The following is a 144,179-nucleotide window of genomic DNA, read 5'->3' on the forward strand; positions in this document are numbered from 1 at the left end:
CTTGATTGATCACCACTAATTGAACATAGACAACTAATATCGATATCCTGCTACACTCACTATTAGTTAGTTTTGTGTTTCATTGATCATTTGCTCGAATAATCATAATGATGTGGAACTCGTCATTTTATACTCAAATCGCAAATTAATTTGTAAATATGACTACATACTAACTATTTAAAGGCTTTTTTTTTTAAAAAAAAGAGCTACAGATCTGAGTCGGTAATTCCTACCCACCACCTTCTACACATTACAATACTAGAAATTATTCTACGAAACAGACGCAGTTGTCAAGAAAAAAATTTCGAGGTTGTTTTCAAATTTTGCTGTGCTGCCTGTTCAAAATGGCTCTGAGCACTATGGGACTTAACATCTGAGGTCGTCAGTCCCCTAGAACTTAGAACTACTTAAACATAACTAACCTAATGACATCATACACATCTAAGCCGGAGGCAGAGTTCGAGCCAGCGACAGTAGTGGTCGCGCGGTTCCAGACTTAAGCGCCTAGAACAGCTCGGCCACACCAGCCGGCGATATGCTGCCTGTCAGACATTTTATACCACTGAACTAAGTTGTTTCAGCAGCTCCAAAATGTGTTTTTTCCAGTTTAAATTCTCACCATTATGGACATCTAAAAATTTAGAAGTTTCCACTCCATTTATTAGCTCCTCACCATGTGTTACATTCATCATTCATATGGTACCTCTAGATGTACTGAACTGAATATGTTATGTCTTTTTGAAAGTTATAATGATATTATTCGCAGAAAACCAGTTAATGATACTTTTCAGAACGTTGTTTATCGTTTCTTCTGTGGCGTATATAAGCTTGGATCGATTACACACCTAGTGTCATCCACAAAAAGAAAACCTAATTCTCCTTGGTGTGTTTTAGACTGACGAGCGTTTACGTATATGAGGCACAATAAAGTATGATATGCATTTAGACAGTACGTGTTGAATTCCGTTTGTAAGGCGGACATATGACGTTATTTGACAATTGGCGTTGAGACGAGAGGTTGGGTCTTATATCTCCATCCCACGACATTTCCAAAATAATTGACATTCTTCTAGGGACCATATAACAAAGATGCGTTTCGAAATTGGATTGACGACTATTTAAGCCTTAAAAACAAATTGCCTTCTTCACACTTGCTATAGAGAAAAGAAGATGCTTTCAGATCTTTATCCAGCACCTTTCGAGGGACCCTCAAACAACAAAGATAGTTTTCAAACTCAGCTTGATGGCTGCTTAAACCTTAAAAACTAATTGATTCCTTCACACTTTATTGAGAAAAGATCGCACCATAAGAAACCACAGATTGTATATGATAATGGAGGATATATTAAAGATTAATTCCTGTATGGTGCTCGTCTCAAATGAAACTCTTACAACTGTTTAAAATAACCTACAAGAACTTTGGCGCATGAATAGTAAAAGCTGCAGGGCAGCAATTACTGTTTATACTCACTCTTTGAATCCTTCTCTTTTCATTTTTTATCTTTACAGCAAATATCTCCTTGATTGGTGAAGACAGAATTCTTTCATAGAACTAAGCACTACACAGCTGATATGTACAACAAACTGCCCTACCTGGAATCAGCAGATACAGCGAATGCTGTCATCTTCATGTTGTCCCAACATCCGAGAGTACAGGTAAAGATTATTTTGTTCTATGAAACCCGCAGACGTGCACTAGTTCACAAAAGCTCACGTATTTCGCAAACTATCTTTTATCAAGTGACTGTTTTTTTTTTCAATATGTCGTGGCTACTGTGCACTGAAAATTTTAATTTTTTCTGTATTTCTTCCACACTTCACCTTCCGCTTCGTTTTATCTCGCCAATTCAACAGTGCAAACGAAGAGACCGATGATTTTTTGTTCCAGGTTCATGATATTCTAATGCACCCGACCGGTGATGCGATGTAGAAGGGATTCGCCGTGGCAAAGTGCGGATAAATGCTCTGCATTTTCGTTTCAGAGAAATTACTTTCTGTTGTGCAGTTACGTTATTTGGGTATGGAATACGTGACTCTTAATAATCTTGCTTGAAAATGCAGTGCTAACAAATTATGAAATAGTATTTAAAAATAAATTATTTTACAGTTTCCTGTTTTTATTTATTAGATGATAATTTATTCACTTAATTACCCTTGCCACAAGGCGAGCCCAAGAGCGCTCACACATCATAGTACAGTGAACTTATTTTTTGGTGACCATAAGAGATAAGTATTCTTCTTAATTAATATGTCGGTGTAGTAATGACAACTTGATTACAGTTTATTTAATATTCACTTTTAACGACATAAATACGACTTCACAACTTTATGCAGACGATCAAGGGATAATTAACCAAAGCGAAAGTGATTTAAAAAATGTCATTTTGATGAATGAAATAGTTGAAGATTACAGACTGAATATTTCTGGTGCTAAGACGAAAACTGTTGATTTTTCTGACCCTAGAGCAGCGAGTGAAAATCGAAATAAGTAATGATACCACTGTATAAGTTAACCATTTCTACTAATTAGGCTATAGCATCACGTATGGCGCCACTGTTGATGCATCTTGGTCGATACGAGAACAAACGTAGCCTCTGGGAGGCGTAGCAACGAGCGCGTCCCTGGGCTCCAATAACATACTGAATAATTTCTTTTACCTCACCATATATTTTTCATTTTTCAACCTTTTCGTCATTTGCAGTGTTTGTAGGCATATATACACTTATTATTGTGGTCGACTGTAGCTTCGTGTGTTTATTCTGCTCATAGAGCTGTTCATAGTGCTCGTAGTTTTCACGCATTCGTATTGTGTTGTTCGTTATTAGACCTACTCCTGCAGTACGCCTATTTTGTTTTTTTGTTGAATATCCTGTACTCACCTAGCCAGGCATCCTGTCCTTCCTGCCACTGTTCTTCTCTAATACTCACTATGTCTAACTTCTAGCTATCAATTAATCTTTTAAAGTTCCCAAACTTACCAACCGGAATAGAGACTGGATTAGAGGATCTGACATTCCACAATCTGGCCCTTAGAAGATCAAATTTTTTTTTTAATTTGTGACGATAACATCCCGATTAGTAGTCTTTGGCTGAAGATTCGAATGGGGGACTATTTTCCTCCGGGAAATTAAAAATTAAAGTGGTTTGCTCCATCTGTCATTCATTCGTATGACTATATTGTCCCCAACACTTCCATTTCGTTCAAACAATTGAGTCTTGCACTCTATTTTATACACTCTAGGTATGTGATAAAACAGTTTTATATATGTTCCAGTAGTGCAGTTTTTTTGAAGTTAGTCTATTGTTAGTACGGTTAACAACAACTTTTTGTTGCGCAAGCTACAGTTTGCCGTCCTTCTTTCATTACGTATGTTCCGCAAGACCACAACTTCAATTACCCTATGTAGTTCAGAATGACCTATTATCGGACACTTACGCAAGCAGTTCAAAATTTCCACTTCACGTTTTCACCATCGAGTCTTTTAAAAATGTGCTTACTGGCTGAACTGTGTGCTTTTGAAGTCTTCTTTTTTCTGTGGTGGTGACCAGATGTAGTTCAGGCTTCGTTAGCTTATAGTGTGTCTGTGTCTGCACTTGGTAGTCGGCAGCAGTGGAAGACGATGGGGTATATGGCGAGGGTAACCATGTGCGTGTGGTCGTCCGCAGAGATATTTATTTCAATCACAATGGAATGTTGGTAGTGGTCAGGGAAGTAAGTGAGTTATTGCTTATAATGGATATGTTCTATTTACCAGTTCGTTATTACTTCACTGGCAAATCTGATCAATGAATTAATACTTACATATACTCGATCATTCATTACTTTCTTACTCACTGCAAGATTTATTTCTTTCCTGAGTGGTCTATACAGAAATTCCTCAACTTATCGTTGCCATACCACTTCTTGAATAAGAAACACGACAGCGGTGTGTGTGAGAGAGTTTTACTTTCTCATTAGCGCCCGCGGAGGAGTACGATGATGGAGAAGTTGTAGACCAAAGCTCAGGGAAACGCTATGGCCGTGCCGTTGTTAACTTTCGGAACTCGACATCGATTTACGATTCTAAGCGGATAAATACTTTTTTATTTTTCTTTATTGTTGACCCCTCATATCATGACCACAGAGCCATCCGTAATTTATATACATTAACAATATTAAGTTACACAAAATCGTACGTAAGCTCCTGCAACAGTGATGTGGCTTTTCGGATTGAGTACCCACTCCGTAGGCTCTCCGCAGTCCAATCTTCTGCTGGGCATTTAAGTTCTGTTGCGCACGGTGGGCCCATGCTATAGCCACAGTCTTCAAGAGAACCAGTTCTATTTTTTTGTGTAAAGTTCTTACGCTGATTTGAATGAATGGTTGTGTAGAAATCAGTAGAAGAATTTCCTGAATCGCCTATTTGGTTATCAATATAAATCTCATCCGGAGTATTTCATGATGATACCTCTACATAGGGTTTCCAGTTGGCAGGATGATGATGTCATGAACCTGGAACAGAAATGTAAGGATGTCATTACCTTTATGTTTTCTTTCGGACAATAATTCATTGAAAACTTAACAAAATTCCAAAAGAGACGAAAATTAATGTTAAGTATCTATCACTATAAGCAGACACCATTATTCGACCGGCAAGTTCGCATATACTCTTCACTTTGCTGGCCTTAACTCCGAATCTTCACAGGGTTGGCTTCTTAATTTTTGGAACTGGCAGTATTAGTGGATGCTTCCCCTGGGATCTAAACGTTAGAACACCATACACTATTGTTCCCTGTTCATCAACGAATCTTCTCTTAAAAACTTACAATTTCCTAAGACAGACTTCATTTTCCTTTACAGCTTTACGTTTGTAACCTATCGTACTTTTTGGAACTGAATATTTCTCGCGTCCTTTCCCTTCTGACATTTCAAAAGGTCTGATTTTTTCTAAGACCTCCTTCACGTTATTTTCACCCTACTTGAATTCTTACTTTGCATCTTTACATGTAAAAGAAAAGAACCGAAAAAATCGTCTTAGTTATGCGGCTGGATTCGTAATTTTCTATCAGAGAGACCACAGTTCGTAGTAATTGACGGGAAGTCGTCGAGTAAAACAGAAGTGATTTCTTACGTTCACCAAGGAATTATTGTAGGCCATCCGCTGTTCCTGATCTATATCAACGATTTACGAGACAAGCTGACCATCCGTTTTAGGTTGTTTGCAGAAGATACTGTCGTTTATAGTGTAGTAAAATCATTAGAAGATCGAAACAAATTGCAAAACGATTTAGAAATGATATCAGTACGGTTAAAAAAAGTCGTGTGACTAGGGCCTCCCGTCGGGTAGACCGTTCCCCGGGTGCAAGTCTTTCGATTTGACGCCACTTCGGCGACTTGCGCGTCGATGAGTATGAAATGCTGATGATTAGGACAACACAACACCCAGTCCCTGAGCGGAGAAAATCGAACCTGGGCCCTTAGAACTGACATTATGTCGCGCTGACCACTCACCTACCGAGGGTGGACACCTGTATGGTGTGAAAATTGGGAATTGACCATAAATAATGAAAAGTGTGAGGTCATCCACTGAGTGGTAAACGGTATCCATTAAATTTCGGTTACTGGACAAATCAATCAAGTCTAAAGGCCGTAAATTCAACTAAATACCTAGGAATTACAATTACGAACAACTTAAATTGGAAAGAACGCATAGGAAATGTTGTGGGGAAGGCGAGCCAGAGATTGCGATTTATTGGCGCAACACTTAGAAGATGCAACAGATCTGCTAAAGGGACTGCTGCCTACGCTATACTTGTCCGTCCTCTTATGGAGAACTGCTGCGCGGTGTGGAATCCTTACCAGATAGGACTAACGGAGTACGTCGAGAAAGTTAAAAGAAAAGCAGCACGTTTTGTATTATCGAGAAATAGGGAAGTGAGTGTCACGGTCTTGGAATGGATATCATTAAAACAAAGGCGTTTATCGTTGTGGTGGGACCACCAACTTCCTCCTCCTAATGCGAAAATATTTTGTTGACGCCGACCTACACAGGGACAAACGATCATCATAATGGATACCAGACGTGTCACTACGGTAGTTTAACATTCCTATTGTTATTACCTGGGCTAGACATTATCGCAGCCTACAATATAAAGAATAATATCCGTTGTATCTAAAGATACAATCAAAACGTAATATTGCTTATTTGCAAACAAAGCACAGCAATTCAAAGTTACGTTTGTGAATCGAAAATCTCACTAGGAACAGATGATCTGTTGGCACTCCGATACGGGCTGTTTCTTTCATCTCACTGGCCTCCTGAGAACAGTACAAAGTATCCTGTCCTGATACAAGGTGTGCCAACCCTTATGGGGTCTAGGAGAGGCTCAGGTAATACCAGACAGCGGACGGTATCGGACAAAAACTGTGTCTATACTCTAGCGACAGTACGGCTCTGTACTGTGGAGGATCAAGACCACTCACGCAATTTTGAATCAAAGTTTCAGACAACCATCCACAAGAATAAGTGTGGAAAGAAGTGGGATACTGAATATCTACCTGGACACGTGGATGCTGGGACAACATGTAGATTGCAGCTTCCGCGACGTCTTCCGGCTCCATGTAATTCATCTTATCGAACAATTCTGGTGTCCATTTGTTGGTATTGGAAAGAATATCAGTCTTCACCAGTCCCGGAGATATTTCCTGTGCAGAAAGCATCAATGAGTTTAAACGAATATTTTTGATAAGGAATTTCTAATTTGCTACATATAATCTACAAATTGAGGGAGGGAACGCACTACTTATTACCAAAGAAAGATACTCATTTTATGAAATGTGTTATAATAAATTTAAGGGAGACCAGTTTTATTGTTTCATTATTTAGAGAGTGTACTGATTCACTGAGTGGCATTTACTAAAACCTGCGAAGTATTCGACAGAGGGAACCTTAGTACCAGGACGATCTGTTACAGGGTGGTTGGGATGTTTCTATGCAAATAGGGTTTATAGTCTTTGTAAACTACAATTTATATTTGTCGGTATTCAGTTTGTTTCCAAACATAAAAACAGAGGCCTAGGGGCAAAACAGGGGTAGCTTCTGTGACTGGCAATCACAATGTTTTCAGCCACTGTTTGAATTTTAAATAAAAATAATCAATCATGGCAGTTAAATACTTCCGGTATGATGAGAGTTTCGCTCTGTCAACGGCCTAGTCAAAGAGGGCGTAAGAGCAGAGGTTGGAGGCATCTTTGTGTTCTAAGAAGCAGAAGAATCACCGATGAGCGACGGCTTGAAGAGACAGAAGGCAGTGGAAACCACCGCATTAAAGAGACAAAGTGGGAGGTGTAATGGTGATCTCTCCATTATAAAAAGATTTTGGGCTAGTCCCCCATTCGGATCTACAGGAAGGGACTGACAAGGAAGAGGTGACTATGAAAAGAAAACTAATGAATAACAAATGGGTAACATTTTAGGAATCGGAGAGTAAAATATCAGAAGTCTGAATGCGACAGAGAAGCTAAAAAATCTCAAAATAAAATTGTTAATGTTCAGTTTAGTTGTAGTACGGGTCAGTAAAGTCGAATGGAAAGACGATAATATCACCAGGAGCAGAAAATGGTGTAACGGGAGGATAATTTGTCATGAAGCTAGAGCAGAGAGTTAGCTACTGTGAACAGTTTAGTAATGTTATTGTCCTCATCAGAATTGACAGCAAACTAATGCCAAAGACAACAGCACAGATAAGCATGCCGACGTCACACGTAGGTGGAGAGACACAGAATCCGTATGAGGACAGTGGACGAGTAATTCAGTAAATAAATGGATATGAAAGTCTAATTCTCTTTACATTATAACGCTGGAGTAAGCAAACGGAGATGAAAATCTGATAGTCATGAAGGATTGGAACGCGGTTGTAGGAGAAGGAGTAGAAGAAAGGTTTATGAATATGGGAGAATAAGGGCTTCGTAGTAGGAACGAGAGAATAACACTGAGTTCTTCAATAAATTTCAGCTAGTAATAGCGAATACCCTGTTTAAGAATCACAAGAGGAGGAGACATACTATGAAAAAGGACGGGTGACACGGAAAGATTTCAGTTAGCTTACATCATGGTCGGACAGAGATTCCGAAATCAGATACTGGGCTGTAACGCGTACCCAGGAGCAGATAAAGACTCAAATCACAATGTATTAGTGATGAAGAGCATGCTAAAGTTAAAGAGACTAGTCAGAATCAATGCGCAAAGAAGTGGGATATGGAAATACTTAGGAATGAAGCGAGACGTGTAAAGCTTGACGTATACTAAGGCTATAGACCCTGCGATAAGCAATAGCTCAATGGGAAGTTTAGTTGAAGAGCAATGGACACATCTAAAAAGAGCAATCACAAAAGTTTGAAAGAAAAACATAGATACAAGGAAGGCAACTGCAAAGAAACCATGGGTAACAGAAGAAATATTTCAGTTGATCGTCGGAAGAAGGAAGTAAAAAAATGTTGAGGTAAATTCAGGAGCACAGAAACCCAAGTTCGCAAAGGCGAACTGACTGCTTGAAATATGTGAAGAAATCGAAAAAGAAATGACTGGCGGAAGGACTAACTCAGTGTAAAGCAAAGTCTGAACAGCCATCGGTGAAATTAAAAGCAGGGGTGGTAGCATTAAGTGTGCAATGAGAATTCCGTTGTTAAATGCAGAGGAGAGAGGGGATGGAAAGAGTACACTGAAGGTTTCTATGAAGGACTTGCCTCAGGACATGATAGAAGAAGAAACAGGAGTCTAAAAGGAAGAGATAGGGGATCCAGCATTAGAATTTACAAGAGCTTTGCACTAATCAACATCAATAAGGCAGAAGTTTCCAGAATGATATTTTCACTCTGCAGCGGAGTGTACGCTGATATGAAACTTCCTGGCAGATTAAAACTGTGTGCTCGACCGAGACTCGAACTCGGGACACAGTTTTAATCTGCCAGGAAGATTCATGTCAGCGCACACTCCGTTGCAGAGTGAAAATCTCATTCAGGAAACATCCCCCAAGCTGTGGCTAAGCCACGTCTCCGCAATATCCTTTCTTCCAGGAGTGCTAGTTCTGCAAGTTTCGCAGAAGAGCTTCTGTGAGGTTTGGAAGGTAGCAGACGAGGTACTGGCAAAATTGAAGCTGTGAGGACGGGTCGTGAGTCGTTCTTGGGTAGCTCAGTTGGTAAAGCACTTGCTCGCGAAAGGCAAAGTTCCCGAGCTCGACTCTCGGTTCGGCATACAGTTTAAATCTGCCAGGAAGTTTCAAGGCAGAAGTTATAGATAACATTCCACCAATATTTTTAAATTGATAAGGGGAATTGGCAAAGGAACGACTGTTCACGTTGACATGTGGAACGTATGAGACTGTAGATATACCATCAGATTTTCGGAAAAGCATCATTCAAACAGTTCCGAAAACAGCAAGAGCCGACAAGTGTGAGAATAACCGCACAATCAGCTTAGCAGCTGATGCATCCAAGTTGCTGATAAGAATAATATACAGAAGAATGGAAAAGAAAATTTAGGATGTGTTACATGAGTATCAGATTGGCTTGTAAAGGACCAGCGAAGCGGTTCTGACATTGCGTTTGATAATGGAGGCAAGATAAGAAAAATCAAGACACGTTCATTGGACCTGTCGAACTGGAAAAAGTGTCCAACTCTATAAAATAGGGCAACTGTTCGAAATTCTGAGAGAAATAAGGGTAAACTACAGGGAAAGACAGGTAATATATAATATTTACAAGAACTAAGAGGGAACAACAAGAGCGGAAGATCAAGAACTAAGTACTCGGATTAAGAAGGGTGTACGACAGGGATGTGCCAACGGCCTTGCCGCAGTGGTAACGCCGGTTCCCGTCAGATCACCGAAGTTAAGAGCTGTCGGGCTGAGCTAGCACTTGGATGGGTGACCATCCGGTCTGCCGAGCGCTGTTGGCAAGCGAGGTGCACTCAGCCCTCATGAGGCAAACTGAGGAGCTACTTGATTGAGAAGCAGTGGCTCCGGTTTCGGAAGATGACATACGGCCGGGAGAGCGGTGTGCTGACCACATGCCCCTCCATATCCGCATCCTGTGACACCTGTGAGTTGTGGATGACACGGTGGCCGGTCGGTACCCCTGGGCCCGCCACGGCCTGTGGACAGAGTTTACGTTTTACGTTTACATGCGACAGTGATGTAATCTTTCGCCCCTCCAGTTCAATTTACACGTCGAAGAAACGATGACGGAAATAAAAGATAGGTTCAAGAGTAGGATTAAAATTCAGGGTGAAAGGATATCAGTAATATGATTCGCTGATGACGTTGCCATTCTGAGTCAAATTGAACAATAGTTACAGGATCTGTTGAATGGAATGGGCAGTCTAATGGGTACAGTATACGGACAGAGAGTAAATCGATGAAAGACGAAAGTAATGAGAAGTAGAGAAATGAGAACAGCGGCAAGCTTTACATCAGAATTTGGGAACTTGAGGTAAAGAAAATTAAGCAATTCTGCTACCTAAAGAACAAACGTATCCCTGTTGTACGGAGAAAGGACGACATAAAAAGCAGAGGAAAGCAGAAATTGGATTGTTGTTGTTGTGGTCTACAGTCCTGAGACTGGTTTGATGCAGCTCTCCATGCTACTCCATCCTGTGCAAGTTTCTTCATCTCCCAGTACCTACTGCAACCTACATCCTTCTGAATCTGCTTAGTGTATTCATCTCTTGGTCTCCCTCTGCGATTTTTACCCTCCACGCTCCCCTCCAGTACAAAATTGGTGATCCCTTGATGCCTCAGAACATATCCTACCAACAGGTCCCTTCTTCTAGTCAAGTCGTGCCACAAACTCCTCCCCAATTCTATTGAATACCTCCTCATTAGTTATGTGATCTACCCATCTAATCTTCAGCATACTTCTGTAGCACGACATTTCGAAAGCTTCTACTCTCTTCTTGTCCAAACTATTTATCGTCCATGTTTCACTTCCATACATGGCTACACTCCATACAAATACTTTCAGAAACGACTTCCTGACGCTATACTCGATGTTAACAAATTTCTCTTCTTCAGAAACCCTTTCCTTGGCATAGCCAGTCTACATTTCATATCCCCTCTACTTCGACCATCATCAGTTATTTTGCTCCCCAAATAGCAAAACTCCTTTAGTACTTTAAGTGTCTCATTTCCTAACCTAATTCCCTCAGCATCACCCGACTTAATTCGACTACATTCCATTATCCTCGTTTTGCTTTTGTTAATGTTCATCTTATATCCTCCTTTCAAGACACTGTCCATTCCGTTCAACTGCTCTTCCAAGTCCTTTGCTGTCTCTGACAGAATTCCATTGTCATCGGCGAACCTCAACGTTTTTATTTCTTCTCCATGGACTTTAATACCTACTCGGAATTTTTCTTTTGTTTCCTTCACTGCTTGCTCAATATACAGATTGAATAACATCGGGGACAGGCTGCAACCCTGTCTCACTCCCTTCCCAACCACTGCTTCCCTTTCATGTCCCTCGACTCTTATAACTGCCATCCGCTTTCTGCACAAATTGTAAATAGCCTTTCGCTACCTGTATCTTATCCCTGCCACCTTCAGAATTTGAAAGAGAGTATTCCAGTCAACATTGTGAAAAGCTGTCTCTAAGTCTACAAATGCTATAAACGGAGGTTTGCCTTTCCTTAATCCTTCTTCTAAGATAAGTCGTAGGGTCAGTATTGCCTCATGTGTTCCAAGATTTCTACGGAATCCAAACTGATCTTCCCCGAGATCGGCTTCTACCAGTTTTTCCATTCGTCTGTAAAGAACTCGCGTTAGTATTTTGCCGCTGTGACTAATTAAACTGATTGTTCGGTAATTTTCACATCTGTCAACACCAATTTTCTTTGGGATTGGAATTATAATATTCTTCTTGAAGTCTGTGGGAATATCGCCTGTCTCATACATCTTGCTCACCAGATGGTAGAGTTTTGTCAGGCCTGGCTTTCCCAAGGCTCTCAGTAGTTCTAATGGAATGTTGTCTAATCTGGGGGCCTTGTTTCGACTTAGGTCTTTCAGTGCTCTGTCAAACTCTTCGCGCAGTATCATATCTCCCATTTCATCTTCATCTACATCCTCTTCCATTTCCATAATACTGTCCTCAAGAACATCGCCCCTGTATAGATCCTCTACATACTCCTTCCACCTTTCTGCTTTCCCTTCTTTGCTTAGAACTGGGTTTCCATGTGAGCTCTTGATATTCATGCAAGTGGTTCTCTTTTCCCCAAAGGTCTCTTTAATTTTCCTGTAGCCAGTATCTATCTTACCCCTCGTGGGATAAGCCTCTGCATCCTTACATTTGTCCTCTAGCCATCCCTGCTTAGCCATTTTGCACTTCCTGCCGATCTCATTTTTGAGACGTTTGGTATTCCTTTTTGCCTGCTTCCCTTACTGCATTTTTGTACTTTCTTCTTTCATCAATTAAATTCAGTATCTCTTCTGTTACCCAAGGATTTCTAGTAGCCCTCGTCTTTTCACCTACTTGATCCTCTGCTGCCTTCACTACTTCGTCCCTCAGAGCTACCCATTCTTCTTCTACTGTATTTCTTTCCCCCATTCCTGCAAATTGTTCCCTTATGCTCTCCCTGAAACTCTGTATAACCTCTGTTTCTTTCAGTTTATCCAGGTCCCATCTCCTTAAAATCCCACCTTTTTGCAGTTTCTTCAGTTTTAATCTACAGTTCATAACCAATAGATTGTGGTCAGAGTCCACATCTGCCCCTGGAAATGTCTTACAATTTAAAATCTGGTTCCTAAATCTCTGTCTTACCATTATATAATCTATCTTAAACCTTCTAGTATCTCCAGAGTTCTTCCATGTATACAACCTTCTTTCATGATTCTTGAACCAAGTGTTAGCTATGATTAAGTTATGCTCTGTGCAAAATTCTACCAGGCGGCTTCCTCTTGCATTTCGTAGCCCCAGTCCATATTCACCTACTACGTATCCTTCACTTCCTTTTCCAGTCACCCATGACTATTAAATTTTCGTCTCCCTTGACTACCTGAATAATTTCTTTTATCTCATCACACATTTCATCAATTTCTTCATCATCTACAGAGCTAGTTGGCATATACACTTGTACTACTGCAGTAGGCGTGGGCTTCGTGTCTATCTTGGCCACAATAATGCGTTCACTATGCTGTTCGTAGTATCTTACCCGAACTCCTATTTTTTTATTCATTATTAAACATACTCCTGCATTACTCCTATTTGATTTTGTATTTATAACCCTATATTCACCTGACCAAAAGTCTTGTTCCTCCTGCCACCGAACTTCGCTAATTCCCACTATATCTAACTTTAACCTATACATTTCCCTTTTTAAATTTTCTAACCTACCTGCCCAATTAAGGGATCTGACATTCCACGCTCCGATCCGTAGAACGCCAGTTTTCTTTCTCCTGATAACGACGTGTTCTTGAGTAGTCCCCACCCGGAGGTCCGAATGGGGGACTATTTTACCTCCGGAATATTTTACCCAAGAGGACGCCATCATCATTTAACCATGCAGTAAAGCTGCATGCTCTCGGGAAAAATTACGGCCGTAGTTTCCCCTTGCTTTCAGCCGTTCGCAGTACCAGCCCAGCAAGGTCGTTTTGGTTAGTGTTACAAGGCCAGGTCGGTCAATGATCCGGACTGTTGCCCTTGCAACAACTGAAAAGGCTGCTGCCCCTCTTCACGAACCACACGTTTGTCTGGCCTCTCAACAGAAACCCCTCCGTTGTGGTTCATGGGTCGCGGATGGTGCAGGGGGGGGGGGATTGGATTACATGCAGTAAATAATTGAGGCTGTATGTTGCAATTGCTACTCTGAGATGAAAATGTTGGCAAAGAGAGGTATTCGTTGCGGGCTGCATCAAACATGTCAGAATCCGATGATTAAAAAAATAAAATAAAAAAAGAAAATAAAAATAACCGTAGAATATGGTCTCCGTAGTAGGAGTGAGAGAGGAGAAACATTGAGTTCGGTAGTAAATTTTAGCTGACAATGTGGAAAATAGTGTTTAAACATCGCAACAGCTTAAGGTACACTTGGAAATGGCTTTGAGAGACGGAATGATTCCAGCTGGATGGTGAGACAGAACATTCGAAATCAGAGACTGTCGTTGTCTGAGAGCGTATACAGATTCAAATCAGGTGGTTAGTATTGAAGTGTAGACTTAAATTTAAGAGAATCGTTCGGAGGACTTCATACGGATTTAATGGTATGTATCTCGGGTACTAATCATCATTTAACCGAGCACTTAGGCTTAACTTTCTTGGTCCACCAGCGTGCTTGCGACTCCGTGTACCATATTAATTGTTGTGGGGTTTGGCTTTCAGATGTTTGACGCTGTACACGCAGAAAACGTGATTCATCTTAAAGAAGCCACCTGTCGCCATTCAGCGGAAGTCCAGCTGTGGTACTGGTGTGCAAATTGCAGCCTCGGTCGCCCATGAACAGCAGTCAGCATGTGTGCATGTACCAGGCACCTGCTGCAGAGGCCCATATATTGCAACGTTCGATGCACGGTCGTTGAGGAGACGCTGTTGGGAGCTCCTTGGTTTATCTGGGCGGTATCATATTAATGAGTTATGAATAATTTAAATAATCTCCTTTGTACTCGTGAAACACGTTCTGATGTCGATCTGTGGCGACAGAGTACAGGGAGACGAGTATACAAAATAGGAGTCTATGGCGGCAGGTACTGCTGGCCCATGGGGGCTTGGGTGGTAGGAGTGGTCGGTGGTTCAGTTTGCCGAAAGTGGCGGTTTGGTTCCGTATGATAGACATCACGTGTTGAACTGCTGAACAGTTGCTTGAGCGGTAGATCGGCCGCGCTAGTGAGTCGCATTGAGATATTTATTATCATTGATGTTGCGATTTGTGTTAAGGTGCCCAACAGGTTCGGTAGTGAACTTGGACAGTGAAACTGTTATGTATGAGACGGAAATACGGGCCTCGTGGAAAAATGGTGACCCGGCTGAGTCACGCAATTTGACTCTTAGTCTGATGACGAGGTGTGGCCATTAACTGCACGCGTTGATAACGTAGGCTGACGTGAGGATCAACGAACTTGACGCGATGTATCTAGAACATGCTAGGTGATTAGAAAGTTAGTGGACAGGAATACAATATACTTAGCTTTAATTCAGCATCAGCGGTGAATGTCGATCTTGACTTTGTACAATAATATTTACAAGTGCAGTTATAGACTGAACTGCGAATACTTCTTTACAATTCTGATTGCTTCACAAATATAGATCAACTGTCAATGCATAAACTGTATGTGGTGCCTGGCTAGGTCGTAGCTACTGACTTAGCTGAAGGCTATGCTAACTAGTGTCTCTGCAAATGACATCTCTGAAACTATAACGAGTGAACCATTCCTATTAAAGTCGGCTGTAGAACTGGGCAGTGCGCTAGCTTGTCTCGTAAGACCAGCCGAGTGGTGGCGCTCGGTCTGCTAGCGTCGACAGTGGCGACTCGCGGGTCCGATGTGTACTGACGGACAGCGGCCGATTTGAAGCCTACAACCTAGCAAGTGTGGTGCGTTGCGGTGACACCACAGAAACTATAGATCTTATTAGCGGTTCAGTGAGTATGTTTGACGGGCATGTGAACTGGTTTCAGTCTATCAAAGAATGTTTCATGCCTGTTTTGCTGTGTACCTGCTCTGATATAGCTCAAATTCCTTAGTTTCAAATGAGCACATAATTAGGCTTAACTTGTACTGAAACACAGATGGACCATTGCGTTGGCTAAATCAATTTTCGTGCATGGGTCACATCTATTGAAACATCAGAGACTTTCAGCAAGACGCTTTAGACCTACACATAATGGGAACAGGTAATCACGGTAGTGTAACCAGCGCAGCGCACTTCACTGGTCTGGCGGAAATGGAAAGTTTCGTAATCCTGCTGCTCGATCCGGTGCGTCACCTGATAATCATGGAAAAGAGCAATCACAGAACTCGGACAGACAAATATAGGTACAAGGACTGTAGCTGTGAAAAAACTGTTCGTAATACACACATCAAAAATAGTTTTGCATCATCTCGGTTCGGGAACCAGGACAGAAAATTGGAATAGAGACCAATATAAACATCATTTCCGCCCTTTTTATTGCTCATGAAAACCACACATTGCATGTTGTACCACTATACAGCGAGACCTTCAGAGGTGGTCCAGACTGCTGTACACGCCAGTACCGCTAATACCCAGTAGCAAACGTCCTCTTGCATTTATGCATGCCTCTATTCGTCGTGGCATACTATCCACAAGTTGATCAAGGCACTGTTAATCCAGATTGTCCCTCTCCTCAACAGCGATTCGGAGTAGATCCCTAAGAGTGGTTGGTGGGTCACGTCGGCCATGAACAGCCCTTTCCCACATAACCCAGGCATGTTCGACAGGGTTCATGTCTGGAGAATTTGCTGGCCACTCTAGTCAAGCGATATCGTTATCCTGAAGGAAGCCATTCACAATGTGTGCACGATGGGGGCGCGAATTGTCATCCAAGAAGACGAATGCCTCGCCAATATGCTGCCGATATTGCTGCACTATCGGTCGGAGGATGGCATTCACGTATCGTACAGCCGTTACGGCGCCTTCCATGACCACCAGCGGCGTACGTCAGCCCCACATAATGTCACCCCGAAACAGCAGGGAACCTTCACCTTGCTGCACTCGCTGGACAGTGTGTCTAAGGCGTTCAGCCTGACCGGATTGCCTCCAAACAGGTCTCCGACGATTGTCTGGTTGAAGGCATATGCGACACTCATCGGTGAAGATAACGTGATGCCAATCCTGAGCGGTCCATTCGGCATCTTGTTGTGCCCATCTGTACCGCGATGCATGGTGTCGTGGTTGCAAAGATCGACCTCGCCATGGACGTCAGGAGTGAAGTTGCGCATCATGCAGCCTATTGCGCACAGTTTGAGTTGTAAAACGACGTCCTGTGGCTGCACGAAAAGCATCATTCAACATGGTGGCGCTGCTGTCAGGGTCCCTCCAATCCATAATCCGCAGGTAACGGTCATAGAATGCAATAGTAGCCCTTGGGCGACCTGAGCGAGGCATGTCATCGACAGTTCCTGTCTCTCTGTATCTCCTGCATGTTCGAGCAACATTGCTTTGGTTCACTCAGAGACGCCTGATCACTTACCTTGTTGCCGCGCGGGATTAGCCGAGCGCTCTGAGGCGCTGCAGTCATGAACTGTACGGCTGGTCCCGGCTGAGGTTCGGAGTCTTCCCTTGGGCATGGGTGTGTGTGTTTGTCCTTAGGATAATTTAGGTTAAGTAGTGTGTAAGCTTAGGGACTGATGACCTTAACAGTTAAGTCCCATCAGATTTCACACACATTTGAACATTTTTGAACTTGCCTTGTTGAGAGCCCTTCCAGGCACAAAACAACGCGCACGCAATCGAAACGCGGTATTGACCGTCTGTGCGCGGTTGAAGTACAGACAACACGAGCCTCGTGCCTCCTTTCTGGTGGAATGACTGGAACTGATCTGCTGTCGGACCCTCTCCGTCTAAAAGGCGCTGCTCATGCATACTTGTTTACATCTTTAGGTGGATTTAGTGACATCTCTGTGGTTGTGATACAATATCCACTGACAACGTCTATCTTCAGGAGTTCTGGGAGCTTTTTTGATGTGTGTAGAAGCAATACTAAATTGATTGACGAATGAAGCAAACACAAAAAATCCTAGGAATAGAAAGGAGTATAGCAGTAGAAATCGCTTACGAATAAAATGAATGTAAGTGCAGCGAAGACAAAACGAAATGGTTGCTGGAAACGTTTGAAGAAACCGAGAAAGTAATGGTCGTCGGAAGGTCAGATTCAACAGTACATAAAAATCAAAACAATCTTCCGTGAAATTAAGAGCACAACGGGAATATTACTGTCAAGCGAAGGTCGGATAGATGGAAACCAATTAAGGCGTCTACGATGGGAGTAGATATGGAAGACATAGGTGATCCAATATTAGGCTCAGGTTTTAGTACAGCTTTTGGAGTCTACCAATCAAATAAAGCGGAAGGCATGGATAACATTTATATGAATGCGTGATGTCTTTTCATTCGGACAAGTCCTAAAGAACAGACACCACGCGGAATTCACAGCTGTGATACGTATTATGTGAATTGAAGCTCGAGTGGAGACAAAGGAAAGGGAAGGGAAGGAACTCATGATGTCAGCTGCATCGGGGCTTTATGCGGAGTCAGCGGCGCCATGTGTGCAAGATCGGGATTCGAACCCGGGATCTGCTACTTATTAGGCACTTGCGTTAACCACTGCGCCACCCTCCTCGATGGGCAACAAATCCACCACCTTCAGTGCGAACGTGAAGGAAGGATGGAAGATTGATTTAATGTCCCGTCGACATCGAGGTCATTAGAGACGGAGCACAAGCTCGGGCTGTGTAAAGGATGGGGAAGGAAATCAGCCGTGCCTTTCAGAGGAACCATCCCGGCATCTGCTTGGAGCGAGTAAGGGAAATCACGGAGAATCTAAAGCTGGTTGGCCAGACGCGGGTTTGAACCGTCGTCCTCCCGAACGCGAGTCCAGTATTCCAGCCACTGCACCACCTCGCTCGGTGCCCCGAAGGAGTCTCACAGTAGCGAGCGTGCAGGACATGGACGGAGACTGTGGATAGGTGTCGCTGGGTGGGAATTTGGGTCGTCCGAGGGATGCACCGGGGTAGTCCGCGCAGTTATAACAACCACTGTGTGCGGATATCACAATGGTTAACGCAACTTCCCAGTAGGCAGCAGATCCCCGTTCGAATCCCGGTCTCACAAATATTTCCACTCGACGCCGCTGCCCGCATTAAGTCACGATGCAGCTGACATCATGGGTGGCTTCCCTTTCGCTTCCTTTCCCTCCACTCCACTTTCAGTTTACGTACCATGGATACCATTTATGAGGAGTATTTTAAATCTATGAATTCTTTTTTTAATTTGAAAAATTTGTAAAGCCTGGATCGCAATTTTTTCTTCCCTTATACAATTAAAGCACTATTTTCGGTTGCCTTCTAGAATCACCTTCACATCATCCAAACAGAAAAAATTCGGTATTTGCAGTGAAAACTAACAGTGTGTAACGTCTCATAGCAAAAGTCATATTATGTAATAAAGAGAAAACATTGTGTGTCATGTTTTGTTCTTGTATAAAATTATGTACTGTTTTTTTTTATTTATTTTAGATAATATCTGTGTCGGCGAGTACTGAAACCGCCACAGACGATACCTATTAAATATCAAACAAAGATGAGAATATGTGACTAGTATAAATAATACAGAACGAACATTAATTTCTCTGTCGTCTTCTTGGAGTTAAGGGAGTAGGATAGCCTGTGACGTGATAGTGTACGCTAGGGCAGCATTCTTTTGTCAAGATCGAGAGATGTACGCCATCACGTACTCATTATAAAGGTGTGTAATAATTAATATATTTAAATGTTTTGAATAGAGTTACTTAGTGAAACCTTGCATTATGATTTATGATAAGCTTGCCTGGTATTTTATCCCATTCCCTTAAGACATTTTCAGTTAGTTAAATATTATTCGTGGTGCAGAGCTGCGCTACGAACGAACGAGCCGTTGCAGCGGCGCATTCAAATTTCATTAAATGAAATCTATCATACCGCAAAGAAGCGGGCAGGTAATAGTGAAGTAAAAATTATTTCTTTCAGCTTTCGAAGTTGCAGAGCAGAGCAGCAGATTTTATGATGTGTTTTACAGGTTGACGCGGGCTGGTGATAATATATTACTAACAGTGCAAAAAGATAATTTACTTTCATCACGTAAAAGAAATCTTGCTGTGCGTAGTTCTGGTCTGGCAACCTTATAGTAAAAACATCTTTTTCCTCCGATAATAGTCTCATGTTCTTGTGTTAGTCGTGGTACTTATTGTTGTTTTACTGTTAACAAAAATCCACTGCAAAATTATGATGTTGAACAATCATTGCGTACTGTAACATCAGTATTGATAACGAAGTAATTTTCATTAACCTTTTCAATAACTATAAAGTAAGGAAGATAGGTTGAACTTTATGGCGAGTTACAGTAACGAAAAAATGTTCCTTTAATAGAAAGCCAGATCCAGAACAATAAGAACATAATATATTTTGTTTTGTTGAAAATTAATGATCCAAAGAAAGGCATAGCACAGCATCACTAAAAGGTATTTCGTGTCTCTTTTCGTAGTAACATACTTTATCTCATACATTAGCTGTTACGCGAATAATAATAATAAAACAAAACAAATAAGAAAAGAGACGAAGAGAAAAGTGTTAGCTTTAGTCATGAAATTACATGCACTGGTTTTGTGAGCCAACAAGATTACGTAGTTTGTAACTCCATAATGTCATAGCCTTGTTGGCCCACAATAGGAATGTCACAGTCTTGCTGGTCATAGTCTCGCTGACCCACAGTACGAATGTCATGGTCTCGTTGGCCGACCATATGAATGTTTGCAACTGCATGACTACAGCTAATGGTAGTTTTTACTGCATATTCACCGCTTTTTTTTTCGATCTGGACGATCTGAAGATGGTTGTAGAAAGCAACCGAAACTAGTTATCTTGCTTTAATTGTGTAAGGAAAGAAAAATTTTGCGGTATGGGAGTTAAAAATTTTTGAAATAAAAATAGAATTGTTTCATAAATTACGTTAAGATTTCCCGTCTGCTGCCTACACATCAGGCTTCGCATAAGTTTTAAATCACTGGACGAACTGGTAACCAAACGACTATTTAAATGATGGACTGTGCTTCTGGTCCCGGCGGAGGTTCGAGTCCTCCCTCGTGTCCGCGGCTCGTGGTCGTGCGGTAGCGTTCTCGCTTCCCGCGCCCGGGTTCCCGGGTTCGATTCCCGGCGGGGTCAGGGATTTGCTCTGCCTCGTGATGACTGGGTGTTGTGTGATGTCCTTAGGTTAGTTAGGTTTAAGTAGTTCTAAGTTCTGGGGGACTGATGACCATAGATGTTAAGTCCCATAGCGATCAGAGCCATTTGAACCTTTTTTTCCTCCCTCGGGCATTAAGTCCCATAAGATTTCACACACAATTTTTTGGCTATTTAAATCGGTATATAGAATCAACGGTACCCACAACTTGTCTATTTCCAGCACTTATTTCCTGTTGAGGTTGTTTTCTTTACCTTTTTTTTTCCTTTTTTTAATTTCTGTTTCTTCTCTGTCCTCCTAGCACAGTAATGAGTCTACCTTGATAACACCAAAGCAAATAAGAATCGAATATGATGGTCTTTCGGTGTCATTTGTGGGCCTTAGTGCTAAACAAAGGAGACAGTACCAACTCTCCTGCAGTTCTAAACACCTTAACACCCAACACAGAGACAATCCGCCACCTGCGGCAGCTGTGGAACGACGTCACTGCCCGACGACAGTTGCACCGTTACGTGTAAACAGCTCGGCTTGATGAGCCTGTCTGATTTCGAAATGCGTCTGACCACGTCCGTGTAACCTCTGGGGAAATTTCCAGCTTTAGGAGTCGAAACGTTAGCGGATGAATCTGAAGAGCATGAATCCAAGACGCGGCATGGTGCACTTTTTCATGGCCCATGGCCCGTATCCCGTGTATCTCCACAGGTTTGGCCCAAAACAGTCTCATACTTGTTCCTGTGGTGAGAGTCACACACCTGAACATACAGTGCTCATCTTCGATGCCCTAGGACACATAAGGCCGAATTTAGGAAACCAGGGACTTAGGACAGTTAATACGCAGAAAAGATGACTGGAACTCTATAAATGAAATCGTAGACGAAGTAGCATTAGCGCTATATGCGCCATACGAACAGTAGACAGACCATACGTCAGAACAAGACAGGTTCCACATCGGACATGCCGACCGGAGTGGCCGTTCGGTTCTAAGCGCTACAGTGTGGAAACGAGCGACCGCTACGGTCGCAGGTTCGAATCCTGCCTCGGCATGGATGTGTGTGATGGCCTTAGGTTAGTTAGGTTCAATTAGTTCTACGTTCTAGGCGGCTGATGACCTCAGAAGTTAAGTCGCATAGTGCTCAGAGCCATTTGAACCATTTGAACTGTATATCAAAACAGATCAGCAGTACACAGAAAGCGACACAGACACGAACGTAGACACTGAATAGAATACTGTATCACACGCAGGAAGTGAAGACAAGATAAACATACAGACATTGCAAAAGTAAGCGAAGGTTCTGCACCACTAAATCGAATCATTGAAAATGTAACTCTCTATGTAACTCTTTGTTATACCATTTCATATCCTGTAACACTAGCTGAAGTTGCGACATTTCTTCTTCTTTCGCTTCAGATTTGACTGGTTCGAAGTTTTTTTCCGAGCCCTCGCACATGATGCAGCTGAGTGACATTGAAATAAACTCTCAATCTCCACTGTTACCTTAAGTTCGGACACACATTATAACCTAACTAATCAATACATTAAATTAAGTATTATCACTGTCAAAACAGCATATGTACACTACTGGCCATTAAAATTGCTACACTACGAAGATGACGTGCTACAGACGCGAAATTTAACCGAAAGGAAGAAGATGCTATGATACGCAAATGATTAGCTTTTCAGAGCATTCACACAAGGTTGGCGCCGGTGGCGACATCTACAACGTGCTAACATGAGGAAATTTTCCAACCGATTTCTCATACACAACCAGCAGTTGACCGATGTTGCCTGGTGAAACGTTGTTGCGGTGCCTCGTGTAAGGAGGAGAAATGCACACCATCACGTTTCCGACTTTGATAAAGGTCGGATTGTAGCCTATCGCGATTGCGGTTTATCGTATCGCGACATTGCTGCTCGCGTTGGTCGAGATCCAATGACTGTTAGCAGAATATGGAATCGGTGGGTTCAGGAGGGTAATACGGAACGAAGTGCTGGATCCGAACGGCCCCGAATCACTAGCAGTCGAGAATACAGGCATTTATCCGCATGGCTGTAACGGATCGTGCAACCACGTCTCGATCCCTGAGACAACCGATGGGTACGTTTGCAAGACAATTACCATCTGTACGAACAGTTCGATGACGTTTACAGCACCATCGACTATCAGCTCGGAGACCGTGGCTGTGGTTACCCTTGACGCTGCATCACAGACAGGAGCGCCTGAGATGGTGTACTCAACGACGAACCTGAGTGAACGAATGGCAAAAAGTCATTTTTTCGGATGAATCCAGGTTCTGTTTACAGCATCATGATGGTAGCATCCGTGTTTCGTGACATCACGGTGAACGCACATTGGAAGCGTTTATTCGTCATCGCCACACTGGCGTATCACCCGACGTGATGGTATCGGGTGCCACTGGTTACACGTCTCGGTCACCTCTTGTTCCCATTGACGGCACTTTGAACAGTGGACGTTACATTTCAGATGTGTTACGACCCGTGGCTCTACCCTTCATCCGATCCCTGCGAAACCCTACATTTCAACAGGATAATGCACGACCGCATGTTGCAGGTCCTGTACGGGCCTTTCTGGATACAGAAAATGTTCAACTGCTGCCCTGGCCAGCGCATTCTCCAGATCTCTCACCAACTGAAAACGTCTGGTCAATGGTGGCCGAGCAACTGGCTCGTCACAATACCCCAGTCACTACTCTTGATGAACTGTGGTATCGTGTTGCAGCTGCATGTGCAGCTGTACCTGTAGACGTCATCCAAGCTCTGTTTGACTCAATGCCCAGGCGTATTAAGGCCGTTATTACGGCCAGAGGCGCTTGTTCTGGGTACTGATTTCTCAGGATCTGTTCACCCAAATTGCCCGAAAATGTAATCACATGTCAGTTCTAGTATAATATATTTGTCCAGTGAATACCCGTTTGTCATCTGCATTTCTATGTATCTTTAATTTATTATCATTATCTAAGCAACAAGTTTAAACTGAATTGTGTACATCGGGGCGGTTAATAGATCCGCCTCCCATGTGGCGGATAGGGGAATGCCTCCTAGATATAGGTGGTACCGAGGAAATGAAATACTCGGGGTGGACCACAACTGCTAGTAGTGCCTGTACCCACAGTGGGCGGCTACAAAAGGCGTCTGCTCCACATGTCAGTGGCGGCCTGAACCAACCTCCTGATCTGGAATGTCAGGTTGTACTCGGAAGCATGCCATATACCCAACTACTAAACATCGTGGTGGTAGGCTACAACGAGAAAAATCTCATTTCTCCGGGCGCCAATCAATAGACTGGGATCGTCGTGAGCATCGGATTCCGGGGGCTCACGGACATCATGAGAAGAATCGCAGCTTCTCAAACTCTCTCAAGACCAAGCGCAAACACCACATCGGCACACTCAACGTGAGCACATTGATGAAGACAGGAAACATGACACAACTCACAGACACTCTCGAAAAATTTCAAATCAAAATATGTGCAATGCAAGAAACACGATACAAAGGAAAACCATCGAGCCAACTGAAAAACTTACGGCTTTTTGGCACAGGATTTGCAGTACACAGGTCCATCAAGGACAGCATAATCGACTTTTCGTTACCAAACGAAAGAATCAGCACCATCACAGTGAAATCAGCCAACGAATCCTACACAATAATCAAAGCCCATGCACCGACTAATGACTACAACCGGAAAAACCCGGAAGAATTCCATGACTTCTGGACGACAATAGAAGAAATTATCAGAAAAATTCCTGCACAAACAGTCAAAATAATACTGGGAAACTTCAACGCCAAACTCGGAAAAGAAATGGAATGCAGACATACCACAGGAAAACATACTCCACACAAGGACACAAACAAAAATGGAAAACACCTGATAGACTTTTGCCAAAGCCACGACCTCGCCATTATGTCAACAAAATTCAAGAAGCCAACGAGGAAACTTACCACATGATAATTCCCCAGCGGAAAGCAAGAACTACAGATCTACCACGTAACAGTCCAGAAAGACTCACAAAAAGAAATTTTGAACATAGACACACGTAAAGGCTACTTCGACTCAGACCACCACCTACTACAGATCAGGATTCGTCTTTGAACAAGAAAAAGCTCCATAAGAACAAAATTGTTACACCAGATACAGAATACCTTACGTTAGACCAGACACAAATATTAGACAAAATTAAAATGGAGAAAACGACAGACTGGACACAACTTTCAGGAAGAATCCGAAAGGCCATGAAACTAGCACAAGCACCACGCATGAGGAAACACCGTTGGTGGAATCACACATGTGACCAACCTATTGACCAATGAATCAGTGCATGGAAAAACTTTAGAGCCATAAATCCCCAGAGAATTGGATGAACTTCCTGAAAACACAGAAACAATCAAGCAAAATCATTCGTAGTGAGAAACGACAGTATGATAAACGGCGACTGACGGAGATCGAATCGGACTTCACGAAGAACAATACAAGAAACTTCTACAGAACGTTCAGAGAAAATACGACTGAATATAAACCACCCAACTTGTGCTTCAGAGAACCAGATGGAACCCTAGAAACCAATACCAAAAACAACTCTGACATTCTGGCAAGGTACTTTGAAAAACTCCTCAACACGGACAGACCCCCCCCCCCCTTCCCCCTATGGAAGAACTGATGACAGAAACGAATACGTACAATCCAGGTAGTGAGCCTCCAACTGTAGAAGAAGTTAAACAAATAATCAAGTCACTCAAGAATAGTAGAGCACCAGGAGAAGACGGCATCATCACGAAAATCTGGAAGTTACAAGACCCAAAAGTTAAGTCCCATAGTGCTCAGAGCCATTTGAACCATTTTTTACAAGACCCAGAAATCACCAAAGACATCCACAGAACTTGGAAGATATCTGGGAGACCATGAAAATTCCTGTCGACTGGAAAACAGCCCTGATACACCCACTACACAAAAAAGGTGACAAGACTGACCCGAACAACTGCAGAGGAATATCCCTACTACCGGTCACATACAAGATCCTCTCTAAAGCTTTACTAAACAGATTAGAATGCCAGACCGACCAGTTGATTGCGGAATACCAAGCAGGCTTCCGTAAAGGGCGGTCTTGTGCTGAACAAATTTGAAACCTGAAAATAATTTTACAACACAAACAGGACCTGATCATTACCTTTCTCGACTTCCAAAAGGCGTACGATTCTATCGACCGGAAAACTCTAGCTGAATACAAAGTAGACAACAAAAAACTATCATAGAGCAAATCTTGACTAACACGACCTCCAAAGTAAAGTTCTGTGCGGAACTATCACAGCCCTTTGAAATTCGCATAGGTGTCCGGCAAGGCGATGGCCTCTCACCTCTCCTTTTCAGTCAAGTGTTAGATAAGGTAATAAAAGAATGGAAAATATCACAACAGGGGATAACTTTAGGAAACATACAGATTAAATGCCTGGCTTATGCAGACGATTTGGCGATTGTCACGAAAGATATAAACGAAACAAATGAATCTATTGAAAAACTACACGAAATCGCTTCCAAAACTGGACTACAGATCTCTTACGAAAAGACACAGTTCATGAGCACAAAGAAACTCTCATCCCTGAACTCAAAGTACGGCACGATTTACAAAGCGGCAAACTTCAAATACCTCGGTGAAACACTACAAATGAGCGGACATAACAGAGACTCAAACGGAGAAAGAAAAACTAAACTGGACAAGGCATACAAAGTAGAGTGGAATGATTACAACAAGAAGTCTATCTCACAAAAAGCCAAATTACGCCACTACGACACGGTGGTGCTCCCCGAAGCACTGTATGCAGCAGAGATCACACTAATCCTAGGGCATACACGTATCAGACAACTAGAAAAAGTAGAACGTAAAATACTTAGGAAAATATTTGGCGCAAATAACAGCAATGGAATATGGATCAAGAAACCTTCAGAGGAACTATACAAACATACGGAGACAACCACAGAAAAGATTTGAAAAGGCAGACAACAATTCTATGGACATCTATTCAGAATGCCGTCACACAGACTGACCAAACAGATCTTTGACTGGGTAACCACTAGAAACAACACACCAGACAGAATAAACGACAGAATAAAATTCAGAAACATCATTAAGAAAAGTAAACTACATGAGATACACTGTGACAAACAAACCGAAGAACGCAAACAAGATCATAGCCGGAAGATGAAAGAAATATGGGCAACCAAAAAGGCAACCAAGGTGAAGCCGACAACAGCAGGAAGTCGACAAGAAGCATGGACAGAGGACCGGAAACAGAAACACGGCGAGTGAATGAGGGAAGTTGGGGCAGCAAGGAAGGCAGCAAAAGGAATTGGCAATATAGTTTAGTCCAACTGCGCTCTTTAAGGGCAAAAGTGTGTGTGTGTGTGTGTGTGTGTGTGTGTGTGTGTATGGTAATCCTTCTGTAATATTTTCAAAAAAAATGTTCTAGTAATGAAATTGTATTTGTATGATATAACATGTAAAATCACACAATGTACAACCGGCTTTATAATATCAGGTACCAGGACTTTACTTGAGAAATAAATAAACAAACAGCCACACAAACATACAAATATGCCTTGCACCACGGCCTAATGCCCACATCACTAAAATCACAACGTCGTAATGGTAGTACAACGATACTGCGGGTCAAAAATCAGATCTTAGACGATGTGTAAGGACTGCACAGTGATCAGTGTTACACACGACACGGCTCCAGCTCCAGAGAGCATTGGGCAACGCTGCTGGCACTTGCGGTACACCTCAGCTTACCCCGACGCGGATGTTGCTCTTCCTGGCCACCAGGTCCTTCCGCAAGCCTTCCAGCAGAACCCGCACCGCGTGCTTGGTGGACGCGTACATGGCAAGCTCACCGCCCGCCACCGGTGAGTGTCCCCAGATGCTGCAAGAGAGAGGCAGGGTCTTGTAAAACAGGCTTGCGCGGACACCAGGCGTCACGTACATTCACACTTATCTGCTTACGTCACACCCGCTCACACACACACACACACACACACACACACAAGCCGGCCGTAATGGCCATACGGTTCTAGGCGCTCCAGTCTGGAACCGAGCGACCGCTACGGTCGCAGGTTCGAATCCTGCCTCGGGCATGGATGTGTGTGATGTCCTTAGGTTAGTTAGGTTTAATTAGTTCTAAGCTCTAGGCGACTGATGACCTCAGAAGTTAAGTCGCATAGTGCTCAGAGCCATTTTTGAACACACACACACAAATGCGCGTAATCGTGCACCCAAACATACACACGTTTATACTTATACACTGAAAAGAAAGTGGTTCGCAGTACTTTCTGATGTTGTCGTCTTTGTTGTCATTGTTGTTTTTCTAGCCTTCAAAAAAATGGTTCAAATGGCTGTGAGCACTATGGGACTTAACAGCTGTGGTCATCAGTCCCCTAGAACTTAGAACTACTTAAACCTAACTAACCTAAGGACATCACACACATCCATGCCCGAGGCAGGATTCGAACCTGTGACCGTAGCAGTCGTGCGGTTCCGGACTGCGCGCCTAGAACCGCGAGACCACCGCGGCCGGCTTCTAGCCTTCAGTCTCTCCTGTACAAGTTACTAAATCTCTACTTAACTACCGCTGCCTATATCCATTTCTACTTTCTCACTCTACACAAAACTTGGTCTCGCTCTACCGTTGCTACTCTGACATGCTGAAAGGGAGAGACATATTGTAGCATCGCGCCGATATTGAGCGTCACACAAATTCACATTCACTTCCTTATATCACACTTACTCACTCAGACGTATTGTAATGCAACTACTCAGTGCACCACCTTGCTTCACAAATGGTAGAATACCACATACTAAATTTACAACACGATTCGAGAGTATGCAGGGCGTCTGACTGAAGCAGGTGTTAGTGGGTCCACAACCGATTATACTGAGGTAGGGAACCAGTGGTCGGAAATGCATATTTATTGTTTTATGGGCGTACACACAGAAGAACAACGTAGCTCATAGTAACTGTTCCAATTGACGATCGCCATTCTCAGTTCATACGTGGCAACAGTGCATGCTGTTCTTGTCCATGAAAGGATGTGTGGCATCATGACGACACTGCACCAGCCCACTTCGATGTTAATTTCAACGTGCACCTGAACAACACGTAGCCTCTTCGTTGGACTGGAAGAGGAGGTTCTGTCCTATGACCAACGCGATCGCCGGAATTCACAAACCCGGACTTTTACCTCTGTGGTTACGTCAAGACATTGGTGAACAAAAACCCCGTGGGAAAGAATGAAGACCCGCTTGCTGGGGTCACAGCTGCCTGTCTTCTAGAACAACAGTCACCAGCGATCTTTGAGAGAGTGCGGTCACGCATGCATTGAGACTGGCGGTCGTCACAAATGGCTCAAATGGCTCTAAGCACTATGGGACTTAACATCTTATGTCATCAGTCCCCTAGACTTAGAACTACTTAAACCTAACTAACCTAAGGACATCATATACATCCATGCCCGAGGCAGGAATCGAACCTACGACCGTAGCAGCACCGCGGTCGGTCGTCATATTGAACAGTTATTATAAGCTACCTTGTTGTTTTGCGGTGTATGCTGCATGTGTCCGTATTACAATAAATATGCATTTCCGACCATTGGTTCCCTATCTCAGCGTCACTATCACCCGTTTCAGTTTGACCCAAAATGGTTTGAGATACCATGTATAAAATGGAATTATACATTTAGTGTAATTTTGGCACTAGTGTAAGAAAAAAGAAGGAAATACCCGAATGAGACGGAGGTAGGTAGAAGTGACGTACGCGTACAGGCAAACAAATGATTACAGTTTCAGAACTGAATGGTTTATTCAAGAAAAAGAGCTGCACAGATTGAACAAATGAGTAAAGCGCTGGTCCATCTCTGGTGCTTATGCAAGCAGTTATTCGGCTTGACACTGATTGAAGAGTTCTTACATGTCGGCTTGAGAATATCATGCTAAATTCTGCCAACTTGACGTGTTAGATTGTCTAAATCCTGAGCTGGTTGTAGGGCCCTGCCCATAATGCTCAAACTTCCTCAATTGGGAAGAGATCTGGCGATCTTGCTGGCCAAGGCAGGGTTTGGAAAGCACGAATACAGGCAGTAGAAAAAATCTTGCTGAAATGTAAGACCAGAATGGCTTGCCACGAAGAGCAACAAAACAGGTGTAGAATGTCGTCGATGTAGGTAGGGACTCCTTCAATGAAATGAAATAGCACCCTTGACCATCACTCCTGTTTGTCGAGCCGTATAGCGAAGACAGCCAGGTTGATATCCCATCGCTGTGTGCGGTGTCTCTAGATGTGTCTTACCTAGCCATGGAGGTTCAGTTCGAAAAGGAAGACAATCGTCTTCCATTCGATGACATTCCAGGCCGAATATGCCCGACACAACTGCAATCGGCTTGTTGGTATAGAGAGGTCAATGGTTGTCAGCGCAAGAGGCGTCGTAAGGTCACCCCCTCTCTGTGAGCCGCCCATTAATGGTCCATGTGGTCACCGAAGCACCAACTGCACTTGAGATCCATGATGAGGGTGAATCCGGGCTCTCATACCCCTCTCACGACTGCTCAGTCCTCACGTCCTGTGGTGTCTGCAGGTCGACCGCTTTTTTCTTCAAGCTGTGTTCGACCCTAATTCACCCATTCCTGCCAACATCGTCGAAGAGTGGTTTCGCTCCTATTCAAACATCGAGCGATTCACCGATTACTCCAACCGGATTCTTCATGCCCAACTACACGTCGTCTCTCAAATGCTGACATCTGTGTGTAATGTTCAAGCGTCTATCTGCGAAGCATAGTTACTGTCAAACTGAGTACACGGAGTGAAATTCGCAAAGACATTATGTCCTTGTATCGACGTGTCCCCTATTTTTCTATCCTAGCCAGCTGCGAGGCGAAACTTCGCTCCAGCGTGACACATTCTACCATCGACCGCCAAAGTTCACCGTTCTGCATTTTGTGTCGATAGCTGTATGAACATCAGTTTGTGGCCGATTTGCATAATTCCTTAGTGATGCGTAGTTTTTTGTCTTTAAGTGTATATTTATAAACAGAATACATGTATCGTTCTTTAAAACATTGTAACTTTTATAGTTTCGTTGTAGTTCAAAACTGTAATTCCATCTGAAGTTATTTACATTTAAAGTTATTACGATTATATTTAAAGTTTGCTGTAACTATTTTCAGAAATAACTAAAAAGATATTTCTTTACATCAACAGTTAATCATGTGTAAGTTCCTCTGGATGTAAAACACTTAATTACAGCGTCTGTAAGATGTTATGCTAGCTGTTGTACGGCTGGTCAACATTGTTGTGAGGTGCTTAGTTGAGTTGTTTGTGTGCTATGGCGCTAAGAACTGGTCAGTTTTGGACTTGTTGAAACATGTTAAATTGCGCTGACTGGAAGAAGTGTAATTTATGATGGTTATTAAAAATTAATGGGAAAATATAGTTTCCTGCACTATCTATATTACTTTGTCGCACATATTACAAAATTAAAACCTTACCTCCTCCCGAAAGAGGAAGAACTAAATCACTATACAGAGAGCCAAAGAATAATTTATCAATCTGCAGACGAGTTCTGCATGTTAAGTACAAACCAGTAACACTGTTATTCTATCTGCATCTGATCGTACAAATATGCATCTTTTAAGGATATTAAGATTTTTTGAAGCTTGTGAAGTTTAGACATCTAATATATACTATGCCAATCGATATGAAGGAAGTAGTTAAATGTGCTTTCTGTTGTTGGTGGTGGTGTTTTCCTTGTCGTTCTGGTCCCCAATATAATGAAACCTTCCCGCCTCCTCTATATCTCTTTTGTTAACCAACCTTCCCTTCTACAGTAACCTATGAAACCTTCCCTTACGATTTCTATCTCTTGCTTAATAATAACAAATGAAATGTTCCATTTGAAATTAATTCTCTTTCTCAATAATAATAAGTGCGATCTTCGCATACAAATTTAAATACTGCTTATTAAAAGTGATTTGCTGATTATTTCGACGAAACATATAATGTGTCGTCGTCGTGGCCCTCAGTCGTAACCTGCAATAACCCAAAATTTACCTTTTTTTACTGTTACTGGGTCGCCATCTGACTGCTACATCGAACTGCGACATAAATATACTTACTCTGTTTTACTATTCTCTATTAGCTGCTGGTGGGCTGTCATAATAAGTGGCTGTATTTATTACCAAAGCTGACATTATTCTTTAATAGCAAAGCTGACGTTATTCTTTAATTAATTTGACTGAAGTTACGTAATTCGTAGCTACACTTTTTCTTGACAACAATAAAATTTTGCAAAGTTTTACGTTGATGGTTTTTGGAATGGATTACAATAAGTAATGCAATATTGCTGGCAAAATTTAATTATATTCTGAAAAACGATTCTTCAGCTATTTACTGTTGGTAATGAAATGATTTTACAAACGTTCAAATGGGACTTACGTTTCACAATGATCTGACAACTAGCATTGCGCAAACATACCTTCAGTAGTCTTGAGTTTCTCAAAAAATAATAATAATAATTCAATACTATTAGTTCCTCTTATGATAATAGTTAGCTGATGTCTCTGTACATCCGTTTATAATCTCTTGTAAATAATAGCTGGTGGCTGACAGGCACACCGCTCCTCTCAACCTCTCGCTTCAGACCTGCTACTGACTCGCTTCACATCTCGCTTACTACTGACTTCCTACGAACGCTAAATTGCGGTCTCTCCCGCCAACAATGCTTTCTGGTGCAGATAGTCCCTGATACCATTACAAAATGTATAAATGCGTGGTCTTTCCCGCTCTTTTCTTAAAATGTATCCATACGTGGTCTCTCCCGCCCTTTTTAAAATTATATCAATGTGCGGTCTCCCTCGCCGACAATACTTTGGTGCAGACATTCCCTGCTACCACAATTATTTCCAAAATGACAGATATTAATTATTCCTACTTAATCCTATTAATAAAATATAACCGGCCGGAGTGGCCGAGCGGTTCTAGGCACTACACTCTGGAACCGCGCGACCGCTACGGTCGCAGGTTCGAATGCTGCCTCGGGCATGGATGTGCTAAGTTCTAGGGGACTGATGGCGTCAGAAGTTAAGTCACATAGTGCTCAGAGGCATTTGAACCACTTAAATAAAATATAAACATCTTTCATAAATTGTGGTTTGACAATAGACAATAGAAATATACACAACAAGGGTCGCTTTGATTCAGCTCTCCAGTTTAGGCTATTGTGTGAAATTCTCTTAATTTCTGTATAGCTGCAGCAACCTACAACATTTTGAATCTGCTTACACTATTCAAGCCGTCCTTTCTCTACAATTGTTACCCATTCACTTCTCCGTTGACGATTCCTCGGTGCCTCTGCATGTATTCTATCCCTTCTGTTACACATTTCTTTTTTCTCGACCTCGATTCAGTACCTGCTCATTAGTTATTCGATCTAATCATCCAATCTTCAAAATTTTTCTGTGGTACCACATTTTAAATGCTTCTATTCTCTTCTCGTCCAAACTGTTTAATCGTCCACGTTTCTCTTCCTATATGGCAACATATGAGAAAAACACTTTCAGAAAAGGCTTCCCAACGCTTAAATTTATATTTGTTGTTAATAAATCACTCTTTTTCAGAAACGATTTTCTTGATACAGCCAGTATACATTTCATATTCTCCCTAGTTCGGCCATCATCATTTACTTTGCTGCTCAAACAGCAAAACTCATCTACTACCTTCTTTGTCTCATTTCCTAATGTTTTTGCCTCAGTATCGCCTGATTTAATTCTACTGCATTCAATTATCCTTCTTTTCCTGATACTCGTCTTGTGGTCTCTTTTCAAACCCTTTACCATGTGTTGACAAATTACGGTGTCGCTGCCAAACCTCACAGTTTTTATTTCTCTTCCATCAACATTCTCTCTTCAAATTGCCGGCCGCGGTGGTCTAGCGGTTCTAGGCGCGCAGTCGGGAACCGCGCGACTGCTACGGTCGCAGGTTCGAATCCTGCCTCGGGCATGGATGTGTGTGACGTCCTTAGGTTAGTTAGGTTTAAGTAGTTCTAAGTTCTAGGGGACTGATGACCTCAGATGTTAAGTCCCATAGTGCTCAGAGCCATTTGAACCATTTTTTTTCTCTTCAAATGCCTGCTTTGTTAATTTCACCACTCTTTCAATACAAATTCAATAGCATCATGAATAGGCTACAACACTGTCTCACTCTCTTCTCAAAAACTGCTTCGACTCTTATAACTGCAGATTGCTTTCTGTACAAGTTTTAAAAAAGCTTTCGTTCCCTGTATTTTATCCCTACTAGCTTCAGAATTCCAAAAAAGTGTAGTCCAGTCAATATTGTCTAAAGCTTTCTCTAAATCTACAGAAATTTTTCTTCAGCCTAAGAGGCCTTCAACCTAAGATACGTCTTAGTATCATTATTGCTTGCGTGTTCCAATATTCTCTGTAATCCAAACCGATCTCCCTGCAAGTCGGCTTCTACCAATTAATCCATTCTTCTCCAAATAATAAATAATTCGTGTCAATGTTTTGCAACTATATCTCATTAGCAGAGGTTGAAAATACCGCTTCAGTTGTAAGTTACTTTATTTTCACCCAAGTGGTTTTGGACTGCTAGCCCATCCTCAGGTGTCTCAGCTGTGCTGTGGTCCCCGAGCGCCGCGTGTACCCCCGCGCGTCGTGCTGCCTATGAGCGCAGAACAGGAAGTCTTATTAACCTGATGGTTCGGCAGTGTGCACACCTGTCAACATCTACCTTTTATGTACAATTTTAGTATCAGTTATTATATTCTTCTTGAATGAGGGTATTTCGTCTGTTCCATATGTCTAGCAAAATAGGTGGAAAAGTTGTCATGGCTGGTTGGCTCTCCAAAGGGAGTAGGAATGTCGTCTTCTGTAAGGACCTTTTTCCCGATTACATCTTTCAGTGCTCTATCAAATTATTCTCGCAGTATCTTATCTTCCATTTTATCTTCATTTACGTCTCCTTCCCTTTCTATATGTTTGCGATCAAACCCATTTCCCTTTTAAGACCCTTTTACATATTCGTTCTATTTTTAGCTTTCAATTCTTCGCCTAGTACAGGCTTGCGATATGAGCTCTTAAATCTCATACAAATTCTTCTCTTTCCTACAAAGATCTCTTTGATTTTCCTGTATCTACTTCTCCCCATAGTCACCCACGTGTCTACGACCTTGCATTTTTCTAATCAAACCTGCCTAGCTATTTAACACTTTCTGTCAGTCTCATAGTCTTAGACGTTTCTCTTCCACTTATATTCTCTTCCATTTAAATTCGATAACTCGTGTATCATCTATTGTGCCTTGTCGTTTTTCCTGTTTGATATTCTTCTGTCTTCACTATTTCGTCTCCGTTGGTGCTTGTTATCCCACCATAATTAAAGTTTCTTCCCGTTCCGTTTCACATGTAGTGGAAATGCTAAATTACTGCTTGCACGCTTCCCCGAGAGCCTAATTTCATTTACTCGATCTATAAGGCACTGATACGGAGGAAACCGAAGAATATTTTTAGTTTCCCAAGAAGTTCACGAGATATTTACAAATTATTTCATTGAATGTCAGACATTTACAATTTTTCAACACTTCTGTTATACTCACTCGCCATCAAACAAACGTGTGACGATTCGGACATCCCTTTTTGGTGTATGGGAGACCAGGGTTAGTTGTTACATGGGGCAACACGTTCCAAGCGACTTTCGAGCTAAGTGATGATACCAAAGCACTTTCTTTCCGGTAGAGGAAAGCATCTGGTAGTACAGTCCTCATGTCTGTATTAGAAAGACAGAGAGAGGGGACGTTGTTTCTGTTTCTGGAAATCTTTCTTCTCTGTATATCAGTTCAAATGTTGTATCATGTGAAAGTTCTAACTTCCAGTGAGTGATAAGACGTTTAAAATTTCTCTACAATAGAAAAGTGATGCTCATACGTAATTGCATATGAAGTGGCAATGTATGAGACAGTGTATTACAACTCACTGAGCCCAGTTATTACGATGTAACAACCTGCCCTATGTCACATGCAGTATTTTATCGTGCATTTTCATTTCGAAGGCAATATGAGATATTACAAAAAGAAGACCAACCGAGATACAACACCAAAGGAAACATATACTAAAGCAGCAAAAGAAGTAATGCCAGATCGCCAGTAATTTGTACAAATGAAACCCTTTTTCTACAATAGTGATAACGAATTACATGTAAGAGAAGAGGAGCAACGTGTAATGCAAAACTATAACATTTTTATAGATGTTTTATAAGATACGCTACGTGTAACAACTTTCCCCACCTACTGTAACAACGTGTAACATTGTGGGGCGCATTGTTACAATGAGCGTGAGTGACATTTTTGATAGCTGGCTTAAGGAAAAAATATACAGGGAGTCTATAACAACGGCAACATTGTAAGGTATTTCGCATCAAAATAGCCCTATAACCATCTTGTACAAAAGTTATTGAAAACATTTTAAGAACCATCCGCAGACTATTCTACTTCCAGCGCCCACTGATAGTATGGCCTGATATGCAGGGTGATTCACGAAGATACGCAAATATTTTAATAAGTTATTCCACTAGTAAAACTACACAAAAAATTCATATAAACATAGGTCCGCAAATGTTTAGTTACGGCTACTAAAAGATTTTGCTTGAATTTAGCAAACTTCGCTAATATGAAGCCATCGCAAAACTACGAGGTTAAAGTAACGCACGATTTCGATTTATTTTTGTTGTTATTGCTCTGGTGAATGTAATAGAACATGTCCCAGACGTGTATCTGCAGTAGTTTTCCAGTACATCCAGAGTAGCAAAGATTATTATACAAGTAAATTTGCTTACTTTCCTTTAAGACTGTTGAAACGTTCATAATATCATATTAAAATATTTGCATATCTTCGTGAATCAACTTGTATGTACCATACATACACTTGAGGAGCGCTCAGCTGTGTGCTGTACAAGTGTTTTGCATAGAGTTTCTTTTGTAGAAAAATTTCCCCAGTACTTTGGCATAAACCAACATCTATCATTTGCTTTACATACAAGTAAGCCTATGAGACTGTTCCACTTCGTATCCCCATATCCTATCCTCATATTTTTACTGTGAAATACATGACTGGCTCATCATTCCAGAAGTCATGCGACACTACACTTTTACACCCCGTGAAATCTTGTAACTTTGTATCCCTCTACATCAAGAGCTAGTTGCCAGCTTTGCACCAGACATGTACACGGTGTTTCAAAAATGACCGGTATATTTGAAACGGCAATAAAAACTAAACGAGCAGCGATAGAAATACACCGTTTGTTGCAATATGCTTGGGACAACAGTACATTTTCAGGCAGACAAACTTTCGAAATTACAGTAGTTACAATTTTCAACAACAGATGGCGCTGCGGTCTGGGAAACTCTATAGTACGATATTTTCCACATATCCACCATGCGTAGCAATAATATGGCGTAGTCTCTGAATGAAATTACCCGAAACCTTTGAAAACGTGTCTGGCGGAATGGCTTCACATGCAGATGAGGTGTACTGCTTCAGCTGTTCAATTGTTTCTGGATTCTGGCGGTACACCTGGTCTTTCAAGTGTCCCCACAGAAAGAAGTCACAGGGGTTCATGTCTGGCGAATAGGGAGGCCAATCCACGCCGCCTCCTGTATGTTTCGGATAGCCCAAAGCAATCACACGATCATCGAAATATTCATTCAGGAAATTAAAGACGTCGGCCGTGCGATGTGGCCGGGCACCATCTTGCATAAACCACGAGGTGTTCGCAGTGTCATCTAAGGCAGTTTGTACCGCCACAAATTGACGAAGAATGTCCAGATAGCGTGATGCAGTAATCGTTTCGGATCTGAAAAATGGGCCAATGATTCCTTTGGAAGAAATGGCGGCCCAGACCAGTACTTTTTGAGGATGCAGGGACGATGGGACTGCAACATGGGGCTTTTCGGTTCCCCATATGCGCCAGTTCTGTTTATTGACGAAGCCGTCCAGGTAAAAATAAGCTTCGTCAGTAAACCAAATGCTGCCCACATGCATATAGCCGTCATCAATCCTGTGCACTATATCGTTAGCGAATGTCTCTCGTGCAGCAATGGTAGTGGCGCTGAGGGGTTGCCGCGTTTGAATTTTGTATGGATAGAGGTGTAAACTCTGGCGCATGAGACGATACGTGGACTTTGCCGTCATATGGACCGCAGCTGCAACACGGCGAACGGAAACCCGAGGCCGCTGTTGGATCACCTGCTGCACTAGCTGCACGTTGCCCTCTGTGGTTGCCGTACGTGGTCGCTCTACCTTTCCAGCACGTTCAACCGTCACGTTCCCAGTCCGTTGAAATTTTTCAAACAGATCCTTTATTGTATCGCTTTTCGGTCCTTTGGTTACATTAAACCTCCGTTGAAAACTTCGTCTTGTTGCAACAACACTGTGTTCTAGGCGGTGGAATTCCAACACCAGAAAAATCCTCTGTTCTAAGGAATAAACCATGTTGTCTACAGCACACTTGCACGTTGTGAACAGCACACGCTTACAGCAGAAAGACGACGTACAGAATGGAGCACCCACAGACTGCGTTGTCTTCTATATCTTTCACATCACTTGCAGCGCCATCTGTTGTTGAAAATTGTAACTATTGTAATTTCGAAAGTTTGTCCGCCTGAAAATGTACTGTTGTCCCAAGCATATTGCAACAAATGGTGTATTTCTATCGCTGCTCGTTTAGTTTTTATTGCCGTTTCAAATATACCGGTCATTTTTGAAACACCCTGTATTTGCTCGCTATCTAACTCGATATTGCTGCAATTTTTACCTGACCGAAACTTCACGTATAAAACTGCGTCAGCAGCGAGAAGCCTCATATTGTGAGAATTATTATCCGCCAAAGTCACTAATCTTGTAAGGAATTTATTTCTAGCACACTCGAGCAGATATAATTTCGATGGATTGCTCTCGCACTGACTGCTATATGTAAGCTATAAGAGAATCTCAGACCAGAGAGCAGTGTTGGCTGCAGTAAGGGCAGTGTCAGTAGGAGTAAGTAGTAGCCAGCAGTCTGGTGTATGGAGTTGGCTGGGCCGGTCGTGGGGAGCGATGGCGGTGCCTGAGCGATGTAATAAAAGGTAAAAGCAGACGCGCGCATATGTAGCTTGTCACAATAAAATTTGTGCTATGGTTATATCAAGTCCCATGTAAATGTTTCAAAAAATGTTTTAATAATAATCCATTTTATAAAATTAACTTTTTGACAATCATTCATCTGAATTTAAAGAATTTATTAATTTCTGCAATCCATGGTCATCCCGATTATCGTAAAGCAACATCAGTCGTTTCCTTTTATACATGACAAATCTGGCGGCCAGCACTGCACTGGGCTGTGCCAGAAAAATTTCTTACAGGAGCAGATACATACGCGTTATCCGGCGACTTCATTGAGGTAAGAATTTTCAATTTATTTAGAATGATCTTTCAGGGCCATGACGCAGCACTGCTGACGTCCAAAATTTAGCACTTTAGATTCACAGTCAGTTAATTCAAAAAATGTTCAAATGTGTGTGAAATCTTATGGGACTTAACTGCCAAGGTCATCAGTCCCTAAGATTACACACTACTTAACCTAAATTATCCGAAGGACAAACACACACACCCGTGTCCGAGGGAGGACTCGAATCTCTGCCGGGACCAGCCGCACAGTCCATGACTACAGCGCCTTAGACCGCTCGGCTAATCCCGCGCGGCAGTCAGTTAATTATTGAAATGTTATATATGAGTCACATTCTTTATTAGGAAGTTAGTAGGTTAGTCACATTGTATTATTGTTAGGTTACGGAATTTATCTGTGGGGAGGCTATACAAAAATGTGAATATTATACATATTTTTACTGTAGGGAGGTTACAGTGTGAGCGGGTGACTCTGAAAGTAAGACATCGTTATTCATGGTAGTGAGAGGAAACTTATTTTACAACATATTTTGACAGGAAAACTAGACACCCAATACAATGAGACCATGGAATGGTTCCATTTAAAAGTAATCAACATGCAAGTTAAGACATTCACACCACTGGGAGACGATCATTTCCTGTTTCGTGGAACGCAGTCGGCCGGCGACGTATCCACAACCACACCCAAATTTACACGTGCTCGTCCGACTGAAATCGAGTCCACGCACGTCATTCTTCAGGTCGCCAAAGACGTGAAAATCAAACGATGAAAAATCTCGGCTGTACCGTGGTGCTCCCCAACCACATCGCTGAAGCGTAGCCAACGCCCGATTGCAGTATGGGGGTGAGCGATTCACGATTCGCCCAAACCGGTGATTCACAATTTCAACTTCAGCGCAGTTTCAACTGTATCAATGGAATTTATGTGGGACAAACAGCTTTGCACAACTTCAATAAAATTCTTCAGGGTATCAGACCGCATCGTCATAATTTAAAATGCGCCAACGTTTCGGCCAGCGTTGCAGCTAGCCTTCATCAGAGCCTTACTAAAGGCTGAAACTGCTGAATGACCTTGCTTTTTTTGAAGAGATGCAGAGACACGAGTGTTGTGCCGTATTCTTTGCGGTTGACGTCTCACATAAAAACGAACAAGGCGAGGAATATCTGTGCTAAAGCCAGTAAAGCATTGCTACGGGAAAGGATCCGCCACATCCGCGTAAGTCTCGATGCTCACAACAGGAATTTGTGTGATCTGCACCTATTTCTGGCCGGAAACCTTCAGATGGAAGACTGGGATAAAGTCGACAGGTTAACCTTTCAGCAAGCATCAAGGACCAGCAATAGTATTACTAAACGCCAGATGAGAAAGTACGACAAACTTCAACAGAAAGCCACGGACGAAACATTGACGCTGGACAGGCGACGGACAGTGGTCAACCTCTCCAGCCACACCTTGAGCGAAGCAACCACAGCAATTCTGGCCAAGGGGATGAATTTCGCAGTCGCACCTAAGCGAGTTCCAAAAGAAGATATCATAGAATCCGTAGAGGCTTCGGTACGTCATCTGCCACAGGCCGAGGCGGAGAAGATCCGGCAGGAAACGGTCAGAGTTCTGAATAAAGCAAAGCCACCGAAGCAAAACATCAACGCTGAGGAATACCGTGCCATCAAGGAACTCAGGGACAACCCCCACTTAGTAGTGGTACAGGCAGATAAGGGCAACGCCACTGTAGTCTTGGACACAACTGATTACAACAAACGAATGGAAGATATTCTCGCAGAACCTATCTACAAGAAACTTCAGGGAGATCCGACGGCCAAGGTAATCAAAACGACGCAGGCACTGCTCAAGCACTCTAGAATCAACTTCGATAAGGCCAGAAGATTCATCCCGCAAGTGACACAGGCACCAAGGATATATGGTGTACCGAAGGTACACAAAACCGACTTCCCCTTAAGGCCCATAGTAAACAGTATAAATTCGCCGACCTACTACCTAGCGAAAGAACTGGCACCTAGGCTCCGACACCTAGTGCATCAAACCGAGTCCTACGTTAAGGATTTCACTCACTTCGTGTCTCTCCTAAAGGAAATGCGTGCTACGGAACAAGATCTGATGGTTAGTTTCGACGTCAAATCCCTATTCACGAATGTCCCAGTGTCAGATACTGTGAACATCCTAGAAGAACGCGTGGCACCTGATATATGTGAGCTTGTGCGCCACTGTCTGACTACCACCTATTTCAAGTGGAGAGGTCAATTTTATGAACAAATTGACGGTGTAGCTATGGGCTCACCCCTATCGCCTATCGCAGCAGAAATCTTCATGGAGGCATTTGAGGAAACAGCCCTCCAGTCCGCACCATTACGTCCAAATTGTTGGCTTCGCTATGTCGATGATACTTTCGTCATTTGGCCCCACGGAGAAGAGGAGTTACAGGACTTCCACAAGCACCTTAACCAACAGCATAGGAAAATTCAGTTTACAATAGAAACAGAGAAGAATGGGGTGCTGCCTTTTCTCGACGTGGAAGTTTATCGAAAACCTGATGGTAAACTTGGCCACAAAGTGTACAGGAAACCAATCAGTACGGACAGGTACCTTCACGCCTCCTCCCACCATCACCCTACGCAGAAGAAGTCCGCCCTGCACACGCTAACGAAGAGAGCGCGCAGGATAAGCGACGAAGAACATCTGAAGACAGAACTTGAACGCCTCAGGTCCATCTTCGGAACTAATGGCTATGGGAAGCAGACGATAGACAGCACCATGTCGACAAGGGAGAAGACTAATAGGGAAGAGGAGAAGGAGGCACAGAGCATTGCTGTGATACCATATGTACAAGGGGTCACCGAACGTACTGGCAAAATTCTACGAAAAGCCGACATCAAACCAATTTTCCGAAGCAGAAACAAAATATCAGACATGCTCGGTTCTACCAAGGATGCAGTTGACAAACTACACACAGCTGGCGTGTATGAAATTGGTTGTGCGTGTGGATTAGTCTGCATAGGTGAGACGGGACGTCCGATTAGCACAAGGCTCTCGGAACATGAAAGATATATCCGCCTGAAACAACACACTAAGTCAGCAGTGGCGGAACACCGAGACGAGTGCGGGAAACCAATATTTTTTCAAGAAGCCCGCGTCCTGGCGAAACAGCCTCTCACTTTCAAAAGAAAGATTAGAGAGGCGATGGAAATAGCCAAAAGACCCGCCAACATGAATAGAGAGGACGGGTACAAGCTTCCGAGGTCTTGGCTGCCTGCAATAGCAGGGCTACGGAGCGGCGGCAGAGCCGTGGCGGCCCATGCAGACACGCGGAGAGCCGCAGTAGTGGTCGCGAGCACACAAAGCAATGGCACGCCGCAGCCGGCTTCTGGACAGCATGTAAACAGTGTGACGTCACAGCCATCACCTGTTCGCTATTCGTCCGTCTCCTCCAATGGGGTGGATTAATATAAAGACCAATAGAAAACAGCTATTTCAGCCAATGACAGATAATAAAGGAAACACCAATAAAGCATACCTTTTATCCCTCCTCCTCCTCCTTTTACAGCCAATCAAGTAACGACACGGTTTTCTCGTGCAGCTATTTAAGGAACCAAGTGAGTTTCATTTAGCGGTTTAACGTAAGGCCCTGATGAAGGCTAGCTGCAACGCTGGCCTAAACGTTGGCGCATTTTAAATTATGACGATGCGGTCTGATACCCTGAAGAATTTTATTGAAGATGTCAACGGCCGCGGAAGCCTACGCTTACATTTAGCTTTGCAGAAAACTGTCTCTGGTCATCCTCACAGTGCACACGACTATGACATATGGATAGAAATGCGTGTATAATGTTACGACAGATGTTTAAAGAAGTATGCAGAAAAATAGAAAATAATGTAATGAAATAAACAAAAAGAGATTTTTTGTAAAAGTTGTGACGGTTTATAGGAGTGCATAGTTTCACGGCGATATGTACTAATACAGGTTTCTCGGGCCTCCAGCCGCGTCAAGTGGTTTAAAATCCTCGAGCTTTCGGCCAAGTACTCCTCGGCCATTGTCAAGTGGTGACTGTCTTCTGGTTGCTGCTGCCGTCCTTATATAGCCGCGCTGCCTTCCGTGACGTCACTGGTACGCGGTCCCGCAACATATATGGTAATGTTTGCGTTGTGCGGCCGCCGCGCCCGCTTCAACCTTCCGATGGCCGGGTCCCACGCCGTCTTTATTGAGAGTGTTGTCACAAATTTTCATTTCGATCGCTTCTTTTGTTATGCTATCCCAAAAACTGTTAGTCCATGTGATAATAGATGTCTCGTCGAATGCAATATACAATGACCGTTTCCTAATGCATGCTCTCCTACCGCGATTTCTCAGGGTACCGTAGACGAAAACGTCTCTCGTGTTCTACACAGCGCTGTTCAATGGTACGCACAGTCCGCCCGATGTAGAACCGTCCACACCACACGGTATTTTATATACTCCTGGCGTTCTCAGGCCTACGTCGTCTTTCACAGGCCTCAAGAGTTGTCGAATTTTTGCTGGAACCCTGAAGACCGAATCGATTTTATGCCTCTTTAGGAGCCGGCTTAACTTTCCTGTTATTGAATCACATAACCCCAAGAATGCAAACTTCGTCGGAGTATTTCTGCTTACACACTTTCGGAAAGATAGCTTCGAAACCTTGCCCGCATCTCGTGGTCGTGCGGTAGCGTTCTCGCTTCCCACGCCCGGGTTCCCGGGTTCGATTCCCGGCGAGGTCAGGGATTTTCTCTGCCTCGTGATGGCTAGGTGTTGTGTGCTGTCCTTAGCTTAGTTAGGTTTAAGTAGTTCTAAGTTCAAGGGGACTTATGACCACAGCAGTTGAGTCCCATAGTGCTCAGAGCCATTTGAGCCAGCTTCGAAACCTGGCGGTTACTGTAGCCGTTTTCCTTGAATACTTCCCGTAAGTGGCTCAGTTCCTTCGGCAAGTTTTCAGAATATGAGACGGTTTCTGCTCGATGCACTAAGGTCCTCAGAACAGAACTTTTCTCCAACGGATGGTGATAGCTGTTAGCGTGCAGATATCTGTCTGTGTGGGTGGGTTTCCGGTAAACGCTGTGGCTGAGACACCCATTTGCTTTGCGGCGGACGGGGATATCAACGAACGGCAAGGCACCACCTGTCTCTACCTCCATCGTCAACTTGATGTTGTCATGGATGTTGTTGATGTGGTCCAATAATTCTCCCAGCTTTTCACGTCCATGATACCAAACAACGAGCGTATCGTCGACGTAACGATAAAAGCAACTAGGCTTTTCAGGAGCCGTGTCCAGGGCGATGTTTTCAAAGTACTCCATGAACAGATTGGCCACCACTGCGTCTAATGAGCTTCCCATCGCAACGCCGTCCGTCTGGTTGAAATATTCTCCATCATACAAGAAATACTATGAGTCAGTTATGCTTGAGTAAAACCACAAAACTGTCGTCAAATAACTGGGGCCGGCCGCTGTGGTCGAGCGGTTCTAGGCGCTTCAGTCGGGAAGCGCGAGGCTGCTACGGTCGCAGGTTCGAATCTTGCCTCGGGCATGGATGTGTGTGATATCCTTAGGTTAGTTAGGTTTAAGTAGATCAAAGTCTAGGGGACTGATGACATCAGATGTGAAGTCCAAAGGGCTTAGAGCCATTTTAACCATTTGAAATAACTGGGAGAGCAGATCTAAAGAGTCTTTAATGGGAACGCGCTGACCATAATATCCCCTTCTCCGAGACGCAGGCATTTCATTCGACTGATGAAGTCGGCTGCATTCTTGATGTGGGGCGCACAGTGACAAACGTATGGGGTAAGGAGGTTGTCCAGATGTTTCGCGGGTCTGTGAGTAGGCGACGCATTGTGAGCCACAGCGCCAGAGATTGCGCCAAAGATTATTATTCCGCCGCCTCCACTGGCAGTAGCAATTCAGAGGATGTCAAGAGGAGTCGTTGTTTTGTTGGTCAAGAGAGTAGACGATCTGAGTGTTGACTGAAAAGTTGTACTGTTCGGTTGGTGTAATGTATAGATGGGAGAAGATGCAATTTTCAGAATATATCTGAGAAAGCTGATGGGCTTTTGATTTACTATGCTGGTGTAATGGAATATTTTCGTCAATATATAATGAGGTAAAAAGGTATTACAGTAGTCTTTAATAACAATCCCTCTTGCTCACAGGTACAGTCAACAAAGCATCTGGCTAGTGTTGATTTATTAGACTTGTAATTCTGGTTTCTATGTGCAATTATAGTATTTCTGGTTTTTCAATTCGTTCATTGTAAGTGGTGTTTAAAATATTTTGTCGTATTGAGAAAGAACCGAGCCAGATATATGTACATTGAGTCACACTACCACACACAGAACAGTTACACTTGTGATTTGTTGTTTCGTAGCTTTTATAGTTGCAGGGGACTTAATTAATCAATTGTGTTAATGGAAATTCGTAGTCATTCTTTATTTTTATTTTATGCAGTCAGATTGCGTGCTAATAATGGTCAGGTCCAACCGGTTACGAGACTTCGTAACCAGTCACACAGCTAGTAAATTTATTGCATTTATTCATTAATATTAGTTTTTTTTTAATTAAGCCCCCATGCAATTGGTTCTCACGATGGGGTGTAGAGAAGTGTTCTTCTTGTGAACACTTGGAAGGCCTTACAATGTACGTGGTCGAGGTGCCCGAGGGAGGAGATTTTTGATGCCAGCGATGACCTCTTGAGAAGCTCCGACGTCTTCTTCATTATTCTTGAAGTTGGGTCCTTTGGCAGTTTTCGATATGTCTCTTCCTCCAGCATCAACCGAATCTTCGCCTTGTAGTCTGCTCGTTGCATAATGACGGCCGCTCTGCCCTTGTCAGCTGCCGGAGCTACGGGGTGTGGATCGTTGCGGAGTTCACGAAGACCATTACTCTCAGCTCTTGTAATGTTCGAAGTCGGCGGCTTGGATTTAGAAAGAATGCGACTCGTTTCTCGGCGAATTTCTTCTGCAGTTTCACTGGGCTTCTTGTGAACTGCTTGTTCCACCCTACTTATTACGTCTGCAAAAAGGATACTCTGCGGCGATGGTGTATAATGAAGTCCCTTCTTGAGAGCCGACATGGCACCCGCGTCGATGTTTCTTGTCTTCATGTTGATAACGGCCCGTTCTGTTGTTTTCCGCTCTGCTCCATACTGTTGCTGTGAAAGGCTTTCTGCCTTTCTGTGGTTGTCCTCTGTGATGACATTTGTTGTGCTACTGTGGCTGCATCAATCCATTCCCAATCCAAAGCCGAGAGTGACTCCGACAACCGCAAGTGGACGGCCATTAGCACGCGTCCGTTTGTATCCAACTGATTTCTAGTATAATGTATCCTCTCTCGGATCAGGGCGAAACTGGCACGACGAAATATTCTCTTGGCAGCAGCTGTGTTAATATGGTGGCTCACGTAGGCAAAACATGGAATAGTCTTCTCTTCACAGCAGCGTAATAGAAAGGCTAGAGAACTTAATAAATTAGCCTCCTTAACACGCAGCTTCCGCAGGCGTCTGATGCTGCGCCACGTTCCCTCCCCCTATGTAACATATGAGTAGATAGTTTCACGGCGTTATGTACTAATGAAGGTGGATTTTAAACCATTTGACACTTTTGGAAGCCAGAGAAACCTTCATTAGTGATGGTTTAGGTTTGTTAGAAATCGCCGGCCGGAGTGGCCGTGCGGTTCTAGGCGCTACAGTCCGGAATCGTGAGCCTGCTACGGCCGCAGGTTCGAACCCTGCCTCGGGCATGGATGTGTGTGATGTCCTTAGGTTAGTTAGGTTCAATTAGTTTTAAGTTCTAGGCGACTGATGACTTCAGAAGTTAAGTTTGAAACATTTGTTAGAAATCGGACCTTTTTTCCCGAATACCCTCGTCCATAATGAACTGTTGGTCCACTTGGAAACGTAGGTGTAAGATCAACCCAATTTAGCAGCACCCTTAATAAGATTAGTGGTTCAGAGAACGCCTTAGTTGCACGGTGATCTGCACTGGCGATGTCACGCACCACGCTATCATCTGGCGAACCGCAGGACAATGGGATGGTGCGACCCCACAGCAACTTACCCGTTGATGTGGATGACGAACCCGTCGTCGACACCCCTTCTGATCATGTCCTGGATGGCCTCCCTGGTGCAGATGCTCAGACCCAGCACGTTGACGTCCAGCATGCGCCTCCATGACTCTGTCGGTGCAGCTGCGAACACAGAGTGGCCTTAGATTAACAACGTACACTACTAGCTATTAAAATTGCTCCACCACGAAGATGACGTGCTACAGACGCGAAATTTAACCGACAGGAAGAAGATGGTGTGATATGCAAATGATTAGCTTTTCAAAGCATTCACACAAGGTCGGCGCCGGTGGCGACACCTACAATGTGCTGACTTGAGGAAAGTTCCCAACCGATTTCTCATACACAAACAGCAGTTGACCGGCGTTGCCTGGTGAAACGTTGTTGTGATGCCTCGTGTAAGAAGGAGAAATGTGTATCATCACGTTTCCGACTTTGATAAAGGTTGGATTGTAGCCTATCGCGATTGCGGTTTATCGTATCACGACTTTGCTGCTCGCGTTGGTCGAGATCCAATGACTGTTAGCAGAATATGGAATCGGTGGGTTCAGGAGAGTCATACGGAACGCCGAGCTGGATACGAACTACCTCGTATCACTAGCGCTCGAGATGACAGGCATCTTATCGCTTGGCTGTAAAGGATCATGCTGCCACGTCTCTATCCCTGAGTCAACAGATGGGGACGTTTGCAAGACAACAACCTTCTACACGAACAGTTCGACGACGTTTGCAGCAGCATGGACTATCAGCTCGGAGACCGTGGCTGCGGTTACCCTTGACGCTGCATTACGGACAGGAGCGCCTGCGATGGTGTACTCAACGACGAACCTGGGTGCACGAGTGGCAAAACGTCATTTTTTTCGGATGAATCCAGGTTCTGTTTACAGCATCATGACGGTCGCATCCGTGTTTGGCGACATCGCGGTGGACGCACATTAGAAGCGTTTATTCGTCATCGCCATACTGGCGTATCACCCGACGTGATGGTATCGGGTGCCACTGGTTACATGTCTCGGTCACCTCTTGTTCGCATTGACGGCACTTTGAACAGTGGACGTTACATTTCAGATGTGTTACGACCCGTGGCTCTACCCTTCATCCGATCCCTGCGAAACCCTACATTTCAGTAGGATAATGCACGACCGCATGTTGCAGGTCCTGTACGGGCCTTTCTGGATAAAGAACATGTTCGATTGCTGCCCTGGCCACCACATTCTCCAGATCTCTCACCAATTGAAAACGTCTGGTCAATGGTGGCCGAGCACGCCGTCCAAGCTCTGTTTGACTCAATGCCCAGGTGTATCAAGGCCGTTATTACGTCCATAGGTGGTTGTTCTGGGTACCGATTTCTCAGGATCTATACACCCAAATTGCGTGAAAATGTAATCACATGTCAGTTCTAGTATAATATATCTGTCCAATGAATACCCGTTTATCATCTGCATTTCTCGTTGGTGTAGCAATTTTAATGGCCAGTAGTGTGCATGGCGGGTGGACAGAAAATTTGAGTTACCGCCACAAAAAGTAAATATACGTAATTCAGTTTCCGTTTGGCTTCCGGTGCACGTTTGTAGTGCTGGCACACACAAAAATCCCGCCGGCCTCTCTGACCGAGCGGTTCTAGGCGCTATAGTCTGGAACTGCGCGACCGCTACGGTCGCAGGTTAGAATCCTGCCTCTGACATGGATTTGTGTGATGTCCTTAGGTTAGTTAGGTTTAAGTAGTTCTAAGTTCTAGGGGACTGATGACCTCAGATGTTAAGTCCAATAGTGCTCAGAGTCATTTGAACCATTTGAACTAAAATCCCAGCGCCACAGTAGCGTATCATCTCACTGTAGCATTTAATACAAAGTCATCTAGCCCGTTGATGAAATATCGAACTGTGATTCACTGCAGAAAGTGTGTAGCTGTGTCAGACCAAGGCACATGACTTCTCTGACCGCCTGGATTCGCCTGATAGGAGAACATGTGCGGGTAGAAGAAGAAGGAGGTTGTTACATCCCACTTCTCACGAAAATGACCAGGTGCGGGGAAAGGGATGGAGGTTGCTGCATCAGGCTGAGGGACGACAATGTACAGGAAGTCGAGCGGTCAGTACTTGTGAGTGGGGGTCCAGAACTGCCGTTAAATGACAGAACAGGAAATTAAGTCAAATAAAGAGCGTATATTTCGGTGTAAGGGATACAAGGGGCGCGTCCAGGGAAGAATTTACCAGTCTGGGAAGTCGGATAACTAAAGTCGGTGCACAGTGGGAGAGACGGCGCTTCATATTTAGGTCTGTTAGTGGCCATGCCATGGGGCGCAGAACCAGAGGCTCTGCCTCCCGTGAAAATCGTCTGTTCTACTGGAGGTCTACATCTCAAAAGAACGGAGCAACTGTGTTCCGCTCTGCAGAACCCTCCAGAATCCACACGCGTGACCTGCCTCGCACCCATGCTATTGGATAAAACCGATGGCGTGAACTCGCTAGAAATTTAAGCAGAAGACTGCAGCCGTCTCGTGGCAGCAGCTTTAACCGGACAGAACTACCTCGGTTCTGAAAGACAAGCATCTTTGGTAACTCAGGCGCAGCCTAAGTTACTCTAGGAGAAAACTTGTAAAGATTTGACTGAGCCTTTGCAATAACCTTTTTAAATCAGTTCCCTAAAATATTCCTTGACTAGCTGTCACCCTGTGCATACGGATGCAAACTTTCTGGTAATACAAAAGACGGAAAATGGAAGTAAGACGGAGTCGAAGGTGAAGCAGGTTGTAACGGAACAGCGTTGCTTTTACATAGTTTACTGTCGAAGTCTCACCTGACTGATTAATGATTATGTAAACTGTCCGCCCCGGTAGCTGAGTGATGCCGGCACGGTAGCTCAGCGTGTTCGGTCAGAGGGTTAGCTGCCCTCTGTAATAAAAATCTGAGTTAACCGATCAACGACGAACTTCAACGGGTGTCTTACGACGTCCGCCCCGAGCAGATGCAACGAACGATAGCGAACAAAATGAGATTAAAAAAAAAGTGGTCAGCACGACAGAATGTCATTCTTAAGGGCCCAGGTTCGATTCCCGGGTGGGTCGGAGATTTTTCTCCGCTCAGGGACTGGGTGTTGTGTTGCCCTAATCATCATCATTTCATCCCCATCGACGCGCAAATCGCCAAAGTGGCGTCAAATCGAAAAACTTGCACCTGGCGAACAGGCTCCCGGACGGGAGCCCCTAGTCACACGACATTTATTTATTTATGATTATTTTATAGCGAGGGGAGTGATCAAAACATTGTAAAAGTGTAGGGGGATTATGAAATGCACATTTATTTGATTGTTGTACCATCAGAAATACAAAAACAAAGCAATGTGTAAAGTCTGAGCTCTTTGTTATATTTTATCATTACGAAAAGCAAATAAATTCTCTCAAAGAAATGAGGAAGCCATTAAAGCTGAAGACAGCCAAGCTTTTCCCCTTGTCGTTCCGTTTCGTGAACGCTATTTCTACGAAAGAAAATGTTCAGCAGGCAGACCGAGTGGATAGCGCCGAGCTAGGGTTGGCAGGTAGACCTTGTCGTTTTCTGTTTTGCGAAAACCTTTTACGTCTAACGAAGTGTACTGCATACAGACTGAACTGCGATGAGTGGAGAGCCAGCAGTGCTAGAGTGAGGTCACGTTACTGGTGCGCTCTGCATGCCATTAAATATTTGTGCTAACACTGGCACAAATTATGGAAGAAGTCGATAATTAGACTGCCTGTTGTCTCTCGCAAATTGTAGCAGTGGATCTAAGACTTTCCCAGCCTAAAATACAGTGTTGCAAGAATTACACTATATTACTTCGAGAATGCGTATCAAACGTAGACACTGTGTCGCCTTTGGTCTATCAAGTTAATAAGAGACGTGAAGATCCTGCAGAGGTACTTTTAGCAATGTATCCTAAACTTCACTACTTCTGACAAGACAAGCCATAGACAATTATTTCATTATTCGTGTACAGGAAAGCCAGACTCAATTTAAATGAAATTGTGTTGGAAATGGTTTTGGTTAAATGTATTGACAGTTAATTACAAAAGTGTTAACATCTCATCTCAAGCACAATCTAGTATATTGTTTAAAATCTATGTTAAAATTAATATTTACTGTGTGAAACAGAAACGACAGTAAATGTAGTATTGGTGCGGTTTATTAAAATAGGGAAGTGTCGCCACTCAATTTTGAAGGGGTGCTTTGTTACAGAACCTGCTTAAATATCACTTTTATTTTTTAGATTCAGATTAACGTAATTCAATCTAATGACACTTAATAAGCCATGTGCGGCTCGTGTTTGTACCATTATTACTTGACATCTTGTTTTGGTGTTACTCCCTTCTCGTTTCCTATTCGATTTACTGGCGTCACAAAATTGCTGGCTTGCCTGCCCGTGAGTGGCAGCAGCAGCGCTTATCGATGAGAGCACTGTCGTACTATCTTTGGAACGACCGCTAGTATTTCTGGGTCGCCGTGTGTCAGGAGTTCAGTGGGAACGGAGCAGCAGTGAGGTCCGGACAGCCAGGACTAGCCCGACCATTGCTGGCACACATGACTTCAGTGGGGACGACCTTGGTTGGTCATTCGGTCGGTTGTCTCAACGGACGACGTGTATTTGGTCGCCGGCCTCTTCCGTGTACTCTGTGTGTGTCGACTTGTAATTCCTCCTAGTTGTTCCACAGTGACTGGTTTTAGTATTGTTCAAGTTGTTTGTGGGAATGTTTCGCGGAACCATGTGTGGCTTTTGTGGTATGACTGAGTAGCTATTTTAATGCTGTCTGCATGCTGCATGGAGACGGTCGATTGGGACACAGCAGCGAGGAAGTCTCTGCGGTGCGAGGTCATGCCGGGACCGCTGGCAGCGTGCACGCGCAGTTTGATTGTGAGGCTGTAGCTGCGAGAGGTACGAAGTTCGTTGTCCACCAAACCTGGACACTGAAGTTGAGTAATCAGTTAACCTGTTATGAAACCTGAACTGCTGTGACATCTCTTCATTCATTGCTGGTTGTTGCTTTCCGGGCCGTTCTGGCTAGCAGCAATGGATGGTGTGCTGGAGTCGGTGAAATTTTGCAGCCATCTTTCTGTATGGTCTTTAACGGTTAAATTGTTTATGACTTATCAGTGAAGTGCACCAGCGGTATTTTCTGCCTTACGGCAATTAACGCCCCAGTTACCTGCCCTGGTCGTTAGCGTAGTTTTCCGGCAGTGTGTGTTTCCTCACCGTGTTGATGGTGTCTGGCACGGCGTGTAGTTCGACAGCCTTTTAGTTGTTTGTTCATATTTTTCTTCTTAAGAGTGGTTATTGAGCCTTGGCTGTTTTTAGACGCCAATTTTAAAGACGTAGTGCGGCTGGTATCTTCGGCCTCGGCTGATATTTTCCGTTGTCGTACCGTTGGTCGTGAGGAAGGGAATTGATTAGGTTGTTGGTCAGTCCTTCAGCCGTCCCTGGGTCGGGTTGCCATCCGATTATTTAACCTTACCCTTGGCTGCCTGTCTCACCTCACCTTACGTTAGAGTCGCCTCCTCAGGCCGACCTTTTGAACACTTGTGATCACCACTGTTCTGTTGGTTTTAGATTGTGATTTTTATTTTAGTCTGATGTACTGTGAGAGGCCTTCAGCCGTCTATTTATTTAGTTTGTTTTAATGTTACAATAAGGCCTTCAGCCGACTTAAATTAAAATTTGAAGACTGATTTATTTAAAAACTTAATTTTGAAAATTTGTCTAGCTGAAATTCTTGTTATCCAGGCCCTAAGCCCTGAGTTGTTCAGTGTCCAGTGTGTGGCCTTCAGCCGAGCTTTTACGTGATATATTTTTAAGATAAGGCCTTCAGCCACATGTATTCTTCAAAGGAATTTTTATAACTTCTGTTCAGGCCTTCAGCCGTACTTTTTTTTGCGTAATTTTGGGCCTTCAGCCCAGGAGGTATTGCAAGTTTTCTTAACTAGGCCTTCAGCCATATTGTTTTAACTTGATCCTTTTAAGGCAATGTGTAATTAAGTGGTTCTTAGGAAAATAAAAGTTTGTGTGTTTTGTGCAACTAACAGTAACTGATTACGGCCCCCCTAACAACCATAACCTGATCCACTCTATCCTGTGAAACCAGATTTCACTACCTTCATTTTGTCTTTGCAAAGTTCGTAAAGTTGAGGAGGAATTCGTTTAAGGTTTTACTAGTTTCATTCTGGTGCAAAAATGGCTCTGAGCACTATGGGACTTAACTTCTGTGGTCATCAGTCCCCTAGAACTAACCTAAGGACACCACACACATCCATGCCCAAGGCAGGATTCGAACCTGCGACCGTAGCGGTCGCGCGGTTCTGAACTGAAGCGCCTAGAACCGATTGGCCACTCCTTCCGGCCCATTCTGGTGCAAAAAAGCTATAATTACGTTTGTGGAATTATGATGATGAGAGATGACATGCTTTTTGCATGCTTTTTCTAGCCTATCCCCTCTCATTTCTGCCAACTTCATCGTCATTTTTGTCATGCCTCTACGGGAGAAAGCCGTCCAGTGAAGGCAGAGGCGGGCTGACTCTCGAGCGGCCTTGCCCATGAGCCCAGAGTTCCATTCCAGCCCGTTGTACCCTCTGTGAAGCGACTGGGAAGGCGACGGCCCGGCGACGGTCTAGACGCTTTGCGATAGTCTGGCGTTTCAGCTTAACTTGGCCGATTCCACCAGCGAGTAATGTATCCCGAACTTACGAAAGCTGGCACTGGACGACCCGCTGCGTGCAACTCTCTGATACAGGCAGTTCGATGAACTTTTGGTCTCGGTTTGTAGGGTGGGCCGGACTACTTTCCTGGGCCACCATAGAGGTAAGAAATCGACTGGGCAGTTCACAATCACAATGAGGCTCTGTGACGTCAGAGAGCTTCGTCCTGAAAATGGCGGGACAAGACCCCATTGGATATGTCTCTCGGCAGTTCAGTGGCGCTCTTCACTGCTCCTTCAATCTTACGACTGGTGCATGTTCTCGCGACCGCCGTCGATTGGGAACCTTCGACAGTCGTAGGGGTCGCGGATGGTACGACTAGGAGAGTGTGAGCGCTGTGCGCATTAGGAATCTAGCCCTGATGCCGTTCGGAAGCAAGATTTCCTGTTGGCGTTCTTCTCTGTCTCTCCTGCTGGAAACACTTTATCTTGAGCTAGCAAGTGTACTGACTCGATCACCTGAACAGAAGAAATTCGTGTCGAGTTTTTCTTTGCGGACGGAGTATATTAGCAGCGTCGGTGGTGCGTTTTCTAAGCCGGCTGCATTGCGCATCACTCGTTTCCGCGTGGCCAGTTCAACTATGTAGGTCTATGACAGTGGAACGTTGCTAAGTTTGAGAAATAATTTATACATGTACTCCACTTTCAAGAAATTTTTATTTGATTTAAAACTGTAACTTTTATATAATGTTTTTGAAGTTTTAAATTATTCAAAACATTTCAAACCCTTTCGGAGCCGCCAGGCTTCTTAATCCTCTTTCAAATAATTTTGTCTAAAGAATTTGCACTGAACAATTAGAACATCTGTAATGTCCTTTCTTAACACCTTTTGTTTTCTTTTATTTAAAAAAAAAGCTGTATTTGGCAACTAAATTTTGCCACAAGAAAAACCATAAGTTCCAAATTAAGAAAAAATTTTATTGAAGGAAATTACTGTATATACGAAGACAGTAACTTGTTCACGAAAGAACAGTTACTGTTCCCTGGAATAAATTATAACTAACTGACAACCTCAGCTGCCGACTGGTGTTGTTGATACACCGCGATGTGGACAGCTGAAAATGTGTGCCCTCACCGGGACTCGAACCCGGGATCTCCTGCTTACATGACAGACACTCTATCCTTCTGAGCCACTGAAGACACAGATCAATAGCGCGACTGCAGGGACTTATCCCTTGCACGCTTCCCGTGAGACTCACATTCCCAACTGTCCACAATTCTACATATGTATTGTACCTTACAGACATTTTACCACCCACTCATTACTCGCGCACACTTTGGCGATTCCCGTAAGAGTTTGGGCAACCTGTGCGCATTCACACAGACGAAGGTCAATGGCTGGGTAGCCTTTAACTATACAGGGTGTTACAGAAACGTACGGCCAAACTTTCAGGAAACAATCCTCACACACAAAGAAAGAAAATATGTTATGTGGACATGTGTCCGGAAACGCTTACTTTCCATGTTAGAGCTCATTTGATTACTTCTGTTCAAATCACATTAATCATGGAATGGAAACACACAGCAACAGAACTTACCAGCGTGACTTCAAACACTTCGTTACAGGAAATGTTCAAAATGTCCTCCGTTAGCGAGGATACATGCATCCACCCTCCGTCGCATGGAATCCCTGACGCGCTGATGTAGCCCTGGAGAATGGCGTATTGTATCACAGCCGTCCACAATACGAGCACGAAGAATCTCTACATTTGGTACCGGGGTTTCAAATACCCCCATAAATGAAAGTTAAGAGGGTAGACCAGGAGAGCGTGGAGGCCATGGATTTGGTCCGCCTCTACCAATCCATCTGTCACCGAATCTGTTGTTGAGAAGCGTACGAACACTTCGACTGAAATGTGCAGGAGCTCCATCGTGCATGAACCACATGTTGTGTCGTACTTGTAAAGGCACATGTTCTAGCAGCACAGGTAGAGTATCCCGTATGAAATCTTGATAACGTGGTCCATTGAGCGTAGATGGAAAAGAATATGGGGCCCAATCAAGACATCACCAACAATGCCTGCCCAAACGTTCACAGAAAATCTGTGTTGATGACGTTATTGCACAATTGCGTGCGGATTCTCGTCAGCCCACACATGTTGATTGTGAAAATTTACAATTTGATCACGTTGGAATGAAGCCTCATCCGTAAAGAGAACATTTGCTCTGAAATGAGGATTGACACATTGTTGGATGAACCATTCGCAGAAGTGTACCCGTGGAGGCCAATCAGCTGCTGATAATGCCTTCACACGCTGTACATGGTACGGAAACAACTGGTTCTCCCGTAGCACTCTCCATACAGTGACGTGGTCAACGTTACCTTGTACAGCAGCAACTTCTCTCACGCTGACATTAGGGTTATCGTCAAATGCACAAAGAATTGCCTCGTCCATTGCAGGTGTCATCGTCGTTCTAGGTCTTCCCCAGTCGTGAGTCATAGGCTGGAATGTTCCGTGCTCCCTAAGTCGCCGATCAATTGCTTCGAACGTCTTCCTGTCGGGACACCTCCGTTCTGGAAAACTGTCTCGATACAAACGTACCGCGCCACGGCTATTGTCCCGTGCTAATCCATACAACAAATGGGCATCTGCCAACCCCGCATTTGTAAACATTGCATTGACTGCAAAACCACGTTCGTGATGAACACTAACCTGTTGATGCTACGTACTGATGTGCTTGATGCTAGTACTGCAGAGCAATGAGTCTCATGTCAGCACAAGCACCGAAGTCAACATTAACTTTCTTCAGTTGGGCCAACTGGCGGTGAATCGAGGAAGTACAGTACATACTGACGAAACTAAAATGAGCTCAAACATGGAAATTAAGCGTTTCCGACACACATGTCCACATAACATCTTTCCTTTATTTGTGCGTGAGGAATGTTTCCTGAAAGTTTGGCCGTACCTTTTTGTAACACCCTGTATATACGAAGAAAGTAACTTGTTCTCGAAATTACTGTCATTTGTCTTAAATTGAAATCTATGTTCTTAAACGTTACGCTTGTTGCTTTGCAAGATTTTTCTGGATTTTTTTACTTTGTTTATTATTTGAACAATTATTAAGTTGTATTATCATTGTATCTCTGTGCTATTACCAGTGTTGGTTGTTTCGTTACCTGGTAAATAAAGTTCGTTGTTGAGAATCCTCTATGGAATGGGTCCTTTCACTCCGCACAGCCTTGAGACCTGCTATCAAGATATCGCTAAGGACACTAATTACTTCATAATTTAATTTCATTATTGCTTGTATGCAAGTATTTGTAACTATCATGTACAGTGTCACTTCACTAATTGTTTCCATTTGTATTTATCCTTGCGCTTTAGTTATCATGATATTTAGAAAGGGGGGCGGGAGGGAACGGTTGAGTGCGTAATCAAGCCACACGTAGAACTTTAGAATGATAGTGTCCACAAAACACTTCTTAGTCCAGGCAGCCCGCAGTATCATCATCTGTTCTAAGTTGAATGAATACTATTACTTTCAAAATTCGTCCCTTCAGGTCTTGGCGACCCGTATTAGCAAATAGAATCATTAATTTTCAGGAAAAACACTCTCAAGGTGAGTTAGTACTGGTTGCGTGTACTTTGGTGAATGTCATCATTTGTAGTATCCATGTCTATATTTTATTCAAAGTAATATTCATGACAGCATTTTAAGTGGAATGTGACTGAACTTTGACCCTATTCTTGTAACACTAATGGAAAGGACTTCATCGTTAATAAAATAGCAAATAATTATTGTCAACAAAACAATTTAATGTTGTTGTTGTTGTTGTGGTCTTCAGTCATACCCCTCGATTCTTATATCTGCCATCTGCTTTCTGTACAAATTGTAAATAGCCTTTCACTCCCTGTATTTTACCCCTGCCACCTTCAGAATTTGCAAGAGAGTATTCCAGTAAACATTGTCAAAAGCTTTCTCTAAGTCTACAAATGCTAGAAACGTAGGTTAGCCTTTCCTTAATCTTTCTTCTAAGATAAGTCGTAGGGCCAGTATTGCCTCACGTGTTCCAATATTTCTACGGAATCCAAACTGATCTTCCCCGAGGTCGGCTTCGACCAGTTTTTCCATTCGTCTGTAAAGAATTCGCGTTAGTATTTTGCAGACATGACTTATTAAACTAATAGTTCGGTAATTTTCACATCTGTCAACACCTGCTTTCTTTGGGATTCGAATGATTATATTCTTCTTCAAGTCTGAGGGTATTTCACCTGTCTCATACATCTTGCTCACTAGATGGTAGAGTTTTGTCAGGACTGGCCCTCCCAAGGCTGTCAGTAGTTCTAATGGAATGTTGTCTACTCTGGGGGCCTTGTTTCGACTCAGGTCTTTCAGTGCTCTGTCAAACTCTTCACGCAGTATCATATCTCCCATTTCATCTTCATCTACATCCTCTTCCATTTCCATAACACTGTCCTCAAGTACACTGTCCTTATATAAACCCTTTATATACACCTTCCACCCTTCTGATTTCCCTTCTTTGCTTACAACTGGGTTTCCATCAAAGCTCTTGATATCCATGCAAGTGGTTCTCCTTTCTCCAAAGGTCTCTTTAATTTTCCTATAGGCAGCATCTATCTTACCCCTAGTGAGATAAGCCTCTACATGCTTACATTTGTCCTCTAGCCATACCTGCTTAGCCATTTTGCACTTCCTGTCGATATCATTTTTGAGACGTTTGTATTCCCTTTTGTCTGCTTCATTTACTGCATTTTTATATATTCTCCTTTCATCAATTAAATCCAATATTTCTTCTGTTACCCAAGGGTTTCTACTAGCCCTCGCCTTTTTACCTATTAGATCCTCTGCTACCTTCACTATTTCATCCCTCAAAGCTACCCATTCTTCTTCTACTGTATTTCTTTCCCCCATTCCTGCCATTTGTTCGCTTACGCTCTCCCTGAAACTCTGTACAACCTCAGGTTTAGTCAGTTTATACAGGTCCCATCTCCTTATATTCCCACCTTTTTGCAGTTTCTTCAGTTTTAATCTACAGTTCATAATCAATAGATTGTGGTCAGAGTCCACATCTGCCCCTGGAACACTGGACTCGCATTCGGGAGGACGACGGTTCAATCCCGTCTCCGGCCATCCTGATTTAGGTTTTCCGTGATTTCCCTAAATCGCTTCAGGCAAATGCCGGGAGAGTTCCTGTGAAAGGGCACGGCCGATTTCCTTCCCCATCCTTTCCTCACCGGAGCTTGCGCTCCGTCTCTAATGACCTCGTTGTCGACGGGACGTTAAACACTAATCTCCTCCTCTCCTCCTCCTCTGCCCCTGGAAATGTCTTACAATTATAACCTGGTTCCTAAATCTCTGTCTTACCATTATATAATCTATCTGAAATCTGTCAGTATCTCCAGGCTTCTTCCATGTGTACAACCTTCTTTATGAGTCTTGAACCAAGTGTTAGCTATGATTAAGTTGCGCTCTGTGCAAAATTCTACCAGGCGGCTTCCTCTTTCATTTCTTAGCCCCAATCCATATTCACCTACTACGTTTCCTTCTCTCCCTTTTCCTACTACCAAATTCCAGTCACCCATGAATATTAAATTTTCGTCTCCCTTCACTATCTGAATAATATCTTTCATTTCATCATACATTTATTCAATTTTTTCGTCATCTGCAGAGCTAGTTGGCATATAAACGTTTATCTATCTTGGGCACAATAATGCGTTCACTATGCTGTTTGTAGTAGCTTACCCGCATTCCTATTTTTTTTATTCATTATTAAACCTACTCCTGCATTACTCCTATTTGACTTTGTTTTTATAACCCTGTATTCGCCTCACCAAAAGTCTTGTTCCTCCTGCCACTGAACTTCACTAATTCCCACTATATCTAACTTCAACTAATCCATTTCCCTTTTTAAATTTTCTAACCTAACTGCCCGATTAAGGGTTCTGACATTCCACGCTCCGATCCTTAGAACGCCAGTTTTCTTTCTCCTGATAACAATGTCCTCCTGAGTAGTCCCCGCCCGGAGATCCGAATGGGGGACTATTTTAACTCCGGAATATTTTACCCAAGCGGACGCCATCATCATTTAATCATACAGTAAAGCTGTATTCTCTCGGGAAAAATTACGTCTGTAGTTTCCCCTTGCTTTCAGCCGTTCGCAGTTTCAGCACAGCAACGCCATTTTGGTTAGTGTTACAATGCCACATCAGTCAATCATGTAGACTGTTGCCCCTGCAACTACTGAAAAGGCTGCTGCCCCTCTTCAGGAACCACGCGTTTGTCTGTCCTCTCAATAGATACCCCTCCGTTGTGGTTACACCTACGGTACGGCTATCTGTATAGTTGAGGCACGCAAGCCTCCCCACCAACGGCATAGTCCATGGTAAGTGGGAGGGGGAACAATTCAATACTTTGTAAAAAATTATATCTCAGACAATACCCATGTAAAAAGATAATGACAATCTCAATGTTTTCTTATCCATGATTTTATAGAAAAATCCTTCTTCTTGTTGAACTGTTGTACTTATAGGATGTTATTAATGCCTCGTAACACAGAGGTCTGTAAAAAGCTGTATTATGTTACTAACCGATACTTGAAAATAGAGTTTATGTGTTACTGAAATGAATCTTCTTTGTTCGGAGTTTTATTTCATTGTAATTCTCGTCCTATATAAATGTTAAGTTTTGTGCTCACTTACTAAAGAGCGCTGTCATTAGGGCTATTGATCTGCAGCAGTTTATTAGTAAACGGTGAATATTAAGTCTTTTAACATTGAGAAATATTTCCAAATGTTAATGCATATAGTGAAGGCTCGAAAATATTAAATATATATATTACTTATTAGGAGTAAAACGTAGCCTGAAGCAGAATCGATAAGTCATTGTCTTATGTTAGATGCTATCTTAGTGAAATATTGTAGCGGCAGTTTTAAATTGATTTTCTATACAGACATAAATGTTGTTGGTCATTACTGCGATAATAATTGTGTATTGGTGGCCGATGACCTACTCTGAGGTAATAAATTCCAGTTAGACTGTGAATACATAGAACTTCTATGAATTCAAACAGCATGTTACGTGATATAAATTCTTAACTGCTGATGTATGAAGCCTGGTAATTTCGCAACAACTTTTATGAAATATTTTGACAGGAAAATACAGTAGCGTTGTGCACGTTAGGTAATGTGTGACAAAAATGTGCATTTTGCTTGAAGAAAAATGTTGCCATCTTGAATAACAAAAGCGTTAGAATAAATGAACGATCTCCAACTAACAAAGAGTCTTTTAAACAACACCACTGAAATTACTAAAAATCATTACTCTTGTTTAGTTCAGATTACTTATCATACATTTAGCTTGTTTGCTGACTATATATGATTACCTTTGTAAATGAACTTAGTGACATTTACACTGCTTGACAGACAACGTAGTTGCACGTTCCCAGGTGGAGATTTACTTTATTAAAATAACGTTCATTAGCCAGGAAAAGTAGTGATTAAATAAAACCTCATGTCACATTAATAATAAGTAACTAGTTTTATTGTAATCTTGTTGAAATTGTACAACACAACACATGCAATTACACCACAATCCACACAGTGTGCTTCAGTGAGAAACATTATATATCATAACAAAAATTACAGGTTATAGTGATGTGAAATGTATACTTTTGTGTCTGGGTATGACGACCCATTATTGTGGGCGCAAAATGCTCCAAAGGAGGTTGTTGTTGTTGCTGTTGTTGTTGTTGCTGTTGTTGTTGTTGTGGTCTTCAGTCCTGAGACTGGTTTGATGCAGCTCTCCATGCTCCTCCATCCTGTGCAAGCTTCTTCATCTCCCAGTACCTACTGCAACCTACATCCTTCTGAATCTGTTTAGTGTATTCATCTCTTGGTCTCCCTCTACGATTTTTACCCTCCACGCTGCCCTCCAATACTAACTTGGTGATCCTTTGATTACTCAGAACATGACCTGCAAACCGATCCCTTCTTCTAGTCAAGTCGTGCCACAAATTTCTTTTCTCCCCAATTCTAATCAATACCTCCTCATTAGTTATGTGATCTACCCATCTAATCTTCAGCATTCTTCTGTAGCACCACGTTCCGAAAGCTTCTATTCTCTCCTTGTCCAAACTATTTATCGTCCATGTTTCACTTCCATACATGGCTACACTCCATACAAATACTTTCAGAAACGACTTCCTGACACTTAAATCTATACTCGATGTTAACAAATTTATCTTCTTCAGAAACGCTTTCCTTGCCACTGCCAGTCTACATTTTATATCCTCTCTACTTCGACCATCATCAGTTATTTTGCTCCCCAAATAGCAAAACTCATTTACTATTTTAAGTGTCTCATTTCCTAATCTAATTCCCTCAGCATCACCTGACGTAATGCGACAACATTCCATTATCCTCGTTTTGCTTTTGTTGATGTTCATCCTATATCCTCCTTTCAGGAGACTGTCCATTCCGTTCAACTGCTCTTCCTTTTTGCAGTTTCTTTAGTTTTAATCTACAGTTCATTACCAATAGATTGTGGTCAGTGTCCACATCTGCCCCTGGAAATGTCTTACAATTTAAAACCTGGTTCCTGAATCTGTGTCTTACCATTATGTAATCTATCTGAAACCTTCCAGTATCTCCAAGCTTCTTCCATGTATACAACCTTCTTTCATAATTCTTGAACCAAGTGTTAGCTATGATTAAGTCATACTCTGTGCAAAATTCTACCATACGGCTTCCTCTTTCGTTTCTTACCCCCATTTCATATTCACCTACTACGTTTCCTTCTCTTCGTTTTCCTACTATCGAATTCCAGTCACCCATGACTATTAAATTTTCGTCACCCATGACTATTAAATTTTCGTCTCCCTTCACTATTCGAATAATTTCTTTTATCTCATCATACATTTCTTCACTTTCTTCGTCATCTGCAGAGCTAGTTGGCATATAAACTTGTACTACTGTAGTAGGCGTGGGCTTCGTGTCTATCTTGGCCACAATAATGCGTTCACTATGCTGTTTGTAGTAGCTTACCTGCACTCCTATTTTTTATTCATTATTAGACCTACTCCTGCATTACCCCTATTTTATTTTGTATTTATAACCCTGTATTCACCTGACCAAAAGTCTTGGCTCAAATGGCTCTGAGCACTATGGGACTTAACATCTGAAGTCATCAGTCCCCTAGAAAGAACTACTTAAACCTAACTAACCTAAGGATATCACACACATTCATGCCCGAAGCAGGATTCGAACCTGCAACAGTAGCAGTCGCGCGGTTCCGGATTGAGGCGCCTAGAACCGCTTGGCCACCATGGTCGGCTCAAAAGTCTTGTTCCTCCTGTCACCGAACTTCACTAATTCCCACTACATCTAACTTTAACCTATCCATTTCCTTTTTTAAATTTTCTAACCCACCTGCATGATTAAGGGATCCGACATTCCACTCTCCGATCGGTAGAACGCCAGTTTTCTTTCTCCTGACAACAACGTCCTCCTGAGTAGTGCCCGCCCGGAAATCCTAACGGTGGACTATTCTACCTCCGGAATATTTTACCCAAGAGGACGTCATCATCATTTAATCATACAGTAAAGCTGCATTCTCTCGGGAAAAATTACGGCTGTAGTGTCCCCTTGCTTTCAGCCGTTCGCAGTACCAGCACAGCATGGCCGTTTTGATTAGTGTTTCAAGGCCAGATCAATCATTCAGACTGTTGCCCTTGCAACTACTGAAAAGGCTGCTGCCCCTCTTCAGGAACCACACGTTTGTCTGGCCCTCTCAACAGATACCTCTCCGTTGTGGTTGCACCTACGGTACGGCTATCTGTATCGATGAGGCACGCAAGCCTCACCACCATCGGCAAGGTCCATGGATCATGGGGTGGGGAGGGGGGCAGAGGAGGCACGATAGCCTAATTAATACTCAGAAAAATAAAACCATGCTCAAAACAGTGTTAATTTCATTACTTTAATTTGCAAGTCCAAAGATAAACGCTACGGAAGGCAGACAAAGTTGAACAAAGTCATGCAACTTAACAGGTTCGACCAGACCCTCGTAAAAGAAGACGGTAAGCAAGATTACTAGATACGTACAGTTTGTCTACAAAAGAGATTGCTTACAAATCACCCGTGCGACCCAGCGCAGAATATTGTCCAAGTGAGTGGGATCCCAACCAAATAGCACCAACGTATACAAAGAGGGGCAACGTGCTTAGTCACGCGTTTGTTTGATTAATGGAAGAACTTTACAGAGATGCTGAAGTAACTGAACAAGAGAATGCTTGAAGACAGACGCAAACAAGCACCGTCGAAAGGCATTCGTCGTGTGAGGTGCCGTCATGACGGGGAGCCAAGGCCGAAAATTCTCCTCACTTCCCAAAATTCAAAATATATGAAGTCCAAACCAATACACTAACAAAATAGCAATGACACTAAATGGGAGATAAAGAAAGAAATGAGAAAGTGCATCTAAAAGTCCACTCAGTAGCCAAAATAACAGTTGACTTAAGAAATCAATAACTTCTGAACGCCTTAAGGATTTATAAGAACCACATGTCCACAAATAGAGCCTAAACAGCATTATCGAAACACATTTTGAACTATGAGTCGGAAAGTTAATTAGAGAATTAAAAAAGTTTTTTAATGGAAAATAAATTACGAATTAGTAAATATACCGGCAGTATAAGACAGCAGACTATAGCAGCTATATGTAGTTGTGTAAATTCCATTATGTTTCATAATAAGTAATAGCATATGGGGATAAGGTAACTACACTTCTGGCCATTAAAATTGCTACACCAAGAAGAAATGCAGATGATAAACGGGTATTCATTGGACAAATATATTTTACTAGAACTGACATGTGATTACATTTTCATGCAATTTGGGTGCATAGATCCTGAGAAATCAGTACCCAGAACAACCACCTCTGGCCATTCAAATGGTTCAAATGGTTCAAACGGCTCTGAGTAGCAATGCAGTTATTACGGCCAGAGGGGGCCGGGCGGAGTGGCCGAGCAGTTCTAGACGCTACAGTCTGGAACCGCGCGACTGCTACGGTCGCAGGTTCGAATCCTGCCTCGGGCATGGATGTGTGTGTTGTCCTTAGGTTACTTAGGTTTAAGTAGTTCTAAGTTCTAGGAGACTGATGATCTCTGAAGTAAAGTCCCATAGTGCTCAGAGCCAGATACTATGACCGTGTTCGCGTACGCCTAATAAATTTGATTTTCTACATGGCTTTCGTCTCCGAAGAAATTCGACCGGTTAGTAGGAAGAAGTGTACAACACGCTGTTCTAATGAACAGCCTATTCTACACCTGGACTTTCTACTTATTTGTATTTTGTTCAATACCTATAAGAGTGTCATCACTCAAATGAAATACGAAACGAATAGGGGTACCATCTGACTCAAAGAGTCCTCAACAAATATAACTGAAATAACAGAGACACTAATTATTGCGATCGCGAGCCAAATTTGACACTGTCTGTCCAATATCTCGTCAGTAATGAGGATAACAATGAAAATGTAACTGTTTCGCTGTTTTTTTGACAACACATTACGAAATAATAATGGATAAAGAAAGCAGTCTCAAATCGTTAATACTTATATATGTTAACTTGAAAAAGGTATTTAAAGTCGCTGTCAAAAAGTCAATAATTTACTAGATATAGCTCTTTTTTTTACGACAATAATCTTCGTAACCTTAGATTAATGTTTGGGTTGGTTGGTTGGTTGGTTGTTTTGCGGAAGGAGACCAGACAGCGAGGTCATCGGTCTCATCGGATTAGGGAAGGACGGGGGGAGGAAGTCGGCCGTGCCCTTTGAAAGGAACCATCCCGGCATTTGCCTGGAGCGATTTAGGGAAATCGCGGAAAACTTAAATCAGGATGGCCGGAAGCGGGATTGAACCGTCGTCCTCCCGAATGCGAGATTAACGTTTAGTTACATCCACTAGTTTCCTCGATATGGCAAGCAAGCTACGTACTGTTAGGAGAATCTAATTACCGTGAACATTTACTGGATAAAATGAGCAACTGTTGGCTTTCAGCAGATTAACAAAGCCGAAATACGAACCATGCCAGTACACAACAGCATTATTACAATAGATACAGATACGAAATGTGTGAACGTAATTTATTCTTTTAATGGATCTGAAATTGCCAAAATTCCTTTAGTTTTAATTTACTTCACTTCTTTCACTCAATTAGCAAGCATGACTTTGCCTGTAAATATTATTGAGCACCAGTGTTAACTTACTGAGGCTTCATTTCAATTACTTTCAGCCGTCCTTTAGCAAACAAACAAAACTGGAAGTATCAGCAGGAGGAATTTTAACCAATGACTCTTCTCCAGCATAAGTACGGGAAAGCTCCCTTTCTAGCCAATGACGTTGGCCTGCCAATGATAGCCACAAGAGATTTAGCCAATAGCTCCTTCTTCGGAATTAGGGCGGCAATACCTCTCTTACTATCCAAGAACGATGGCCCAAGAATGCTACCTACAAGAATTTTACCCAGCGATGCCACTTCTCCAGCACAAGCGCGGAAAAACGCACCTTTATACGAGAAAGTGACAGGGTTCTTTGACAGTGCTCAATCTACAGTGGACACTACATGATCCTGAAGAAGAGGGGTAGAAACGCCGATCGTACAAAAGAAATATGACGCGACATAACAGCCAGAGGAGATTACCATCAGTGAAAACGGCCATGAAATCCTGCAGACTTACATAAAACCGGCAATGATAGTCTTTTATTACGTTTCTTCTAACTATTTAAACAACGATATGCGGGTGTTGAATAAGTGGAAAGGAATGGGGCCCTAAGTAAATGATAAAGGCCTAGGATAGTGACCAGGTCAGGTGTAGTGTCAAGATCAGATACCTATAGTTTTTACGTACAGTACTTATTACTGAAATAAAATTCACTGGAATGTCACTGGGTAGTGCCCCACAAAGCTTTCGACAAGGACTAAAATAAAACAACCGTACAGTTCGTTGCAGATATTAAGCCGTCGTTTTCGCAGTCGTCTAAATGATCCCATTACGCCATGTAATACAGCGGGCACATCTTGATTCGCAATGACCAATTACAGGGCAGGATCTCTACGTTACTGAGCCTCTTACATCTGCCCACACTCGGCATGCTCTTGCTGTCTCGTTAATAACAACTGCCCCTCATATAGACCCGACAGTTGAAGTCACTTTATATGTTCACTCTGACGCCTCACAACCAAGTAAGTCTCTTGCGCGCTCTGCTTTGACGTCACACTCGCGCCGGAGACAGCACTTCTACAAAAGTCTTTAATTTCTGCCAACGACATTGTTTTTCCTACGTTCCCTAAGGGAATTAACTCACAATAAATATGTCATAACACAAAATGATTTATACAGATTACGGAACGTATTAATTTCTAATTAATACGTAGGATCTAAAGATTTACGGAATAAAACAAGGACATCATATTACAGTAAACATAATAGGCAAAAATTTTAGGTAGCGCATGTATGTTGTTGTTGTTGTTGTTGTTGTTGTGGTCTTCAGTCCATCCCCGGCGATCGCAACACCAGATAGGAAGCCAGCAGCAGCAGCAACAGCGGCAGCAGATGTCAACTTATGCGCTGATGGTGCCACCGCTCCCGTAGGAACGTAAACACTATGACAAATATCTCCGCCTCTTCCGTGCATCGACAGTTCGCTTTCATTCACCGCTAAGATTATATTCGCTGTCGCGTTTGAAGTTCTTCTCGCACATTCTTAATTCTATAGCAACTTTAACAACAGAATCCCAATAAGTAGGAGCCTGGGGCAAAACTTTTGTTTCGGCAAACGGCATGTTGTGTTTATTTGTAAGGCTGATCTCAGCAACTGCAGATTTCTCCAGTTCTCGATTTCTAATATGCGGTTGATGTTCTGTACAGTGCTCTGAAACGGTAGGGATGGACTGACCGATGTAAATGCTTCCACAATGAAAGGCGAAGTTGTAAATCCGAAAGATCCCGAGGGCGAGAATGTCCTTAACAGGTCGTAACATCTATTTGTCTTCTTAGGAGGTCGTAAAATAGGACTTCCATCTCGTTTTCCCTCGATTCTGCCTATTTTTCTGGGAGTAGCGCTGCAATATGGAAGGAATGTATCTTTGGCTCGTCTACATAACTACATATACACTTCGCTAGCCACCAAGCGGTGTGTGGCGGAGGGCTTAATTCGCGCCAAAGTCATATTTGACCCCCTCTGTTCCACTCGCGGATCGAGCGAGAGAAAAACGACTGTCTGAACGCCTCAATACGAGCTCTAATTTCCCTTATCTATGAATGGTGATCATTGCGCGACTTGAAAGTTGATGGTAGTAATATACGCTCTACATCCTCGGCGAAGATCGGATTTCGGAATTTAGTGAGCAGCCCCTTCCGTTTAGCGCGTTGTCTATCTGCAAGTGTGTCTCACTTCAAACTTTCTATGAGATTTGTAATCTTATCGCGATGGCTAAATATACCAGTCACGAATCTTGCCGCTCTTCTTTGGACCTTCTCAATCTCTTGAATCAGACCCAACGGGTAAGGGTCCCATACAGACGAACAATACTCTAAGACTGGACGAACTAACGTATTGTAAACAATTTCCTTTGTTGAAGTACTGCATCGCTTCAGGATTCTACCAATAAACCGCAGTCTAGAGTTCGCCTTGCCCGTTAATTGTGTAATCCGATAATTCCATTTGAGATCATTTCGAATAGTCACAACCAGATACTTGACAGCTGTTACCGCTTCCAAAGACCGGGCATTTATTTTGTACATTAACGGGGCTTTTCGCCTTGTCATACATAATAGGTTACACTTACTAATATTGAGAGATAACTGTCAGTCATTACACCACGCATTTATTTTCTGCAAATCCTCACTGATTTGCTCACAACTTTCGTGTGATACTACTTTTCTTTTATTGGAGCACGCTGACCTCACATTACGTGAACCATAGCCGTTTTTTGTGAACACGTGCGCTAATTTTGAAATCCAAGTGGTCCTCGTCTCGTCAGAAATGGTGTTTGCTCTGTGTGTCAGTCTATTTAAAACTGCCCTCTTCTGCGCTGGGCGGTGAAAACTCTGGGCGCTAAGATACAAATCACATTGCGTCAGCTTGATGTAAACTGAGTGGTCGACACGTCCATCTCACTTTACTTGTACCAAAACATCTAAAAATGGCAGCCTTTTTCTTCTTTCTCCATAGTAAACTGGATGTTTGTGTGCATACTGTTCATATGTTCGAGGAAGTGCTCAAGACTTCTAGGCCGTGTGGCCAGATCACAAAAGTGTCGCCAATCTATCGATAAAATGAAGATGGACAAAGGGTGCCAACTTTAATGCACGTTCATCAAAACGTCTCGTAAAAAGTTCATCACGGCTGGACATAATGGGAAACTCAAAGACACTCTGTTGGTCATTTCATGGACGCCATACAAGACCGCCATAGAAGTCATCATCGTAACACGCCGGAATAACTTTATCATTTCAGGAGGAAAATGTTCTGGCTGCAGTTTCAATATGTCCTCCACAGGAACATTGGCAAATACGGAGACAACATCCAAGCTAACTAAATTATTTTTTGGGCCAAAGCTAATCTTTTTCATGTTGCATTGAAAAGTTGAGAGTTTCTAATGTAACGTCCAGCAGCTGCCAAGTATCAGTCATTAATTTAGTTAAATATTTGGCCAGCCGTTAGGTAGGAGAACATATACCTCTAATAATTGGCTTCACCGGAATACTTTCCTTATGGATTTTAGGTAATCTGTACAGCCTGGGAGGTCTAGGAGCTCGTGTTTTAAGATTTTGATGACATCCTGTGGTAGACTAGAATTCTTCAGGAACTACACCGTTTTTCTGCTGTTTGACAGAGTTGGGTCCCATTTCAGGCACCTGTGCCTGTGCCTGCTATTCCAACAACGATGCCACTGTGCTGTGATATTTAGTAGTATTTTAAAGAACGCGGAATTTCCCTTGTCAGCCGGAAGCATCACAAGATCTTTACGCAATGCACGGTGCACTCTCGCTCTACTCTGCTGGTGTCAGATTTGGCCGGCTTGGCTGAGGCTAAAATGCGACTGGTGGTAATTCTTACCTCGTCGGCGGCGTGAGAAATGTCGCACCACCTGTTCCATTATGCAGTGTTACATCCAGCAAAATAGTCCTGAGAAGACGAGGTAGAGGACCTGTTCTCCGACCTTCTAAGAAGATAAGTGGGACGCTACGCCATTTTAAGCAAAGCCTCAGCCTCAGGATCCCTGGGTTTTACAGCATCTCTTGTGAGTGCGAAAGCAATTACGTCGAAGTTGTCTAAAAAAGCCACAAGTCGCACTTTGTATTTTTATTGACCAGTTTCGCTCTTCAAATGAACATTATCAGAACGCACACTATAAAAGGTACAAATTGAGACAAAACGGAAAACTCAACAATGACATTAGTAAAGTACATACGCTACTTCCAGTATGGTGACCGAAGTTTAAAGTTGGCTGTACTGTAGTACTAACACTTACATTTGGAACACGTTTACAGTACAGTAGTTAATGATGACATTGACAGCACCAAAGATGAAACTGACTGTAGAACAGTAATTGTAACATCCATGGTGTAGTCTATCCAAAGATAATTTACAACTACAGAAAACGAAAATTACATTAATCGCCTTGTCTTTAGAGATCTCAAATCTGTACGTATCTGCCTAGCTTTAAAAAATATGAGTACATGTGTAAAAATTAAAATATCTTTCAAAGTACACTAGAAAATACAAATGTAAAAATGTCTATACAAAAATGCATTTAAAACTACCGTTATCAAAAGTATTTCTGTTAGGATGATACGGCAGGTATTATATTTTCGTTGCTTATCCATGTAGATTAAATTCGCTTTGTTCGTTTAATAAATTTGGAGTCTTTTTCTTTTCTTCTACTAAAACTTCTAATTCTTCCAAAACATTTAACAGTGGACCTTCATCTGCAGATTAAGTACTACAGTAGAGCCAAATTAATCTTTAGAGCTGTCAGCCAACTTTAAAGGAAATCTTTGATGCTGTCGGCCAATTTTAAACGTAAGTCACCATACTGAAAGAAGGAAAGGTTTTTTAGGTAACGTCCGTGTTAAGTTGTTTGTATTGTCTCAATTTTTATCTTTTCCAGTGTATATTCTGATAATGCTCTTGTTCATTTGAAGAGCGAAACCGGTCAATAAAAAATACAAAGTGCGACTTGTGGTTGTTTTCGAAAACTTAGTTTTAACAATAGCTCCCCCTGCAGGCAATGCCTGCTCTTCGTAAATTCGACCAATTACATCGGTCAGTCCATCTGTATCGTTTCCAACCGCTGTGCAGAACATCAGCGGCATATTAAAAATCGAGAACTGGAGAAATCTGCAGTTGCTGAGCACAGCGCAGACGTTGACACCATCTGCGACAGTATTACGTAATTTCCGACCGGTCATAAGCCGTCTATAGGCTGTATAAGATCACCAAGACAGTAGTTTTGTCGGTCAGTTGCCTCTGACGAAGAAGGTGGAGGTAATGTAATAAAATGGAACACCTACAGCCGTCCTTACAATATTATTTATTGTATGGCTACCAGTTCTACATCTAAATCTACATCCATACTCCGCTAGCCACCTGACGGTGTGTGGCGGAGGGTACCTTGAGTACCTCTATCGGTTCTCCCTTCTATTCCAGTCTCGTATTGTTCGTGGAAAGAAGGATTGTCGGTATGCTTCTGTGTGGGCTCTAATCTCTCTGATTTTATCCTCATGGTCTCTTCGCGAGATATACGTAGGAGGGAGCAATATACTGCTTGACTCTTCGGTGAAGATATGTTCTCGAAACTTTAACAAAAGCCCGTACCGAGCTACTGAGCGTCTCTCCTGCAGTCTTCCACTGGAGTTTGTCTATCATCTCCGTAACGCTTTCGCGATTACTAAATGATCCTGTAACGAAGCGCGCTGCTCTCCGTTGGATCCTCTCTATTTCCTCCATCAAGCCCATCTTGTACGGATCCCACACTGCTGAGCAGTATTCAAACAGTGGGCGAACAAGCGTACTGTAACCTACTTCTTTTGTTTTCGGATTGCATTTCCCTAGGATTCTTCCAATGAATCTGTCTGGCATCTGCTTTACCGACGATCAACTTTATATGGTCATTCCTTTTTAAATCACTCCTAATGCGCACTCCCAGATAATTTATGGGATTAATTGCTTCCAGTTGCTGACCTGCTATTTTGTAGCTAAATGATAAGGTATCTATCTTTCTATGTACTCGAAGCACATTGCACTTGTCTACGTTGAGATTCAATTGCCATTCCCTGCACCATGCGTCAATTCGCTGCAGATCCTCCTGCATTTCAGTACAATTTTCCATTGTTACGACCTCTCGATATACAACAGCATCATCCGCAAAAACCCTCAGTGAACTTCCGATGTCATCCATAAGGTCATTTATGTATATTGTGAATAGCAACGGTCCTACGACACTCCCCTGCGGCACACCTGAAAGCACTCTTACTTCTGAAGACTTCTCTCCATTGAGAATGACATGCTGCGTTCTGTTATCTAGGAACTCTTCAATCCAATCACACAATTGGTCTGATAGTCCATATGCTCTTACTTTCTTCATTAAACGACTGTGGGGAACTGTATCGAACGCCTTGCGGAAGTCAAGAAACACGGCATCTACCTGGGAACCCGTGTCTGTGGCCCTCTGAGTCTCGTGGACGAATAGCGCGAGCTGGGTTTCACACGACCGTCTTTTTCGAAACCCATGCTGATTCCTACAGAGTAGATTTCTAGTCTCCAGAAAAGTCATTATACTCGAACATTATACGTGTTCCAAAATTCTACAACTGATCGACGTTAGAGATATAGGTCTATAGTTCTGCACATCTGTTCGGCGTCCCTTCTTAAAAACGGGGATGACCTGTACCCTTTTCCAATCCTTTGGAAGACTACGCTCTTCTAGAGACCTACGGTACAAGAAGGGGGGCAAGTTCCTTCGCGTACTCTGTGTAAAATCGAACTGGTATCCCATCAGGTCTAGCGGCCTTTCCTCTTTTGAGCGATTTTAATTGTTTCTCTATCCTTCTGTCGTCTATTTCGATATCTACCATTTTGTCATCTGTGCGACAATCTAGAGAAGGAACTACAGCCCAGTCTTTCTATGTGAAACAGCTTTGGAAAAAGACATTTAGTATTTCGGCCTTTAGTCTGTCATCCTCTGTTTCGGTACCATTTTGGTCACAGAGTGTCTGGGCATATTGTTTTGATCCACCTACCGCTTTGACATAAGACCAAAATTTCTTAGGATTTTCTGCCAAGTCAGTACAAGTCAGTAGAACTTTACTTTCGAATTCATTGAGCGCCTCTCGCATAGCCCTCCTCACACTACATTTCGCTTCGAGTAATTTTTGTTTGTCTGCAAGGCTTTGGCTATGTTTATGTTTGCTGTGAAGTTCCCTTTGCTTCCGCAGCAGTTTTCTAACTCGGTTGTTGTACCACGGTGGCTCTTTTCCATCTCTTACGATCTTGCTTGGCACATACTCATCTAACGCATATTGTACGATGGTTTTGAACTTTGTCCACTGATCCTCAACACTATCTGTACTTGAGACAAAACTTCTGTGTTTAGCCGTCAGGTACTCTGTAATCTGCTTTTCGTCACTTTTGCTAAACAGAAAAATCTTCCTACCTTTTTTAATATTTCTATTTACGGCTGAAATCATCGATGCAGTAACAGCTTTATGATCGCTGATTCCCTGTTCTGCGTTAACTGTTTCAAATAGTTCGGGTCTGTTTGTCACCAGAAGGTCTAATATGTTATCGCCACGAGTCGGTTCTTTGTTTAACTGCTCAAGGTAGTTTTCAGATGGAGCACTTAAATAAATTTCACTGGATTCTTTGTCCCTGCCACCCGTTATGAACGTTTGAGTCTCCCAGTCTATATCCGGCAAATTAAAATCTCCACCCAGAACTATAACATGGTGGGGAAATCTACTCAAAATATTTTCCAAATTATCCTTCAGGTGCTCAGCCACAACAGCTGCTGAGCTAGGGGCCTATAGAGACATCCAATTACCTTGTCTGAGCCTGCTTTAACCGTGACCTTCACTCAAATTATTTCACATTTCGGAACTCCGTCAATTTCCTTCGACACTATTGCACTTCTTAACGCTATAAATACGCCTCCCCCTTCACTGTCCAGCCTGTCTCTGCGGTATACATTCCAATCTGAGTTTAGGATATCATTACTGTTTACGTCTGGTTTCAGCCAACTTTCTGTCCCTAGTACTATATCGGCATTGTGACCGTTTATTAATGAGAGCAGTTCTGGGACCTTTCTACAGACGCTACTGCAGTTTACTATTAGCACATTAGTATTGTTATTCCCTGTTGCATTTTCACTACTCCTACCTCGCCGCGTCTCAGGAGGCGTCTTGTCGGGCCTAGGGAGGGAATTCTCTAACCTAAAAAACCCACATGTGCACTCCACACGTACTCTGCTATCCTTTAAGCCGCTTCCGGCGTGTAGTGCATGCCTGACCTATTCAGGGGGACCCTACATTTCCCTACCCGATAGCGGAGGTCGCGAAATTTGCACCCCAGATCTCCACAGAATCGTATGAGCCTCTGGTTTAATCCTTCTACACGGCTCCAAACCAGAGGACCGCGATCGGTTCTGGGAACGATACTACAAGTAGTTAGCTCAGATTCCACCCCGTGAGCGAGGCTTTCCGCCTTCACCAATTCCGCCAACTGCCTGTACGAACTGAGGATGACCTCTGAACTCAGACGGCAGGAGTCATTGGTTCCGACATGAGCAACAATTTACAGTCGGGTGCACCCAGTGCTCTCTATCGCCGCCGGCAGGGCCTTCTCCACATCTCGGATGAGACCCCCCAGCAAGCAGACAGAGTGAACACTGGCCTTCTTCCCCGACCTTCCCGCTATTTCCCTAAGGGGCTCCATCACCCGCCTAACGTTGGAGCTCCCAATAACTAATAAACCCCTCCCCCTGTGTGCCTGCTCGGACCTTGCTGAAGGAGCGGCCACATGTCCACTCACAGGCAGAGCGGCGATGCCACACGGCGAGCCTCCACATTGACCCTCCGCCTCGTGCGCCGCGAACGCCGCTGAACCCGCCACTACCCTTGGGGAGAGGGTGACCCAACCGCGCCCGGTACCCGCGAAGATGTGCTTCAGTAGACCATCTTCATGCCTTAACTCCAATCGTATACATGATTCATCAGTGACCAACATGTGTAAACCCGATTATTTCAGACTACCTATAACAACAATGTACTGTGTCCAACAGTCAAGTACCAATTGATCATTGGGCAACATTTCTGAACTGGTTTCCGCAGACTACCTGTAACAACCACGTCGTAGCTCCAACCATCAACTACCAGACTGCCACTGTGGAATCGTGTATACGATTGGAGTTAACCATATCACCGTCAGTTAAGGCCTGAAGATCGTATGCTGAAGTACCTAAACTGGTAGCCATATAATAAATAACATCGTAAAGATGGATGTAGGCATTCCATTTTATTATATAAGTGGACACCGAAAACCCTTAAACCTCCAATCAGAACGATGAACATACAAAAAAAGGGGAGGTAAGCGTCAAAAGCTCGGGATTTTACTCTGACACGGCGTGGCCTGAAGCCCTAGAAAGTTTTATGCAACAGTACCGTCGGCAAAAGACTTCGTTCTTAAAGAAACTGGTGTTATTACTGTTTATAATTTGTTTCAGTTATTTGTTGTTTATACTAGTGACGTATAGGAAGGAAAAACATTCTGGGATAATAGCAGCTGTACACACATTTAGGAATGGTGATAGGTATAGCCATTGTTAACAGTAGAAATAGTTATGTTGATGGGGAGCAGTACTGTTTTGGGTGTATTAATGCATATTGGATCATTAGTTGCCAATGTATAGCGAAAAAATACAGTTCATTGTAATAATTTGTGAGAGTGTGACAAGAGATTGTGTTTATGTTGTACTTAATATGCTAAAATGTAATAAGTAAGTAAGTAAATAATATTAAATAAATTTTATTTTTCCATTCCGTTCTTTTACGGAACGATTCAGCGAACGTATTAGTTCTATCTAGTATGCTTACGATAGTAACTACTTCGTAAACGACCTTCTGCTACATATTTCATTCGTACCAAATGTTCAGGACATTTCTAAAAACACTTGTACACGGAGTTTCATACTTACATGTCAGTTCCTCATCAATTATAATCGCAGCGTTGTTGACGAGGATGTCAACGCCTGACAGATTATCTTTGATCCACTTGAAAGCCGCAAGGATGCTGTCCTCTCTGCTGACGTCCCCTTGCAGAGGGTACAGCTTCCCAGGGGCATCTTTCAGTTCCAGTGCCTGCGCAGACACAAGACACAGCTTTAAAAATTCATCGCTCCGTAAAGAACAAATATTTACAAATTAAAAGCTTACCTCAAAACTAACAGAGGATATGGAATGTATACAAAGGCCAGTGCGAATAGTCACAGGAAGCCATGACGGAGATGATGAAAGGCCTGTATTGGCGAACGCCTGAACGTAGACGCCAACTATTCCATGAGACACAAGCTAGTAAGTTTCCAGAACCAACTTTAAGAGAGGAATCTTTGAATACACTACAGCCTTCTATGTATCGCTCCCGTAGTGATCGCGAAGGTAGGATGAGATTAACTGCAGCGCGCACATATGAGAGCGGAAAAGGCCACTGTGATAGGTAAAATGGAAAGTACCCTCTGCCATGGACTTCACAGTGGTCTGCACATTATGGACGCAGATGTAGATGTAGAAACATTATCAATAAGCTACCAGTCTACTACATAATGCTATTCACACTTATGCCATCGTGTAAATTGGCAGGAAAGTTCCTACTTTTAGAGAAGATTCCTCCCTCCTCAGTTTTACCATGAATTTTTATGTCATTTAGCCAAGATATCTTATCAATTGGGTGTTTCCGTAAGAGCGTGCAAAAATTTAACAGGACATAGAGAATGTGCGAGTGAACAATTTGAGGTAAGGGACTTGGAGTCGGAGAAGCCAGCTTAACAAGATATAGAAGTAAACTTGCTACCGCTTTGTCTAGCATTACTGTTTTGCAGCTTGTTTACAACTAACTGTGTTAAATATAAACGTAGGCTTCTGCGGCCGTTGTCATAGTCAATAAAATTCTGGCCTCAAACCCAGAAGAATTTTATTGACTACGTACTGTGTTGTTTATTTACTTGTACATTCCTTATTTCCCGAAAGGAAACAAGGAGGACGACTTTGATTACCAGGAAGTCACGATGCCGGTTTTGTTTACTTTACTTGGCCGTAAGGTGGCTCTGTTGTATTTACATAATCCCATGACAGAGACCGCTAAGGGTCACGACAGACCCATTCATTACTCAGTGCTGTTCAGAGGCGTACAGAACAATACGATGGAGCAGTACCGGCGTAGTTTCGCAGAACTCACTGCCTGCACCTTGCGTATGGGGAAGTATGTTGCAATGCTCTCGCTGCTGAAAGGATGTACAGGGAACGATTTCTTAATAGGCATCATGCGTTACGAGGAGTGTTTATTTCTCTCGATAGATGAATGGGGGAGACTGGTTCATTGGAAAGAAGAAACGATGGACCTGGCAGCGTGAGGATCACACCAGGGATATTTGTCAGGATGTGTCAGAATCTTCTTCACCGACGTCATGTTTGCACTGAGATCGGTTTCAGCACATATTGTAAGATATAGCATAAATGGTACATTCATTGTGTCAATGATGGTTTTGCAGGTAACTGTAACGAATGTAAATAAAAAAGTGACGGCCTTATTCAAGTGGATACACCGGTTCCCGTCAGATCACCGAAGTTAAGCGCTGTCGGGCGTGGCCGGCACTTGGATCTACATATACATTTATACTCCATAAGCCACCCAACGGTGTGTGGCGGAGGGCACTTTACGTGCCACTGTCATTACCTCCCTTTCCGGTTCCAGTCGCGTATGGTTCGCGGGAAGAACGACTGCCGGAAAGCCTCCGCGCGCGCTCGAATCTCTCTAATATTACATTCGTGATCTCCTCGGGAGGTATAAGTAGGGGAAAGCAATATATTCGATACCTCATCCAGAAACACACCCACTCGAAACCTGGGCAGCAAGCTACACCGCGATGCAGAGCGCCTCTCTTGCAGAGTCTGCCACTTGAGTTTGCTAAACATCTCCGTAACGCTATCACGCTTACCAAATAACCCTGTGACGAAACACATCGCTCTTCTTTGGATCTTCTCTATCTCCTCTGTCAACCCGACCTGGTACGGATCCCACACTGATGAGAGATACTCAAGTATAGGTCGAACGAGTGTTTTGTAAGCAACCTCCTTTTTTGATGGACTACATTTTCTAAGGACTCTCCCAATGAATCTCAACCTGGCACCCGGCTTACCAACTATTACTTTTGTATGGTCATTCCATTCCAAATAGTTCCGTACGCATACTCCCACATATTTTACAGAAGTAACTGCTACCAGTGTTTGTTCCGCTATCATATAATCATACAATAAAGGATCATTCTTTCTATGTATTCGCAATACATTACATTTGTCTATGTTAAGGGTCAGTTGCCACTCCCTGCACCAAGTGCCTATCCGCTGCAGATCTTCCTGCATTTCGCTACAATTTTCTAATGCTGCAATTTCCCTGTATGCTACAGCATAATCCGCGAAAAGCCGCATGGAACTTCCAGGCACTATCTACTAGGTCATTTATATATATTGTGAAAAGCAAGGGTCCAAAACACTCCCCTGTGGCACGCCAGAGGTTACTTTAACGTCTGTAGACGTCTCTCCATTGAGAACAACATGCTCTGTTCTGCTTCCTAAAAACTCTTCAATCCTGCCACACAGCTGGTCTGATATTCCATAGGCTCTTACTTTGTTTATCAGGCGACAGTGCGAAACTGTATCGAACGCCTTCCGGAAGTCAAGGAAAATGGCATCTACCTGGGAGCCTGTATCTAATATTTTCTGGGTCTCATAAACAAATAAAGCTAGTTGGGTCTCACACGATCGCTGTTTCCGGCATCCATGTTGATTCCTACAGAGTAGATTCTGGATTTCCAGAAATGACATGACGCACGAGCAAAAAACATGTTCCAAAGTTCTACAACAGATCGATGTTAGAGATATAGGCCTATAGTTTTGCGCATCTGCTCGACGACCCTTCTTGAAAACTGGAACTACCTGTGCTCTTTTCCAATCATTTGGAACCTTCCGTTCCTCTAGAGACTTGCGGTACACGGCTGTTAGAAGGGGGACAAGTTCTTTCGCATACTCTGTGTAGAACCGAATTGGTATCCCGTCAGGTCCATTGGACTTTCCTCTGTTGAGTGATTTCAGTTGCTTTTCTGTTCCTTGGACACTTATTTCGATGTCAGCCATTTTTTCAGTAGGTCCAAGGTGTCGTCTTCACTGGTCAGTTCACTGTTTAATTGCTCGAGGTAATTTTCGGATAGTGCACTCAGTATAATGTCACTCGATGCTCTGTCCCTACCAACCATCCTAAACATCTGAGTGTACCATTATATATCTGGTAAATTGAAATCTCCACCTAAGACTATAACATGCTGAGGAAATTTATGTGAAATGTATTCCACATTTTCTCTCAGTTGTTCTGCCACTAATGCTGCTGAGTCGGGAGGTCGGTAAAAGGAGCCAATTATTAACCTAGCTCGGATGTTGAGTACAACCTCCATCCATAATAATTCACAAGAACTATCCGCTTTTATTTCACTTCAGGATAAACTACTACTAACAGCGACAAACACGCCACCACCGGTTGCATGCAATCTATCCTTTCCAAACACCGTCTGTGCCTTTGTATAAATTTCGGCAGAATTTATCTCTGGCTTCAGCCAGCTTTCCGTACCTGTAACGATTTCAGCTTCGGTGCTTTCTATCAGCGCTTGAAGTTCCGGTACTTTACCAACGCAGCTTCGACAGTTTACAATTACAATACCGATTGCTGCTTGGTCCCCGCATGGTTGACCATCGGGGCCGCCATGCATTTTTCGGATTGCCAATTGAGGAGCTACTCGACCGAATAGTAGCGTCTCCGGTCACAGAAAGCCATCATAACGACCGGGAGAGCAGTGTGCTGACCACACGCCCCTCCTAACCGCATCCTCAGCTGAGGATGACATGGAGGTCGGGTAGTCCCGATGGGCCACTTGTGACCTGAAGACGGAGTGCAATCTAAATAAAAAAGTACACAGTACTGTGATTTTATTCCTAATATCTACTTAATCATCTTCTCTGACCCGAAGTTCCCTACCTCTCTGTATGTCCTATTAAATTTTTACACACTCTTACGGAGGCAGCCTGTAGATATTATGTTGAAAGATATTATGTAGAAAGATATACAATACCTATAGGCAAATTGAAAGAAGAAGAAGCACCAAGAATGGAAAACTCATAGGTGGGGGGAGTATAAAGAGGGGCTATACAAGATAAATGAACTTGAAGGTAATATTATACAAAGGGGACAGGGATTAAGCTGAGATGGAAGATATGATGCTGCCAGAAGACTTCGACTGAGCGCTGAAAGACCTAAATCGAAACCCTGCTCCCCCCCCCCCTCCCCTGCTGTAGATGACATTCTGTCAAATCTGCTGATATCGTTGGGAGAGCTAGCTATGACAAAACTATTCCACCTCCTGTGCAAGATGTCTGGGACAGGCGGAATACCCCCAGACTTCACAATAATTGCCTTTCCAAAGGAAGCAGGTACTGAGAGATGTGAATATCACCGAACTATCGGTCTGATAAGTCATGGCTCAAAATACTAACACAAATTGTTTGCAGAAGAATGCGAAACCTGGCAGGAACCGACGTCGGGGAAGATCAGTTTGGATTCCAGAGAATCGTAGAATCATGCGACGCAATACTGACCTTACTACTTGTCTTGGAAAATGGAGTAAGGAAAGGCAAACCAACGTTTATAGCATTCGTAGTGTTAGGGAAAGCTTTTTAAAATATAGTAGGGGTCAGTGAATTCAAATCCACAGAGGTCAAGGATTTCTGGTTAGATGAGTATAGGGTAATATCAGCAGCAGAAAATGCTATAACGGATGCCCCATTTGTTATGAATAGGAAGGCTGGGCAGAGAGTGGGTTATGTGAACAGTTCAGTGATAGGGTTGTCCTCATCAGAATCGGCAACAAACCAACACCTACATGGTGACATCGCAAGCAGAAGATGAAGAGACAGAGTATATGAAGATATTGAACGGATAATTCAGTATGTAAAGGGAGACGAAAATCTAATAGTCATGTGAGATTGGAATGCTGTTGTAGGGGAAGAACTAAAAGAGAAGGTTGCGGGAGAATATGGACTTGGTAGTAGGGATGAGAGAGGAGAAAGAGTAATTGAGTTCTGCAAAAAATTTCAACTTGTGATAGCGAATACACTGTTCAATAATAACAAGAGGAAAAAGTATACTTGGAAAAGGCCGGGAGATGATGGAGGAGCCGGCCGGAGTGGCTGTGAGGTTCTAGGCGCTACAGTCTGGAACCGAGCGACCGCTATGATCGCAGGTTCGAATCCTGCCTCGGGCATGGATGTGTGTGATGTCCTTAGGTTTAATTAGTTCTAAGTTCTAGGCGACTGATGACCTCAGAAGTTAAGTCGCATAGTGCTCAGAGCTATTTTTGATGATGGAGGAATTCAGTTAGATTTCATCACGTCAGACAGAGATTCGGAAGTCATATACGAGATTGTAAGGCGCCTCCGGGAGCAGATATAGACTCAGATCAGAATTTATACGTCATGAAGAGTAGGCTGAAGTTTAAGAGGCTAGTCAGGAAGAATCATTTCGCAAAGAAGTGGAAAACAAAACTTCTCTGAGGCTAGAGATACCGCGATAAGGAATAGCCCAGTAGGAAGGTCAGTTGAAGAGGAACGGACATCTCTAAATAGAGCAATCATAGAAGCTGGGAAGAAAAACATAGGTACAAGGAACGTAACTGCGAAGAGACGATGGATAAAACAAGAAATACTTCAGCTGATCGACGAAAGAAGGAAGTGCAAAAACGTTCAAGGAAATTCTGGAATAAATAAATCGAAGTGACTTTGACAACGAAATAAATACGAAGTGCGAGAATGATAAGGAGGAATGGCTACTGGAAGAATGAGAAGAAATGAAAAAGAAATAATTGTCGAACCCACCGACTCAGCATACAGAAAAGTCAAAAAAATCTTTGGTGAAATTAAAATCAAGGGCATTAACATTATGAGCGCTTTGGTAATTCCACTGTTAAATGCAGAGGACAGAGCAGACATATGGAAAGAGTATATTGAAGGCCTCTGTGAGGTTGAGGATTTATCTAATGACGTGATAGAAAAAGAAACAATAGTCGATAGGGAAGAGATATGGGATCCATTATTAGAATCTAAAATCATTGCGGGAAGTGGCAACAAATCGATTATTCACACTGGTGTGTAGAATGTATCAGACTGGCGATATACCGACAGACTGAAAAAATATCATCCACACAGTTCCCAATGTTGCAAGAGTTGACAAGTAAGAGGACTATCGCACAATTCGCTGATAACCTTGTTATTCTTAGAGAAAATTGAAGAAGAAGCACAAGGTGTGGTGAATGGAATGAACAGTCTAGTGAGTACAGAATATGGATTGAGAGTAAAACGATGAAAGACAAAAGTAATGAAAAGTAGCAGAAATGAGAACCGCGACGATTTTCAATTGGAACTCACAAAGCAGATAAAGAATTCTGCTACCATGGCAGCAAAGTAGCCCATGATACACGGAACAAGAAGGACATAAAAAGCATCGCAGCGGTGGCAAAATGGCTTTCCTGGACGAGAGAAGTCTGCCAGTTGTAAGACATCGTGGTCTCCTGACCTTCATTGCTTACATATTCCGCCCTCACAATCATATTCCACACATCAAGACGCTTCATTCGAACCAAAACTCGATATGATAGTGTTGTATGAATTCATGTAAACGATATGCAAATAACAAGTAAGCGCACTGGGGTTGAAATACTAGAGGCTGGCGTACACACATACATTCCAGACACGACGGTCACAGGAGCTTTTAGTTCGGGAGAGAAACCGCACAACGGTACGCCGGTCCCTTCAGAGGACGCCTCAGCCTATCTATGTCGGCCAGTGACCGCCAGTGGAGTAGACAGCGTTTGCCCAAGGGAAAGGAGGAACGACCCCGTGTTCGGCTTAAAAGCAAATTCCGCTACATTGCGTGGGAGCGGCCAGCCTATGCATTCTTTACACATAGCACGCGGTTTCAGAGATTTTCACAGGCGACAGCAAACGCCAAACGCCAATGCTACAGATTTCCGGATTGGTCGCCTTAAACGAAACGTCATCCTCCCGTTTTAGAAGAGCAATGCTGATTGGCAGACGATATTTCTGACGCCTTGAGCTGAAGGAGTAATGGAAGAGACCGAAAGAGACCCCTTCATGTCGGGCGTGGAGAGGGGCCGTTCCGTTGTCGCTCTTGGAGCGAGAACACGTAACGAGAGCGTGCGCGCTTGTACGTGTACTCAAAGAATGAGGAACATGTCTTTCCTCAGTACTTCACTGGGAGAGCACCTGTGTTGAGAGTGAATCGAAGTGCGACTCTATATTGAGTCCTTGTGATTAAGTGTTGTTCACTGTGTTGGCCGACCACTTATTGTGCGGTGTGAATGGACAGAGTTACAGTTAAACGCCTATGAGCGAATTTTTGAGTGGCTTCGCGGTGGACTGGTTATCTAACCATTGTACCACGCCAATAGTTAGACTAGGGGCGAATAGGAGTCCTTGACTTCATCAAGGCGTAGGGAGAGTTTGATTGGCGAAGGTCAATCCAGATAGAACGAGAGTTATCTTATTTGTCAGCAGCAAGCGGCGCAGACAGCAGTCATCGCAGCTTACGGTACTGTGCGCTACAGGTATTGCGAGCCCCATATTTCCTCCACAACAGTACCCTTCACTGCATTTCACACGTGACAGCCTCGACTGTACCTAGCAACATTCTAATGGATAATTATTCAAGTTGAGTAGGCGCGGCTCTCAGCCATTCTGTCAAGTCAATAACAATCTTACACTTTGTATAGAAATTTCATTAGCGAATACTATCCCTGAGAGGTAACTTCACATTATGAAAAGAACCAGTATATAACTTGTTCAATTCATAACTGAAAGTGCCATTGTGATTTCTAAGAATTTTTGCAAAATACATAATAATTTTCGTTAGTTTCATGTTTTTCTTACACTAACTAGCACTACTCCAGTACCCAAGAATCCCAGTAATGACGTAAGAAATTTTGTGAATTTTGTGTCATTTTCTTACAGCGGACGACTCTAGAAGATATTTATTGCTGAAAGTTTTTCAAGCATCTCTCTTTAGAACGGTAGGAGCGTCTGTCTGACTTCTGTAGTAGTGTGGGGTTGGAAATTGCATCTTGCAGGAGCCACAGGGTAAAGAGTACATCTCAGATTAATCCGTTGCGCAAAATAACAGAAGATCAACCCCACGCTCACAGAAAAATGCGACCCTGCCAGGATAGGTAAAATAGGTAAGCGTCAGCATAGTTAGATACGGCAGGTCGCAGCAGCAGCACTTTGAATAACTTTGTTTCATGTAGTAAAGTGCTATTTTCAAAGATTGGTATCAGAATATATACAGGTAGTGAAGAAAGCAGAATTGTTGGGAAAAGGGCGTGTGTTATTGTTTGGAAAATTTTGCATTTTGTTTACGATTTTTATGTAGCTGTTAGGGCATAGGATTTTCAGGTAATAGGCACAGACGCAGAGTGACGCAGAGAAGCAGTGTGACGCAGCATCATATAAGTTAGAAACAAGAAATAACATTTTTCTCCCTTTGCAAGCCCACAGGAGGAGATTGGAGACTGCAGAAAAGCAGACAGAACATTAGCCGAGAGGTCACGACGTTGTTGTTGTTGTTGTTGGTTCAACCAAATGGTACGTGGTCGTACAGTTTTGTAGATAGGGTTGTGGCGTGTTGAAAGAATTTCCATATTAATGAGAGCACAAGCCAAAAGGTTACATGAGAAACAGCATGTATACAAGATGGGGGAGAATCAACCAGATAGACAGCAAGTAAATGAGCTTATTGAGAACAGGACAGAAGGTGAACCTGAGAATAGGACAGACGGTGAATCAGAGAATAGGACAGTCGGGGAGCTACAGAATCAGCAGGCTCAGTTAGACTGGGATGAAATTGAGACAGATCAGACAGATGAGGGGACGAGAACATCGAATTTCCAGAATATGAAATCCGTGGTAGGGCACATTCTGAGCCAGAAATAGACAGCCCACGTAGGAAATGGCAAAGATTAGAAGCGAAATGAGCACAGGAAACGCGTTTGTTTGCCGCATATTCAGGGACAGAATACGCGCCAATACAGTCAATGAGCCGGCAGTTAGCCAACGTTGAAAGAGAAGTAGACAGTGACGAAGAGGGAGAACATTTAGAATACGTCGAACCTATCGTACACATTCTAAATATGCCCCAACAACAGATACAGGATTTTGCGGAGTTACGAGCACCACGAGAAGGTTCCGTAACAGACGCAACTGTACATGGAAACACAAGACATACACAACAGAGAGGGCAGAATGCGGAGTTGTTTGCGCCACGTACTGGTTCAATGACAAACGCAACTAATCCTCAACACAGACAACATGGGTTATTGCAGCTATCAGACTTAGAAACGCCACAGCATAGCCCAGTAAACGACGTAACTGACCGATTAGAAAACAATAGATCGAGAATACATAGTTCAGCAGAAGGTAGTGTTACAGGACAGGACGCGCTCATCGAGATGTTACAAAAAATGAACGCTAGTATGACGAAACAGAATACATAGATAACAAAACAGTATCAGGAATTGAAACAGGATAATCAGGCTATTAATACACAGATGATAAAACAGTATCACGAAATGAAACATAATCAGGAATTGAAACAGGATAATCAGGCTATTAAGGCACAGATCCAACAGGATAATCAACTTGAGACAAGAGATCAAGACACAGATCCAACAGGTTAAAATCCAGATTGAAGAAGGGATCGCGAGAATTGATAGTCACATCACTCGGATAAACAAAGACGAGAAAGAATCTACAGAAAGAATTCAGGTACTACAAAGCAGCAATTACGCACTGATGTGGACAATGACAAAAAGGTGGAACGTTTTACGAAAAAAGCCACTCGAACAGCAATACACATTTCGGAAGAACAAGCAATTCAAAGCAAGGTAACAAAGGTTGCACTAAAAAAATATGATCAGCGGATCAATAAAATAGAACTTAAAAACAAAGATCAGTTTGAAAAGCTTCGAACAGAGTTGATACAAACTATCGAAGAAAAGATTGAGACCGTTTACACCTGCAGCGAAACAACTGAAAAGTCAAGCATTAATTCAATATACGAACACGTTCCGTCTAAGAAAGTTCAAGTAGAACCAAGGCTAGACGTAACACTCGCGCAGAAATCGAAACAGAAATCCCCGATTGAAGTATTACATGACATGTCACAGGACCAGGCACAGTATCTAGAAAAACGGAACACATACATTCAGCCGATACCAGTAAATCCAACGACACAACATAATAGCAGCACAGGTACTACACCTCGAACGATGAGAGTAGAAACACACGAACAACACTTTTGTTCACCAATGATACATTATGACGCGGATATGAGTCAGGAAATTGAGAATAGGCAGACAGGCAGTAGATTACCAGAGAATAAACACGACGACACAAGCAGTGGCAGATTATTTGAGTCGATGAATTAGCCACAAACCGGATTTATGAGTAGATATGATACAGACCACTTCCTTACAGTCAGAAAATTTCAGTATTTCAAGGATGAAGGCGGTAGCTTGCATGCACGCACATTCATCGACCAGTTTCAAGTAGGCTTACCAAACCACTGGAGCGTAGCTCACAAACTTGACTTCATTTGTGCAGACATGTCGCCGGCCGGGGTGGTCGAGCGATTCTAGGCGCTGCAGTCTGGAACCGCGCGACCGCTACGGTCGCAGCTTCGAATCCTGCCTCGGGCATGGATGTGTGTGATGTCCTTAGGTTGGTTAGGTTTAAGTAGTTCTAACTTCTAGGGGACTGATGACCACAGCAGTTAAGTCCCATAGTGCTCAGAGCCATTTGAACCATTGTTTTGCACACATGTCAGGGACAGTAGCAGAGGTGATGCAAAAGATCGCGGCTACCTGTACGTCTTACCTACAGTTCAGAACAGCATTTCTCGAAAGAAATTGGTCTAAGGAGGCGCAAAACAAAATTAAATAAGAGTTGCTTCAAATGACACCATGTGAAAACTCAGGAGAGAAAAGCGTGGTAAAAGTCTTTGATACAAAAAGAATCAATACCTAGACAAAACATACAGTAACGGAGAGCTGATACGTCTATGTAGAATGAAATTACCGGTAAAGTATCAACAGGTGACAGTAGGAAAAAATGAAAATACCGAAGAATTCAGGGAGGTTTTAGGGAATTTGAATTTATGTTTAAAGAAGACGAGGTGAAAGAAAAAAGAAAGGATAGAGAACAGCAAAAGGAAAGGACTAGGAACCAATATTCCAATAATAATAATCGTAATCCTAGCACCAATAATTTCAGGAGACAGTGGCACAATGGAGACAATTGGCATAGAAACGATAACCAGAATAATTGGTGCCGAAATAGGAACGGTAATGGACACTCATACAGTGGCGGATATGGGTTTAGGAATCAAAATGCCAAAGGTCAAGGGTACTTTGAAAGAGGTCAGGGTGTTAGAAACAGCAACAGGCGAGACCAAGGCGCGAATAACTACCGAGGAAATTATGGTCCACAGAGACAAGAACAACACAGCAAAGGGAAACCAGAAGTAGAAATCAGGCCACCAAATCCTGAAAAACGTAAAGTTTGACGGGAACATCCGGAAGAGGTTAGGCAAACTGACGTCCATTCATTAAGACAATGAAAAAAGGACATTCATGTTTTGGAAGTAGCTAGATCAAATTTAGAAAAAACTGAAAATAGCCAAAATTCAGACAAACAGGGGCTTACGAACATTTCCGACAAAGAGTCAGCACCAGATACACTCGATTTAAACTACATAGCTTGGGAAAACAGCGTAAAATGGGAAAATTCTGAAAGCGAGGATGAACTACCACCACTTCCGTGTATTAAAGAATTAAGCGACGAAGAATTGTTAAACGGACTTAGCAATATATTTGACGAGAAGCAAGTAAACGGACGCGATAAAACAGAGCAGACTATCCTAGATAAAAACAAAACACAGACGCCACAAACACAAAAGACGTTTAATGTATACAACATGGGTGACTATGAGGAGATAGAGAGAAAGTACATTTGGGAATGTTTGGAAATGAAGGAAAAGGAGAAACAGGAGCTCGAAAACAGACGAAAAGAGGTAGATAGGTCGCAAACGGTTTTGCTCACGGAGTTAACACCAAAGCAAACACAAACACAAAGGGAATGTACAATTATCCACAGGTTAAGCTATGAATCTATAGCAGAGGATTTGATGCAAGAAAAGGAAATCGTAACATCCACAATTATACAACCCATATTAAAGATAAACATTGGTGAAATCACGACACAAGAAATCATAGATAGTGGGAGTCAAGTGACGGCTATATCAGAAAGCCTATTCGAAAGGTGCAGTAGAGAGAAAGAATTACCGATTTTAAGGACAAAAAGGATAATAGTTTTTGGAGCCTTAGGAAAAAATGCAACAGAGGTGAAACACCAAACACGTCTTTCATTCAACTGCCAAGGTTAAGAATTTGAAAACAATTTTATAACAGTACCAAAACTTATGGCTGATATGATAATCGGTATAGATTTCATTAGTGAGCGTAAGGTTCACATTTGCGTACCACAAGGCTTCGTAGATGATGTAATACTATATTTTATTCAAACTTTGAACGATGAAACAGAACAGGGAAAAGTAAAGCAATTGCATTTAAGTCAAAAAGGGAACGAAATAGAGGAGGAGAGACACCCTAGATATAAGTTTGAGGAAAACCTTGACCCACTCCCACCAGAAATAATAGAAGAAATTCATCAAGAAATTAGTAAGAAGATAGAGGAAATAGATGATATTTCGCTCCACGATAAAAAAAATTTAGCAGGCATACTGAGATCACATGCGGAGAGGTATTTACACCAAAACAAGTAGCATTAAAGATTTTCAATACAAATTTGAGGTCAAAGATCATAAACCCTTTTGTGTTCCACCTTATTCCATACCATATAATTATCGAGAGCAAGTATTTCTTGAAATCAGAAAAATGTTCGATGATGACATAATAGAACCCGCCAAGTCACCATATAATTAACCCTTCACGTTGTAAGTAAGAAGGATGGAATCATACGTTTGGTACTCGATTCAAGACAAATAAATACAATTATAACAGATAGATCAGAGAAATTAGAAGAGTTGATTCAGAAGTTTCATGGAGTACAGATTTTTTCATCCATCGATTTGCGTTCAAGTTTTTGGCAAGTCTGTTGACTTCTGTAATAGTGTGGTGGTGGAAATTGCATCTTGCAGGAGCCACAGGTTAGAGGATACATCTCAGATCAATCCGTTGCGCAAAATAACAGGAGATCAACCCCACGCTCACACAGTATCGAACAGAAGTTTTAGGTTAAGAAAGAAATTGCTGAGAAAGTACGGTTCGAGCACAGTATTGCAAGGCAGTGAGACGTGGACTATGGGACCGGAACAGAACAGAAACATTTCAGGTGTGGTGTTGCAGAAGAATATTGTAAATCAGGAGAACCGATGAAATAAGGAAGCGGAAGTTTTCCGCAGAATCGTCGAGGAATGGAATACATGGAAAACACTGACAAGAGAAGGGACATTATGACAGAACATCCGTTACGACATCAGGGAATAACCTTCATGGTATTACAGGAAGCTGTAGAGGGTGTAAGCTGCGGAGAAACACGGAGAGTGGGCTACATCCAGTAAATAATTGAGGAAGTAGGTTGGAAGTTTTACTTTGATATGAAAAGGTTGGCACAGCAGAGGAATTCGTAACAGGTCGCATCAAACCAGTCAGAAGACGATTAAGATAACAAGAGAAAATATAAACTACACGGCAGTTATAAGAGTCGAGAGGCATGGAGGGATGTGGTGGGTGAGGACGAATTGCAACAAGGTTGGAGCTGTCCCCGATGTTATTGAATCTGTACAATGAACAAGCAGTAAAGGAATCCAAAGAAAAATTGGAAGTAAGAATTTAAGTCCAAGAGAAAAAAGAAAATCTTTAAGATTCTTTCAGAGAGAGCAAAGGATTTAGAAGAGCATTTTAAGGGATTTGTCAGTGTCTGCAAAGCAGGATATAAGATGAACATCAACAAAAGCAAAGAAAGGGTAGTGGAATGTAGTCGAATTAAACCAGTCGATGCTCAGGAAAAGAGATTAGGAATTGAGACAAAGTAATATATGAGTTTTGCTTTTTTGGACAGTAAAACAACTGATGATGGCCGAAGCAAGGAGTGTATAAAATGTAGGCTGGCAAAGGCAAGAAAAACTTTTCTGAAGAAGAGAAATTTGTTAACATCGAATACAGAATTAAGTTTCTGGCGTATAGCCGTGTAGGAAGAGCAAGCTGGACGATAAAGTGTTCAGACGAGAAGAGAACAGAAGCTTTTGAGATGTGATGCTACAGAAGAATGCTGAAGATTAGATGGATAGAGAAGGTACTGAATAGAATTGTGCAGAAATTAAATTTGTGACACAATTTGACTGGAAGAACCGTGTCAGTTGATAGGTCACCTTCTGAGACATAAAGGGATCACCAGTTTATATTGAAGGGAAATGTTTGGGGTAAAGATTGTAGATGGACACCAAGAGATGAATACAGTAAGCGGGTTCAAGCGGATGTATGTTGCAGTAGTTATTCGGAGATGCAGTAATTGTCGGAGATTGCACAAGATAGAATAGCTTGGAGAGCTGCATCAACCCAGGCTTTGGGCTGAAGAAAAGGACAGCAATCTAAGTGTTCAGACACATTGACAAGATATACGTTTTCCATTTTTTTTGTTGAATTCGTAGAGTTCCTCAGTTTCCTGCTTTATGTTAATGGGAGCCTGTTGAAAATCTTACCACAAGAATAAGTAACTCCATTCTGAAACCTAGACAAGGAGTTCAAAGTCTACATGACAACTGTTTTCGTGTCTTGTGCAGTGACTGAAACTGGTGTTTATTATTAGCAACAAAACCATTAAGTAACAAAAGCATTTAGATGTGAATATAAGAATTCCCAGATGCCCAGTAAGGCTTCTGCAAGATGTACGACTATCTACCTCACTCAATGTTGCCACGGCTCGCTTCCGCTGAAGAAATAATTTATTTACTTCGAGTGCACTGACCTAGGAGATAGCACCGGAAGACAACAGGGAGTCAACATATGTCTAACATGCCAACACTTTTATCTGTAGGTCATCACAATGAGAGATGCTTCTAAAGGCACAACACAATGAATTCGGCTTCTTGATTAGAGTCTTTGATTGACTGTTTTGTTATACAGCTGCAACCTCGGAAATTTAATGGAGTGTCTTTCATTTAGTGTATGACTATTACCGTCTCTTTCTGACGTCGTTATTGCCTGTCTGAAGTTTCCTAATATGACTCTTTACTGAAATTAAGACTTAAACTGTTAACTGTGAATCACTAGTAGGTATCTTCTGCTGTTATTTTAAGCTCTTTCTCGTAATGCTGAGTTTGAACCCTTGATAACTGTTGTAATGATATTACTATAGTCCGACATAACTTTTTTCCTTTTTTTTCCCTTTGCACCTCAAAACAGAATTCCAACATTACCGGTTTTGTATTTCGTTCTACATACGTTGTGTAACTGCCAGTTATGTAGTTATTATTTTTCAGTTTCTTCTGTTCTGTGCTTAAAATATTTCCATGTGCACAAAAATGTAATTTCCTTAAAAAGTTTAAAGACATAATAATCTGTGTACTATTATGCGAGAGAGACGAGCTTTAAAATGTATCGAGAGGTCGCTATGTGAAACGGTAACAAGGCAGTCTGAGGAGAATTGCAGACACGTTATTGTCGTGCATGACGGAATGGTGTGTGTGTAAGAGCAGCTTTATACACTGTTTTCGGTGTACAACGTGGGCTGTTCTCGATGCAGATCGCAAACTGTGAAGTGTGATGTTAAAGTGCTTCCTGTCATAGACTATAACCTCGCAAAATAACTTCGAAACTACGATGCACAGACAGTACTATAAAGTCTTTGCAGAGTGGATTGTTTTCGGTGTTTTCCGCGGAGTGCAGACTTAAACGATATATATACAAAAGTGATTCTAGATATAAACTATAGCAGTCTATGACCACATAATAAGTAATGATTTTTTCCAGTGAACTATTTTCGATGTATAGTGCGGACTGTGAAATATAAATGTACCGAAGCGCTTCTCGCCACAAACAAATATCTAAGAAAGAAATAAAAAACATCAATGTTCGAACAATGGTGAGGAATGTTTAACAAGTGCAGCGACCTCGGTAAACATCGGGCTTCTTTTCTGAGTGAAGCATGTTACTCTACGACGTGAACTACAGATACTTCGGTCAACGAGGCGACTACAAATAACACACTTTCTATTGTAACGTATAAGTGGCAATTTTCAAGAGGGCAATTACAGCGACACCTCTTAATAAGGATTACACTTCTAGTTTATGGGTCGCCAACGCGGGATGATGACACGCCATTTTTCACAGTTAAGTGTTTCTTCATCAGAGATTGTGACTCTTTGGAAGCTGTCTCCTCGTAAGTGCGTTTCAAGAGAACTCCTGTAATAAACGTATAGCTTTTTGACAAACTGCCTGCTGGCTTCTGTCTCGAGTTCTTCGGCCGACGTTCATCTGATGATTTTACTGACGTTTCGCCAGCACGAGTGGCTGGCATTGTCAAAGCTTCACCCTCCATTGCCGGTGGTGAACTGGAACCGAGCTCGCGGCCGCAGACTATATGTACCTGGCGCGCCAACGTACGATGGCTTCTCCGCGGTCATTTTCGGTGCGGTTCTCCTCTTGCTACCTGCGACGGTCGTTCGCTGCAGTACGGGAAGCCAGGATCCGTTTACCTTAAGGCTTTCTTCTTTCTTGTTGAAATTATTCCCGTGTTTTTGTATTTCTACAGCTTATCTGAAATTTTGGGGAGCAAAATAACTGATGATGGTCGAAGTAGAGAGGATATAAAATGTAGACTGGCAGCCACGTATGGAAGTGAAACATGGACGGTAAATAGTTTGCACAAGAAGAGAATAGAAGCTTTCGAAATGTGGTGCTACAGAAGAATGCTGAAGATTAGATGGGTAGATCACATAACTAATGAGGAAGTATTGAATAGGACTGGGGAGAAGAGAAGTTTGTGGCACAACTTGACCAGAAGAAGTGATCGGTTGGTAGGACATGTTCTGAGACATCAAGGGATCACCAATTTAGTATTGGAGGGCAGCGTGGAGGGTAAAAATCGTAGGGGGAGACCAAGAGATGAATACACTAAGCAGATTCAGAAGGATGTAGGTTGCAGTAGGTACTGGGAGATGAAGAAGCTTGCACAGGATAGAGTAGCATGGAGAGCTGCATCAAACCAGTCTCAGGACTGAAGGCCACAACAACAACAACAACAATCTGAACTAGCGGGTGTGATACTGCTTCTCTACAGCCAGAACTTCCGTGTCGGCGAATTTTATTACGTGGTCGGTCTCACTCAGTGCGTGCTCTGCCACGGCCGATTTCTCCACCTGCCCCATCTTGCAATGTCGCTTATGTTCTTTGATCTTGGTGTTGATTGATCATCCAGTCATTCCGACATGTGCATGGTATGCGTTACATTCCCGACATTGCAAGGGGGCCCCTTTTCTCCTTTGCCGATCGAAGACACTCTTTGATCTTCCCTGTCGGTTTGAAAATCGTCTTTACGCCGTGTTTGCGCAATATACGGCCGATCCTGCCCGTCACTCTGGGAATGTAAGTCAGAAAGGACTTCGCCGCGTGTTTGGCTCTGTTACACTTCTAATGGAAATGGAAATGAGCGTTTGGCGTCATTGGCCGGGAGGCCCCTCGCGGGGCAGGTCCGGCCGCCTTGGCGCAGGTCTTATTACATTCGGCGCCACATTGGGCGACCTGCACGCCGGATGGGGATGAAATGATGATGAACACAACACAACACCCAGTCCCTGAGCGGAGAAAATCCCCGACCCAGCCGGGAATCGAACCCGGGCCCGGAGGACGGCAATCCGTCACGCTGACCACTCAGCTACTGGGGCGGACACACTTCTAATATAATGTGTGGAGTACCCATTGCTCCTCAGAACACTTTCCAGGTGTTGCATTTCGCGTCTGAGGTGCTGCGGTTCACATATTCGTCCTGCTCGCGTTACGAATGTATTAATCATGCCTCTTTTTCTGGCTCGGATGGTGGTTTGATAGTTTGTGCAGGTATCGGTCCGTGTGTGTCGGCTTTCGATACACGCTCTGTCCCCGGTTTTCGCCATCCCTTGTGACCAGCACACCTAGAAATGGCAGTTTTTTTGTCCTTTTTTACTTCCATGGTAAATTTTATGTTGACATGGAGGATGTTCAAGTGTCTTAGGAAGTCACCGAGTTGTTCTTCGCCATGGCCATACACAACGAAAGCTTTTTGCTGAAGTAACAGTTAAAACTTCTCGTTGTTGCTACTTATCTCAAGTAACTTAAATCTCAGGCACGTTAACTCATACTTTCAGTAAGTTAGAGAGGTTGAACCACCGAAATTAAATTGTTTTATTAAATGGTTTCTTCTAGGAAAATACACTCCTGGAAATGGAAAAAAGAACACATTGACACCGGTGTGTCAGACCCACCATACTTGCTCCGGACACTGCGAGAGGGCTGTACAAGCAATGATCACACGCACGGCACAGCGGACACACCAGGAACCGCGGTGTTGGCCGTCGAATGGCGCTAGCTGCGCAGCATTTGTGCACCGCCGCCGTCAGTGTCAGCCAGTTTGCCGTGGCATACGGAGCTCCATCGCAGTCTTTAACACTGGTAGCATGCCGCGACAGCGTGGACGTGAACCGTATGTGCAGTTGACGGACTTTGAGCGAGGGCGTATAGTGGGCATGCGGGAGGCCGGGTGGACGTACCGCCGAATTGCTCAACACGTGGGGCGTGAGGTCTCCACAGTACATCGATGTTGTCGCCAGTGGTCGGCGGAAGGTGCACGTGCCCGTCGACCTGGGACCGGACCGCAGCGACGCACGGATGCACGCCAAGACCGTAGGATCCTACGCAGTGCCGTAGGGGACCGCACCGCCACTTCCCAGCAAATTAGGGACACTGTTGCTCCTGGGGTATCGGCGAGGACCATTCGCAACCGTCTCCATGAAGCTGGGCTACGGTCCCGCACACCGTTAGGCCGTCTTCCGCTCACGCCCCAACATCGTGCAGCCCGCCTCCAGTGGTGTCACGACAGGCGTGAATGGAGGGACGAATTGAGCGTGTCGCCTTCAGCGATGAGAGTCGCTTCTGCCTTGGTGCCAATGATGGTCGTATGCGTGTTTGGCGCCGTGCAGGTGAGCGCCACAATCAGGACTGCATACGACCGAGGCACACAGGGCCAACACCCGGCATCATGGTGTGGGGAGCGATCTCCTACACTGGCCGTACACGACTGGTGATCGTCGAGGGGACACTGAATAGTGCACGGTACATCCAAACCGTCATCGAACCCATCGTTCTACCATTCCTAGACCGGCAAGGGAACTTGCTGTTCCAACAGGACAATGCACGTCCGCATGTATCCCGTGCCACCCAACGTGGTCTAGAAGGTGTAAGTCAACTACCCTGGCCAGCAAAATCTCCGGATCTGTCCCCCATTGAGCATGTTTGGGACTGGATGAAGCGTCGTCTCACGCGGTCTGCACGTCCAGCACGAACGCTGGTCCAACTGAGGCGCCAGGTGGAAATGGCATGGCAAGCCGTTCCACAGGACTACATCCAGCATCTCTACGATCGTCTCCATGGGAGAATAGCAGCCTGCATTGCTGCGAAAGGTGGATATACACTGTACTAGTGCCGACATTGTGCATGCTCTGTTGCCTGTGTCTATGTGCCTGTGGTTCTGTCAGTGTGATCATGTGATGTATCTGACCCCAGGAATGTGTCAATAAAGTTTCCCCTTCCTGGGACAATGAATTCACGGTGTTCTTATTTCAATTTCCAGGAGTGTATTACTTACAGAGTGTTAAGGATATAAGTGTGGTCAGTGATAACTGAGGAGAGTGTATTGAACAACATTACATTAGTATTTACTTCATTGGCAATTTATTAATTGTAGCTATTACAGGTAGCATGTTTTTACTCTGTTTAGTACCCCCAAGTATATGTGGCTCAAACAAACCATAAAAGGCTGTTTTCCCCTGGGCAGCAGCTCAAAATTGAAGTTTTGGTGCGGGGAGTCAAAAAGGGTAGTCTATACTGACAGGGGTAGTTACGACCGTGCAGAAAACATCAGGTGGTAAATTAAATGATCTGTCTGCGAGAAGAGCGTTAGATGGAGAGAAAAAAACAACTTACACGCTGAAGTTGCTGCATATTAACCCTTTCATTGCCATTGGGACCTATGCGTCACACGATAGGTTATCAGAGAACTGCTGCATGTTATTGCTATATACAGTATATCAGTGTCCCGTTGGTAAGGTGTAGCCTACTAATGGTTAGCAGAATACTTATAATTGTAGATTCCACCTATAACTCGCGTTGTCCTCAGGTTTCATTGTTAATCTCTTCACCGTATGGTCACAACGAATTAGTCCGCATTTAATATGTTTTGTATGGGATCTAAAATTTAAAAACCTCTCTCACACCGGCCTGATTTAGCTTCACTGATCAGGATAGTAAAAACATGCGTATATTAAGGGAATTTTCATTGACAAAGCAGGCTTATCACATTCACACAGTTCAATACTGTTCTATCCTGATTAAATTAAGCTTAACTTAAATTCCATAAGGCAGTGAAGCAATTTCGAAGTCTCGGTGCGACGAAAATTGTCAGTCGATCTCCTGGAAACATTTGTAATAATTATTAACTTTCGGTGATCACATGGGGAAGACCGGAGATCTGCTGGTAAGACCGTGTTAGCCTATTTATTTGAAGTAACTGGATATCTTGAGCATACAAAACGGCAGGTTCGTCCAGTGTAAATCAGACGTTCCCCACTGATCCCGTGCAACACAGCGTAGTAAGCAGACACTGTCAATAATAATAATCAGTTAAATAATACGCGAACACACTTACTTTAGTTTAGTTCGTGTATTAAATTCCTTCTCATACAGAATCTCATCAAGATGGCGACTAGCTCAACAATACATACATATACATCCTTCTTTCACGACTAATCGGCAAGAAGTCCCTCTTTTTCCTAAGAGAAAACATAGATAGCAGAGAAGCTATTCCATGGAGTAAATGGACGCTCCAAAGAATAATTGGGCTTGAAACTACTTTGCATTGATAAGCGGTAAGATAAGAAGAGATATTTCGAGATATGTACTGAGTTATATAATTTATAAAATTTCTGAAAATATCACGGAGAGACCGCTGCAAGAGACATTACACGCACCTGCAGACAGGCATTTCAATCGCCAGACTCACAAAGCGGGCTGCCTCCGCGCCTTCCCGGACACACCTTGTCAATAACTCTTCACTACGAACTGATACTTGCCACATCACAAACGAAGCGCATGTTGAGCATCTGTAGGTGAGTTACAACTTGGAGAGACGTTCTGGTCACTGATGTGTCTACAGTCCAACCGACATAGTCACGAGCCCAGGAGAGGCGCTGCAAGCGGCGATGTCGTGCTGTTAGCAAAAGCAATTGCGTCGGTCGTCTGCTGCCACAGCCCATTAACGCCAAATTTTGCGGCACTGTCCTAACGGATACGTTCGTCGCAAGTTCAAACAAAGTCGCAAGTTTAAACAAAAATTAGTCCAAACACTAGTCTTGCCTAATCTTTACTACTGTGATGTAGTTCAACACGGCACAAATAGTGAAAATTCGAGATGCCTCGAGCTAGTGATGAATGCTTGCCTTAGATACGTATGCAATATACGGTTGTATGATCATATCAGTCCTTCATACTCCCAACTAGGTTGGATACGCCCACATAAGGCACGCGCTCTCCACACGATGTGCTTACTTCATCGATTTCTTAGCCACTGGTGCCCCCAATACTTATCTTCTCACATTAAACACCTATCATCATTCCACAACCGCAATACCAGATCGGATACGTCTAGCATCTTGACTGTACCTTTACATAACACAAAATCTTTCTCCGTGTCATTCTCCATCTCAGCCATACGACTATGGAACGCGCTCCCCTGTGATCTGCGTCTAATCCAGAACCACTCAACATTCAAGAGGGAACTCAAAACTTACATATTAGGGACGGCATAGCCACCATTGTTGTGCCCCTCTCATCTCTTTCTTTCTCCTCTCCATCATAGCTTCGAATTTTACCATTCTATTTCTCTTCCTCTAACCTATCTACCTCTTCTATATCTCTTTCACCCCATTCTATCGTCTTATGTCTCTGCTTGATGAGAATAACTCACAAGCTGCAAGAATATAACGAGAAAATTCCCAACTAACAATAGGACTGATATTCATAAAAGAAAAATATGTTTACTTTCATATACACAGTCATTATTATTATTATTATTATTATTATTCATTGTTATAATTATTTTTTGATTGTTATACTTATCATTGTCCTACTTTTATAATCTCTACTTTTTTTCTTTAACATTAATACTGTATAACATGTTATATGTCCTTAATGTTCTGTAGAAACTGAAATTTGTTGAATCTGAGTATGCCTGGTTAGGTGTAAGAGAGGGCCTGAAGGCCCTAATCTTGCCAGGTAAAATAAATGCATAAATAAATAAATAAATAAATAAATCATTGACTCCACCCAAACGCCGCTGTTCTCGGTCGTAAAGTGAATACCGTCGGCCACTGTGTTGTCCGTGGTGGGAGGCAACGCCTCAAATTTGGTATTCTCGGCACACTTTTGATACTCTGGATCTCGGAATAATGAATCCATTAACGATTTCCGAAATCGAATGTCCCATGCGTCTATCTCCAACTACCATTCGGCGTTTAAAGTCTGTCAATTGCTGTCGTTCGGCCATAGTCAAGTCGATAAACGTTTGATATAACTCACCTGAGTACAAATTACAACTCGGCCAATGGACCGCCCTTTTATACCTTGTGTACGCGATACTAACGTTATTCGTATATGTGTATATCGCTACCCCACGACTTTTGTTTTCCTAGCGAAGTCGAAAAATATGTTTTGTAGCCAAAAGGGTGCGAGTAATACTGTGTATTGGAACCCTGAATAAAACCAACCTGCTTCCAGGATGAAAATGTGTTGAGTTACTTACTGACAGCGCCTCGTATTTAGGTTAAAAATTAAAGGGTGCCCAGAGGCGATCCTCGTGGCCCTCCAGATTTTATGTTCCCCCATTCTAAGGTTAGCTTCAATGCCTGATACACAGTCCGTCAGTGAGATATCCCGCTACCTGTTACAAAGTTGAGACTCGATCTGTGCGAGAGGAAGCCTGACCTCAGAGCAGGAGACGGCAGAGGCTCACCTGGACTCTGTCGACCCTCCTGGCGAGCCCCACGACGTTGACGCCGCGTCTGAGCAGCGCCTGAGTTATGGCGGCGCCGATGCCGGCGCTGGCGCCCGTGACCAGAGCGACGCGGCCCCGGTACCGCTCCATGGCCCCCTCCTGTCCCGCCTGCGCTGTCTCGTCCTTGCCTCAGATCCGCACAGAGCGCTCTCGCTCCCAGAATGCAGGCGCGACTGCTGGGCGGTGGGGGCGGGCAGCGGCTATACATAGGCGAGCTCAACTGCGGGGATCTGCTGACACGACGCAGCGCGGCCACATCACGACTGACTTGCACTTCCGGAGCACGTGACGTGAAGTGACGCAGCAGCTCAGCGCTGGCGGCTGGCGACTCCGTCAAGGCCTCCGCAGCTCGCGCGCGCGGAACAGAGCAAGAGGAAGAGAGAGAAACATAGATGCGGAGAAATGTGGCTGTGAGGAGGAATAAGTGTGGGGGAGAGGAATTGCAATGTCATTGTGCAGAAGAGTAAGTGTGCGTGTGTGTTTGTGTGTGTGTGACTTTGAGCCAGGGACATGGAGGAGAAAAAGGGATTTTTATTATTCTCTGACTGCAGCTTACGATACACAGCTTGCAGACTTGCAAATGTTACAGGTTATAGTTTCAAATACGAAAATACACTCTTTTTATTTCAGAATTTTTTTAAATTTTTTTTTTTTTTTTTTTTTTTTTTTTTTTTTTTTTTTTTTTTTTTTTTTGTGAATTACCAGTCTACTGACTGTGGTTTGATGCGACGCTTTACGAATTCCTCTCCTCTAAGAGTAGCCGTTACAACCGAGATCCTCAAGTATTTGCTGGATATATTCCAATCTCCCTCTACACATTTAACGCTATACAGCTCCCTCTAATACCATGGAAGTTATTTCCTGATGTCTTAACACTTGTCGTATTCATTCTGCCCCTTCTCCTTGTCAGTTTCTGCCATGTATTCCTTCCCTCGCTGATTCTTCGTTAAATCTCCTCATACCTTACCTTATCAGTCCACCTAATTTTTTACATTCTTCCGCAGCACCACGTCTCAAATGCTTCGATTCTCTTCTGCTCCAGTTTTACTACAGTCCATGCTTCACTATCATACATTCTCAGAAATTTATTCCTGAAAACAAGGCGTATGTTTTCTACTGGTAGGCTTCTCTTGCCCAGGGATGCCATTTTTGCCAGTGCTACACTGCTTTTCATATCCTCCTTGCTCCATCCAACATGGATTACTTTGTTGCCTAGGTAGCAGAATTCAACTTCACCTCTTTCGTGATTACCAATTTTGGTAAGTTTCTCTTTGTTCTCATTTCTTCTACTTATCATTATTTTCGTCTTTCTTCAGTTCACTCTCAATCCACATTCTGTACTCATTAGACTATTCATTCTGTCCTACGGATCCTGTAATTACTGTTCACTTTCACTGAAGAATTATCAACGCACCCTTGAATCTTTGTTTTACTTCCGTCTTTACTTCTTCGATGTATAGATTGAACAGAAGGGGCAAAAGACTACATCCCTGTCTGATACACTTTTTAATCCGAGTACTTCGTTCTTGGTCTTCAACTCTTCTCTCTTGGTTTTTCTACATATTGTCGACGCTTGATGATATATCGCCAGTCACATACATTCACCAAAGTGAATAATCGTTTTGTTGCAAATTCCCACAATGATTTTAGAAATTTCGGTATAATGTTATCTATCCCTTCTGTCTCATTTGATCTTAAGTCTTCCCAAGCTCTTTTAAATTCTGGTTCTAATACTGGATCCCCTATCTCTTCCCTATCGACTACGCCGACGTCACAAGCCGTTTCTCCTTCTGTCTAGTTATCAGACAAGTCGTCACCTCATAGACACTTTCAGTGTACTCTTTCCACCTATCTACTCTCTCCTATTTTCTCATTGCACTCACAATGTTATCGTCTTTACGTTGAATCTCACTGTTGGTTGTTTCAACTTCCCTGTATGCTGAGTCACTCCTACCGGTAGTCATTTCTTTTTCGATACCTTCCTATTTTTCATGCAGTCATTTCGCCTTAGTATTCCTACACTCCATTTCATTTCTAACTGCCTTGTATTCTTGTATTCCTGAATTTCCCTGAACATCTTTGTACTTCCTTCTATCGTCGATCAACTGAATTTTTTTCTTCTGCTACCCATGGTTTCTTTGCAGTTACCTTCCTTGTACCTACGTCTTTCTTCCCAAATTACGCGATCGCCCTTTTCAGAGATGTCCATTCTTCTTTAGCTAAACTGCCAACCGACCTCGTCATTATCTATAGCTGCAGAGAACTATGTCTTCACTCCTTACTACTTCCATATCCTACTTCTTTGAGCATTGATTCTCCCTGCCTGGTTTCTTAAACTTCAGCCTACTCTTGATTATTGCTATATTGCGGTGTGTATCTACATCTGTTCCTGGGTACGTCTTACAATCCAGTCTCTGATATCGAATTCTCTGCCTGACCATGATGTAGTCTAACTGAAGTCTTCCTGTGTCTCCTGGCCTTTTGTGTCTCCCGGCCTTCTGCAAGTATGCCTTCGCCTCCTGTGATTCTTAAACAGAGTATTCGGCATTACACCTGAAATACATTGCAGAACTCAATTAGTCTTTCTCTTCTCATTCGTAATACCAAGCCCATATTCTTCCGGAACCCTTTCTTCTACTCCAATCTGCAATGAATATTACATTTTCCTCTCACTTATCGTACTGAATTATTCGTTCAGTATCCTCATATACTTTCTGTGTCTCCTCTACTTCCTCTGTCTCTTCATCTGCGGCTTGCGACGTCGGCATGTATGCCTGAACTATTGATGTCGTTGTTGGTTTGCTGTCGATTCAGATGACAACAAACCAATCGCAGAACAGCTCAGAGTAACCCACTCTCTGCGCTACCTTCCTATTCATATCGAATCGTATACCCTTTACAACGTTTTCTTCTACTCATCTGACCAGAAATCCTTGTCTTCTTTCTGTTTCACTTCACTGACCACCACTATATCTAAATTGAGCTTCTGCATTTCCTTTTTCACATTTCTAGCTTCCCTATATGTTTCAAACTTCAAACATTCCACGTCCACAATCGTAAAACGTTATCCTTTCGACGGTTATTCACTCTTTTCCTTATGGTCACCTTCACTTGGCAGTTCCCTCCCGGAGATACGAATGGGGGACTAGCCATACAAGCACATTTCTCAACACTGAGCTGCATCAATAATGGAACAACAGTAAAGATTGTACACATGTCGCACTACACTATTGGTATAAAATGTCGCTCCGTCTGACAGTTTATTATTATTTTTATTTTGAGCTGTTTTATGAAAGACTATTTCCTAATCCTTCTCCATCCATTAGCTGTTATAATTGGTGACCACTGCAATCATTCCCACAAATATATTCATTCTGAGGAAAAAGTTGATAAAAACTGTTCTTCCACTTTCACGTCAAGGTCTTCTAAAATTCGTCACTGTAGTTTTTTTACCCCCTAGTATTCAGCCGGATAATTTAGTGGGTCTGTGTCCTGAATTTGTAAAGTAACTACCAGCTGTTGTTCTCAAAATCGATGTCCCATGCTAAGGACAGGCGACGTCTGCAATCTACAACCTAGGCTTTCAGGTTCGGTATTTCCGTCGTTAGTGTAAATTGTTTATGGGCATTAGCCGGTGTTCCGAGGCATATTCCTGTGCTAGCGCTTCGTCTCGTAATGGTGAAGGCACCATCAGAGACTATACAGTTTGAGGAGCAGCTTGAAATCTAAACAAGTTCTCCAAGCCGAAAAAATAGCCCCTGATGATGTTTCCAGCCTTATGAGACGAAGTCTAGGCACAGAAATATGCCTTGGAATGCGGGATAATGCCCATAGAAAAAGATCCACCAAAGAATCCACAATCTGAAAAGAGATAGATAGACGTGCACCCTTCGCCCAGGTGGTTACTACTCTCTTTTCTTCTACACTCCTGGAAATGGAAAAAAGAACACATTGACACCGGTGTGTCAGACCCACCATACTTGCTCCGGACACTGCGAGAGGGCTGTACAAGCAATGATCACACGCACGGCACAGCGGACACACCAGGAACCGCGGTGTTGGCCGTCGAATGGCGCTAGCTGCGCAGCATTTGTGCACCGCCGCCGTCAGTGTCAGCCAGTTTGCCGTGGCATACGGAGCTCCATCGCAGTCTTTAACACTGGTAGCATGCCGCGACAGCGTGGACGTGAACCGTATGTGCAGTTGACGGACTTTGAGCGAGGGCGTATAGTGGGCATGCGGGAGGCCGGGTGGACGTACCGCCGAATTGCTCAACACGTGGGGCGTGAGGTCTCCACAGTACATCGATGTTGTCGCCAGTGGTCGGCGGAAGGTGCACGTGCCCGTCGACCTGGGACCGGACCGCAGCGACGCACGGATGCACGCCAAGACCGTAGGATCCTACGCAGTGCCGTAGGGGACCGCACCGCCACTTCCCAGCAAATTAGGGACACTGTTGCTCCTGGGGTATCGGCGAGGACCATTCGCAACCGTCTCCATGAAGCTGGGCTACGGACCCGCACACCGTTAGGCCGTCTTCCGCTCACGCCCCAACATCGTGCAGCCCGCCTCCAGTGGTGTCGCGACAGGCGTGAATGGAGGGACGAATGGAGACGTGTCGTCTTCAGCGATGAGAGTCGCTTCTGCCTTGGTGCCAATGATGGTCGTATGCGTGTTTGGCGCCGTGCAGGTGAGCGCCACAATCAGGACTGCATACGACCGAGGCACACAGGGCCAACACCCGGCATCATGGTGTGGGGAGCGATCTCCTACACTGGCCGTACACCACTGGTGATCGTCGAGGGGAGACTGAATAGTGCACGGTACATCCAAACCGTCATCGAACCCATCGTTCTACCATTCCTAGACCGGCAAGGGAACTTGCTGTTCCAACAGGACAATGCACGTCCGCATGTATCCCGTGCCACCCAACGTGCTCTAGAAGGTGTAAGTCAACTACCCTGGCCAGCAAGATCTCCGGATCTGTCCCCCATTGAGCATGTTTGGGACTGGATGAAGCGTCGTCTCACGCGGTCTGCACGTCCAGCACGAACGCTGGTCCAACTGAGGCGCCAGGTGGAAATGGCATGGCAAGCCGTTCCACAGGACTACATCCAGCATCTCTACGATCGTCTCCATGGGAGAATAGCAGCCTGCATTGCTGCGAAAGGTGGATATACACTGTACTAGTGCCGACATTGTGCATGCTCTGTTGCCTGTGTCTATGTGCCTGTGGTTCTGTCAGTGTGATCATGTGATGTATCTGACCCCAGGAATGTGTCAATAAAGTTTCCCCTTCCTGGGACAATGAATTCACGGTGTTCTTATTTCAATTTCCAGGAGTGTATATATGTATAGTGCAGTAAAGTCGATTTGCAGCTGGATTTTGGAACATACACTGTGTTCGAAGGGTTCATTGACACACAGCACAATTTCAGAAAACACCGTTCTTGTGAAAGATAGGAAATTGTTTCTGCTAGGAACAGCGGATGAGCAACTATTAGCATCTCACTTAGACAGCGAATTGGCATCACTTAGCTCCAGTAAGATGGACGTAGAGGAATTATGGGCAAAGTTTAAGCAGACCGTAAAACGTGGTCTGGAGAATTATGTCTCTTATAAGTGGATTAAAGATGGAAAAGACCCACCATGGTCTAGCAACAAGATTCGGAAAATGCTGAGGAACCACAGGTTGTTGCACTATCGGTTCAAAAGAGAACGCACAAATGACGACAAACATAGTTTAGTAGAGATTCGTGCGTCTGTAAAAAGTTCTATCCGCGAAGCACACGCTATTATCACGCTCGTACCTTAGCAAAAGACCTGACAGAGAACTCTCGAAAATTCTAGTACTATGAAAAATCGATAAGTGGACCTAAGGCTTGTATCCAGTCACTTACTGACCAGTCTATTGTGGTAGCAGAAAACAGCATAACATAAGCCGGAGTTCACGCAGGAGAATCGTACCAACAAACCGTCGTTTGGCCATCGGACAGACTCTCGTATGGACGACATAGTAACAAGCATCCCTGGAGCAGAGAAACAGCTGAAGGAGTAGAAAACAAATAAGTCACCAGGACCAGGTGGAATCCCAGTTCTGTTTATCACAGAGTACTCTACGGCATTGGCCCCTTACTTAGCCTGCATTTGTCAATCTTTCGCCAAGCGCAAAGTCCCAAGCGACTGGAAAAATGCGCAGGTGACCCATGTGCATAAGAAGGAGAAAAGAACGGACACGAAAAATTACAGACCAATATCCCCAACAATGGTTTGCTGCAGAATCCTTAACATATTCTCGTTTAGAATATAATAAATTTTCTTGAGACCGGAAAACTTATGTCCATGAATCAGCACGGTTATGGAAAACATCGAAATGGTTCAAATGGGACTTAACATCTGAGGTCATCAGTCCCGTAGACTTAGAACTAACTTAAGGACATCACACACATCCATGCCCGAGGCAGGATTCGAACCTAGGATCGTAGCAGCAGCGCGGTTCAGGACTGAAGCGCCTAGAACAGCTCGGCCACAGCGGCCTGCTAGAAAGCAGCTTGCCCTTTTCTCACATGATATACTGCGAAATATGGATGAAAGGCAACAGGTAGATTCCATATTTACAGATTTTCCGAAAACCCCACTGCCGGTTGTTAAAGAAAGTGCAAGCATATAGGACAGGTTCACAGGTATGTGTGTGGCTCGAAGACCTCTTAAATTATAGAGCCCAGGAAGTTGTCCTCGGCGGCGAGCGTTCTTCGGAGACAAGGTTCAAATGGCTCTGAGCACTATGGGACTTAACATCTTAGGTCATCAGTCCCCTAGAACTTAGAACTAATTAAACCTAACTAACCTAAGGACATCACACACATCCATGCCCGAGGCAGGATTCGAACCTGCGACCGTAGCAGTCCCGCGGTTCCAGACTGCAGCGCCAGAACCGCACGGCCACCACGGCCGGCTTCGGAGACAAGTGTTTCGTCGGGAGTGCCCCAGGGAAGTGTGACAGGACCGCTATTAGTCTCTATATACATAAATGATTTGGCGGACAGTATGGACAGCAATATTCGATTGTTTGCTGAAGATGCTGTGGCGTACGGTAAGGTATCGAAATTGAGTGACTATAGGAGTACAAAATTTCTAGTTGGTGTGATGAATGGCAGCAAGCTTTAAATGTAGAAAAATGTGAGTCAATGCGGATGAGTAGGAAAAGCAAACCCATAATGTTCGGATGCACCATTAGTAAATTCAAATGGCTCTGAGCAGTATGGGACTTAACTTGTGAGGTCATCAGTCCCCTAGAACTTAGAACTACTTAAACCTAACTAACCTAAGGACATCACACACATCCATGCCCGAGGCAGGATTCGAACCTGCGACAGTGGCGGTCGCGCGGTTCCAAACTGTAGCGCCTAGAAGCGCTCGGCCACTCCGGCCGGCCACCATTAGTAGTGTCCTGCTTGACACAGTCACGTAGTTTCAATATCCGGGTGTAACGTTTCAAAGCGTTGTGAAATGGAACGGGCATGTCAGGACTGTGGTAGGAAAGGCGACTGACTGACGTCGATCTCTTGGGAGAATCCTAGGAAAGCGTGGTTTGTCTTTAAAGGAAACGGTGTATAGGACGCGAGTGGGACCTTTTCTTGAGTACTGCTCGGTAGTTTGGGGTCCGTACCAGGTCGGATTAAATGAAGACATCGTAGCGGTCCAGAGGTAGTGTAGGGAAGCAGCCTACTCACGCTGTAGTAAATTCACATCAGTTTCCATTGTGTGCCAGCCAGTGTGCTGTAACTAGCTCTGACGTCATAAATGTTGCGCAATACCTTAAAAATCAAGCAAATGACCTAAAACTTTTCTAGCATGTCAGGAATAATACTAAATTAATGTGTGTTAAATGTCAGTTCGATAACTTCAGCCATTTTCGAAATTTGGACGTTTTTCTAAAAAAATCATTGGCGCAACAGAAAAGAGCTAGAGACTTCAAAATTTATATTTAGATTCATCTTTCATAATGATTTAATAAAAACAGTACTTTGGATTTCACAAACTAAGACTTTAGTGGAAATTCATGATTTTCTGGTTTTCATCTCAAAACTGAAGGAAGCAAGATAGATTAAGTAGGCTAGTAAATAAGGCTAGGATGTTTAGATTTAAATAGGTTGGAGGTCCGCTATGACTGTGAAGATGTGAAAAGTTTCTTTTGAATACCTATAAAATTATAGCGATAGCGGATCTCAAAAGGGCCAGTTCAGAGCTCATCTACTGCGTGCAGTGTAATTTAATTAATTCTCTCGCCCAAAATATTTAACTTAGCCACGTCAAAATTTTATTATCAATACTTACCTGCGTGCTGAATGCACGTTTAAATTAAGAGCTTCATCGGCCATCAGCAAAAGAAGCTATAAATTATTATGTAACTTGAAGTGGTGCGTTACTAGCCCAGCGGCTAGTCGGGAGAGCCGATTTGATCAGGCGTTCCCTTAGCCGTCCGCACCGCGACTATATATATAAGAACGCTGCACGAGGAAGGAAGGCCCCAGTTCTCTCCAGACGCTAAATAGCACGCCATCTGTGTCGGGAGTCGCGTCGCATCGGTATCACTGCTACAAACAGCCTCGGGTGCCGTATTAAGTTACTAGAGATACGCGGAACCATGAAATCATTTCAAGTGAAGGGTTAATTCGGAGATGATTTTCATTATCTAGTTTCAGTTTGCGTATTGTCGTATTTTCACGTGCCGTCGCGGGACAGACATTCTACCAATTATTTAGCATGACGTTTGATGAAATATTCTGATCAAATTTTGGCGAGCATTCTTTTTCACATTTAATTCGGACATTTATAGTTGCATCAGTGCATTAGACTCTGAACTGCTCTGTTAGTTAGGTTGTAGGGATACTTGTGTTTTTGCCAGTGAATTTCAGAATATACTCAACTACACTCCTGGAAATTGAAATAAGAACACCGTGAATTCATTGTCCCAGGAAGGGGAAACTTTATTGACACATTCCTGGGGTCAGATACATCACATGATCACGCTGACAGAACCACAGGCACATAGACGCAGGCAACAGAGCATGCACAATGTCGGCACTAGTACAGTGTATATCCACCTTTCGCAGCAATGCAGGCTGCTATTCTCCCATGGAGACGATCGTAGAGATGCTGGATGTAGTCCTGTGGAACGGCTTGCCATGCCATTTCCACCTGGCGCCTCAGTTGGACCAGCGTTCGTGCTGGACGTGCAGACCGCATGAGACGACGCTTCATCCAGTCCCAAACATGCTCAATGGGGGACAGATCCGGAGATCTTGCTGGCCAGGGTAGTTGACTTACACCTTCTAGAGCACGTTGGGTGGCACGGGATACATGCGGACGTGCATTGTCCTGTTGGAACAGCAAGTTCCCTTGCCGGTCTAGGAATGGTAGAACGATGGGTTCCATGACGGTTTGGATGTACCGTGCACTATTCAGTGTCCCCTCGACGATCACCAGTGGTGTACGGCCAGTGTAGGAGATCGCTCCCCACACCATGATGCCGGGTGTTGGCCCTGTGTGCCTCGGTCGTATGCAGTCCTGATTGTGGCGCTCACCTGCACGGCGCGAAACACGCATACGACCATCATTGGCACCAAGGCAGAAGCGACTCTCATCGCTGGAGACGACACGTCTCCATTCGTCCCTCCATTCACGCCTGTCGCGACACCACTGGAGGCGGGCTGCACGATGTTGGGGCGTGAGCGGAAGACGGCCTAACGGTGTGCGGGACCGTAGCCCAGCTTCATGGAGACGGTTGCGAATGGTCCTCGCCGATACCCCAGGAGCAACAGTGTCCCTAATTTGCTGGGAAGTGGCGGTGCGGTCCCCTACGGCACTGCGTAGGATCCTACGGTCTTGGCGTGCATCCGTGCATCGCTGCGGTCCGGTCCCAGGTCGACGGGCACGTGCACCTCCCGCCGACCACTGGCGACAACATCGATGTACTGTGGAGACCTCACGCCCCACGTGTTGGGCAATTCGGCGGTACGTCCACCCTGCCTCCCGCATGCCCACTATACGCCCTCGCTCAAAGTCCGTCAACTGCACATACGGTTCACGTCCACGCTGTCGCGGCATGCTACCAGTGTTAAAGACTGCGATGGAGCTCCGTATGCCACGGCAAACTGGCTGACACTGACGGCGGCGGTGCACAAATGCTGCGCAGCTAGCGCCATTCGACGGCCAACACCGCGGTTCCTGGTGTGCCCGCTGTGCCGTGCGTGTGATCATTGCTTGTACAGCCCTCTCGCAGTGTCCGGAGCAAGTATGGTGGGTCTGACACACCGGTGTCAATGTGTTCTTTTTTCCATTTCTAGGAGTGTATTTTGGAAAATCGTTTTTGATTAGAAATCCCGGACAATCTCCTAATTCCTCAGAGCTACAAGCTGCAGCTATAATGGTATTCTCAGATGAAGTGGGCTCTAGGAACTCTAATTACAGGCTCCACGTTTTGTTAAATTACTTTCTGGGTGCTAATAAGTAAATAGAGAACCAGTGTTGAGAACGGCGAAAGACAGCATTAACAACATTCTAAAAGCCTGAAACTGATTCAACATTCAAACATTTGTATTGCAAGCATTTTATACAGCAGCAATTTTAATTTTGACGAGTTAACCGCCGCCCCACAGTAGGCTGCTTGATTTGTTACTGGCTGGTTCTAACAACACGCAAGGGTCACGAAGATGCTTCTGGAACACAAATGGGAATGCCTGGAGAGAGGACGACGTTCTTTCCAAGGAACACTATTGAGAAAATTTAGGTAACAGGCATCTGAAGCTGACTTCTGTTGCTTACATACAATGCGCGTAAGGATCACGAAGATAAGAGACGAGAAATTGGGGATCATTTAGAGGCATATAGCCAGTCATTTTTCCCTCGTTCTGTTTTCGAATGGAATAGGAAAGGAAGTGACTAGTAGTGATACGGGGTGCCCGTGCCACGCACCGTCGGTGACCTGCGGAGTATCCATATAGATGTAGATGTAGCTGGAACACAACTAGCTCTTTACCTGCACGAAGTAATGAGTGCTGTCGACAGTGGATCTCAAATTAATGCACACAGCACTCCGTCTTCGGGCCACGAGTGGCCTACCGTGACCATCCGACCGCCGTGTCATCCTCAGTGGAGGACCGCTCTCCCGGTAGTTATGATGGTATACTTGACCGAAGCCGCTACTATTCGGTCAAGTAGCTCCTCAATTGGCATCACGAGGCTGAGTGCACTCCGAAAAATGGCAACAGCGCATGGCGGCCTGGATGGTCACCCATCCAAGTGCCGACCACGCCCGACAGCGCTTAACTTCGGTGATCTCACGGGAACCGGTGTATCCACTGCGGCAAGGCAGTTGCCACTCAAATTAATGCAATATTTCTAAATTTCCGGAAGGCTTTTGACACCGTTTCTCATAAGATATAGCCATTCCAGTTGCATACCTATGGCTGTGCTGCAGAATTCGAGATGTCCTCTCAGAAAGGGCGCTGTTCGAAATAACTGACGGAAAGACATCCAGTAAAACAGATGTTTGATTCGTCGTTCCCAAAGATAATCTGAAGAGCTCTCTTAGACTGTTTGCAGACGATGTCATTTACCGTTTAGTAAAGTCATCAGGAGATCAAAACCAACTGAAAATGACTTAGATACGATATCTGAATAGAGCGAAAAGTGGCAATTTTCTCTCAGTAAAGGAAAGTGTGAGGACGTCCACAAGAGTACAAAAAGAAACCAGTTAAACTTCGATTACACCATAAACCACACAAATTTAAGGCTGTCATTTCTACTAAATAACTAAGAATTACAATTACAAATCACTTAAGTTGGAACGGCCACATGGATAATTTTGTGGGAAAGGCAAACCAAAGACTACCTTTTCTTGGCGGAACGCTTAACAGATGCAACATGTCTACTAAAGAGACTACCTACACTACATTTGTTCGTCATCTGCTACAGTATAGCTATGCTCTATGTGATAATTGCCAGATAGGATTGACGGGGGACAGTTAGGATTGACGGGGGACAGCGAAAAATTTCAAAAAAGGGCACTTTCTTTTGTATTATCGGGAAATAGGACAGAGAACGTCATGGATATGATAAGCTAATTAGAACGGCAGTAATTAAAACAAAGGAGTTTTTTGTTAAGGCGAGATCTTTTCACGAAATTTCTGTCACTAAATTTCTTTTCTGAATGCGAAAATATTTTACTGTCGCCAGCGTACACAGGAAGAAATGGGCATCATAATAAAATAAGAGAAATCGGATATCGTACAGAATGATTTAAGTGTAGATTTAAATCGCCGGCAGCGAAATGGTTGGAAATGGAGCGCATTTTCGAATCAGGAAATAACGAAAAATAAATCATGTGCAGATTTCTTGAAGGGCCATGAATATGACCAAAGCGGTGTAGAGATTTCGAGGAGAATCTCTCTCAGAATGGTTGGTCCACGAATGAAGCGACATTGCTACGGGTAACGACACCAAACACTGCTTTCTTGACATCCTCGATATACCTCCTGTGACTCACGCTGACAAGAGGCTCGGCAATCGTATAGAAATAAATCGAACCTTGTATCGGACGTTCTGCTAATCCGTGTGTACAATACTGTGTGGCAAACCTACTTCGTTTCGAGTAGAAAAGTTTCATAGACGGAGACTGATAAGACACTGCGATCTCCGCCGATACCGGCAGTGAAGAGCAGGTGGTCAGATAAACAATGTCATGCGTCCCGACACGGGATTAAGCGCTTTCGTAGAAGATAAGGTAGCTAATTCACATCGATATCCACATAAGCACCGGGCCGATAATTTTTTATAATACCATAAATAAAAGTGTCGTCGCATTCCTTTCGTGGGTGTAGCGTCGCAAGGAGTCTTTGCGACTTAGGGATGTTCGACGATCAGATTTTTGAACGAACTAAGGCACGAACACTGTTGCAGCTAAGCGAAGGCAGATATTGTAGATCTAGCAGATGTCCGTGAAATTCTGCGACCTATAGAAGGAGGACCGATTGCAGAACGTTTCTGCTCACAAGCGTTGTATTATTTGGCGCCTTCAATTGCCCCTCCCCCCCCCCCCCCCCCCCGTTCCCATTAGTGTCGCTTGGCCCTGTATAGAAGTGGCTACCAACAACGAAAATTTCATAGAAAAGTACAATGCAACAAGTTAAGTAATGGAGGTTGGGCTCCATACGGTTCCCTTTCTGAGCAGCGACCGTGGAATATAAAATTGTAAAGAATGTAGCAACCAGTCGCGGAAACATAATTTATTTATATTGTTGCAGATCGATTTCGACTGATATCAGTCAACATCGGCGCATTTTTCTAACCGATACATGCCATAAGTAGAAGTACTGTCCTTGGCCATGAAGTAATGACAGTAACTAGTACGTTGAATAAAATACACTGGTGTCAAAACTTAAAGTAACAAACGGAAATTTTGCAAGGTCGCCTTTATTTTGCCCCAAAACAGGTGATAGTAAAGTAGAAACAATGTGAAGAATACAGAATGTACTCAACTGCAAGATGCATAGCGGTAGACAAAAATGTTCTTCGTTTTTTTTCCAACTTAACAGATTTGCACATACATTCCGACAACTGGTTAATGTGCTCAGTTTGGGGTGTGACCAACTGTGACACCAATACAGGCCTGACAACGACGGGGCATGCAGTGAATGATGTCATCAATCTCATGGTGAGGCAATAACGCCCATTCTTCCTGCAGAGATGCTCACAAGTCGTGGAGAGTGGTTGGTGGATGCTGACCTGATGAAGCCCTTCGGGACCCAAACATTGTGTAAAGAGACCGATATCGAAGATGGCGTGGGCAGGGATTATGTTGACCACTCGAACACCTCTTCATGAAATTGTACGAGCGAATCAACAAAATTTAACTGCTGTCAGGTGCCGTGAGGAGATCTTGAGATCTCATGCACGGTTGTTGCGAGTAGCTGTGTGTCCACACTTCGTGCTGATGGACGTTAATGCTCGACCTCGTAGAACACGGGTGGTTGACGCTTTTTAGAAACGGAAGATATTGCATTCATGGCGTGGCCTGCTCTTTCTCCTGGTTTGAATCCCATATAGCATGTCTGGGATACACCAGGGAGAATGTTTTTATTTAGCTGGCTGTATACTTGCTGTATTTGCTGTAGTTCGTGTCACGAAGATTTTCTGTCAGGTAAGTTTGTTATGAAAAAGTGTAGGTTATTGTTAGGATTTCTTCTAATTCAGGGCCATTCTTTTGTGGTAATTAATAGTCAGACTGCGTGATCCTTGTACATTGTGGGTAATAAATGAATAAGTTTGAGTTGTATTTGTCAGTAATTCTGTAGGTCAGAAATGAAACGATAAAGACAAGCAAAGTGACAGTACGTCAGTTTCTCTCAGCAGTTATAGAAGGTTCACTTGCATTAAGCTATTTGAGTAAAAACGTAAAAGTTTCACTTTGTCAGTAATTTCAGTTTAAGTAAAAATATATATTTAGAAGTTTCACTATGTACACAGCAATTGTGGATGTGGGAGTACCCGGCAAACACTCCCCCGCTTGATAGGTTCCCTGACGTGACTGTTGGCGTGGTTGTCCGTTGACCGGAATGCCATCTTCCGTGCAGAACACGATCGTAATGACATCTTCTCGCAGTTTGTATGATTATATCGTGAATTAGATACAGGACGGGGATATAGCAGTTTATTGCTTCAATTTTGGACAGCAGTGTATTTGGCATGCAACCGATACAGAATTTTGGAGCGAATCTGAAAAGTAACATCGTAACAGAAACAAAAAAGGGCTTGCTAACAACTGAACATGTTAACATACTGGCCGTATCAACATTACTCGATCCAAGATTTAAGAAGACATGCACCGACGGCCATCCAGCAGTTGTCAACAACACAGGTGGACGAATGCAACGCCATACCACAAAAACTCCTTACGAAATTATGGACAACATGGAAATACGTTGCAGAGCATCAGTAGTGGCCACAAACTCTATTAAGAACAAATGTTTTTTATTCCAGTCTTTGATCACAATATCAATTCTTTAGACGATGACCGGTTTCAGTCCGTAATGACCATCCTCAGATCTACAATATGGAAATATATGCACCTAGTGAGCAGTGTGTCTTTCAGCATAATACAGCATTACGTATCACGATATACCGTGATGCAACCAGGGAAACGTACAGATAAAATTCAGTAAAACGTACCTTGTTTACACCATATCCTAAAGTGATATGGCCATAATGGCATCGTCAAAACATATAAATATAATCTGCACAGCATTGTCACATAGATGTGATATCAAGAACCTTTTGTAGTATTTTTATGATCCAGGTTTCAATCTGCTATTTTGAATGAGTTCATTTATAGAGAAATGGGTAAAGGATGTTGAGTTCACTCCGAAAGCAAGTGTAATTAATTTGCAGTCGGAGCACCAAAATGCACTTAAGTGGCACCGGCAAACACTTTCTTCTCCATATGACAGTGTAGTTTGTTGTCATTCTTCATATAAACAAAGAAAGAAACAAACTTTACCAGATTTGCCTGGAAATACACGATCCACTCACATTAATGTGACTACCGCCTATCTCCAACGCCCACATCAGTATCTACTCACAGTAGTGGAGCCGCGCGGGATTAGCTGAGCGGTCTTAGGCACTGCAGTCATGGACTGTGCGGCTGATCCCGGCGGAGGTTCGAGTCCTCCCTTTGGCGTGGGTGTGTGTCTTTGTCCTCAGGATAATTTAGATTAAGTAGTGTGTAAGCTTAGGGACTGATGACCTTAGTAGTTAAGTCCCATAAGGTTTCACACACATTTGAACTAGCAATGGAGGGTACATAAAGTGTGCCGGGGAGATGCAGGAGACAGCGCTGTCGTAAGGTGGAAAAGGAGCGATGTACCTGACATTCAAAAGGGCACGATCATTGACTTTTGGGCCAATAGTGGAATCATTTCCAAAAAGGCTAAGTCTGTAAATTGTTCGCCACCTTGTTTAAAGAGTATTATGTGTTATAAAATTCTGCTGTCCAACACTGGTGCTGATTCCCCCCTCCTCCCTTTACCCGGTGGTAGGTCCCCTTCGGTGCAGTGATTTTTAACGTTTTCGTTGTGGTGTCCATGTTTCTCCAGTGCTGTGTGCAGTGCTACGTTCCACCAGCACCAACAGTGTCGCCAGCATCCTTCATTAGTGTTCCCACTGTGTTGTTTCTTTGTTTTTGTGTCGACTCACAGCGTTCATTCTCCACATGTGTGTGTGGCTCTCGTCTATGTTGTTTTTAAATCTACCATTTACACTCATCTATTTTCGTACTTGTTTTTTCATCACTTTATACCATTCTATGTTATGTGTTCTTTTCTCATTTGACCATGTTTTTTTCTGTAACTCTCCTGGCTGAAGAGCGGCGTATTGTGCCGCTGCCAGCCCACCCCATTTTGGGGAGTGAAATTACAATAAATAAAAATAAAAAATCACGGGCGCCGAGGCAACTGTGGGGCACCACGTGCCACAGATGACAGGGTAACAACAGCTATGGAGATGTGTACGGGCGAATAGGCGTGCAATTATTGAGTTGCTGACTGCTCAGATGAACCAAAGGGCTACCAACAGTGACTCCTCGACGACCGTTCAGTGAACGTTGCTGCTGGTTCATGCACCCATACGGACTCTTGTTTATCGGCAACTAAAGGTCAAATTTGCACAACGGAGCAGCAACTGGACATTCACTGAGTGGTGACAGGTGACCTTTTCAGATGAATCACATTATAAGCTGCATCACACAGATGGCCAACACCCTGCAGCAATCTCTGGAAGGGTTCACGCAGGAGGAGGACGCGTTATGGTCTGGGGAAAGTTTTCGTGGCATGCCCTAAGTGATCTCGTCACTCTGGAGGGCAAAATGGATCAACACAAGTATCCTTCAGAACAATATCCAGGCTTTTGATAGGTGGTCAAGATAACCTGACTGGACTGTGTATAATGTTTGTTGTGGCATTGGTGGTACAATATTTTTATGAAGTTATAGTAAATAGTGTTCTAGTTGAGTGCTTTCTGTTACAACAGGCATTCACATGCTTTCCTGTATATTTGTCGATGTGGGTGTCTCTTCGACGCTGGAGGTGCATTTTTTTTAAACTTATGGATACCAGGATGCTTATCTTTTGATTCACCACAGGGACACTACGGGAAAGAATTCTATTTCTTGTGTAACAGACGTCAGAAAATATCTCAACTTCAGTGTCAGTTTCAGGACAGGATTTGTACTTTTTACCAGTAGACTCGTTTTACATGGTTCAAATGGCTTGAGCACTATGGAACTTAACATCTGTGTTCATCGCCGGCTGAGGTGGCCGAGCGGTTCTAGGCGCTATAGTCTGGTACCGCGCGACCGCTACGGTCGCAGGTTCGAATACTGCCTCGGGCATGGATGTGTGTGCTGTCCTCCACAATAGCGAGTGTAAGCCACCCACTGTCAGCTGCTCCACTTGCGACATCAAGTGAAAAATTAACTCGACATCCACGGAAAAAATAGGTCCATTAAGAATAACAGATTGTGCAGTCCCATTTCCTCCAAGTTTATTTTCGAGGCTGATTATGTGTTTATAAACTGGCATGCGGTGGCGACGATGACTATACACACGTCGACGAGGCATAGTGCTTCAATGCTGTTGCAGATAGAGCTCACAGGTTCGAATCCTGCCTCGGGCATGGATGTGTGTGCTGTCCTTAGGTTAGTTAGGTTTAAACCTAAGGACATTACACACATCCATGCCCGAGGCATGATTCGAACCTGCGACCGTAGCAGTCGCGCGGTTCCGGACTGAGCGCTTAGAACCGCTCGGCCACCGCGGACGGCTAAACTCGTTTTACTTCGAAAGCAGGTACATTGGTCATTTGTATCCGATCATTAATTTCAGTGTAGTTTATTTAAAACAGTAAGTCATTCACTACACGCTTTTTTTATTAAATAGTTACTACTGACCTAGTACCTTTACTTGTTGGAGACATTCTTTCTCTTTGATCACAGAGTACGTTCTCAGATTCTACACCAAATGAAAATGAATGATATTGGCCACTGGTTTTGTGGATCACTTCTGCTTTCTTTCAGCCACAGTCAACAGTTTCTTTTCCTTTTTTTCTGAGTACCTTCAATATATTGTGGTTGAACAAGGGCCTAAATCAACTGAAAATTCTGTATAGAACATGATAAGAATCCTATTGGGTCCTAGAATCTTGTTTACTTTTGGCGATTTCAGCTGTTTCTCAACACCACTGAAATTGTCACCTCTGTCAATCATCTTGGCAGTAATGTGAGAATTAAACTGAGGCAGTACTCCTGGAATTTCCATGGTAAAAATTACAAAATGGTATTTCTGCTTTTGATTTGCCACCTTCAATTTTAGTTCACATGTCATCCGTAAGGTTCTCACAATCATGTGATCAGAATTTCTTTCGATTTGTGAGCGGTCTTTCGCTAAGAGACTGCTACGATATTTGTTGAAGACTTCACACATTGCCTTTTGGACAGATAAACGTGTCTCATTTAGCATTTCACTACCTACAGCGGAGTGCTTTGTTTTACATCAGCTGTGCGGTTGTTGCTGCTTCTCTAGACGTTTCTTTACAGGGACTGTATACCATGGAGGGTCCATGCCACGCTTTTGTTTTGCTCTTTTCTATTTGCGTCCTCTACCTGTGTCTCCACACTGGTTTTTTTGCCACTGACAACCTTCGTATCTTATGCGCTAGCCTATACACATTTGCTGTCGTTTGCGTATAGATAAGACTCCTGCGACCGTTTTCAACAGATCGAAGATAGGCAGCGAGCACGTAACGAGTCTACATTGTGCTGCCCGGAAGCGTTTATCTTGTCCTGTCGTTAATCGCCCCCTCGTGTGTGGCTAGACCGTTAGCATTCCTGCTGTGTCATGCAAAAATATCTCGAGAGAGCGAATGGCTGTCCTGGCACTGTGTAACACTACGCAACTCAGCAATCAGCGGACGTAAAAGAAAGGCCGTACGAACAGACAGAAAGTCGTCCTCGCACTTGATATTTTCTCCTAACCAATTCTCATGACTGTTTATTCACTACCGTAACTCCCTCCTCCCACTCCCCACCATCTTAGTTAAAGAATCGAATTCTCATATATAAAACAACTTCGAAAGTCTGGACGCTTAGTACGACTCAGGTTTTTTGATTTCATAATTATTTGTACAACTGATATTGAGAACGATCTTCATTTTTCTGAAAATCTGTGTTTTCTCCTAAACTGTGTATAGTACAGTGATGTAATTTCTTAGGTGTATTAAGAGATATAAATGGATACTATCTGCAGAACGAAAAGTGAATATAGTTAGTAGTAAATAAGTAATAAATTTAAATAATAAACTGAAATATCATGCTTGATGCTGAAGTTTATCGCCTGAACCATGTACATTTTGAACAATAAACTGTTTCCTTTCATTATTTTTGGGGCTGTAAGCGAGAAAATTTTAGGAAAGCTTTGAAATTGTGTTTAAAGTTTGTTGGAAGTCACGTTGGCTAATTTGCACTCAGTTTTTAGAAAAGATAATTTTTCATGCATCCCATTGTTTATGATGCCCTGTCAGCTGAAGTTATGATGTCATATCTCATTCAGTAGCCTATGCGTCTCAGAAGGTATATGTTTGAAGGTACATACATTGGGGTTAGTTGATAGTGTCTACAAAATACATCCTGAATGGAGTTATTAGTAAAGAAGCAATAAATTAAAATGTCATGAGTGATGCTAAATTTTTGCATCGAAAATATAATACGCGTTTTTTCCATTATTTTGCTGTCGGGAAGGGGAGGGGGTTCGGACAAAATGATTTGAATAGTTTTTAATTTATTTTTAAAGTTTGTTATAAATCACCAAGTTCTCTCATTCTCAAGTACCGGATGAATATAGTCTAGTTAATTTTTTCGCTGTCACTTACTATTCTTCAGGACATATAGCCACTTCCTAACTTTAATACTTGGCATTGTATTAAACCTTTAACGTAGCTTTACGAGTTTATTCATGGCTGTTATTTTCTCAGCCGTGTTATATATTTCAAAATAAAATTCAGTTGTCGGTTACGCTTATGGCACATTTATTTCGCTTTACCCGTTTCAACAGATTAATCTATTGTCTGCAGAAGTTAAATACAAGTTTAGCAGACATCAAAATCTTCTTTGCAGAAGCATAATGTCATAACATGTCGAAAGCTGTACATGTTCTACATCTACATCTACGTCTACATTTACTCCGCAAGCCACCCAACGGTGTGTGGCGGAGGGCACTTCACGTGCCACTGTCATTACCTCCCTTTCCTGTTCCAGTCGCGTATGGTTCGCGGGAAGAACGACTGCCGGAAAGCCTCCGTGCGCGCTCGAATCTCTCTAATTTTACATTCGTGATCTCCTCGGGAGGCATAAGTAGGGGGAAGCAATATATTCGATACCTCATCCAGAAACACACCCTCTCGAAACCTGGACAGCAGACTACACCGCGCTACAGAGCGCTTCTCTTGCAGAGTCTGCCAATTGAGTTTGCTAAACATCTCCGTAACGCTATGACGCTTACCAAATAACCCTGTGACGAAACGCGCCGCTCTTCTTTGGATCTTCTCTATCTCCTCTTTCAACCCAACCTGGTGCGGATCCCACACTGATGAGCAATACTCAAGTGTAGGTCGAACGAGTGTTTTGTAAGCCACCTCCTTTGTTGATGGACTACATTTTCTAAGGACTCCAATCAATCTCAACCTGGCACCCGCCTTACCAACAATTAATTTTATATGATCATTCCACTTCAAATCGCTCTGTATGCATACTCTCAGATATTTTACAGAAGTAACTGCTACCAGTGTTTATTCCGCTATCATGTAATCATACAATAAAGGATCCTTCTTTCTATCTATTCGTAATACATTACATTCGTCTATGTTAAGGGTCAGTTGCCACTCCCTGCACCAAGTGTCTATCCGCTGCAGATCTTCCTGCATTTCGCTGCAATTTTCTAATGCTGCAACTTCTCTGTATACTACAGCATCATCCGCGAAAAGCTGCATGGAATTTCCGACACTATCTACTAGGACATAATTATATATATATATATATATATATATATATATATATATATATATATATATATATATATATATATATATATACACTCCTGGAAATTGAAATAAGAACACCGTGAATTCATTGTCTCAGGAAGGGGAAACTTTATTGACACATTCCTGGGGTCAGATACATCACATTATCACACTGACAGAACCACAGGCACATAGACACAGGCAACAGAGCATGCACAATGTCGGCACTAGTACAGTGTATATCCACCTTTCGCAGCAATGCAGGCTGCTATTCTCCCATGGAGACGATCGTAGAGATGCTGGATGTAGTCCTGTGGAACGGCTTGCCATGCCATTTCCACCTGGCACCTCAGTTGGACCAGCGTTCGTGCTGGACGTGCAGACCGCGTAAGACGACGCTTCATCCAGTCCCAAACATGCTCAATGGGGGACAGATCCGGAGATCTTGCTGGCCAGGGTAGTTGACTTACACCTTCTAGAGCACGTTGGGTGGCACGGGATACATGCGGACGTGCATTGTCCTGTTGGAACAGCAAGTTCCCTTGCCGGTCTAGGAATGGTAGAACGATGGGTTCGATGACGGTTTGGATGTACCGTGCACTATTCAGTGTCCCCTCGACGATCACCAGTGGTGTACGGCCAGTGTAGGAGATCGCTCCCCACACCATGATGCCGGGTGTTGGCCCTGTGTGCCTCGGTCGTATGCAGTCCTGATTGTGGCGCTCACCTGCACGGCGCCAAACACGCATACGACCATCATTGGCACCAAGGCAGAAGGGACTCTCGTCGCTGAAGACGACACGTCTCCATTCGTCCCTCCATTCACGCCTGTCGCGACACCACTGGAGGTGGGCTGCACGATGTTGGGGCGTGAGCGGAAGACGGCCTAACGGTGTGCGGGACCGTAGCCCAGCTTCATGGAGACGGTTGCGAATGGTCCTCGCCGATACCCCAGGAGCAACAGTGTCCCTAATTTGCTGGGAAGTGGCGGTGCAGTCCCCTACGGCACTGCGTAGGATCCTGCGGTCTTGGCGTGCATCCGTGCGTCGCTGCGGTCCGGTCCCATGTCGACGGGCACGTGCACCTTCCGCCGACCACTGGCGACAACATCGATGTACTGTGGAGACCTCATGCCCCACGTGTTGAGCAATTCGGCGGTACGTCCACCCGGCCTCCCGCATGCCCACTATACGCCCTCGCTCAAAGTCCGTCAACTGCACATACGGTTCACGTCCACGCTGTCGCGGCATGCTACCAGTGTTAAAGACTGCGATGGAGCTCCGTATGCCACGGCAAACTGGCTGACACTGACGGCGGCGGTGCACAAATGCTGCGCAGCTAGCGCCATTCGACGGCCAACACCGCGGTTCCTGGTGTGTCCTCTGTGCCGTGCGTGTGATCATTGCTTGTACAGCCCTCTCGCAGTGTCCGGAGCAAGTATGGTGGGTCTGACACACCGGTGTCAATGTGTTCTTTTTTCCATTTCCAGGAGTGTATATATTAGTGTAAAGCAATGGTCCCATAATAGTCCCCTGTGGCACGCCAGAGGTTGCTTTAACATCTGTAGACGTCTCTCCATTGAGAACAACATGCTGTGTTCTGTTTGCTAAAAACTCTTCAATCCAGCCACACAGCTGGTCTGATATTCCGTAGGCTCTTACTTTGTTTATCAGGCGACAGTGCGGAACTGTATCGAACGCCTTCCGGAAGTCAAGGAAAATGGCATCTACCTGGGAGCCTGTATCTAATATTTTCTGGGTCTCATGAACAAATCAAGCGAGTTGGGTCTCACACGATCACTGTTTCCAGAAATTATGTTGATTCCTACAGAGTAGATTCTAGGTTTCCAGAAATGACATGATCCCCGGGCAAAAAACATGTTCTAAAATTCTACAACAGATCGATGTCAGAGATTTAAGCGTATAGTTTGTGCATCTGCTCAACGACCCTTCTTGAAAACTGGAACTACCTGTGCTCTTTTCCAATAATTTGGAACCTTCCGTTCCTCTAGAGACTTGCGGTACACGGCTGTTAGAAGGGAGGCAAGTTCTTTCGCGTACTCTGTGTGATAATCAAAAACGCAGCTTGATAATTTACGATAAGTTAACCACAATTATGTACATAGACAACTAAATACTGAATTATTCAGAATTTCATGAAATACTGAGAAATCAAATGTTTGCTGCCTGTAGAAGCCGTTAGATAGGCACCCTCCTACAGTACTCCGTGCCTATTTTAACCGTTTAATAATATGCGAGGGACGTCAATACGTAACGCAACACTTTTTTTTTCTCGGCCGGTTTCGGATGAAAAAAGGTGAAACATTGTGCAACATTCCCGCTTCAGCTCCTACAGCTGCATGAAGTTTCCATAGTGGTGGCGTTATACGTAGCTTTGAAAATGGCGTCCATAAAAGGAGGTGCGTTCCAAGACGAGAATTGTCAACGAGTTTCTTTTGGCAGAAAACCAGAGCAGCGCAGATATTTTTAGGCGCTTGCAAAATGTCTACGGAGACCCGACAGTGAACAAAAGTAAGATGAGTCGTTGGGCGAGGCGTCTGTCATCACCGCAACAAGGCCGCGCTTACTTGTCCAGTCTCCAGCGTGGCGGTCGGCCGCACGCAACTGTGACTCCTGCAATGGTGGAACATGCGGACACTCTCACTCGAGGTGACAAACAGATCACAAAAATGGTTCAAATGGCTCTGAGCATTATGGGACTCAACAAAAAAAATGGTTCAAATGGCTCTGAGCACTATGGGACTTAACATCTGTGATCATCAGTCCCCTAGAACTTAGAACTACTTAAACCTAACTAACCTAAGGACATCACACACATCCATGCCCGAGGCAGGATTCGAACCTGCGACCGTAGCAGTCCCGCGGTTCCGGACTGAGCAGGGACTCAACATCTTAGGTCATAAGTCCCCTAGAAGTTAGACCTACTTAAACCTAACTAACCTAAGGACATCACACACATCCATGCCCGAGGCAGGATTCGAACCTGCGACCGTAGCAGTCCCGCGGTTCCGGACTGAGCGGGGACTCACATCTTAGGTCATAAGTCCCCTAGAACTTAGAACTACTTATACCTAACTAACCTAAGGACATCACACACACCCATGCCCGAGGCAGGATTCGAACCTGCGACCATAGCAGTCCTGCGGTTCCGGACTGCAGCGCCAGCACCGCTAGACCACCGCGGCCGGCCAAACAGATCACAGTCAAACATCTCGCTGCTCAACTGGACCTCTCTGTTGGTACTGCTGACACACTTGTCCACCATTTCGGGTACTCTGCCATCTAACAAAGAGCAACGAAGGACCATCTGTGCGTAAGTGCTTGCGCGTTATGAGAGTGAGTGCGACACTTTTTTTTCTCGAACATCGCCACAGGCGATTAAACATACATTACCGGAAACAAAATGGCAGTCCATGGAGCGGCGCCACACCACGTCTCCTTCGAATAAATGTTCAAAGTCGCACCCTCAGCCGGTGAAGTCATGGCGACGGTCTTTCGGGAATCTGAAGGGTGTATTCTGTTTGATGTCCTCGCTGGTGATGCAATGATCAACTCGGAAGTCGTTTGGTTTCGTTTAGTTATGTCAAGTTCCGTAGATCATTTCCACGATTATTTTATCGATATGGTGGGGGACAAGTCAGACTACAAGATATACAGGGTGAGTCACCTAACGTTACCGCTGGATATATTTCGTAAACCACATCAAATACTGACGAACCGATTCCACAGACGGAACGTGAGCAGAGGGGCTAGTGTAATTGGTTAATACAAACCATAAAAAAATGCACGGAAGTATGTTTTTTAACACAAACCTACGTTTTTTTAAATGGAACTCCGTTAGTTTTGTTAGCGCAGCTGAACATATAAACAAATACGTAATCAGTGCCGTTTGTTGCATTCTAAATTTTGATTACATCCGGAGATATTGTAACCTAAAGTTGGCGCTTGACAGGATGTTCGACGGGCGTTTCATAGGACGTGGAGGACGCATAAATTGGCCAGCCCGTTCTCCTGATCTTACACCTCTGGACTTCTTTCTGTGGGGTACGTTAAAAGAGAATGTGTACCGTGATGTGCCTACAACCCCAGAGGATATGAAACAACGTATTGTGGCAGCCTGCGGCGACATTACACCAGATGTACTGCGGCGTGTACGACATTCATTACGCCTGAGATTGCAATTGTGTGCAGCAAATGATGGTCACCACATTGAACATCTATTGGCCTGACATGTCGGGACACACTCTATTCCACTCCGTAATTGAAAACGGAAACCACGTGTGTACGTGTACCTCACCTCTCTTGGTAATGTACATGTGCGTCAGTGAAAAAGACTAATAAAAAGGTGTTAGCATGTAATGCGCTGTTCCAGTCTCTTCTGTACCTAAGGTCCATCACAGTTCCCTTTGGATCCCTACGTAATTCGGTGTTCTCCGATACACACGATCGAACAGCGGAGGAGTGATACTCAAGCGTCAACTTTAGGTTACAATATCTCCGGATGTAATTAACATTTTACAATGCAACAAACGGCACTGATTACGTATTTGTTTATATGTTCAGATGTGCTAACAAAACTAACGGAGTTCCATTTTAAAAAACGTAGGTTTGTGTTAAAAAACATACTTCCGTGCATTTTTTTATGGTTTGTATTAACCAGTTACACTAGCCCCTCTCCTCACGTTCGGTCTGTGGAATCGATTCGTCAGTATTTGATGTGGTTTACGAAATATATCCAGCGGTAATGTTAGGTGACTCACCCTGTATATGCACGGTGATCCATTGATCGTGACCAGGCCAAATATCTCCCGGAATGAATGTCAAACGAAAAAACTACAAAGAACGAAACTTGTCTTGCTTGAAGGGGGAAACCAGATCGCGCTGTGGTTGGCCCGCTATATGGCGCTGCCATAGGTCAAACGGATATCAACTGCCTTTTTTTTTAAATAGGAACCCCCATACTCGTGTAGAACGTAAAGAAATATGAATGTTTTAGAAGGACCACGTTTTTCGCTCTGTGATAGATGGCGCTGTAATAGCCACAAACGTATAAGTACAGGGTATCACGTAACTTTCCGCCAGGCCAATCGGTATTTGCTTCGTGACACGTTACCCGTGTTAAAATGGACCGTTTACCAATTGCGGAAAAGGTCGGTATTGTGTTGATGTATGGCTATTGTGATCAAAATGCACAACGGGCGTGTGCTATGTATGCTGCTCGGTATCCTGGCCGACATCATCCAAGTGTCCGCACCGTTCGCCGGATAGTTACGTTATTAAGGAAACAGGGGCGCTGATGACCTCCACGTTGAGCGCCCATAAGCCCCAACACACACATTTAAGGAAACAGGAAGTGTTCAGACACATGTGAAACGTCAACCACGACCTGCAACAAATGATGATGCCCAAGTAGGTGTTTCAGCTGCTGTCGCGGCTAATCCACACATCAGTAGGAGATAAATTGCGCGAGAATCGGGAATCACAAAAACGTGGGTGTTGAGAATGCTATATCAAGATCGATTCCACCCGTACCATATTTCTATTCACTAGGAATTGCATGGCGACGACTTTGAACGTCGTGTACAGTTCTGCCGCTGGACACAAGAGCAATTACGGGACGATTACAGAGTTTTTGCACGCGTTCTATTTGGCGACGAAGCGTCATTCACCAACATCGGTAACGTAAACCAGCATAATAGCACTATTGCGCAACGGAAAATCCACAATGGCTGCGACAATTGAAACATCAGCGACCTTGGTGGGTTAATGTATGGTGCGGCACTATGGGAGGAAGGAAAAAATTGGCCTCCTTTTTATCGATGACAATCTAAATGGTGCAGTGTATGCTGATTTGCTACATAATTTTCTACCGAGGTTACTACAAGATGTTTCACCGCATGACAGAATGGCGATGTACTTACAAAATGATGGACGTCCGGCACATAGCTCGTGTTCGGTTGAAGCGCTATTGAATAGCATATTTCATGACAGGTGGATTGGTTCACCGCATTTCTTTCCCCGGATTTCTTTCTGTGAGGAAAGTTGAAGGATATTTGCTATTGTGATCCACCGACAACGCCTGACAACATGCTTCAGCGCGTTGTCAATGCATGTGCGAACATTACGGAAAGCGAACTACTCGCTGATGAGAGGAATGTCGTTACACGTATTGCCAAATGCACTGAGGTTGACGGACATCATTTTGAGTATTTATTGCATTAATGTGGTATTTACAGGTAATCACGCTGTAACAGCATGCGTTCTCAGAAATGATAAGTTCACGAAGGTACATGTATCACATTGGAACAACAGAAATAAAATGTTCTAACGTACCTACGTTCTGTATTTTAATTTAAAAAACATACCTCTTACCAACTGTTCATCTAAAATTGTGAGACATATGTTTGTGACTGTTACAGCGCCATCTATCACAAAGCGAAAAAAGGTCTCCAACTAAAACATTCATATTTCTTTACGTACTACACGAATATGTATTAAAAATTGGGGTTCCTATTTAAAAAAACGCAGTTGATATCCGTTTGACCTTTGGCAGCGTCATGTAGCGGGCTAACCATAGAACCATCTGGTTTCCCCCTTCAAGTTAGACAAGTTTCGTTCTTTGTAGTTTTTTCGTTTGACGCTTATTTTGTGAGATATTTGGCACAGTCACCATCAATGGACCACCCTGTATATATACACACACATGAATAGTGCTAATATTAATATTACTGAAATTTTTAGTTCTACACATGCAGCAACATTTAGAGGTAAAATTATTTTATACCAGTTCTGAAACAGAAACTCGTCCATGCTGTAGAAAGAGTTGTCCAAAGGAAATGATTGTAAACTAGATTTAAAACTTGATCTGCTACCTGCCAGACACTTTATGTTGTTGGGAATATGATCAAAGATTTTTGTTGTTGAATAATGTACTCCTTTTTTAGTAACTGACAGCTTCAATAACGGATAGGAGAGGTCATTTTTCCCTCTAGTGTTGTACGTATGAACATCACTGTTCTTCGCGAATTGAGATGGATTATTTATAACGAAATTCATTAACGAATGTATGTACTGTGATGGTGCAGTTAAAATACCGGACTCCTAGAATAGGTGCCTACATGACGTCCTTGCGTGAACACCACTAATTATTCTCGCTGTTCTCTTTTGTGCAATCAATTCTTTGTCTAAGTGGTGAGTTACTCCAGAAAACTATTCCATAAGACATTCTTGAGTGGAAATATGCAAAGTATGTTACGAGGCTGATCTGTTTATTACCAAGACTAGCGATTATATGAAGAGCGAAAGAAGCTGAACTTAATTGTTTGAGAATCTCAGTAATATGCTTCTTCCAGTTCAAGTTGTCGTCAATGTGAACACCCAAAAATTTGGAGAAACCTACCCTGTTAACTGAGCCCTGTTCATATGCTACATGAATTGTCGGTATGACTATTCGAGGTACAGAATTGGATATAGTGAGTTTTTTTTTCAATATTAAGGGAGAGTTCATTTTCTGAGAACCACTTAATAATTCTTTGAAAGACATCCTTAACAATATCGTCATCTGCTTTTTCTGGAATGGGATTTGTTATAACACTCGTGTCATTTGCAGAAAGTACTAGTTCTGATTGCTGAACGTTAAGTGAGAGGTCATTCGCATGAATAAGGAAAAGCATAGGACCCAAAATTGAATCCTGTGGGACCCCCTTTGTGATAACTCCCCATTCACTAGAATTTAACACCCTCCCAACATTATTTGTGTTATTCAGCACAACGTCTTGCTTTCTGTTCGTTAAGTATGATTGAAACCAGCTGTGTGTATACCCTTCAATTCCATAAAACCTGAGTTTTTCTAAGAGTGTGACATGATCCACACAGTCAAATGCCTTGGAAAGGTCACAAAAAATACCAACTGGCGATAATTTGTTATGTAGGGCTTGTACCTATTTGATGGTTAAATGTGTAGATAGCATTCTTAGTCGAGTAACCCTTCTGGAATCCGAACTGTGACATGCTGAGTAAATTATTTTCACTTAAATGTGAGACTACTCTTGAATACATAGCTTTTTCGAATATTGTAGAAAATGAAGTAAGCAGTGAGATTGGTCTATAATTATTTGAGTCACTCTTGTCCCCTTTCTTATGAAGACGTTTGATATTTGCGTATTTCAATCTGTCTGGAAAAATTCCCTGTGTCAGCGAAGCATTACATATATCACTGAGGACTCCACTTATTAAATTAGAACAACACTTCAAAATTCTGTTAGGGACTCAATCAACATCACATGAGCTCTTGTTTTTCAGTGTATATATAATTCCCTTAATTTCAGTGGGGGATGTTGGTGCTATTTCTAAAGGCCTAAAGTCCTGCGGATGGACATTTTTAACATACCTTTTTGCTTCTTCAGCTAAAGCCTTTAACCCTATTTTTGCTACTACACTTAGAAAGTGATTGTTAAAAATACTTGCAACTTGTGAATCACTCACATCATTTAGCTTTATTGCTATGGTATGCTGTGCACTGTCAGGCTGCCCCGTCTCCCGTTTGACAATATTCCATATATTTTAAATCTTTTTATCCACATTATTAATTTCTGTCAGAACACATAAGCTTCGCGACTTCTTAATGACTTTCCTTAATATATTACAGTATCTTTTTTAGTAAGCAAGTAACGTCGGATCCTGACTTATTCTGGCCTGTCCATATATTTCCCTCTTACACGATATCTTAATTCCCTCAGTAATCCATGGCTTACTTGACTTTGTAATGGCTTTTTTGGACAACATTTCATGTAAGCAACTCTTCTTAGGAAACTGACGAAACGACTTCAGCGTATTCGTCATCACAAAAATGCAAACGAACTTCTCCTTCTCCACTACATCGCAAGACGCCACACAAGTTTGAACACCGGACAGGAACTCACAAAACTTTATTGGAGTGTTCTTCATCGTTCACCCTGCAGACCGGATCTCGCGCCTTCCGCCTTCCATCTGTTTGGCCCAATGAAGGATGCACTCCGCGGAAAGTACTCCGTAGCTGATGGGGAACTTTTTGAGCAGTAGGACGTTGGTTACATCGTCGACCAGTAGACTGGCATCATGCCGGCATACAGGCACTCCCAGTAACGTGGCGTAAAGCCGTCGGATTGAACGGTAATTATGTTGAAAAATAGAGGTTTGTAGCCAAAAGAGTGGGGAATTATGTGGTGTATTGGAATATTGAATTAAAGCAACCTGCTTTCAGAAAAGAAATGCTGAGTGTGACTTCAGTTGCCTGAGACTGCAGACATGTGAGAGTGTGCTGCGTTTGCATGAGTGTGTATATGTGTGTTTTTCCTCTTATCCTGACGGGCCTTACTGGCCAAAAGCTATACCTGTGACAATCTTTTTGTAGTGCCTATCTGCGGCACAGTATCTCCGCTGTATGTGAGTAGCAACTTTCATTTTCACAATATTGTTACATTCCATCTTGGATTTTCCATTCTTTAGCGTTTTGCATTACTTATTTAATGTCCCCAGTATATAAACTACTGGCCATTAAAACTGCTACACCAAGAAGAAATGCAGATGAGAAACGGGTATTCATTGGACAAATATATTAAACTAGAACTGACATGTGATCACATTTTCACGCAATTTGGGTGCATAGAACCTGAGAAATCAGTATCCAGAACAACCACCTATGGCCGTAACAACGGCCTTGATACGCCTGGGCATTGAGTCAAACAGAGCTTGGATGGCGTGTACAGGTACAGCTGCCCATGTAGCTTCAACAGGATATCACAGTTCATCAAGAGTAGGGCTAGTGAGTAGTGAGTATTGAGACCAGCCAGTTGCTCGGCCACCATTGACCAGACGTTTTCAGTTGGTGAGAGATCTGGAGAATGTGCTGGCCAGGGCAGAAGTCGAACATTTTCTGTATCCAGAAAGGCCTGTACAGGACCTGCAACATGCGGTCGTGCATTATCCTGCTGAAATGTAGGGTTTCGCAGGGTTCGGATGAAGGGTAGCGCCACGGGTCGTAACACATCTGAAATGTAACGTCCACTGTTCAGAGTGTCGTCAATGCGAACAAGAGATGACCGAGACGTGTAATCAATGGCACCCCATACCATCACGACGGGTGATACGCCAGTATGGCGATGACGAATACACGCTTGCAACGTGCGTTCACCGCGATATCGCCAAACACAGATGCGACCATTATGATGCTGTAAACAGAACTTGGATTCATCCGAAAAAATGACATTTTGCCATTCGTGCACCCAGGTTCGTCGTTGAGTACACCATCGCAGGCGCTCATGTCTGTGCTGCAGCGTCAAGGGTAACCGCAGCAACGGTCTCCGAGCTGATAGTCCATGCTGCTGCAAACGTCGTCGAACTGTTCGTGCAGATGGTTGTTGTTTCGCAAACGTCGCCATCTGTTGACTCAGGGATGGAGACGTGGCTGCACGATCCGTTACAGCCATATTATAAGATGCCTGTCATCTCGACTGCTAGTGATACGAGGCCGTTGGGATCCAGCACGGCGTTCCGTGTTACCCTCCTGAACCCAACGATTCCATATTCTGCTAACAGTGATTGGATCTCGACCAACGCGAGCAGCAGTGTCGCGATACGATAAACCGCTATCGCGATAGGCTACAATCCGACCTTTATCAAAGCCGCAACGTGATGGTACGCATTTCTCCTTCTTACACGAGGCATCACAACAACGTTTCACCAGGCAACCGCGGTCAACTGCTGTTTGTGTATGAGAAATCGGTTGGAAACTTTCGACATGTGAGCACGTTGTAGGTGTCGCCACCGGCGCCAACCTTGTGTGAATGCTCTGAAAAGCTAATCATTTGCATATCACAGCATCTTCTTCCTGTCGGTTAAATTTCGCGTCTGTAGCACGTCGTGGTGTAGCAATTTTAATGGCCAGTAGTGTATGTAGACTGAAACGAAGAGTGAAATTTTGTCCCAAGGCCAGAAATCAAACCCAAGTCTCCTGCGTTCGAATCCTGGCCTTGGAACAAATTTTCATTTTTCCCTTTTAGTCTGCGTATAATCGTATACCATTATAGATGTCTGAGACCTGAAAAGGACTCTGAAACCAAATAATTTCATCCGAATAAATCTGGATACAGATTTATTATTTATAGAAATTGTTTTTATTTTACTGAGTTCCTTGTGATAGTCTTATTGGGACACTGAGATAGAAAGGTAATGGTAAATCACGCGATGGAATGCAGCATGTTTGTGGGCTGTTGGATGTTCGGAAGAAGCTGGGATAAATGTGTCAGTAAAGGAGTCTTTCCGGCAGAGTTTTAAATTTATTGTTGCTATTTCCTGTCTTCAAGATGACATCTGGGAAATTAATGGTGGAATCTCCTAATTAGATACTGACCTATACGTTATTATGCCACTAGTTCATGTTTTGCTTCTTGAGTTATCTTTCCACATACGCAGGTCATCATCGACGTTTGTGTACCAATACACTTGTTTTGCCAGTGATTCACTGTTAAGAAAACCAGCTAAAAATCGAGTGCAAGCTGGCCAACACACGAGCCGGGAGAGTGAACTGATCCCTTCATACAGGGTGCTGTAACATACCCATCACAAACTTCTATCAGGTAGAGTGTACTGAGTAGATAATATTTTGGACATACCGTTTCCGTCATAATTTGAAAATATGTTATTAACGCGAACAATTAACAAGTAATTTATTTGGCGTGACCCAGTACTTCACTTGTTTCATAATTCTACCCATTAATAACTAAAGAAACAAGAAAGTAAACTTAATCAGTTTTCACCGACACCTGCTTACAGCTAAACTTCAACCGTTTTTGCCCTTTTAAAAGGAGGGTCAGCATCTGTAAGGTTCGATGTGGCGACCACCAAGTTCAGTGCACACGTCGTACCTACGAATGACGTTGTGGTACACACGTTCTATCGCACCTGATGTCTCTCGAGTCTGCGCTGCAGCGATGACAACTCATGCTACAAGTTCTTCTTTTGTGTCTACAGGTGTCTCATAGACCAAATTCTTCGTTCTACCTCAAACAAAAAAGTCCAGTGGAGTCACATTCGGTGATAGTGGAGGTGATGCGACTGCACCACGTCAGCCTATGCATCTGCGTCCGAAGCGATGGTGATAGTCCACACTTTCCACGTTTTCCCAAACAGGACGTGAAGAGTGAGTGAATGCACAGTCATGTTGAAACCACATGTACTGACGGACTTTCAGTTGCACAGCGTCCAACAACTCGCCCAACACTTGTTGTAGGAAGATCATTTAGATGAGACCCGTGAACTTTGGTGGAAGCATGTATGGTCCAGTCACATGATCTACCAGAGTACCTGCCCACACATTGGAGCCAAATCTGTGTTTGAATCCCTGGACATAAGGTGGTATGTGAATTTTCATTTGCCCAGACATGGCTTTTCTGAGGGCTGAGAACACAGTCGCTAGTAAACTTGCATTCATCTGTGAAGAGGATGCGCCGTGGAAACACTAAGGGCTCGTTGATGCAGCGTCACAAAAACTGCGCACAGAAGTCAAGGTGTGGTGCAAAGTCAGTAGGCATTAGTGACTGTATCCTTTGGAGATGGTCGTGTGAAACATACGCGATGGTGCTGGGAGCAACGTCGATCGCAAGCGCAGTTGTTCGTGTACTCGGAGGCGGGTTCTCTTCAACGTGGTGCAGTACAGCCTCTTCTAACCCTGCTGTACAGCGTCTCCTTGGAGGACCACAGCCACGCCAGCTGACGGCGGAGGTACCCTCTGGAAGTTCTGTAATTGTAGTGAAAAGGGTGTACGATGGCGTCGGACGTTGTGGATAACGATCTCGTAAAAGCGACCAGCAGCTCTTCTATTACCGTGAGCTTCGCCATACAGAAGGAGCAAATGTACTCAGCCAGTGACAGCGCGTGAAGTAGGCTCGAACCAGATCAGAGAGGTAAGAGAGACGCCAAATGACAGCCGATCGGACATAAGAACCCCTCACCATGACCAGTCTGTTGCATACCTAACTAGAAAACATGTTTTCAAACGGCTGTGGCACGGAAACGGTACATTTCCGGAAATGGGTTCCGGTTCAAAATATTGTCTACTCAGTCCACTCTAGAAGTCCTAGAAGTCTCCAATGGGAATTTTAGAGCACCCTGTATAAACTTTCGGTAATTAAAATGAGATGACTGGGTATCAATCAGTCTCCCAAGACGTTTTCTCTGCTTACATATCATCAAACTTTTCCAAGGTCTACAACTGCAGAGTGTGTTTTTAATTGATATTTTTCAACTAAAGATCTAAAATCACATTGATTTTCTGTTAAAAATTAATGTTAATTCCTGCGGTCTATTTACAACAATCTTGGAATATAGTTTACACCCTGACTTTAACAAATTGATTCCTCCATAGTCTGAGCGAGGTGTTGAGTATCCTACTTTGTAAACGTGAGCATTAAAACTCTGCACGAGCACCTCAGTTGTCTTAAGGAAAGCTAGTAATCTAAGTTTCTGCATGTCCACTCTTCTGATAGAAGGTTTGAGTGACGTTGGCCGTTCACTCATGTGACAAGATGGAAACACCTACAGTTGTCCTTATGATGTTATTTATTATAGGGCTATCGTCTCAGTGCTTCAGTAAATCAGTTTCGGACCTTAACTGACGCTGAGTGCATTAAATCCAATCGTATACACGATTCCATCAGTGGTCAACATCTATGAACTGGTTTTCGTAGACTAACTGTAACAGCTATGTTTCTCCTCTAACCATCAACTACCAAGTAGTATAAATTCTCTCATATACTCTCAGAGACATGGTGCACAGCGAGTGGCAAATAACGTAAAACAGTTAATGTTAGGACAGAGCAAATTAAAATTAAGAAAGTGTAATTTTTGAGATACAACGCAAGCAAACTAGTGGAAGATCTAATGTCCGTCCAGGAGATCAAAGTTGTAATTGCGGCATCTAAGGAAGCTTTCAATAGGAAGATAAAGTTTACAAAGCTAGATGAAAAGCACAGGAAAGTAGCAGCCAAGTGGAGTGTGGCACTGTAGGGAGCTGAAATAAGGACCACGAGAAGAGTGGACAAAGGACTTGAGAAGTGTTTGCGATGCATGTATGGAGGAGAATGGAGAGGTATATTTGGGTTCAGAGATTGACCAATGAAGTCCTGGAAAGAACAGGGGTGAGAAGCAGACTATGGGAAGTTATAAGAAAAAGAAAGAAGAACTGGCTTTGTCGCATGTTACAAAGGACTATTTGATGGGGAATGCACTGGAAGGATTAGTATGTGGGAGAAGAATGAAATAAAGGAGAAGATACATATTGTGGAAAACAATAAAGGAAACTGAAAATATGTGGAAATGAAGAGAGCTGCAAGTGGCAGAATCACCTTGTGAAGAGCTACCTTTGGGGAGAACACACAGTAGTAACACCTGTCAGGGGCAACAGCCTTTCTGTTCTCTGTATTTATGAATCCTGTATGTAGTTCCTACATCCCAACAGCTTCGATGTCGTAGTTACTGTTTTCATTTTCCTCTTCCTTATGTGCTTCATCTGGGCTGTACCCCTTGGCAGGTGTTATTTAAGAGCACAAGAACAAACTAACTTTTGAAATGATGCGGATTTATTGGTTATTGTTCGTTGAATGCTGTTAAACGTAATGTAGATGCGGGTAATCTACATATTGCTCCTCTGAACTCGGTGAAATTTGGCATCAGGGTCACGAGCACACCTTCACTTGTGCATATTTTAAGGAACTTCTGCGCGTGCGCAACTGGCGTGACGTTATTGCCTTACAGGCCAGATACATACAGATTTCATAAATAATGTGCACGGTTCACAACGTGCACTTCCAGCCTTCACCACTCACCTGCAAGTTTACTTCAACACCACCGCGCGGCAGCACATTGCAGCAGACATTTATCCACGTTCACTTGGCGTAAATCCCACCAGGTGGTAGCACACTCCACAGATATGCCAATTCACTCACTATATACATCAGACGTCAGTACATGTTGTAGTTATACTGATAGGAAAACCTGTTTTGAGGGATTCTGAATGAGATATAACACATTAGGTTTTGGATGTTATGATGCAGTAATCCGTTTGAGGCGTTGACAACCGTGAAGCACATTATCGTCGATTGTGAGACTGTAGCATTTATTCATGCTTTTGACATCTGTTGATCTTATGGCGGGTCAGGTTTATCTGTACTGTAGGCCCACATTGTATGTATGTCTGAACATTCACGAAAAGCTCTCTCACTGGTTTCTCTGATATTCACTTTTATATGGGGGCGGGGGGGCGGAGTGTGGGGAGGAGAGGGGGGGGGGGGTTCGAAGACGGTGAGCTTTTGGCCCCTCTAACTCTCAACGCCACATTTTTATTCTAGTCAAGTGACCTTGTTGGTAGATAGTACTACTTGTTTAATAAGTTCGCAAATGGCAGTTTGTCTCTGTAGCTGGTTGTTTACTGTGCAGGTATCGGCTTTCTGTGCCGTGTCAACTCGAACTCTGTTGAACCTGTATAAAGAGCTAATACAAAAAGAGGTTAGCCGCAAAGAAGTAGGGCCTCCCAGATCAGGTCCGTTGTCTGCGAGAGTGACGAAATCAAATTAGCATGATTACAAACAAACATTCAACAAATATAAATAACAAATATAGTGTATAATAAGCGTAAGTTGTTGTGTGGGTGAAACGTAAGAATGCCTGTTGTTCCGCCAGGAAGTTAATTTGTTAACTAATACACGAATTGGGGATCCTGTACACTCGTCCGAAAATAATAAAAAAGCACGGAAACTTCTACTCACTCAAAAGCGCGAAACGAAGAGTAGCGAAAGCTTAAACATTATTTCGTTCTTGTCTTAAGCTGTACTTAATTATGCACAAAACAATAAAATTCCGTAAAAACAGTTCTTTTTTCTTGCTATCAATTCTGTTTTCAGTATTTTTGTTAGTCTCTGTCTATATTTGTCTTTTAGTTATTCTTTAATATTTGTATGATCTATTCCTATTTTTTGTCTGTATCCTAGATATTTATAGGTATCTGTTTTTTCCATCGCTTCTATGCAGTCGCTGTGGTTATCCAATATGTAATCTTCTTGTTTAGTGTGTTTTCCCTTGACTATGCTATTTTTCTTACATTTGTCTGTTCCAAAATCCATATTTATATCACTGCTGAATACTTCTGTTATCTTTAGTAATTGGTTGAGTTGTTGATTTGTTACTGCGAGTAGTTTTAGATCATCCATGTATAGCAAATGTGTGATTTTGTGTTGGTATGTTCCAGTAATATTATATCCATAATTAGTATTATTTAGCATGTTGAATAGTGGGTTCAGAGCAAGGCAGAACCAGAAAGGACTTAATGAGTCTCCTTGGTATATTCCACGCTTAATCTGTATTGGCTGTGATGTGATATTATTTGAATTTGTTTGGATATTAAGTGTGGTTTTCCAATTTTCATTACTATGTTTAGGAACGGTATCAATTTAGGATCTACTTTGTATATTTCCAATATTTGTAGTAACCATGAGTGGGGTACACTATCAACAGCTTTTTGGTAATCAATGTATGCGTAGTGTAGCGATCTTTGTTTAATTTTAGCTTGATATGTCACCTCTGCATCTATTATCTGTTGCTCTTTACATCCTTGTGCTCCTTTGCAGCAGCCTTTTTGTTCTTCATTTATAATTTTGTTCTGTGTTGTATGTGTCATTAATTTCTGTGTAATGACTGAAGTTAATATTTTGTATATTGTTGGTAGGCATGTTATGGGGCGATATTTTGCTGGGTTTGCTGTGTCTGCTTGATCTTTAGGTTTCATATAAGTTATTCCTTGTGTAAGTTTATCAGGGACTGTGTATGGGACTGCAGTGTAGCTGTTAAATAATTTAGTTAGATGTGAATGTGTTGAGGTGAACTTCTTTAGCCAGAAATTTGCTATTTTATCTTTTCCAGGCGCTTTCCAATTGTGCGTAGAATTAATTACTCAGGTGACTTCATGTTGCAAAATTATCACTTCAGGCATTTGTGGTATCATCTTGTATGTGTCTGTTTCTGCTTGTATCCACCGTGCATGTCTGTTATGTTGTACCAGGTTTGACCATATGTTGCTCCAGAAGTGTTCCATGTATGTTATGTTTGGTGGATTGTCTATTTTAATGTGTGTGTTACCTATTGTCTGGTAAAATTTCTTTTGGTTTGTGTTGAATGTTTGGTTTTATTTCCTTCTTGTTTCACTTTTTTTTGTATCTTCTAAGTCGTTTGGCCAATGCTTGTAATTTCTGCTTCTTTTCATATAATTGCTCTGTCGCTTCTTGTTGTAAGATTTTACCTAACCTTTTCCGTTTTTGTCTGATATTTCATTTCTTATAAATTGTGTTAGCTGTCCGATGTCTTTTCTCAGTTTTTCTATTCTGATCTGTAGCCTGTGTTATTATTATTATTATTATTATTATTGTTATTGTCAGCGGCTGAAGTTGTATAAATATGGTGATAAGCGTAACTGTTATACAGCAGATCCTATTAATTTCGCACTCGCATATTTATCTGAATTTAAAAATTTATAAACACCCAGAATGCGTAAATATGGGCTGCCTCTGACTATAACATAGATTTTCATAACGTATTGTTCTGTTTGGAAACATAAGGAGAAGATGGAAAATCGGGAACACCTATGTAGAAGATACTAACAGCGTTACGTGAAAGGCATACGCCTCTCTCAGTATTCTTTATTAATTATTCTGTCTGTTTTGGAGCATCATTCGTCCATTTTCGGGCGGTTCTCAACTAGGCTGTTTATGTTTTCTTTATGTAAGTTTGATGTTTATGTTTTCTTATTGGCAACGTTACGTAGCGCTCTCTGTATGAAAATCACTGGCTGTGCTGTGTGCAGTATGTGGCTAGTTTGCATTGTTGCCTGCCATTGTTGTCATGAACTGCTATAGCTGGATGTGAACAGCAGATTGCGTAGCATTGGGCAGTTGGAGGTGAGCCGCCAGCAGTGGTGGATGTGGGCAGAGAGATGGCGGAGTTTTGATAATTTGTAATACTGGATGTCAATTAGGAATATTAAGGTAAATACATTGTTTGTTCTCTTTTGCAATTTTCACTTCACGCTACTTGTACAATTTGTCCCACTGAGAAACTGTTACCATGCAACAATGTTTGAAGTTAAATATCCAGTCGAGAACCAAGAGAACTTATTTAAACAGAAATTACGAATGCATTGTTATTGCGAACAGACGACACAGTGTTGTTATTTATACATTCCTCCTTGTTAGTTGCACGATTACGTAACGAATATACGGCTTACATACTTAGAACATATACCAGCACTGCTAATGAAATTTTCATGCAACATTTTGGTTTGCTTGAGAGTGGATTCAGGATTTGAGGTGCTTTCTGTGAAATGCCAGATGACACAGTGGTTAGTTTATGTGACAGCTACACGATTTTATCACGACGCTGCTAATGCGTGACAATTTACAATGTTGCTTTTGCGGTGTATCTGTTTTATATCTGCACAGTTTTTTCTGAATTCTTCTATAAAGTGAGACATGTTTTAGTGGTGACTTTTGTGGTATAGGTACAAGGAAACAGCCTTTTCTGTAGCACAACAATATGTTACAGCACAGTACTTTCTTCATCACGGCAATAAGCGTAATAACTAAGTTATCTATACGCAAAGCATTTCACTTTTGTGTATCATGAGGTAAGTACATTGACTTCTGCAGAACTTAGCTTTCGGAGGACAATAACTACGACACTTCCCAGAGATTATCTTACAGCAAGACGCATATTTAGCGCTAAAGGACACATATTTGAGTGATTAATTTTGTACTTAAAACATTTATTTTTAAAGATTTTTGAATTACAAAGAAGGTTTTTCGTGATACATTTCATTCCATAGCTGTAATCTGTAACACCTGAGTGTGTAATTACAATAAACCTCAGGGGGGTACACGCCTACTTTGTGTACCATGTGTTTGGCAAGCACAAGGAGCCCTAGCTAATATGGTATTTGCTTATACAATTTAACACATCGATACCATATTTCTCTAACACATAAATTACACAGCTATCTGATCATTTAACAGAGAAACAAACATCTTTTTACTACGTCAGTGACACATGTTTACGCAATTACAGAGTTGGATTACTTCACACTTAAGAAATTGTACTTTGTCTGTACTTTGTGAACTGTTCATATTTTTTCGGAACCATTGTGATATTATGAGAGCTTTGAATGATGTATTTGGTATGAGATCATGATTTTTAAAGTACGTTTGAGGTAGATGACACTACTGAAATGAGCAGAGAATTTTCTTTAGGTTTTGAAACAATTGCAGAAAGCTACGACGTTTTTGAGATTTGACTGAGGTGTTATGATGTTATTATTACGACGACGATGTGTATTATGCTGTTGAGGTATGTTTACGTCAATAAGATGATGCTACCATATATGAGGAAGGTGATTACCTGTTTATATGTATATGAATAATGAATAGAAGATAGGGACTCTTGACTTGTGAAAAAGGTTGTTGGAAACCAAGAATCGTACTTTAAGAGTTATGAAATGTGTGTGTAAATGCGTGAATGAGACTGTCACTGCAGCGGAAACTGCTGTCGTAAATATTTCCGTAAGAAAGTGACCACCTGCACGTGCGTCGTCGGCACACAGCTGTGTCAGACACCTGGAGAACAAGCCATTAGAATGAGGGCCTTTCCGGAAGCACAGGTAGAAAAACAAAAAAGGGGTTAACCATGCTATTGACAATCCTTTGTAGAGGGCATCGCTAATGCGACACGCTCGTTACTTGAAAACATATGATTTTTGTAATGCGTTGTGGGCACACAGCTGCGTCAAACACCTGGAGAACAAGCCATTAGGGTGTGCCTTTCATCGCTAATGCGACACCCTCGTTACTTAAAAACATATGATTACTCGCACTTTGTGCTAATTATTGAAATGCTTATGAATTGATGGGAAATATTCGTACATCTGCACACCTGATTATGACAAGTGTCTTTCTCCGAGAGTTGAGTGCTACTGACTTACGAAATGCCACATGACTATTGAATGATATTTTTATGCTTTGCTTTTCATAGTTGCTTATTTCATTTAATATCTGGTTTCCAGCTGTGTTGCAGCATTAGTTTTACAAAATAAACTGAGATGCATTTGCTAATGTGAACTCTTTCTGTCAACAGATCTATTAAATAATTATTTTATGATCCACATTCTTTAAAAAAGGAGCACTTGGAAAGGGAAGAACAATAAGAAGGAACTAGTAACAGTAACACATAATTTTCTTTTCAAGTACATGGTAATATTTTTTTTTACAATAAGTTGTTATGGTGCACCACTTTAATTACATAGACATTAAGATGTGAATAGACATTTCCCTTGTCTGCACTGTTGTTTTTACTGTAATATTTTTTCTGCTTGAGCTATGTCATGTCTAGGTATAAGTTGCTACTGTTTGCCAGGTATAGTGTTATTGAATTTGACTTTTGCTAATTTCTTAATGCTGCTTGCTTCGCAAATCTGCGTTTTTTTTCATTGCTGTTTATATTAACTGTGTTATGTGATGCTGCATTGCCTCGTCCCTTGGTATATATATCTGAGCTCAGTAGATTTAAGTTAGCTTAAGAGGGGGTAGACTATATAAGAAACTGACGATGGAGAATAGGTAAAGAATGCAATGCGAAGTGATATGAAAAAGATTGGGCCCAAATGAGTATTGTACAATCAGAAATAATATGAATAGAATACAGGAAGGAGGTATAGATAGGACTTTTTGGGAATAATGATGAATGAAGGGAGATCTCCGAGAAGTAAAGAAAGTTTTGAAAATACTGCAGTAAAACAAACCCTGTCCTTTCCTTCTATTATTCCGCTATATGTTTGTGTACCCTTGTGTATTTGTGTTTTTCCTGTCTTTATGTGTTTAGCTGATGAGAGCTATGTTGTAGAATTTTTCTAATACTCTGTTATTTTCTTTGTAATGATGCTTAGACATTATTTATTCTGTTTTGTTTTAATGCTCATGTGTGAAATTGATGTTTCGAAAGTGATTCTGATCTTTTATTTTTGTACTCATGTCATCATTCCTGTAACACTGATGTATATGTTTATTTCTATTCTTTTGTAAAGCCCCTATTACTACAAATGTTATCTGTATTGTTATGTTTTTAATGATGTATTTTGTACCTTTGTAATTGTATTCTTACGTCATAAAATTGTAATTGACACCAGTTCATCATATTATTAACTTGTAAGCATTCATTTCACTGCACACTTTTCTGTTGGTCATACTATATGGACACTATGTGAGAAGTTGGGACTGTTAGTGTTTGCACGTGTGTTACTAATTCAGCAAGGGACTGGATAACAGCATTGCTGGTTCTAAGGACAATTCCAAAAACTTTGTGAGTGCACAAGTGGTGGTTATGGACTTGCTCTATTATCCGCAAGACTCTTCAATGGTGATTGTGCACCTGCACAGTCGCAACAGATGGCTGCTGGCCATCTCTACAAGGACTACAGTTGGTCTGCACCTCTGGTGGCCCACCAATACCACAATCTCTACCAGGACTACAGTGGGTCTACTCTGTGATGACCTACCTACCAATATTCTTCGAAACGTCGACTGACTCTGCTGTGGGTTTGCTCTGTTGTGGCCCATTACCTGTCAGCATGTCAAGAGTCAGCACTGTCTTACCGTTGGAAGGACAATACTACTTCTTCAAGACTGCATGGAAATCCACTACTTCCGTGTGCATTGTATTTTACTGCTCAGACTTTGAGCAAACAAACTGCAGGTTTACTCTTATGATGAATGATCAGGACTGTCTTTATTGACTGTGAAAAAAATTTTAGCTGTTGACCAACATTGTATCAATAAGTGTGTGCATTTGATATCTTTGTTATTGTAATTATGAAAAATTTTATCAAATCTTTATTGGCCACTGCCCAAAAATATTTTGTAAAATTTTTTTGTGGGGAGCATGGGGGCTATGTAAGTAGGCTGTTTATGTTTTCTTTATGTAAGTTTGATGTTTATGTTTTCTTATTGGCAACGTTACGTAGCGCTCTCTGTATGAAAATCACTGGCTGTGCTGTGTGCAGTATGTGGCTAGTTTGCATTGTTGCCTGCCATTGTTGTCATGAACTGCTATAGCTGGATGTGAACAGCAGATTGCGTTGGGCAGTTGGAGGTGAGCCGCCAGCAGTGGTGGATGTGGGCAGAGAGATGGCGGAGTTTTGATAATTTGTAATACTGGATGTCAATTATGAATATTAAGGTAAATACATTGTTTGTTCTCTATTAATATCTTTCATTTGCTAACCACCCCTATCAGTAGTTAGTGCCTTCAGTAGTTTGAATCTTTTATTTAGCTGGCAGTAGTGGCGCTCGCTGTATTGCAGTAGTTCGAGCAACGAAGATTTTTGTGAGGTAAGTGATTTCTGAAAGGTATAGTTTAATGTTACTCAGGGCCATTCTTTTGCAGGGATTTTTGATAGTCAGATTGCGTTGCGCTAAAATTATTGTGTGTCAGGTTAAGCACAGTCTTGTACAATTGTTCTAAGGGGACGTTTCATATTGTACAAATTGTTCTAAGGGGACGTTTCAAATTGCAAATGAATATAAATTCACCTAAAGAATTTAAAATTACAATTATTCCTGTAAAAATAAAATGTTTGTATAGATAATTATATGACAAATGATAAGCCACCAGCCTCCAATTTTACTTCGGCCACGGTACATTTTAACTATTATGAAGTGTGACAGTTAAACTTTCATTCTAATTAACTTCGGTAGGTCTATTCACATCACAACTGATTTCAAAGTATACAAGTTACCACGTGTCGGAAACATCCTGCCGACTTACGTAATACCACTTAACAGTTCTGTAACGTATTTAATCGTATCAGGAAACATTCATCATGTAATCAAAACAATACACAGAAAATTGCAGTCTGGTATTATAAGGATTACCAGCTTTCTGGCTACTGGAATTCGTCA

At 43.0% G+C, this 144,179-nt stretch overlaps 1 protein-coding gene and 2 pseudogenes across 1 annotated transcript; 1 reads left to right on the forward strand and 2 right to left on the reverse strand.

The window, feature by feature from the left end:
• Positions 1 to 4,070: 4,070 nt before the first annotated feature.
• Positions 4,071 to 100,243, reverse strand: LOC126100769 (dehydrogenase/reductase SDR family member 11-like). The gene is made up of 6 exons (XM_049911389.1): positions 99,968 to 100,243; positions 76,441 to 76,603; positions 47,499 to 47,628; positions 27,717 to 27,846; positions 6,540 to 6,686; positions 4,071 to 4,493 (listed from the first exon to the last, which is right to left on the reverse strand). The coding sequence occupies exons 1-6, from the start codon at positions 100,097 to 100,099 to the stop codon at positions 4,452 to 4,454; spliced, it is 744 nt and encodes a 247-aa protein (XP_049767346.1). The 5' UTR covers positions 100,100 to 100,243; the 3' UTR covers positions 4,071 to 4,451.
• Positions 9,819 to 9,936, forward strand: LOC126102363 (5S ribosomal RNA; annotated as a pseudogene).
• An 11,030-nt stretch (positions 100,244 to 111,273) lies between the features above and the next one.
• On the reverse strand, positions 111,274 to 111,391 carry LOC126102301 (5S ribosomal RNA; annotated as a pseudogene).
• Between the last annotated feature and the right edge of the window lie 32,788 nt (positions 111,392 to 144,179).

The sequence above is a fragment of the Schistocerca cancellata genome, chromosome 9 (assembly GCF_023864275.1).
Source record: "Schistocerca cancellata isolate TAMUIC-IGC-003103 chromosome 9, iqSchCanc2.1, whole genome shotgun sequence".
Lineage (NCBI taxonomy): Eukaryota > Metazoa > Arthropoda > Insecta > Orthoptera > Acrididae > Schistocerca > Schistocerca cancellata.

Coding starts and splice junctions, on each gene's coding strand:
- LOC126100769 (XM_049911389.1), bottom strand. CDS start 100,099: ATGGAGCGGTACCGGGGCCGCGTCGCTCTGGTCACGGGCGCCAGCGCC. Junction 6,687..27,716: donor AGAGCAACATCCGCGTCGGG/GTAAGCTGAGGT, acceptor CTTTCTGCACAG/GAAATATCTCCGGGACTGGT. Junction 4,494..6,539: donor CCCAGCATCCACGTGTCCAG/GTAGATATTCAG, acceptor TTTCTGTTCCAG/GTTCATGACATCATCATCCT.